The 121331-nt window shown below is 39.3% G+C and overlaps 2 protein-coding genes and 2 long non-coding RNA genes across 6 annotated transcripts; 2 read left to right on the top strand and 2 right to left on the bottom strand.

Moving 5' to 3' along the window:
• The first annotated feature begins 7810 nt into the window (after positions 1 to 7810).
• On the top strand, positions 7811 to 23110 carry LOC132681163 (uncharacterized). Of its 3 annotated transcripts, none has more exons than XR_009610897.3 (4): positions 7811 to 8256; positions 10659 to 10994; positions 20966 to 21097; positions 22909 to 23110. It is a non-coding gene; the product is annotated as an uncharacterized LOC132681163 (long non-coding RNA). The 3 variants fall into 3 exon arrangements; XR_009610896.3 differs by having other exon boundaries at positions 7811 to 8528; XR_013555977.2 differs by lacking the exon at positions 7811 to 8256 and having other exon boundaries at positions 9662 to 10994.
• On the bottom strand, positions 12016 to 31559 carry LOC144616618 (uncharacterized). Its single transcript, XR_013555978.2, has 3 exons — positions 31451 to 31559; positions 23188 to 23245; positions 12016 to 12067 (listed from the first exon to the last, which is right to left on the bottom strand). It is a non-coding gene; the product is annotated as an uncharacterized LOC144616618 (long non-coding RNA).
• RHOBTB3 (Rho related BTB domain containing 3) lies at positions 30994 to 83712 on the top strand. The gene is made up of 12 exons (XM_060635349.3): positions 30994 to 31188; positions 31369 to 31594; positions 36229 to 36415; positions 45056 to 45210; positions 48492 to 48603; positions 51754 to 52119; positions 59049 to 59161; positions 62156 to 62276; positions 66712 to 66885; positions 70229 to 70395; positions 75426 to 75522; positions 80741 to 83712. Coding segments are annotated over exons 1-12 (1836 nt in total). The 5' UTR covers positions 30994 to 31186; the 3' UTR covers positions 80857 to 83712.
• Positions 83713 to 108888: 25176 nt separating this feature from the next.
• GLRX (glutaredoxin) lies at positions 108889 to 116976 on the bottom strand. Its single transcript, XM_060635340.3, has 3 exons — positions 116680 to 116976; positions 112179 to 112298; positions 108889 to 110145 (listed from the first exon to the last, which is right to left on the bottom strand). The coding sequence occupies exons 1-2, from the start codon at positions 116884 to 116886 to the stop codon at positions 112185 to 112187; spliced, it is 321 nt and encodes a 106-aa protein (XP_060491323.1). The 5' UTR covers positions 116887 to 116976; the 3' UTR covers positions 108889 to 110145; positions 112179 to 112184.
• Positions 116977 to 121331: the final 4355 nt, after the last annotated feature.

Here is a 121331-nt window from a genome sequence, read left to right as displayed (position 1 = left end):
AAGTTCAAGCCCCAAATCAGGCTCTACCTGCTTGGGATCTCTCTCTCCTTCTCTCTCTCTGCCCTTCCCCTGCTTCCTCTCTCTCTCTCTCTCTCTCTCTCTCTCTCTCTCTCTCACTATCTCTCTCAATAAACAAATAAACATTTAAAAAAATAAGAACACAGCTCAGAACACTACAAGGACAAAAAGAACTACAACGACCTTTTAAATTTCATTCATTTTCTCGTTAGTTTTAATATTAGTTTTGTTATTTGAAATTATGCTTCTTACAGTGCAAGATAAACACATGTTTTAGTTAATAATGTTAAGAATCAAAATTTCAGTATAAGAGAAAAAATAGACCTACTCAGGAAATAAAAGAACAAAATAAAACATTGTAATGTTAAAGAGAATTGAAAATGATTTTTAAGCATGCATTTTTTGTCTAGCTGTACAGACTGGAATGGCCAGAAACATTGCTAGCCCCGTAAAGAACACCCCTACTACTTATATTCTGGGCTTCAATATCATTCCCCACTATGATAAACTAGGAACTCTTGGTTTGGGCTCACGTCATGATCTCACAGTTATTAGGATCAAGCCCCACATCAGACTCCACACTGACACACACTCTCTCTCCCTCTCTCTACCCCTGCCCTGCTTGCTCTTTCTGTCTCTCAAAATAAATAAATAAAAAACTTCAAATAAATTTTTGAAAAGTTCATTGTCTTAAAAAATTATATTTATGTAAAAAACCGGAAAGGCATTTTTAAATTTTTAAATATTCACACAGTCAAATTAAACTATATTTTCTTTCTAAAGCTTCTGGTTTTTCTGTTAATAAAGTTTATCCAGGCCCTAAGTTAAACATTCAGTCTCCTAAATTTTCTTAGGTTTTCTTTCTCTAAAAATTAACTTTTTATTAAAAAAAAAATTTTTTTTTAATAGGGGCGCCTGGGTGGCTCAGTTGGTTGAGCGACCGACTTCGGCTCAGGTCATGATCTTGCAGTTTGTGAGTTCGAGCCCCACATCGGGCTCTGTGCTGACAGCTCGGAGCCTGGAACCTGCTTCGGATTCTGTGTCTCCCCCTCTCTCTGCCCCTCCCCTGCTCATGCTCTGTGTGTCTCTCTCTCAATAATAAATAAACGCTGAAAACAATTTTTTTTAAATTTAAATAATTTTTTTAATGTTTATTTTTGTATTTTTTTTAAACGTTTTATTTATTTTTGAGACAGGGAGAGACAGAGCATGAACGGGGGAGGGTCAGAGAGAAAGGGAGACACAGAATCTGAAACAGGCTCCAGGCTCCGACCGAGCTGTCAGCACAGAGCCCGACGCGGGGCTCGAACTCACAGACAGTGAGATCGTGACCTAAGCCGAAGTCGCACACTTAATCGACTGAGCCACTCAGGCGCCCCTTAATGTTTATTTTTGAAAGAGAGAGAGAGAGAGAGAGAGTGCGCGCCAGCGAGCACGTGAGTGGAGGAGGGGTGGAGAGAGAGGGAGACACAGAATCCAAAGCAGAACCCAGGCTCCGAGCTGTCAGCACAGAGCCCATGCGGAGCTTGAACTCACCAACTGTGAGATCATGACCTGAGCTGAAGACAGAGGTCAACCGACTAGCCACCCAGGCGCCCCTTAGATTTTCTATGTATTCACTGACATCAAAGGGGGAAAAAGATAATTTCATCTTACTTTTTCCTGTGTCCATATCAATTATTTTATTATCTTATTTAAATACATTCACCAGGACTTCAAAACACAATGTTGAGTAATTATGATTGTTTTCAGTGAAAACAGCTTCAATATTTTATTTCAATTTTTTACCAAAAAAACAACAGAAAATGTTATTCTAAATTATCTAAATCATATTTAGTTTCCCTCTATGCCCATTCTGGTTTTGTTCATTATTATTAGGAATGGTGAATTTTATCAACTTCCATTTCATAATCTATAGATGTGATCACTTCTTTTTTGTTCCTCTCAATGTGTTCATATAATAAATTCTGTATTAGCTTTCCTGATATTGCAACCATCTTTGCATTCCTGGAAAATAATGTGTACCTGATGATAGCATATTATTGCTTTGATATTTTGCTAGATTCACTTGCTCATATTTCATATATAGTTTTCGTAACTATATTCTTAAGTGAGATTTGTCCTTGGCTTTCTTTTCTGTACAAACAGGTGAGTCCTAAATTTATGTGACTATGAATTGAGAAGGCTTGTATCTTTCAGAGTATTTAGTATCCCTTTTTCTTTCTTTATCCTTTTTTAAAACAGAGGTATAGGGGCATCTGGGTGGCTCAGTTGGTTATGTGTCCAACTTCGGCTCATGTCACCATCTCATGGTTCATGAGTATGAGCCATGCATCAGCCCTGCATCTCTGCTGTCAGCACATAGCCTGCCTTGGATCCTCTGTCTTCCTTTCTCTCTGCCCCTACCCTGTTTGCACTTGCACGATCTCTCTCTCTAAAATAAATAAACATTAAAACAAATCTTAAAAAAAAAATCCAATGGAAAAAAGACAGTCTCTTTAACAAATGGTGCTGGGAGAACTGGACAGCAACATGCAGAAGATTGAAACTAGACCACTTTCTCACACCATTCACAAAAATAAACTCAAAATGGATAAAGGACCTGAATGTGAGACAGGAAACCATCAAAACCCTAGAGGAGAAAGCAGGAAAAGACCTCTCTGACCTCAGCCGCAGCAATTTCTTACTTGACACATCCCCAAAGGCAAGGGAATTAAAAGCAAAAATGAACTACTGGGACCTCATGAAGATAAAAAGCTTCTGCACAGCAAAGGAAACAACCAACAAAACTAAAAGGCAACCAACAGAATGGGAAAAGATATTTGCAAATGACATATCGGACAAAGGGCTAGTATCCAAAATCTATAAAGAGCTCACCAAACTCCACACCCGAAAAACAAAGAACCCAGTGAAGAAATGGGCAGAAAACATGAATAGACACTTCTCTAAAGAAGACATCCGGATGGCCAACAGGCACATGAAAAGATGTTCAACGTCGCTCCTTATCAGGGAAATACAAATCAAAACCACACTCAGATATCACCTCACGCCAGTCAGAGTGGCCAAAATGAACAAATCAGGAGACTATAGATGCTGGAGAGGATGTGGAGAAACGGGAACCCTCTTGCACTGTTGGTGGGAATGCAAATTGGTGCAGCCGCTCTGGAAAGCAGTGTGGAAGTTCCTCAGAAAATTAAAAATAGACCTACCCTATGACCCAGCAATAGCACTGGTAGGAATTTACCCAAGGGATACATGAGTACTGATGCATAGGGGCACTTGTACCCCAATGTTTATAGCAGCACTCTCAACAATAGCCAAATTATGGAAAGAGCCTAAATGTCCAACAACTGATGAATGGATAAAGAAATGGTGGTTTATATACACAATGGAATACTACGTGGCAATGAGAAAGAATGAAATATGGCCCTTTGTAGCAACGTGGATGGAAATGGAGAGTGTTATGCTAAGTGAAATAAGTCATACAGAGAAAGACAGATACTATATATTTTCACTCTTATGTGGATCCTGAGAAACTTAACAGAAACCCATTGGGGAGGGGAAGGAAAAAAAAAAGAGATTAGAGTGGGAGAGAGCCAAAGCATAAGGGACTCTTAAAAACTGAGAACAAACTGAGGGTTGATGGAGGGTGGGAGGGAGGGGAGGGTGGGTGATGGGTATTGAGGAGGGCACCTTTTGGGATGAGCACTGGGTGTTGTATGGAAACCAATTTGACAATAAATTTCATATATTGAAAAAAAATATTAAAAAAAAAAACCCAGAAGTTTATTTTATATACAATAAAATTCCCCCCTTGCTTTTTTTAAATGCTAGCTAGAATTCCATTGTGGAAGTATTTAGTCTTGATTATTGTTTTAAAAATTAGATTTACCAACTTTTACATTTCATATATGTTAATTTTTATATTAAAATTTTCTTCTTCTTGGGCCATTTTAATAATTAATGTCTCATTAGGAAATCCTCTTATATAAGATTTTCAAGTATGTTGTCACTGAGCTGAATGTAATTATTTTAATCTTCTGTATCTATATTATTTCTCATCTTATACATTCTTCTTTATTTCTTCTTTAATTTATACTCAGAAAGAATTTAAGTACAAAATTTACTTATTTTAGTCTTTCTTCTTCAATAATGAAAGTACTTTAAATAAATCTTTTACTTTATCCCATAAATTTTTTTAAAGAGTTCTTTATAATACTTCCTGTGATTTCCTCTTTGCTCCAAGAACAATCTTAATTATGTTTTATAAGTTCCAAGTCATTTAGATTTGATACTCTATTATTGTTTCTACTTGATTGGCTTTTAGATCAGAGAATATTGCCCATAAAATGTCTACTTTCCTGATTTTAATGTTTCTTTTGTGAACAAGTACATGACCAATTTTTTATAAATGTCCTAAATCATACAAAGGAACCATATATTCTTCAGTCAAAAAATGTATAAGTACATTTACATTATGAAAAAACTCAGTTTATTGATTATATTATTCAATTCTTATATAGCCCACTAATTTCTGCCTATTAGCTCTGTCACTGTAAAACAATGTTCAAATCTTCCATAAATTATATTCAAGTTTTCCTTGCAATTCTCATTGCTTTCATCTTGTATCAAGTGCTAGCAGTAATGTAGAGCTCAGAAATTCTCATTCAGTGGTAATAAGAATGTAAATTGGCATGGTGACTTCGAAAAACAGTATTATGAAGTACCAGTGAAGATATGCATAGCTGTGACCACCAATTTCAATCCTGGAAAAATCCCCTCTGGCACCAGGATACATGGACTAAAATGTTCACTGCTGCTCTAATTGTAATATGAAAAAAATGTAAGCAACTCAAACATCTATTAACTACAGAGTTAACAAATTATAATATATCCATAATAGTTAATTACACAGCAGTAAAAATTAAAAAATATAGCTACACGCAACATCATGAAAAAAATCTCAGGAATGTAATAATATTGAATGAGGAAAAGATACAGAAAAAATAGCAAGATCTCATTTATATGAAGTTCAAAAATATTCAAAACTAAGCAATATATTAGGAGTACACCTATGTGTGGTAAAACTATAGAAAAAGAAAGGGAACAATAAACAAAATTCAGTGTACTGGTTGCTATCTCGGAGGGTGAGACTAAGACACAGGATTTGTCCAAGCGCACACAACAATTTCCAAGATAATAGTACCCTACTTTTTTCTAAAACTTAATCGTGTGCACAAATGTACTATAGTTATTTATGTCTTGCAACGATTTATAAATATATGTGATTTCCTAATATTTAATAAAAACAATAAGACAATAAAAACCTGGAGAGCAAATTCCTATAATGACTTTTGTGACAAAATTATCATTAATGGCTATTCCAGTAATAACAGGGAGGAGGCTTCTCTCATTTATTCAGTATTTACTGAGCAGCTACTATGTGCCCTCACTGTTCAGCACTGAGTGAACAAAATAACAAAATAAACAAAACCCTTATTCTATTGGAGGTTACATCCAGTGGGACAGAATCAACTCCTTATTGCTATTTTCTATGAACCAAGAGAAGCCATTTCTTTTACTAGTAACTTGTTCAGGTTTTATGGTGAATGTAAACTACGTTATATATATATATATATATATATATATATGTGTGTGTGTGTGTGTGTGTATATATATATATATGTATATATATATACACACACATATATATATGCCATATACATAATACATATATTATATATACCTGTGATTGAAAAATAGATCTTATTTTAGTATTAGAAAATTTTGCTATAAATTTACATTTTAAATTAAAATCATTCTTTTCTTACATATCGTTCATCAATCTGTAGTTATCATTTTCCAATAAGGGTTTTTGAGCAGCTACATATCTTGATAGATTCTTCCACCTAGGAAACAAGCAATCTAAATTGAAGCATGTCAAGTAAAGCAAATAAATACATATTAAATACACTTATGTATTCATAGTCCACATTTCTTATAGCCTTTGGTTAGAAGTCTTAAATTTATCCACTTCTGCAATAACCTTTGCAGGAACCAATACAGATTGTGTATTTTGGTCCCTTCACTTAGGGTCACAGAATGTATAACTTAATTACCCAAATACTTAAATATCTCTCTGGTCAAACCAATAATGTTCAAGCACAATGAAAAAGAAAACTAGTTATTCCATGTAATTCTACATAATTATCAAAAAAGAAAATTATGTTCGTTCAACAGTGGCAAAAATGAATACTGAATGATGGATCCCATTCTTTATTTCCACCAAACGCGTTAACAGCAAGTCAATGACACCTCTTTGACATGGAGCGCTGACAAGACTTAATTAACTAGGTGTGAATTTATCTCAACTTGTCATGAGACTACATTTATTTTCAGCCAGTACCAACCAATCCTCTTAGGTATTTCTAAGTTATTTTGTACACAATTTTTACATGTTAAAAGACTAATAAATAACCTACAGTCCTAAATTGTAAAGATTATATGTAACATTTATGTAAAAAACAATGTCTTTTATTTAAAATAAAGTGTTTCTGACCAATGATTTAAATTGTATCTGCCTAATTTGTGGTTTTTACACATTTGTACATGAATAAGTTTCAATCAAACTCAAAACTAAATATGTCTAATATGTGTTATCTAAGCAGAGGATGGGAGAATGGAGAATCTTTATTTTTTTTCTTTTGAAAGAGTGTATTAAGCCACTTTTGTTTTGTTGTGTTTTGTTTGGCTTTTTTTTTTTAGGATTCTATCTAAAGAAATAGAATGTTTACATAGACCATATGTAAGTATTATTATCTCTATCTACAAATGGCGAGCCAGGCTCTGAAAAATTTAGAGTATCTCCAAACCAGAAAATAGCAGAACAGAGACTCTTATCTAGATTCTCTATTCAAAATTTTGAATTCTTTTCACCACACATATTATTACCTCTCTTAGTTGGAGTGAGTGGCTTTCAGTATCAGGGGGAAAAAAATACCAAAAAGAGGAGAAATACTCTTCTAGTCTAAAGTTTAGAAAAGATACAGATTATTAAAAATTTTATTTTGGATAACTTCCACCTTTTCAGTAAAAATCTGAGTGTCCACTGTATGCCAGGCACATGGGAGACAAAAATGAATAAAAGTCCTTACTCTAAATAAAGGAGCACGTAGTGTAGCACAGACATATTCAGCGACAATTACAATAAAATATTATGAACACAAGAACACTGACATACAGAGGATGTTGTCACTTATGCAAGCAAGAGCAAGGGTGCCAGCTTTGGGTGGCCAGAGTCAGAAAACATTTCATCTAATCAACAAACATTAGGCACTGTGCCAGAAGCTGGAGCAGATAAATAAAACATACCGGATCATAGCTCTCCTTGAACTTGCATTATAGAAGACACTATAAACAAGCAAATAAACGAGGTCATCCCATGTGATACTGGAATGAAATAGATCAACATACAGAGAAGACTGGGTCACTATCAATTGACATGTCAAGGAAGAACTCCCGTGAAAAAATGAGGAAGACCTGAGACGTCAGGGATGTATACCATTTTGAATAGTTATTGTTTAGCCTTTGGGGGCAAAATCAGTATGTTTTTAAAAACTAAGTACCTTTATATTCTACATAAAGTTTACTTTCAGGTAATGGTGTCATTTCGCTAAAGCTCAAAATCTCTTGGTTGAAGTTTCATCATCACCCAGTTGAAAAAATAAAGATGAAAGATCCCTTCTCCTTTCAATAAACAGAGCTGTTCTCAGCAGAAGGTAGCCTGGGGTAGCGGCGACAAGGTGCTGATGGCACTGAGGGCTGTCCTCACCTAGGCCAGCTCTCCTGGAAGTGCGCTGTACGAAGGAGGGTGCGGTGCGCTCCGTGCAGGTGCTGGTGCAGGTGCCAGGTGCAGGCTGCCTTCTTGCCCTCACAGCTCGAGCTCGGCCACTACTAACGCATCTGTCCCAGGCCCGCCCAGCCCAGAAGGCTGCAGCCTCTGCCCTCCACCAGCAGCCTCCCACTTGGAAATGAAAAACCAATAGCCTAAGGCCCACCTCCTCCCACTTCCAAACACGTGTAACCACGAGCCTCTGGGATAGTCCTTGCAGATCTGGTGGCACGTGCCAAACGTGTGACGTCATACGTCACGCACAGGGCAGAGCCACGCCAGTTGGAGCCTGGGACAGAGACATTGGTCTCCAGGCGCAGGAAGGAGGGTCCTGAATTGCGTGTGTGGTATCGTAACACTCAGGACCTCTCAAGGGCCTCGGGATGTGGCGCAGGCTCCGAGGGGTTTTCTTGCCATCTCCTACAACTCATCCCTCAATTTTGGGAGTGCTTCGGGCCCTAGCAACTGAGATTTAAATGCGGACCCAGAGAACTGCGCTCCTAGCTTAAATTGGAGATCCTCTGGCCCCAGAGGTTTGGAGTTCAGTCTGTGGAGAAGAGTAAATGGGGCAGAATGTGGTTGATTTATTTGTGATGAAAACGAAGGCTCAAGAGACAAGGTCCTGCCATACATCATTTTGAAGAAAAGGAATGATGGATTTAGGAAGCCCAAAAATAGTACCAGGGAGCAGAAATATTTAATCCTAAAAGCTAACACCTTTCAATTCTTGTCAATTCAGTGTCCCTTATTTTTCAGAGGTTTATTCGCCCTCAAACCCTTTCTCCCAAAGTATCAAGTTTTTGTTAAAATTACACCAGCAGTAATTTTGGAAAATATCATCAAAAGTAATGTTGCATAATGTGATGCCAATAAGGGACCCCAGGATTAGAAGTTAAGAGACCTGGGATATTAGTGCCAGGCTTGATGTGGGCACCTGTAGGAACTACATTCCCTTGCCTCAAATTTATTGATCATTAAAGTAAGGGAGCTGAAACAGAGCTCTTAAAATTTTTTTTGACCTTAGCAATTGTGAGACATTATCACAGATAGTCATGCAAATTTTTGTAACTGTAGTTTTTCCAGGATCAAACCAGATATTAGGGACACTTAGTACAGGGAACAAATCAAGGATAGACTTAGAGCATACTGGCAAGAAAAAAAAAATAGAAAAATTCTTAGTCAAAGCAGTATCTCTAAAATTTAGTTTATTAAATTTTTTTTATTAACGTTTTCTATTTATTTTTGAGGGACAGAGAGAGACCAAGCACGAGCAGGGGAGGGGCAGAGAGAGAGGGGAGGGACACAGAGTGGGTTCCAGGCTCTGAGTTGTCAGCACAGAGCCAACACTAGGCTCTAACCCACAAATGGTGAGATAGTGACCTGACCCAAAGTCAGATGTTTAACTGACTGAGCCACCCAGGCAGCCCTAAAATTTAGTTTATCAAACCATTTGGTTTAATGTAATTGAATACAATTCAAAATTGACCCTTATTGGCTTGTATAAAGAGTAAATGCTGTCAGTTCTTTGGTTCTTAAAGAACAGTAGGAAGGTACAAATTTAGGTCTCCTGTTCCTTAGAGCTCGCAACCTTCTTTTGTTACTTTGTTGCTGACCAAAGTTTTCTCTTCCCTTTGTGGTCTCAGCTTTCTTACTTCCTACTTAGATTTGATTCTGGCCCTGTGCGGGTTTTTTGTTTTGTTTTTTTTTTTTTTGGATGTGTGTGTGTGTGTGTGTGTTTGTGTGTGTGTGTGTGTGTGTGTGTGTGTGTGTGTGTGTGTGTTAAAGTCCTATCACCAAATCTAAAACTTTTTCAGTCTTCATCCTTTTTGAGTTTTATAAGTATCTGATGCTAGCGATATCCCATACTTCTTAACATAAACTTCTTTTTCTTTCGTAAGATAAGTTTGTGTTTTATTTCTGGCTATTCTCTATGTCTTCTCTTCCTCCTTCCTCTCCTTTCTCCACACCCCAAAGTCTTGCACTTCATTCATTTTATCATTAAATTCTGTTTCATGGAAATCACATCTGAATATTGCCTTAAATTATTTCTTAGAAACTTTATAAATCTCTAACTCTAATACTATTCTTTGTCCAGAGTTTTCCAAATATTTGCTGAACAAAATAATAATAAAATCACCAATTATTGAGTGGTATCAATGTAAGCACTTAGTATATTGAATAAGTATTATGAAAAATTTTTAATGAAGTATTCTCAGATATGTGATAAATATATGGTATATATAGTACTCATAAGTCTTGATACTATACCCACTGTATATGTACTTCTGGCAAACATTACTGTATTTCACTATGTACTTGTGTATCTTATAATGCTATTGTAAATACTATCATTTTGGGGAAAAGAGTTTATAGTTATGAATAATAATAAAAGTAAGACATGAATTACCAGCTCTTGAAAAAATGCCCTGCATCTTTACCATGTGGAAAGCCAATGTTTGTATTAATAGAATAGCAGTTCTCAACTTTTTGGTCTCAAAAGCTGTTTACACTCTTACAAATTATTGAGAACCACCCCCCCCCCCCAAATTTTTGTTTATGTGATTTGTATCTATTGATAATAACATATTAGAAATTAATGCTGAGAAATTTAGAAAATACTTGTTAATTCATATGGTAGGCAGTCTTTATGAGGGCCCCCAATGATTCTTACCTGGTGGTATTCATGCCCTTGTGTAATCCCCTCCCCTTGAGCATGTGCTGGATTAATTGATTTTTTTTTTTTTTTAAGGACACGGCCAAAATGATGGGATGCCACTTTCAAGATTCGGTTGCAGAAAGACTGTGGCCCCTGTCTCTGTCTCTCTTTGAGGGAAGCCAGCTGCCATGTTGTGACTTTCCTGTGGAGAGACCGATATAGCAAGGAACTGATGTGTCTGATCGACAGCAGTGTGGAACTGGGTCCTGCTGACGGCCATGTAAGTGTGCTGAGCAGCTGATCCTGCCCCAGGCAGGCCTTAAGATGACTGCAGCTCTGCGGACACCTTGAATGTAGGCAACTTTGGGAGAGACCTTGAGCCAGAGGAACCCAAAGAAGCTGCACCTGGATTCCTGACACACAGAAATGGTGAGATAAGAAATAAATACTGTGAAGCCACTAAATTTTGGCATGACTTGTGACACAGCAGTATACAACTAATACAGTTTCTTTTAAAATAACAATATCAATCTTTTCATGAAAAATCACTATAGTTTTCAAAATAAAACACGTAGTGAGATGAGTGATATTGTTTATGTTTTTGCAAATCTCTCACATGTCTAATTTTATGGAAAACATCTGGCTTCTCAAATCTGCCTCTGAATTTAATCTGTTACAGTACATTATTTTGGTTGAAATACATGAGGAAATTTCAGCCTTAGACAGATATGTAGTTGTATAAGGAAGGAGTGTGTCAATACTCTTTGCTGATAAGTGTGGACAGTCTTCTTTGATCCTGTAACAGCATTCAATAGGTGGTAGTTTCCTAAGGGTTAGTTGCAACATAGAAATCATATACTCTTGTTACATTTAAATTTATTGGTCTGTTGTGTACTTTGACTGGATCTTTTACTAATGCATGATTTCGTGGCATCATGCATCGATCATTTGGATAATATCGGTTCTTTGATTTATGTAGACCTTCCACTGGCATGTTTCATCATTCAACAATTTCCCGGTATTCCCCTATTCCCCCCTCCCCCCCCCCCAAAAAAAACCCTCTTTGTTAATATTACCACTGCTCTTATCAGAAAAGTCTTTAAGTTTGGGGAAGCTATAGTATCATCTATTATTGCATAGCAAATTACTCAAACTTAGCAACTTAGAACAATAAATTTTAACTATTTCACAGTTTCTGTGGGTCAGGAATCCAGAGTGGCTTAGCTGAGTGGTTCCAGTTCAGGGTCTTTCAAAAGGTTGCAATCAAGCTGTTGGCTGGGCTGCAGTCATTTCAAGGCTAAACTGAGAGACAGACTACTTCCAAACTGACTCATGTGCCATTTGGCAGGCTTCAGAGGATCCACTTCCAAGTTTACTCACATGGTTGCTTGCAAGCCTTAGTTCCTTGCCAAGTGAACCTTTCCATAGGCTGCTTGAGTGTTTTCAAGGTGTAGCAGTTGGCTTTCTTCTCCCAGGGCTACCTCACAACCTGACAGCTTGTCCTAGATGAGTGATGAGAGACAGAGAGAGAGAGAGAGAATATGAATATAAAAGAGCTCACCTAAGACAGAAGCATAGTCATTTTATAACCTAATCTCAATATGACAGCTCATCACTTCAGCCATATTCTATTTAGTAGAAATGGCTGAGCCCACAATCAATGGTTGGGAAACTAAGCCCTGCCTCTTGAGGAGAACTGGATCAAAGAATATTGGGACATAGCTACATAACCACCACAAGTTGTCAAACTTATGGTGCCAGATGTAAGTTTTCCCAAATTCTAATTTTTGTTCTAAATTTATCATTGGCATTAAACACTGTCACTTGTTTTCCTTGAAATGACAACCTTCTTTCATTTTTTAAAAAATACCCTGGCAAACACTCAATGCTATATAACCATGGTTTCTGTCAGGTGTTCTTTCAAGTGAAAATTATATTCCATGGAAAAAGTCACTAATTCAAGTCACAGGTCAGGACAAGTATAATATTAGTTTTTCCTTGAGGCAATCATGTATTTCAGTATGCAGCAGAAGGGCTTTATGCATACTTCCTATTAACTCACACACAATATTAAAATGACATATATCCAAGGGTCAATATTTAATAAAATTGATCATTTTTATTGCTTCATCCAAGATATTCTTAGGTAAAATTGCCTTTTTTTGGGGGGGGGGGGGCAGACTGTAGTGCTCAGGACTTCAAACTGGGAAAACCATTGAAGGAATAGGTAAATCTGGAAAAGCTTCATGGGGAAGGGTGTGTGTTGAGATTAGCTGGAATTACATTTCAATTGACAGAGAGGAAGAAAGGTGGGAAAGGCAAGTAGGCAAAACCAATGGAGCTGGAATGAAATGGGCACGTTCTATTCAAGAGGAAAGAAAGGGAAGGCTATTTGGGAGCAAGCTGTGGATTAGATATGGGCACCTGTGGAGGGACCCAGCCTAACATCTCCACAAAATAGACTCCACCTGAAGGGGCAGTGTGAGGGAGGAAGGCTGCTAGAAGCCCATGGGCTTCTCAGAATGGTAAACCAGATAAAAGTGCAATAGGAGGTTACCAGTAGGGTTCCATATAGCACAGTCACCTTTGACTATTTGTGGTTCCCGAGGGCACCAAAGCTAGTCACAACCACATAGTTAAGTAAGAGCTTTCCGCCCCCACCCTCCAACCCCCAGCAAAACTCAACTAGGAAAGGAAAGTTTTAAATGGAATGAGATTAGTGTTTGGATTATTACCCCAGACTGGACTCTAGGTACTAAAACTTCATTTATTACATGAGAGCCAGCACAGAACTACAAAATCTACCTGGGATTTCAAGATAGTGAAGGTGGAGCACAGAGAGTCAGAACAGTGCAAATTTGAAGGACAGCTGGAGAAAGGAGATTGTTACTTTCAGCTTGCACACCACTGAGTTCTCCTGTAATAAAGTGGTTACAATAACTATTGAGCATTTATTTTTGCCAGGCTGAGGTTCAGCTGGGCACGTTTCCATGAATGGACAGGATGTATATATATTTAGGAGAATGGTGTTTTCAGAGTGATTGGAGCCAGGCTAACCTGTGTTCATGTCTCAGCTCTCCTACTTTAAAAAATGGGACACATTGTTAATCTCCTAGACTCTGGGTTTCCTCATCTATAAAATGGAGATAAATAATGCCTATAGTAAAATTAGGTTTCTAATTTAATAATATCCTAGTTTTAAAAAAAACAACAAAACACAGTGGACTAAAATACCCCATGATGTTACTTTTACTGAACTAAAGTTAATGGAGTATATTTAAAGGATCATTCAGTAGCTTGTTCCATTTACAACTGTACTAATAGTTCCATTTCGTGATACCAAGATTCTCTCAAGGGAGAAATTAAGAACACAAAATACTTGCTTTTAGTCAACAGAGTTGACTCTCTACCAACTCTGCCAACAGAGAGAAAACAAAACAAAACAAAACAAAACAAAACCTTCTCTGCGAGAAGTATTAAACATAACTCAAAAAACCCAGGTATTTAAAAATAATTATGGCAAAAATAAAACAGGATAATATACATATATATATATTCTCATGTTACCATCAAATTTATGGCAGAGAAACCGAGCCTGATTTGGGGGTTTAGATATATTGTTTCATATTTAAGAATAAGTATCTATTCTGGAAATAATCTTTAAGGGATGAAATACTACTTAGAGACCATTTGCTTACATATACTTAGAGGCATTAAGTGATTTTTCCCTTATCACCCAGCTGCAGAAGGGCACAAGTGGGATAAGAACCAAGACATTCTGACTCAAAAATGTACTGCTTTTTGGCATATTCTGCACTACTATCTACAAATCACTCCCATATCTTTATTTAAATAGAGCAGAACCTCTAGTGAGGAGCAGTCAGCACTTTGCTCTCATATATTGCATTTGCTTCATTTATTTCTTTAAAAGTTGCAGTGAAGCCCCATTTGATTTAAATCAGGTGACTTTTTTATTCAGTGAGATTAAGCTATATGTTCAAATGTTACTTTCTATTCTTTTGGAAGAGGAAAATTAAAATTAAATGTAAATAGGGGGAAACAGCCTTTGTTATATAAAAAACAAAGGCCTAAAATCCTCACTTCATATGGAATTCATAAATATATAAACATGCCAACGGGAAAAATATTACCAAAGACAACCATAAAGGATTCCTCCATTTATTTAACAGATATTTTCTTAATTTTTTCCATATATCCTGTACTCTGCTATGGTTTAGGAATAGAATTAACAAGTATTTGTTGACTTCATGTCATATTGCTAAGAAAAGGTTTATTGACAGTAATCCCATTTTGCAAAAATATGTATGTATATATGCATCAAAATATCGGGAAGGATATAAAGTGGTTATCAATGGGTGGTCAGATGTGTTTATGTGAAACTTATACAACAATGGACATGGATTTCTTTTGTGATAAAGTTTTATTAAAATGTCTAAAACTTACAGACATAAAATTATTCAATTATTTCACCTATTGTCAAGGGTTTTTTGGTAATAAAAATAAATGTATTTTATTCTTTTCTTATCCAATGGAAGATGGGTTCCAACAGAAATGGATTCCTTCCTTTCTTTTATACCACTAAAATCCCACCTTCTCTATCCTGCCCCCAAGATACCACAGATGCATAAACACGCACAGACAGACATGCACACAGAAACACAGACACATGGACACAAGACAGTCTCTCACACAATAGATACACATAAACACACCACACCACAGAAACACACACAGAGATACACAGTCTTACTAAAACTTACTTTTGTAGAAGTGAAAGAGTTTGGCAGAGATCTGAATGTTTTAGTCTTGGAAATAGCATTCATTATTCTCTAAATTGCTCAGTTCTTTTTTTTTTCATTTGCAACCCCTGAATGCAATATTTTTTCATGCTTGCATATTATAAAATGTATAAATTCTTTTAGTGGAAACATAGCCTGTTTAAAGCAGAAATTAATTTTCCTTTGTGAAATTATATTAGAGAAATTTACTTCACAAGCATTATTACCAGCTGATCTTTAAAGGTTTTAAAGAACTTAAAGGACTTACTTTTATTTATTTTTATTATTTTTTTAGTTTTTGAGAGAGTGGGAGCATGTGCAGGTGCATGGGGGGGAGGGGCAGAGGGACAGGGAAAGAGACATATGTAAAGAATAGTCATAGCAGTATTGTTTATGATAGCCCCAAACTGGAAACAATGCATAAATTCATTAACCCTAGAATGGATATATAAATACTGATACATTGACAGTACTGAAAATAAGTGAACTGTTGTCATATGTAACAATATGGGTGAAACTTCTGTAAATACCATTGAACAGAGGAAGCATGACACAACAGAATACACACACCATCAAGTTCTAAAGCAGGCAACTCTATTTTCTAGGATTACACACTTGGGTAGTGTATTGATATTCTCAAGCTAGGCAAGTGAAGATTGTTTAATAAGAGGTGTGGGAAGGGTTTGGGAAAAGCTATAAGGAATGGTACAGTGTCCTAGTGCCAATAAGAGCAGGAGGCATAACTATCCTTAGATGGGAAGGGGTAAGCAGATTGAACGCAGAAGGAGAGAGTTGCATGAAGAGTTAAGTCTCATAGGAACAGTGACCTTTGGTTGTTGTGATGTTTAATTTTGTATACCAACTGGACTGGGCCATGGTGTCCAGACATTTGTCAAACTTATTCTAGATTTCTGTGAAGGTGTTTTAAAATATGTAATTAACATTTATTAAACACATTTTTAGTACAGTTGACACACAATGTTACATTAGTTTCAGGTGTACAGCATAGTGATTCATCTTCTCTATGTTATGTTATGTTCACCACAAGTGTAGTTACCATCCGTCACCATACAACATGATTATAATATCATTGACTATATTCCCTATGCTGTGCCTTTTACTCCCGTGACTTATTCATTCTAGATTAACATTTATATAAGTGCATTTTGAGTAAAGCAGATTACCTCCATAATATGGGTAGGCCTCATCCAATCAATTGAAGGCCTTAATAGAACAGACTGACTTCCCTCAAGCAAGAAGGAATTCTGCCAGCAGTCTTTGAGCTTGAACTGCAACTCTTCCCCAGGTCTCCCGCCTGCTGACCTACCACACAGATTTTTGATTCACCAAACCTCCACAATTGTATGAGCCAATTCTTTAAAATAAATCTCTCTCTCTCTCTCCTTCTCCTTCATATATATGTATGCCATATATACATACATATATATGACATATACATATGACTTTTATGTCAGTTCAGGATGTATAACAGTATTATATATATAAACACACACACACACACACACACACACACACACACACACACACACACCCCATGTTGATTCTGTTTCTCTGCCTAACCCTGGTGAACACAGTTAGTAATAAAACCAACCCAGCTAGCCCTTGGGGAGACTCTCCAGGAGAGGAGGCAGGGGAGGAAAATATCCTATTTCATTCCACTCCATCTGATCTCCCTGTTGATAAATGCAAGTGGAAGCCAGAGGCCAATGGAGCTTGTTGATACAGTTCATACAAGCTAGCTTCCCCGTATATAGAGCAGGGTGGAGAAGTGAGAAGAGTGGGCCTGAGCAGGCAAAGAAAGAGTTAAACTTTATAAGGAAAAGCTGGGAAACTGTTACCATAAAATTCAGATTGGTGGTCACCTGTAGAAGTGTGAGAAAGTATCTAGAAGGGATGCATAGGTTGGGGTATTTCCTCACCTGAATGATGGTTAAATGGGTATTTGTTTTATAATTATTCATTAAAACATGCACTGTTGTATATTTCATAATTTACAATAATAAAAACTTGTATAATACTTGAGTTTTAAGTCCTAACCATTTTCCAGGTAAGCAAGTTTGCAGCATTTAAAATGGTCTGTTAAAAAAAAAAAAAAGAGGTTAGAATGGGAAAGAGCCAAAGCATAAGAGACTGTTAAAAACTGAGAACAAACTGAGGGTTGATGGGGGGTGGGAGGGAGGGCAGGGTGGGTGATGGGTATTGAGGAGGGCACCTTTTGGGATGAGCACTGGGTGTTGTATGGAAACCAATTTGACAGTAAATTTCATATATTAAAAAATAAAAAAAAAAATCTAAAATGGTCTGTTGAAAACACTAGAAATTTGCTACAGATAAGCATACAAGTCCTGACAAGTGAAGTAATTAAATAACTCAGGACTAAAAGATATTTTCTTTAAAAAAAAAAAAAAAATTGCTTTGAGCCAAATGGGGAAGAAAAAATAGTAACTAGAGACTCAGACATGTTTAAATACTGACAGTATTGAATAGCAGAGAGGTAAATGTCGAAGACACCAGAGAAGAAAGGGGAAACAGATGGAGTGCAGTTCCTCCAGTGTCAAAAGGGGAAGCACACACAGCACTACCAGAGGCTGGTGTACCAGCCTTAAATAAGATGAGGGAATCTATTGCACGGTAACTGAAGGGCAAAGAAAAGGATATATGTGGTGACATGTAAATTTGTTGGCTTAGTAGTGGGAAGCTGAGAGTAGTTCCCCATCTGATGCTTCCTTTGTCTTGTCTTGTCTTGTCTTGTCTTGTCTTGTCTTGTCTTGTCTTTTCTTTTCTTTTCTTTTCTTTTCTTTTCTTTTCTTTTCTTTTTTCTTTTCTTTCCTTTCCTTTCCTTTCCTTTCCTTTCCTCTCTTCTCCTTTCCTTTCCTCTCCTTTCCTTCCTTTTCTTCTCTTTTCTTTTTTCTTTTCTTTTCTCTTTCTTTTGAGAGAGAAAGAGCACAAGCAGGGGAGAGGAAGAGGGAGAGGGAGAGAGAGAATCTTAAGCAGGCTCCATGCCCAGTGTGGAGCCCAATTCAAGGCTCAATTTCATGACTGTGAGATCATGACCTGAGCCAAAATCAAGAGTTCAACAGTTAACCGACTGAGCCACCCAGGCACCCCATGATGCTTCCTTTTTCTCTGGGACAGAAAACATTAGGGAAGATAAGGAGGGAGGAGATGTCAAAGTCTGAGACAGAAGACAATGAGAAGGCTTGAACCACTCTGGAGAATAAGAGCAATAACCACATTTGGCAAGAAATACCCAGTGTTCAATTGAAGTTGGAGACTGTGAATTTGTAGCACCACCAATCTGCATGATGACTTTCTATAGTAAGATTTAGCCATTAAAATATGGGTATAGAAAAAATCAGACAGCTGGATTGATCCAGGGTTGGAGTTTTGGACTGAAGGACTACAGAACAAGGGATGTGAGGCTAAACACAAAGAGATGCACCATGGGATTTCAAATGGATAGGGTGGGAAATAAAGACAGAAGAGGGCTATCAGAGAAGGAGAACATGGAAGGGTCAAGGGTTTGGATATTGTATGAGAGCATGAGCAGGGAGCAACTAAATGATGGAAATGGAAGGATGAAGGTTGTGTGTCCAGGTTGTGGAATATCTGAATGTGTTGTTGTAGGTGTGGAACAGTTGTGGGTAATGATAATGCCTAGGGACAGGACATTGAAAAGGAGGGATAAAGTGGAGTGGAGGCGAAGGTCACCAAAGAAGAGAGGCTAAGAAGTTGAAAGAGTAATTCATGTGGACATTGACATCATGGAGGATCATGAACATATTTGGAGCAGAGAGAAAAATAGTGAACAATGTATGAAGTGGAGGTTGGTGGTTGAGTGGGAGGTTGCTAAATGACAGCAAGAGGAAAGATAGAAGGAAGTATAGCAAATGGCTCTTTGGATCAGAAAAACAGTTCTTCAGGAGGATAAAGGAATAATGGTCTGGTTCTCCCCTCTACCCCAATTGGAATTACAGAAGGTAAACTAGAAAAGTTTTGCAGGAAAAATGCATGGGCAAATCTAGGTGACCAGGATACATTATAGCTGGGCCTGTAGCAAGGAGGATATCAGGTTAAAGTGGCTGTAAAATTCAGGAAGAATTCACTCTAGAAATGCCCTAATATTGATTAGCAGGTGGTATTGATAGTCCCGATTGCCCAGGTTGGCTCTGGAAGATTCTAAGTTTTAGAAGTTTAGAAGATACCAAGTTTTCCCTGATATGAGAATCTAGAAGTAAAGAACACAAGTGCATTTAGTACAGTTGTTTGCATACTTGTTCCGTGGGCTATTAGATTCCTTTGAAGCTCTAGGTAAGAACCATATTTAGAAGATGGCTTTGTAAATGTGGCTGTTGGATGATCTTTGTGGCTAATCCCATCATGTAGATAGACCTTAGTCTCTCCTAAGCCTGAATCTGCCAATCAGAAGACAGAACTGTAGAAGGTTGAGCAAGTTTTAAATTGGCACAAATTTCCACTTGCTGGCTTAATTCCAATTAAACCATTTATTCATATATGCAAAACATCCTTGGGATCAAAATGACCTATACCTTAGATGCCTAATAAATGCTTGTTGAGAGGCACCTGGGTAGTTCAGTTGGTTGGGTGTCTTACTCTTGATTTTGGATCAGTCTTGATCCGAGGGTCCTGAGATCGAGCCCAGTGTCAGGCTCTGCGCTGGGCATGGAGCTAGCTTAAGATTCTCTCTTTCTTTCTCTCTCTTTCTCTCTCTCCCCCTCTGCCCCTCTCCCCTGCTCTCTCTCTCTCTCTCTCTCTCTCTCTCTCTCTGTCTCTCTCAAAAAACAAAACGTTTGTTGAACGGAAAGGATAATAGTGGGCTTCCCATGTAGACTTCCCTACAGGGAAAAGAAGGTGTTGGCCACATATCATAAGTTTCTAGGCCCTTTAATAGTTACCCTTCTCATTATAAATGAGCAAATCTAGGTTATACACTGGCTTCTTGTGCATTGAGTTAGCACAAACTCATCCATTGAGTAGGATCAGCTCTGGGCACCCTGACAAAATTAAGTTTCTGGACTTGCAAAACTGAGGAATGAGCCCTGGAAAATGTGACTTGACTGAGGCAATGTCATCCTGAAGCCAGCCTGAGCAGCCCAGCTGGCCTCTCCCTGTGACACTTCTAACTCAGTTGTTTAGAACAGCAACTGTATTTACATCGTTTTTAGCTCCTGCAATAAAAAGCTTTGAGACCATGACTGAGTTGTAAGCAAAACATCCTTGTAATCACAGTTAATGCAACAGGACTAAGTCATGTATTAGAAATCATAGTGAGTTAATAAAACCCAGTGGCTGAAGGTGTCTCCTAATTCTAGAGTCTAGTGTGGGGAGTTATTAACAGTGTATATAATTTGTGAATGTTCATGGGTAGTGACCTAGTAACAGACTGTTCCATTTAAGGCTACAGCTAGTGAGTACTAAAATGCTTGTAACAAAACAAAACAAAACAAAGCAAACTGCTTTTTTTGTGTGTGTCTGTTTTGTTTGTATTCTCTACTTCATTGCTTCTTGTGTTATGGCAGAGTTGCACATTTCTGAGTGTCTCATTCTTCTTGTTCACAGAATCATAAACTTTTCCCACTACTCTGAAGAGTTGGACATAATGACCAGTAAAAACAGGATTTTTGTCTGACATGGCAACCATTCCAATAACAAATACTGATGATCCTTTCGTTTCTGTTCACCTATAAAAAGGTAGTTGCTTACTAACCAGTTCAGTAAAATGTCATGTCTTGCTAGATTTCACTAGAAAGAAAAGAGTTTTCTTGCCTTTCAGAATTTCATGAGTTCTTATGATTTGCCAATTTGGTAGTAAAGCAAAATATGTGGTGGTGGGGGGGAACATCACAGTATAAATATGCATACCCTTTAGTTTTACCTGCTGGTAAGTAATTTAATCTTTATTTTTATATTAAATCAGCAAGAATATACTATGACTGAAAAGACAAAACTTGAGAACTTAAAGCCCTGGGCTTGCAGTGGGGAACTTATGCTGCAGCCTGGATGGGGATTTAGGTTTGAGCGTGGTAAGGGGTATTGCTCAAGTTCCTCTCTTTAGGGGAATATTTCAGTGGAAACTTTGAGAAGCTCTAATTGACACTGGGATGAGTCCAGAAGCATCTTTGCTTCGTTTCTGCTACTTACCACTTCACTGAGAAAAGTCTAGACACTTTTGAATGAAGATGCTGAATCTTTTAATGTAGATTGAATTGCTCTTGTCCCACCCTGGTCCTAAAACTGGAAGGAGCTTGTTACACCGAACATCTTGAGAAAGAACACTGGACAAGCCCCTTCATTAGCAGGAATAGTATCGGCCCTGTAGGAGTAGGGGAAAGTTACCAGTTGGGAATGGAGTTTGGATCTGGCTATAGCAGGGAAAGAAACTGGTAGTATAACTGGAAAGATAATAATAACTATGCAAGTCCAGATATTTTAATTTGAAGATGAGTAGTGAGAATAGCAATAAAAAATAATAATACTGAAGTCTCAGGTTAAGATTTAAAACATTGAATGGGCTCTAAAGAGGACCATGGAGATCACTGTCAGTAAGAATATGCCCAGGGGATCTCAGGATAAGGTGAAAAACAAAAGGAAGAGAAAAAAAAAATGTCCTTAAGATAAACTGAAAGTTTTAAATGCCTGAGTTAGGTGATGTTTGAATGCCAAAGGACTATTCCCCAAGGATACAAGCTGTTAACCAGCTGGGCATTTCTTAGAAAAAAAAAAAAAAGCTTCTAAGAAAATTTCAATTGTTCACTGTAAAATAGTTTTTCATTGCAGACAAGATTATAGAGTTGGGTGTGAAAAGTAAAAAGCAAGGTGAGAAAAATAAGGATCAGAAGTATTGTATGAGGGCAGAAGTGAGGTGAATTGGTTTGTTCTTGCCATTAAATGAAAAAGGAGGGGGCACCTGGGTGGCTCAGTCAGTTAAGCCTCCAACTCTTGATTTTGGTTCAGGTCATGAGCTTGGGGTTCCTGGGAACGAGCCCCTCATCAGGCTCTGCACCACGGAGCCTGCTTGGGGTTCTCTCTCTCCCTTTATCTCTGCCCCTCCCCCACCAACACTGTGTAGGCTCTCCCTGGGTCTCAAAGTAAACATAAAAGAGAAAACAAAAAAGAGAACATTTCAAAGCAGCCTTGTAAAATGCCCAGTTGGGATAATGCCCAATGGATGGTCATAGCACAGATGCATAGCAGAGATGGCAAGTAGAAGGAATATAAGAGATGGGGAAGACTTACGAGGAATCTACCATTGTAAATGGCACGACTTTTAGTCCAGTTAACAGTAGAGCCAGATTATAGTAATATTGAAAAAAAACTATCTTTTCATGTATTTAAGATTTTCACAAAGGTCTATCAGCAGAGTATTACACCATTTAAATCTAATATTTATATTAGATATATTTCTGTATAGCTACAAATGGAAATATTCACAAATATTATGCATAAGTAAATGATACAATCAATAATGTTTGATAAAGATACTTGTATATATATTTTTCAAGGACTAAATAACAGAGCAGGCATATTGAAGGCTGAACAACCTGATTTCTTTGAAGTTCAATCCTTTGAAAAATGCTGGTAGCAACAAGCAGTCCTGGTTCAAAGGAACATATGTTCTGGTATTTTTAAGTAACATTTTAACTGGAAAGCAGAACGATTGTTTGAAAAACACAATTGCACACAATGATAGAGGTGGGTGGCTACTATAAATTCAGACAAACAAATGCACATTTTACACCTTTTCTGAAAGAGTTTACGGTAGTTAGATTCTGGATTTTCACCTTGGCTTCTCCAAACAGAACTGACAGCATTGCAGCCTTGCAGTTTAGAAGAAATCCACTAGAAGAAATCCACTAAAAGAAAGAAGTAATAAACTGTCAGCTACTTCTCTGGGAAGAATTACCCAAGTAATAAAATGAATAAAGTCAACTTTTCTCATGACTGACTGTATGGTTACTGACCTTGGCATGTGACTCTGCTTAGGTTATTCCATGTGAAGTACATGCATGCTCTTGTTGTAAAAACAAAAAGATGCTAATCTTGAATTTTATGATTTTTGTGTGAATTTGCAAGCTTTATCTCTCATTAGATAAGTTAATACAATATAAATACATTTTTTACCAGGCAGGTTTCTAGGCACATAGGTCGGCAGTTTATCTGTGTTGCCTCCTCCTATCTCCTCTTTCTTTCCTCTCTCCCCGCCTCTCTCACCCCAGCAGTCAGCCCTGATGCCCTATTCAACAGCACAGGACTCCACTATGGTGTTTTCCTAAGCTTGCTCTCTAGAGCACAGCCCTAGCTACCAGATCTGTAGTCTCCAAACTTTTTTTGACTGAGTACCCGAATAAGAAAGAATTTTGAACACACTCTCAATATCTTTATAAATTACATGCATATATTCCTGTTAATATATAATGAATACAATAAAACATACAGAAATAAAGATATCAATAGATGAAATAAAGATGAAGCAAATTATATTTTAAATAATTTTAAACTGTATTAACAATAACACAAAATACATTTTCTTTAAAATGTTACTGTTAGAGCTTTTTAGAGAGAACAGTAATTCAGTATTTTTCTTAACTCTTAGTTTAACTCTTTGTGATACAGCAATGTAGATGTCTGCTTTTACGTTTTGTTTACTTCAAGTTTCTCTGAAAAGATCTCATGAAGATAAATGAATTTGAATGGAAGAACTGCTTCCTTAGCTGAGTTACTAAATCATAATACTTATTTTTCAGCCCCACTTTTTATGTAAAGATTTTTGTTAATATCTAATGATATTAGATACATACATTTCCAACTTGCCTAATGTTACTCATTTGTTTCTACACTCTAATCAGAAGATGTTGTAAATGTTTATATTTTTAACAAATGGCTTCAAAACCCATGGAAATTTTATTTGGAAAATGTTTAGCTAGGTTAAAAAAAGCCTATAGTATATGCATTTTTATAGGTTACATGCAATGTTTTCCTTCACAAAAATTACATAATGAAGGAAGTATTTTCATATATCAACACAGTGTAGTGGGTAAGGGCATAGACTCTGGAGCCAGTCTACTAAGTTGGAATCCCAACTCATTGTTTGTATAACTGTGGGCAAGTTACTTAGCCTCTTTCTGTGCCTCAATTTTCTCTCCTGTAAATTAGGATAGTAAGACATGTACTCAACAGGGTGAATATTAAATATTAATAAGTAGTAAATAAGTCAATAATAGTAAAACACTTACTATCATATCTAACATTTAGTAAGTATACTCAAGTATATAAAGGATTAAGGGGAGAATTCTCATGCCCTGAAGCTAAGAGTGTGATAATTAAAATGATTTTTGAAATCAGTTGGGTATCATCTATTAAAGTTGGACATACACATAACCCTGTGACGTAGCATACCCACTATATTTAATAAGAGTGGTCCTTGAGGCTTTGTTTGTAATAGACAAAAACTACAAATAACCCACATATGCATCTACAATGGGATGGAATAGTAAATGGTTGTATATATATCCATTGGATGTTATTCAGCAATAAAAATGAATGAAAGGAACAAACCACAGCTACATTCACATGAATGAATCTGACAGATGATGATGATCATAAGAATCAAGACACAAAAGAGTATATACAGTGTGATGCCACTTATAAAAAGTTCAAAAAGAAGCAAAATTAAAATGTTTGCTTAGGGATGCACATGTAGTAAAGCTATATAGAAAAATAAATAATCATCACAAAAGTCAGGTGATGATTATCTCTAACGAAGAAAAGATAACTGTAACTGGGGCAGGGGAAGGGGGCGGGCACCAGGTGTGTGTGTGTGTGTGTCTGCACATGTCCGTACCCTTGCATGAATGCTGATAATACCCTATTTTATGACTTGGGAGATGTTTAGGAAAGTTTATTTTATAATTATTGTGATGATTTTTATGCAATTTTCTGTGTACAGGTGTTATACTTCACAATGAAGAAAACATTTTAAAAACTCTCTAGAAGTCTCATTTGCACAAAATTAACTGCATTGTTAACATCTTATAGTGCTGTGTATTCTGGCCCCAACTTCTTTGCTGGAATAACTTCCTATAAAATGTACCATGAATGAATTTCACATGAATGCTCTCATATAACCTTAGCTTGGAATCCTCCCCTTCATTTTTTAAAAAGTTTTAGTCAAAACAATGAATCCATCGATGATTACACTTACACAAGTTTTGTATAAAACAGTTCTTATTTTTACAAATTCAATTATTATTTAAAACATCATTTCAAGATGTAGTTAAGAAAGAATATCTTCTCTACTATAATTTTTCTTTAGTGGCTCACACACAAAAAATGTCATTTTAAAATGTATTTCATCATCAAAACATAGTGTAGTAAATACCACACTGAAACAGAATCTATCATAACAGAATCTATCCACCATAACGTGACACATATTAAAAACATCTGTGCTTTCAGTTTAACTTTATGGTAAACTTCCCACATTGTATAACTTGTTCCAATACTTGTGTCTTTGGGTCTTTAGCAGTGTTTCATATGCATATTCTCAAGGTATTCACTGTCAAAGAAATGAAGTTGTTTTTTTCCATTTGTGTTCCATGTATAATTTCAGGGATTTTCATCTTGGCAAGAAAAAAAACTATTTTCCCTATCGTGTGTTGCTTTTTGACTTTCATTGTTATGAAAGCTCAGACAAAGCTTTTTAGCATTTGTAATATATGAATTTTCTTTAAAGTATTGGCTTGAATAGTACATTACTCAATATGCTGGAGATGCCGAGTTTTGCCTTCATGTTTGAATGCGTAGTTTTTAAATGGCCAGCTAATTGTAATCAGTTCAGAATATCATTATCTATTAACTATGATACACACCGGGTGAAGTCAGTTAGCAAAAATATATGTAAATTCATACTTAAAACAAATGTTCTTTATTATTTCAATGATTATGGCCAACTTGTCAGATCCGATTAATTCATTCATTTTTTACTTTGCAATGTGGCTTCCAAAGGACATCAGAAATGTCAACGCAGCCAACTGTGTTTGCTTATTCTTGCATTATTAACACTATCTCCATTGGTCCATGCTGTAACAGTTAGCTCACTTAAATATCCTACATAAATCCACTTAGACAGAAACTGCAACATGTGGCAATATGTTGAAAGCGAACAATGGAGAGAGCCCTCCCTTCTGTTCTGTGTGCTGCTGTGCTCCCACCCTCTCCCCAGAGCACCCCAGGTGCCTGTCCACCTATGGACCATGTGGGGGTGCTGCTGCCAGTCCTCACATTCAATATTAGTAAAGCTTGACTTCTTTCCCTTTATTTTGATAAAAGTATATGTGTTTGTACATAGAAGTCCAAATACTTTATTCTCAAATTTCAGGTTCAGGTTCATCCTCTGTACCCCACTTTAGAGACCCTTGCTCTAGACAGTCTTAAAATTTTGTTCCTCTTAATGTTAGAAATACCCTCTTTTTACTGAAAATAAACTTGAAACTCTAATATATTCTTTCAGGGGCTCCTGGGTGGCTCAGTCAGTTGAGCGTCCAACTCTTGGTTTTGGCTCAAGTCATGATCTGTTCTCTCTCTCTCTCTCTCTCTCTCAAAATAAATAAACTGAAAAAAAAAAAAATAAAACATAACATTAGATGACAATAACACTGCTCTGATTGACTCTGAGATGGGAGAAGGTGGTGCTCAGACCTCTCTAGGTATCTTTCTCCCCCACCTCCTCAGATGGAAAACTAGTTCCTTTGAAACACAGTTGGAAAAATCTTAATGCCAAGCCTAATTCTTCAGACCTACCCGTAGTAACACTTGCTTCCTCTCTAGTCATTAAGGAATCAGCATATTTCTCAAAGACTGGTATATTAATATTCATGATCTGGGAACCAGTAATAACTCTCTGAGTTACCTCACACATGCTTTAACGCTTTTATGTGGCTACATTATATCTGGAGATAAGAGCATCTATTAGAATGAATAGAAAATGGTGGCATTTCCACTGCAAAAATAGGGAAGCATGTTGTTTGGGGGGGAGGTGCTTGCTTGTGTGTTTCCCATGACCTTGAGACTGGAGGACTAATGATAATCCAATTTGTTATACCCCAGTAAAAGTAAATTTTTAATTAAATGCTACTGAGGGAAACTACAAATATATAAACCAAATAAAAATTGTAAATAAGAGGAAAATAATTATTAAAAAAGTAGCCTTAAGATAATTATAAAAAGAATCTTTACGATATCAAGAAATAGACCATCTGTGATCTTGTATTAGCCAAGATAAGTAACACTAGCTGCTATAATAATTGACCCTAAAATGTTTGGCTTAACTCAATAAAGATCTATTTTCTCACTCATGTCTCAGTACAATGCATGCTGTGAAGCAGCTCTGCTCTAACCATTCATTCAGGAACCCAATCTTCCTCCATGCAGCAGACCAACAGATTCAAACAATGGCTTCAACATTGACCTGGCTTCACCCAGTTAGTAGAGAGAGGGATAAAAGAGAATAGAGAAGGCACACTTTTCTTAACAGCTCAGTAGGGATTATATTCTGCTACCCAGAATTAATGATATGGCCTTATCTACATGTAAAAGCTTTGGAAAATGTAGTTCAGCTATGGGTCCTGGAAAAGAAGATGGGTTTGGGAAGCATCTAGCTGAGCTCTCTGGTATATACAGAGGGACCCCTAATCTATAATTAGTATTCCCAGGTCTGACTTTTGAAATCTCTTGGAAAGCCTCTACCACTCTCTTTTTTGTCTGCTGTAATAAAGGAATCTGCACACCAGTGTTAATTTCAGCTGTTTCCTGAACAAACCATGATCTTCCATGTCTCTACACCTTTGCATGTGATTTTCATATGATGTCTGTCTATTCCTTCTAAAACTTTCTCCCTTCCCACCTCCCTCCTCTTCATATTAGCAATTCCTTCTCATCTGTTAGGACTCAAGACACTGTTTACTTCCTCTGTGAACTTTTCTCTGGTGACACACAGGCATAGTCTCTTCTTAATGTTCACTGAATTTTAACCTTGTACTTTGTACCTACCTCTGCTGCTGAATGCATAAGCTTGTATTATGATTATTTAAGCAACCAGTATGTTTTCAAAGGATTGGGTGCATTAATATTCACAATGTAGCGACCATTAGTTATAGACTTGGTTTCTCAAGGGTAACACCTGAGTCTTATGTATCTTTGTATCTCCCATGCTACCTACCATAGGCCTGGCTCCCATACTCAATAATGGAGGAGAAAATGCATGCTTCTTCCTGCCATTTCCCAATCCCCACCCCCCTTTTTTGTATTGTGACAAAACATAAAAATATAACATGAAATTTACCATCTTCACCATTTTAAAGTATACATTACAGTAGTGTTAACTATATGCACCTTGTTTGCATTAGATCTCTAGAGTTTTTTTCATCTTGCAAAACTGAAACCCTCCTTGTTGAACAACTCTATTTCCTCCTACCCTCAGCCCCTGGTAACCACCATTCTACTTTCTGTTTCTAAGAGTCTGACTACCTTAGATACCGGACATAAACGGAATAATGCAGTAGTTGTCTTTCTGTGACTGGCTTATTTCATTTAGCATAACACCCTCAAGATTCATTCATATTGTAACAGATGACAGGATTTCCTTCTTTTTTAATCCCAAATAATATTTCATTGCAGGTACATACCACAATTTCTTTCTGCATTCATCCATTCTAATGTCTTTGTTTTTGACCTGTGGTTACCAGAAGGGATTGACAAAATATATTTTCTATTGACCCAAGAGAAAAGGTGATCCTATACTCTTAGGTATTTCAGGATGGTTTAGGTTCTAAAGACTAAGGGAAATTATACTTAGTGCAAGGGAAACTAGATTTAAAAAAAAAAAAAATCAGTGATAGGGCGCCTGGGTGGCTCAGTCGGCTAAGCGTTTTGACTTCGGCTCAGGTCATGATCTTATGGTTCATGGGTTTGGCCCCTCATTAGGCTCTGTGCTGACAGCTCAGAGCCCGAGCCTGCTTCATATTCTGTCTTCCTCTCTCTGCCCCTCCCCTGCTCACACTCTGCTTCCCTCTTTCTCTCTCTGTCTCTCTCTCTCTCAAAAATGAATAAACATTAAAAAAAATTGTAAAAATAAAAATCAGTGACTACATGAATAATGCCTCTTGCTATACCCTATGAGCATGAGAAACTATATTATACTGCTTCCAACTGAGCAACAAGGGCCCATAATCAAAAGCTGTTCACATTCCAAAGGCCTCTTATCCTAGTCTTTTCACTCCCCTACTCAGTACCTCAGTCCCTCCTCAGTACCTCATACCCTCAAAATAGCTCTCTTGAGAAAAGATATTTTAAAGTAGGGCAAAATGAATAAATAAGGAAAGGGAGAAATAACTCTTTCAACACAGAGCACTTGTGAGAATTTTCATGTTTATGGAGAAGCTGAGTCCCACAGTAACCTCTGGCCCTTCTTGGTATTAGTGGACTCAGGTGTTCATTTGCATTGGGATAGTTCGAGGCCCTTCAGAGGCAGTCATAACCTTTACTTCAGTGAGTTATCATGAAGGAATCTGAAGTATCCTTGCATTATTAGCATGATCGTTATTTTTTCAGTAGGTCTAAGGAGTTATTAAATAGGTAGCCTTAATGTGTACTGGAAAATCTCCAAATAAACTAGCATTTAGCTTATCCGTATGTTAAACACCTCACACGTAACTTCTTAACATTATCACAATAAGAACCCCAGCACTCAAAAAAAAGAAAAGCTGCAGTTTTTGGTAAACTATGCCAAATATAGCTTGAAATAGTAAATAATCCCTCAAAAGCGATATTAGCAAATTAATTGCTGTGTGAACAAAGAACTCTTTCTGCCCCAGCATGAATGTTGCCTTTATTTTTTTCTCCCAAGTATGATTTTAGAAAACAGCTGTAGTGCATGTTGACAAATGACAAAGCGGGAGACGTGGTAAAACACTTTCGGTCAAGGCCAAAAGGGGAAAAAAATTGGGCTGCTGGAGCGGCCAGCAGGCTTGAATGCCTAGCTTCCCCAGCCTCCCTTTTCCCCAGCCTTTAGGGAGCGGGGGCCTCACCGCCCCACCCCCCTTTCCCTGGCTCTGGTTACAGCCTTTCGAGTTGAACAAACTTGCTGCAGGCGGATTGGCGATCAGGAGCTCTCCGGCTTGGGCGTTGTATTTATTAATTTATATTCCGCGGGGCCCTTGCGCGGGCCGCTCCTTTGTATCCGGCAGCCGCTGACTGGGCCCGGGGCCCCGGCGGGGAGCGCGCCCCCCGCGTCCGCTCGACCCCCAAGGCCAGCACGTGCTGCACCCGCCCGCCCGGCCCGCCGAGGGGGCGGAGGCCCCGGCTTTTCTCCTAACTCACTCTCGGCCAGAAGGAGGAGCCGCGGCAGCAGAAGGCGACAGCTGCCCGGCCCGGGGAGCGCGGCAGAGAGGGGGCTGCAGCGCCCGGGCGCCGGGCCACTCTTGGCGGCGGCGGCGGCGGCGGCCGGGGAGGCGGGGAGCGGCGGGCCGCTCGGGATGTTCCCGGGCACTTCCTGACTGGCTGGCAGCGCGCACACGGCCCGACTCGCACGTCTCCGGCCCCCTGGTCGCTCGCTCGCTTGCTCGCGCGGGCCCGCTCTGCGTCGGCCGCACCGCGGTGGAGGCGCGCGAAGGAGACGCGGCCGGGGATGAGCTGATTGCGGGTGAATACGCCGCCGCCTGGCCCCGAGAGGCCGCGAGGAGCCGCTTTTCTCCGAGTCGCCGCCCTGCCCTTGGATTTGAGATCATGTACGTACGCGTCGCGGTCCTGCCATTGTCTCTACCCCAACGCGTGTCGTGCGCCCCAGCGCGAGGGGCTTTCGCTCATCCTCGCCGCGCGCTGCCCCCCGCACTTCCTGTTCTGATTAAAGAGATCCTCGCGCTGACCACGCGCCTCTTCTCCCCCCTCACCCCCTCCCTGTCGTGTAGGTCCATTCACATCGTGGCGCTCGGGAACGAGGGGGACGCGTTTCACCAGGACAATCGGCCGTCGGGGCTCATCCGCACTTACCTGGGGAGAAGCCCGCTGGTCTCGGGGGACGAAAGCAGCTTGTTGCTGAACGCCACCAGTACGGTCGCACGTCCCGTGTTCACCGAGTATCAGGCCAGCGCGTTTGGGAATGTCAAGCTGGTGGTCCACGACTGCCCCGTCTGGGTAAGGGGCGGCCGCTGCTCAGTGCCGAGGCTGACGGAGCTTTTCTTTCATCTGTTTTCCTCCTCCCCCTTTTTCCCTTTTCACGGATGTGGACCGTCCGGGTCACCTGGGTAGAGTTTTAAAACATTTTTGGGAAAAGCTTCGTTTTCCTTTGTTTCACTGGGCGGGGGGCAGCCTGGTCAGAGAACACTCTTAGAAGGCAAAAAGCCCCAGTGGGAACTTGGAGCGCTTACTCCTACAATTCACGACTGTAGGTTGTCCCTTGGTAGCTGGCAGTTGAATGTGACAACCCCAAGGGACGGGGTCACCAAGTGTCACCCGCAGAGAGCAATGTTTTTTCATGCCTACCCTGTTGGTGATAGTGTAATATTAGTGTTCTAAAAATAAAGTCCTCTGAAAGCTCAACACAAGCAAAAATAAATTTCATTGGGGCAGTTCAGAAATAGGACCCCTGGAAAGGAGAGGAAGAGACAGGGACTGAGAATTAATTTTAAACCACTCATTTGCAACACTATCCACTTTTGAAAATTTTAATTCATGTTTTTAATTTTAATAATGCAGATACTCTTGATATATTAGCCATTTATTTTCAGTGACTCATAAATCGGAAATAATAATACTGCTTGGAATTTTCAAAAAGCTTTAAAATTTGCAATAATTAGAAGAAATTGTAATAAAGTCGATAAAATTCAGTCTGATTCTTGAGTACTTGATAAAGGAGAAAGGTATCTACTCTGTGACACATAAATATTTTTAGTACACAATAATGTAATACTGAGGTATGCAATAATAGTAATAATTTTAATGTTTTCATTTAATCTTATTTGGAAATTGCTTATTCTTTACTGGTATTGGAGTTATAATATTATAACTAAAGCTCAAGATTGTATTTTATAACAGAAGAAAGCTGAGTGTCTGAAAAAGAAGATACAAATTCTCATTATGTGAGACTGTATGTTTAAATAGCAATTTTAAAAAGCTAGATCAGGTGCTATGGGGAACTGATACACCTTTCTAAAGGAATGTATGGAATGTACATAAAAAAATGTCTTATGCAAATTATGGCAAGAAAGGATCACTATAGCCCAAACAAATTTTCAGTTAAAGGATATTTACATTAATGGGCTAAAATAAATGCAAAATAGTTTTTTTCCATTACTGGGTGGTATTGAATTCCCATTTATGACAGTGATGATGCTAGTCATAAGAAGCATTGATCAGGAACTTGCTGGAGTCTATGCAAGCAAATGAAACACTTTTTTTTTTCTTCACTTTGGCCATTTCATTGTGAAAGATAGTACAGTCTAAAAACTTACTAGTTTTACTACAGTCAGTGGAACAGATGTTGAGTGAGTAGAGTAAATAAATGTAGGGAAAATAAAATAAGCTGAATTTGGATGTTAGGTTTTACATTTCCTGTTTTTTCTTTGAGCTGTTAGCTCTTTCCTGTTTATGTTGATAATTTAGCAAAAAACAGTACTTGTGATCATGTGTTGTAGTAAGTGAATGGATTAGAATAAGCGTCTGTAGTCTAGATTTTTGCCATATACTGATTGTTGCGTTTTATTGTGCTAATCTTAACCTTTTGTTTGTTTAGACTCTGGTCCTGTTTAAGGCATTGAGTTGGTAACCAGGTACACTTTGGGGGTTATAATGATCTTCAAACATGAGGGAATATATTTATAGAGTTTCTCTTCCAAGGTGCTTTTCTTTTTTTGGTGGTAAGTAAAAGTCCATCAGAGATATTCAGGTGGATTGTATTTATCAGCTGATATTGACATGTACTGAAACATAATATTCAATATAGCAGAGCAGATAGAGCACAGGTTTTGACAGCAGAAGGACCTGCTTTCAGATCCCCACATTGCTACTTAGAGATTTTCCTTGGTTAAGTCAGCGATCCTCTCTTAGCCTCATTTTTCCTATGTATACAATGAAAATAATCCCTGCCTCCTAGAGTTGTGCTGCAGAGTAAATGAGGGAGCACGTGTAAAGTTCTTAGTGTAGAAGCTGACGTGTAGTAGGCACTCAGTAGGTGGTAGCTCCTATAATGTGTTTATTATAACTTCAATATAGCCATGTGTCACACTAAGCAGAAGTTTTCCTATACATCATTCAAGATTCACACAAATGTAGTGAATTTGCCACCACACTGAGGCAGTGGTATTAGTACTTAATACTAAGTGCAAAGTACAAAACAGTACTTTGCAGCCCCATAGTCAAGTAGAATACAGTTGTTGTTTTGCTGCAAAAATTTAGATTATTTAAAAAAAATGATTTCCATTCTCCCAATGTGGCTCCAAGCTTTGCATTGCATAACCTCCTAGAGGAAATCCTGGAAGTGATTTACAAGGGGTGGGAGAATTTGATTTCCTTCATATTTCTAGAAACCAGGGGAGCATTTTCTCTTTGACACAGTTTGACTAGGAATGTGGTGTTATTTCCTTGGAATTGGAATGAGACAGTTTGTACTTCTCTTGTTTTTTCTGTAGATCCATGGCCTTACTCTGGATCCTTGTGGTATATATATTTGGCACTTTTAAATTAATGCATTTCATATTCATTTTATGTAGTTCATTATTTAGGATGTCTCTCTCAAACCCATCCTCTTTTTTGTGTGTGTGTGGTTACATTATTTTATTTCTAGATCTTTTCCTGTTTACCAGAAATATTCCACAAAAAGCAATGAGGTAACACATGCACACTTTTCTTGTGCAGGATTTGAAACTGATGTTTTAAAAATACAATTATTTACAGTGTTTATATCCTCAATACATCCGTGGTAATAATGCCAAAACCCATTTTCTCCTGACATTTCCCTCTCAATGTTTCCTTTTTTTCCTAGTACACCTCTCCAGTAACTCTGGAATTTTAAACTATTTGGAATGCAAAGAGCAGTTACTTTTGATTTGTTCTGTCAGAGTTAAATAGCTGTTTCATTTGGTCCACCTATTTCTAGTTGTTTGTTTGTTTTTTTAATCCCATTCATCTGACTTTGTTCTCTTTCTTTGTTGTACTTATATACCCTGTTATGCTTGTTTACTTTGAACTTGGATACTATAGCAGATACATTTGGAACTGAATGGGTTTGTGGTTTGGGATTTGGAAAAGAGCATGAGTGTGGAACTCTGCTGGGAAGCCTTCACATTTTCTTGATCTGTGTCCCAATTCCCTTCTCCCCGCCTCTTCCACCCTCCTCCAAGCTTAAGACTTTGCCTTTGCTGTTTATGTCCCCATAGTTTGTCTACTTTTCTTTGTTGGTTTTTTTAATCTTCCTTTTTCAGTGCTCCCACTTTCAATAAATTCATGTCCAAACATTTCAAAAAATCCATGTCCAAACATTTTGCAGTTCTCATTACTCTGAGTGTACTCATAGGAAGTAGGTGGGTTGGGGTGGGTGCAGGGAATTGGGGGAGGCCTTGCTGGGGATGGTGGAGGTCCTGGTGAGAAGCAGCTCTCTCTTCTAAAGGGCATTGCTGTGTAACACTTCTCCAGAATTTTCCATCATAGGATGAAAGCTCTGTCACATGGATCTTGACTGATTGATTTCAGCATTATTACCCTATTTGGGGCTCATATTTTAAAGTGCAAACTTTCATAGCCCAACAGTTTTTGGATCTGTTAGCCACATCTAACTATTTTCTTAATCTAGCCATATTATATCCTGGAAATACATACTAAAGGCCATAGGAAAGGACAAATAATGATTAATAGTTAACTAGAATATGAGGAAAAAAGCTACTAATGCATACTTAGCTGTGGTATTAAGATATATAAACATATTTTTCTTATGCTACTATTCACATAAAACCTTTGAAAAATACTTTTGAAGTATCAAAGCTTTTAAGGAGTAGAGTTCATAATAAATTACTTTTGGCCCTGATTCTATATAGTGGTAATTATTAACTGTAGTCCAAAAGTAAAAATTTCAAGATTGAAAGGTTTATCCTGAATTTTTAATTTCTATAAGCTAAAAACAGGAATTGAAAATCTATTCTTTACCATGTTGACACTTTATAATACATAGTATCTTTTTATAAGTCATACATCCCTATATACACACATACATTATATATATATACTGTACCATCCAAAGGATGGATAAAGTTGAAAGGTATGTATAAATTTTGAAAATATGTATAAAATACATGGAACTCCACAGAATTCACAATGCATTGCCATTTAAAACACTTGAACACTCCTGCAGTGTCTAATTGGGTCACAGAAAATCCTCTGAAGCTTCTTTACTCATACTGATGCGCTGGCATCTACTGCCAGAGTGTTAACATTTTCAAATTTATTAGGTGATAAAAGTATGGCATAATTTTAAAACAAAGTGCTTATTTTTAAGTGCACATATTGAAAGAAATTGCGTATTTCATCACACAGACAGTGATTCCCTAGATCTGTCTCAGAGTACAACAACTACACTGCTGAATAGGCTAAATGAATACATAAAAATTGAAGAGTTGGTAGGCTTTAAACATTTTTAATTTTAGATAGTTACTTATTTAAAAATAAATTCTTTTTATGAATTACAAAAATTATAGCAAAAAATTTAATGTGTTACATTTTATTTCATGATTCATTTGAAGACAAGTAGACTAAAAAGTGCTCTTTGCATTTTGGTTTAGGACATTTTTGACAGTGATTGGTATACCTCTAGAAATCTAATTGGGAGTGCTGACATCATTGTGATCAAATACAACGTAAATGACAAATTTTCATTCCACGAAGTAAAGGATAATTATATTCCAGTGATTAAAAGGGCATTAAATTCAGTTCCAGTAATCATTGCTGCTGTTGGCACCAGACAAAATGGTAAGTATTTAATTTTTTTTATGATGAGAATGCAGGTACCATGTTAATTTTAAATAGTGCTAAGTTTATTCATGATTAATATGGGGCTTTTTTTGGGAATAAAATCACTGCATTCAAATGCCAGCTGTTAGTCTCTTCATCACATGGTATGATAGTGAGACATCAAAGTAAAGTGTCACGGACTACTGCTGTGATTCTGATGGGTACAGATTTGTCTTCTAAATTGTTCTACAGTAGTGAAGGAAGTCAGTACTTGTGTTCTTTTGATTCGGGAAAGGTATGAGGCTGGCGCTGAGCCCTGGAAGATTCTTTCTGACATTCTGAAGGTCTATCCAGTGGGAAGGATAGATTGTCCGCAGAAGGAATTGGGCTTAGGTGCAGGGTTTTTAGGTAGCTAGTAAGGAGCAAACTGAATACACTGGCAACACCGCCTGAGGGAGAGGAAGCGTTGACTCCAAGGCTGCTGGATTCTTTTGGTTCAGCCAGTGCCAGCATTCGCTGCTATGCATATCTTTGTCAGATCTCCTAGGGCCAACTTGGAATTCACTTTGATTTGGTGGTATTTTGTTAGTTCCATCTTAGGGGTATTTCCTCAGTGAGGCTGGCTTTAAAATTTTATTCATTGATTATTTTTCCTTTTCATTAAGGTATAGCAAAGTAAGGGATGTAAAGTTCCCTAATCCCAGAGTGCAATTTAATGCCTTCCTACATGTACATATATGTATGCAGCCGCCTCACAGGTCAAGATTGAGAACATTTGCCTCACTTTGGAGGGCTCTTTTATGCTTCCTCCTAGTTAATAGCACCCCTCCCTGGAGATAACTGCTATTCTGACTTCTAACAGTATAGATTAGTTCTACTTATTCTAGAACTTCATACAAAAGGAATTATTCTGTATGTAGTACCTTGTGTCTAATTTCAGTTAGCTTAATATTCTGGGCATATATCCATGTTGCACTTAACTATATTTTGTTATTTTGGTGTATATTTTCAGTTGTGTGAATGTGCTGTGATTTATTTATTCACTCTCCTTTTAATGATGCTTAAGTTTCCTAGGAGTAGGATTTGGGGTCATAGTGGTAGGGTAGGTGTATGTTTAGCATTAGAAGACACAAATAAAGTAGGCTTGACCCTTCCTTGACCGCACATCCCCTCTACTTCCCTAAGTTTCTTTTTATTGCAGGCCTCGATTCTTGAAAGAGTCATCCACACTTCCTGAGTCCACTTCCTGACTTCCCATTTATTCTTCAGTCCACTACAGTCTGACTTTGACTTTCGCAATTATACTGCGTTTGTTCTCACCCATGGTTACCAGTTAAATGCTTATTGACAAATTTGACATCCATTTACATTTACCCTTTAATTTGATTTATATTTTAATAACAATTCATCCTTTGAAGTTATTCAAACACATCTCTCCCTTCAATTAAAAAAGCTATTCTTTGTTTCTTGGTTGTTTTAATTCTCTGTCTTCTTAGTGGTCAACACCACCCCCCACCCCCGTACACATATTGAACCAACACAGCACTAGTTGTTTCCCAGGGTTTCATCCTTTGGCTTCACTTCTTGCTGTTTACTCTGACCTTGAATTTGTTAATCTGGTGCTTAACCTTTCCCTGTATAGACACTGATGAATACCCAGTCTGTTTCTCTGGCTCTAGTTTCTCTCCTGGCCAGTATCTCCACAGAATCTTCCTCTTTCTGCTGAATTCCCTGCCTTGGTGAATGATGTCAAACCCATTCATTCACCCAAACTAGAATCATCCAACCCAGCTTTCCTCCCATTTCCCATATCCAGTTGACTAAGAAGCCCTTTTGGTTTTACATTTCAAATAAACCTCAAACTCCATGCATTCTCTTTTTCTTCATTGGATTTCAGATCTTAGTCATGTAATTGTCTGTCATAGTGGCCTTCTATTTGGTCTCAAGGGGTAGTTCCTGATTTTGTAGGACCTGAAACTTAAACAATTTTAGAGGTCCTTGTTGGGAAAAAAAACTACAACATTACAGATACACACATGCACACTCATGAATATTTAGAATGAGAAAAGGAAGCATGATGAGTTGCAAATCTAAAAAGCTGTCAAATACCACAGACATTTAAAAAACATTTCTATACTATTTAACAGCTTGACATTTCTTTAATTTTCCTTATGTTTTTTGGCTGTGCAGTCTTTGATCACTTTTTCCTAAGGTAACTGCTTTTGTTATTTTCTATGTACAGAAGAATATGAGAATTAGTTTTTCTTCCAGCGTATTTCTTTGCTCTTCACATCTTGTTGGTGCTGGGCATTATAGTTTGTGTTGTGTTCCTCTTTCAGCTTGGCATCTTTGTCTTCAAGACACCAAAAAAGTCTGCACATTGGGTGACAGAAGCATTCCGGAAGGCTATTCGTGTACCAAGACAGTTCTCAAACATTTAACTGTACAAGGAAGTGACTACAAACCACAGATAATATCCCACTAAACCTAAATTTCAAGTCCCATTAGCAGGATCCCCAAAATGTCTGTCATACTTCAGAGCTGCCTGATGGAAGGTGAAGGGAGTTGGAATGGAAAAGAGACAGTGGTCTTAACCAAGCATAGTTAGAATATCTTATTTTGCAAATTTTGCAAAAGCAAATGATGATGTTAACCATCTATTGCTTAGGTTTCTCCCAGGGCTTTGGAAGGGACCCACAAGATAAGGGTTCATCGGCTTTATGGTAAATTGGCCTCTGGTCCTTCTGTTCTTGCCTTGCTTCTTCCTGAAATAAATCCTCTCAGAATAATCATCCTAGAATACAAGTCAGATCATGATAGTCATTGCTTTAATGTTCCTTAGAAACTCTCTTCTTTTTTTCCTTTTATTTGCAAAATTTCAAACCTAAGAAAATTGACCAGAATAGAACAGTGAATCCCAGAGATTACAAATACACACATGCACACACATCCTCTCTCTTTCTCTTTAATTTGGGAGTAAATTATAAAATTATGGGATTTCTTCAATCCTAATTAATTCAGCATGTGTTATGTAAGACAGTGCCATTCTTCTATCAACCATAATGCAACCATCATTCAAGAAATGTGACATACTATTATCTATTGTATTATTATTTTAAATACAATCCATATTCACATTTTCCCAGTTGTTCCAAAGCTGTTTTTTTTTTTTTTTTTTTTAATCCAGAATGTCATTAAGGACTACTCATTGCATTTAATTGTTATGTCTGTCTAGTCTTTTTAAATCCAGAACAATTCCCCATCCTTTTTTTTTTTTTATCTTTCATAACATTGACATTTTTAAAGAATCTGAGCCCATTATTTTGCATAATTCCTTCAGTTGTGATCATTGTGATTGCAAAATAGTGATTTTCTGTCATTCCTCCTACACTTATTAGTTGGTATTCTTCTCTAAATAGAGCTTTCCCTTCTCCCTGCTCCCACATTTTTTAGAGTCATTATGATTCATGGCTTTGTTTTTTAAATTACATATTTTATAATCTTTTCTTCTTATTCTTTCTAATGTTTGTATTACCCCAAATTTGCATGAAGGAAGACTTTTCAAGCTAGTTCTGATTAATGTTTGAGTCCTTCCTTATTTTCTGACATAAGATGTTCCAGGCTCACCTTATTCTGCCTGCTCCAGCCCTGGAAATCAGTCATTTCTTCAGGGAGCCCGGGTTCCATTTGGTGAGCAATGATATTTAGAAACCAAGATCTGGACTTTAGGGGTGCTCATAACTTTAAGTGTCATTGCTTCAAGACCCTTTCATTGGATAGAACCATGTATTTCTTTTAATCATGGGTTCCTATTGATTCCATTATTTTCATCCAGTATTTGTATCTCACTTCAATAATTTTCTCTTGTAAAGTCTTACCTAAAATGCAAGATCGTTCATGATATAGCTCCTGACTGCTTCTTTAGCCTTGTAGAGTGTAATCTTTTGTGTCTTATGTACCTGTTGCACAGAACTACTTGATGAACTTAAGGTCTTTCTTTAGATCTGGGGAAGTCTCAACTTCATGATTTCTTCAGATATCACCTTCCCTACATTTTCTTTACTCTGTCCTTTTTGTTCTCTTATTAGACTGATGATGAGACTTCTGGATCTCTCTTCTGTTACTTTTATCTTTCTTTTGTATTTCCTAACCCTTTATTTCTCTGTGTTGTATTATGGGAGAATTCTTTGGTCTTTTTTCCTACCTTACAAATTACTTCTACTGGGTCTCTCCTGCTCTTGTACATTATTACTTTTTTTTTTTTTTTATTTCAACAGTTTCTCACATCCAAGATCTCTAATTGGTTGATTTCTTTTTCATGTGTTAAGAATGTAAATACTTTAAGAAGAAAACCTCTCTCAATTAATTATACTTACTTTAAGATTTTGTTTTGATTGCTTTATTAAGTCTTGTTTTGAGGGGGGGGGTGCATTCTAAGTCCTTTCATCTGATGAGATTTTATTTCATGGTATGGATGCTTTTTAAACTTTGGATAGTTTGTTTTTTTTTTAAGTTTATTTATTGACTTTGAGAGTGGGCCGATATGTGTGTGCACACACCTGAGCAGGGGAGGGGCAGAGGGAGAGGGAGAGAGAATCACAAGCAGTCTCCATACTCAGCATGGAGTCCGACTTGGGGCTTGATCCCATGACCCTGGGATGATGGCCTGAGCGAAAATCAAGAGTCGGGTGCTCAACCACCTGAGCAACCCAAGCGCCCCTGGATAATTCTTAATTTGCCTCATTTTGCAGTTTAGATTCTCTGTTGGATTAACGCCTTTCTCCTCCTCTGTCCAGTTGCTCTCTGGGGTCAGGGTAGGAGTGAGAGCTCATATGAGATCTGCAAGCCTAGCTGCTTCCACTGAGGTCTCCAACTAATCTCCACTCAGTTGCCCTTGGGCCTCCTTGTTGTGCCCCCATCAGTGAGCACTGAGTACTCTTAATGTTCTCCAGTGCAAGACTTCCCACCTGTCCCCTGAGCCTCAGCTTCCCTCTTTGGTCGTATGCTATCTGCCTTCAGCCTTTCAGGTTCTCCCAGTTTCTGGGCTGATGAGATTCTCTCCTCTTAATTTTTGAATGTGGCTGTATATGCACATCTCCCTTCATCCTTCCCCAACCCCTCCCTTTGTTCCTTCCCTCCTTTTTCGCTCCCTCCCCCTCTCCTCTCCCTCCCCTTTATTTAATTATTTCTGTGATTTCTCTGGGAGAGGAAATTGCAATGTGAGCTTAGCTTTCCATTTTGAAACTGGAAGCTAACATGTTGTGTTTTTTTCCTCACATCCAGACCTTGCATATGCTCCCCACCCCTGACTGGAGTGCCCTTCTGCACAATTCCTGTTATCTGTATGGCAAATTCATCCTTGTCTAGTAAACCAGTGCCTCCTTTGTGAAGCCTTCCACAATCCCTCAGGCAGAGTTAATTTCCTCTCTTATGTTCCCATGGTGATTTTGTACACCTTTATTTTAGTATTTATTATATTTATTATATTATAATTCTGTGCAGTCCTGTCTCTGTTGGCCCAGTTGACTCTGAGCTTTTGTCTGTGTATCTTTATATTTCTTGTTTGATATATGGTAGGTGTTCAGTAAACATTTGTTCAATTAGTGAATGAGTGGTCTTAAGATGAAATTAATTTCACATAGACATGTGATTGCAAAGTAATTAATTACCAAGCTAAATCTGATAGTCAACCCAAGGACTTGTATTGCTTCCCTCCCCGAGTCCCTTGCAATACAAGTAGCTGTGTTGGGTGTTCTGGTAATTCCTCTCTTGAGTTCTTTTCAGAAATAGGTCAGCAAAAACAATCAGTCTTACTATTTTCCTTTGTTACACATGTTTTGACAAGCTTGACTATCTATGTATGTCTTCATCACATTTGGCTTTGAAAAAATTTTTGGCTTTTTACTAAATATTGAATCTATCTCTGAAAGAGAGTTTTTTTTTTCTGAACATGCCTCAGGGTATTCATAGCCTTGAGCTCCCCCAAATGGGCATCCTGTCTTCTTTTCATGCTGAGTACATCGCTAAGCTAGAGTTCTTAAAAGTTCTTTCTAAAGCTTTCAGGCACTGGCAACATTGTAAGAATCACCCTTCAGATTCTGAAAGCTGCTGCTTTGAAAGAGCCGCAGTTCATTTGAATTCCAAAGTTACTTTGTGTTTGCTTTAAAAAATAGACATTTCTGATAACACCTTAAAAGATTACCATGTAAGAGAAGTAAAAAAGACTACAGTGTTAATGAGAAGTCTAACACTGATTCACAGAGTCCCTGTGACCCTGAGGTAGGCTCACAGAGTGATCTGAAGAATACACCACAATTTAAAATTATTTGGGTCCTCTGATTGTTCTTAATGAAAGGCTTAATATAGGTTTATTTATTCCATAAATGTTTTACTGGCTTTCCTCCTATATCCAACACATAACGATGAGACATTTTTTTCCTTTCGGGTGCATATGAACAAAAAGGTGTTCTGTGACACACGGAGATTGTGAAGATTAGATGTGAAGAGGGGTTTTCTAGGCATGTGTGTCAGTAAGGGTAATGCCTACACACAGCTGAAAACCTTTCTCAGCTGGGTTAAACCTGAAATTAGTTGTATTTTCCTTCAAATCAAGATTACTTGTTAAAAATTTTTTACATTACATTCACTTAATTTTCCACTTGAAGCACTTGGCTTTATTTTTGTTCAGAAATACAGTTTAATAAGATGGTCTGCCTACTCACCCCATTCCATCAGCATAAGGAGAGCTTTGTAGACATAAGAAGGCTTCTGTCTTCAGAAAATCAAAGGCACTGTTTATCAATCTTTGTAAAGAATGTGAAATACCATTGTGTTATTTTTCAAGATAGGCTACATTCTGTATAAAAACTTTATGTGCTCCAGAACTAAAATGATCTTTTACTAAAAGTAAAAGCAAAAATTCAGAAATCATGGCTTAATTTTGAGAACCCACACTTAACTTTTAAATCACTGTATCTTTACTCAGTAATTCTTCACTCAGACTAAATTTTTATCCTATCTTTTGTTTCACTTTACTTACCAGATAGAGCAAGTAACAGTTGTATCATTGTTTTCCATTTCTGACACACCAGGAGACTTGTCCAGGGCACTCATCTTCCCTGACCCTCACTTTCCTCCTCTGCAGAAGGAGGATGCAAATTCCTGGTCTCTGAGCTCTAAAATGCTTTCAGTGAAGCTGAAATTATTACATAGTTACGTACATAGCAGGCACATGCACTAAACCTCCGTAGAGTATACTCCATATGTATATACACATGCTCTATCTATATGCAGGTGCTTGGTAAGGACTTCGCTGTGTATGCTGTGGTAAGTTGCCCAAATGCCCTTTGAGGGCCACCATCCTTCCTCCCTCAGGTACTGAACTGCTGGCTGCTGATTCACAGCTGAATCTCCTCCTAGGGACTGGGAATTACCTTGTGCTGGTAGAAGCTGCCTACCCAAGGTTCTGCCTCACCCATGGCAGCCCTCATCTAATTACTCATTATCTTATTTGATACAGGGACACAAAGGCCCATCTCTCTTTCCCCCAAATGAGGAACCATTCATTCTAAAGGGCCATCTGAGCTCCAGACTTCCCAGTAGGATCGGCTGAGATCTTTGTTGTAGCTATATTGCAGTTCGAATTTTTTCTCTGCCCAGCCCCATTTCCCTCACCCCTGAAACCGTTTGCTCCCAAGAGCACCTCCCTCCCCAATAAACCTCCTGCACACCAGTCTCCATCTCAGAGTCTGATTCTCTAGGGAAGTTAATCTATAACAAAATGCGTTTCTAGAAATGGATTTATCCCCCTTTGACTTGGCTGTCTTTTATACAGTGACATATCTGATGTGTCATGAAACAAAACAAAGCTAGCTGATGAATTCACAGATGAACATACATTTGTAGCTTTACTAAGAAGTATTCTTATAGATGCTTGATCTACCACCTTCCCAGTCATAGATCTGTACATGGTACAACCATGACTCTTGGATAGTTCACATTTTTAATAAAAACGTTTTTATTCTTTTAGTTTATGATTTTTTAATCTTGAAGAGAAAGATAAGTGATTGAATGTGGTCTTTGCAGTTGAATACCTTAGAGTCTAATAATTAAGATGTTTGGATTAATAAGAATGTACTTTATGTGAAATCTCCAAAGAGAGTGGCAGTTTCGTAGCCTTGAAGATTCAGATCTAGTCAACTTGGTGAATATATTTCAAGTTTATCACCAAAGGAAAAAAAAAAAAAAAAGAAGAAAGAAAGAAAAGAACAAAGACCCAACACATGGCAATTAAATTGTTAAATTTGTACTGATACTCAGGATGTCAGGATTGTATAAAAGGAAACATGTCCTCCATTACTAGCTGATTGGCTTAATTACTATAGTAGCCTTGGTAATGTATATTCACTTATTTTTAAATTCTTTTCTAAAATATGGTTTCTTCTTCTTTCACTTAAAGCTTGTTTACTTTGGGGAGCTTTATATTAACATTGATGCTTTTTATTCAGAATCTAGTGGATAGATGGTGGGTGTACTAACTGTCCCTGAACTGTGGTTCTCGTATGAGCTCTTACTTTGTTGTTTAATGTTTAGATTGTCTATGTATATTTTTTCCCATTTAATTTCAAAGCTCTTTGTTACTTGTATTTATTTTCTCAGAAGAATTACCGTGTACATGCCCACTGTGTACCTCAGACAGAGGGAGCTGTGTCAGTACAACTGAAGGGATCCAACTTGCTAAAGAACTAGGAGCCACCTATCTTGAACTACACAGCCTTGATGACTTCTACATAGGAAAGTATTTTGGAGGAGTGGTAAGTGGTAATCCCTGTTATGTAAATTAAGGTCCTTTGTCAAGTTGGCTGGGAAGGTATTTTCTAGAACCTCAGTTAGAACTTTAGTTTTAAAAACATGATTGGTTTTAACTTCGAGAAATAAAATGAGAGTAGAAGAAAAGTTTTTGTCAGAGTCAAATTACAATTTTATTTTTCTCTCCAAGTTAAACATTTTCTATCATCTAATAAAATATTTTGGAATTTTCCACTTGGTGACAGTTTATTGGTTTTTGTTGTATATATCAAAAGCATGTTTACTCACACAAGCCTGTTATGTCAATTTTATTAGTAATCTTCACACAGTTCAGTGAGCCTCATAACCTGATCATTGGGCCCTGAAAGGTTTTTATTTCTATCTACTATTTGAAAAAAATGATTTTTCTTCCTCTGTGTGTGCTTCGGCAATATTTCATATACTCCTAAGTGATGCAGCTCAAAAATATCCATAGAAACTACTTCTACAAATAGCTTGTTGTTGGATATGTGAGAAGGTGGGATTTGTTTGCTCTGTTGCAATGGCATTTGTTGGGTCTTGCAGGCATTTGGAGGCCCTTCTTAGCCCACAGAATCTACCCTACAATATTAGGACTGCATGGTGCTTGGAGAATACTGTGGAGTCATGCCATTTAAAACTGCCTTTGAAACTATCCCCAACAGGTGACTCCTTTCAGCAGACAAATTTGGTAAACACGGATAAGAGGTTTAAACCAGTGTAAACCCTTCATTGAGCAGAAGCACTTTAGACTTCTCTGTTAGTTCCCCAGCTCTTCATCAAGTACTCTTTCCAGTATGCCAGATTATTCATTATGTAGATTTGTGTCCAAATGTTGAGGTCTCCACAGATGACTGTAGAAATTTCATTTGTTGTGAGGTTACTAAACTCCAAATAACAACCAGTGTTAAACTTGGAACCAAATATAAATGGTCCTCATTTCTATCATGTGTAAGTGGCTATTTTTAACTCAGTAATGTAGAGAAACAACAATGTAGCTACATTAAGGAAGATATACTCATAATATTGATATTATCAATGACTGTGAGAAACTTTTTAAATTTATTTATGGTGACAAAAAGTAGAAAGGGTTAGAAAGATAGACAGGACTCAAATCTAATATTGTAGTGGATTAAAAAAAGTCTTAGTCTAAGAATCTTGTATATCCCTGAAATACCTAGGAAACTGGGGGAAAATGATAGTTCGGTTTCTTTTGTTGGAGAGGGGGGGCCTGATTCTCTTGGGGTATGTAGGTCTCCTTGTGTTCTGCCCCACTTCCCGCACCTGAAATTCTCATGGTCACACTTCCCACCTGCCACCTCCCATGTTCTCTGCTCTCTTTCTCTTCCTCCTCCTTGTTTGTCTTTGTTCCTAACACCTAGTGTTGCAATTAGGGTTGGAGGCATGATAAGGATTGAAGAAGTGGTCAAGTTTGGGAGAAAAGACATGACAGTTTCTTTTTTCCCTAAGACTTAGTGAGGATATGGAAATAAGATCAGAGTGACCCTTTTCAGATTCTTGAATAGTGAAGTATGGCTGCGATCTTGAGTGTAAGAAATAGTGGCATTTGCAGGAATATAGATGGAGATGATAATGTCAGAGTGAAATCTTGTGTCTGAAAAAATACTTTCAAACAGAGAGGGAAGCAAACCATAAGAGACTCTTAAATACAGAGAACAAACTGAGGGTTAATGGGGGGTGGGCAGGAAGGAGGGATCAGTGGGTGATGGGCATTGAGGAGGGTACTTGTTGGGATGAGCACTGTGTGTTGTATGTAAGTGATGAATGACGGGAATCTACCTCCAAAACCAAGAGCACACTGTATACACTATATGTTAGCTAACTTGATAATAAATTATATTAAAAAAGAAAAAAAAAAAAAAAAAAAAGAAAAACTCTTGTGTTTGAGAGTCGAGGATGAAAACCTGGGAAGAAGAGTACATGCCCTTGAGCTTTAGGGAGCCCCACCTGACCCTCCTCCAGTTGCACCCCATCCCTGCTCCCACATATGGCACGTGATGATGGAGCCAAGCGCATTTGCCCACCTGCAGCTAGTAGCCCCTTCTAGACCTGCACATCCAATATGGTAGCCACTAGCCACATGTGGCTATTTATATTTAAATTAATTAAAGAAAATTCAGTTCCTCAGGTGTACTGTCCACATTTCAGGTCCTCAGTAGCTACATGTGGCTATGGCTACTGTGTCGAATAGCACAGATATTACAGAGCATTTCCATCAACACAGAGCAGAAGGTTCTGTTATACAGTGTTGTGACCATGTTCCAAAACCGAGGACCCCAGAATTCTCTTAGCAGTGCACTCAGTCTGTTTCCAAGGCCTGTGCAGGCCTTTTTCCTGGGTCCATCATCCTGAAGGTGGACTGCATTGCTAGTGTGTATGTCCTTAGTTCTGACAGGTGGCCGAAGGGTGACTGCTTTTGAGGAATGGAGGAGGGGAGGCAGACGTTGGGTGTGTAGGCATGGATGTCTACTTGTATATGTAAAGCTCCTTGAGGTGTGGGATGGAGCAGAGGGTGAGAAGAAAGGACAGCCTCCGGGCCCAGGAGTTACAGGACAGTTCCTTGTGCTACGTGAAGCTCTGAGTCGTCTGAGAATTTAAATCTAAACCTGGCCTTCTCGGCTTTTATGATGATACCTCTGTCAAAGTAGGATAGAATGTTTTCTACGTAATAGTTCTTTATTTATGATGTTTAAATATTTGTGTATGTGGTACATGGATCTCTGTTTGTATTTTTGCCCCAAGTCTCACAGCGTCAAGGCATAGGCCTGGAGCTGTGCGTGTGTATGTGCTTAGGATTTGTGATTTCCCATATAAAGGATGTATTTCAAAGTAATTTATTCAAGAAAAGAATAGAACATATGAAAACATCCCCAGTTGATGTGAGCATCTGTGACGTAGAGCCAGATCTGCCCTGCTTTGAATGTCTCTACTATTAACTGCTGCGGTTGCCCACGAGACAGTTATTGACAGTCCCACAGTTGTACTGCTAGGCTTTCTTGATTATTCAAGAGAATGAACAGTTCCTTCTTGAATGGATAGTTTATTTATGCTTAGACAAGGCACAGCCTGTTCTACTTGATACATTTTTTGTCTTTAAATAAAAAACTTGTTTACAAGTGTTTGCTAAAGCGTACTTGTAGATGGTACCAGCATTTGAACATTTGGCAAATGTGATTTGGGGTACAAATAATCATGTCAGATACATAATTTTGTTGACGCTTTACTTAAAATTTGATTCATGTTTTAGTTGGAGTATTTTATGATTCAAGCCTTAAATCAGAAGACAAGTGAAAAAATGAAGAAAAGGAAAATGAGCAACTCGTTTCATGGAGTTAGACCACCTCAGCTTGAACAACCAGGTGCATTTACTAACCATTGTCTGCACATTCGATTGATATTTATTATCGATCACTTCACAAGTCTTAGAGCAATTGTTGCCAAATTTGAGTATGTTGATGACTCACCTGGTATTCTTATTCAGTAAACCTGGGATGGGGCCTGGAATCTGCTTTTAAAATAAGTTTCCAGGTGATTCTGAAACAGGTGGCACTTGGACCACATTTTGAGGAATAGTCTTAAACTTGAATCTGTAGATTCTTTAAAAAATAGTGTATGTGGTGAAGAGCTGTTCTAGATTAAAATCTAAGAGGGGCGCCTGGGTGGCTCAGTTGGTTAACTGTCTGACTTCAGCTCAGGTCATGATCTCTCAGTTTGTGGGTTCGAACCCCACGTTGGGCTCTGCGCTGACATCTCAGAGCCTGGAGCCTGCTTCAGATTCCGTGTCTCTCTGTCTCTCTCTGTCCTTCCACCACTTGTGCTCTATCAAAAGTAAATAAATGAACATTAAAATTTTAAAAAAATCTAAGAGAAATAACAACCAAATGCAGTGTGTGAACCTTGATTGGATACTAGTTCAATAGAAACCTCTAAAAGACTCTTAGGACAGTTGGGTAAAATTTTAATATGGACTAGAAATTAGATGACATGATGGAATTATTGTTAATTTTCATATGTATGGTAATGGTTCTGTGATTAATGGAAGAATGTCCTTATTTTTTGGAAATGAATATGAGAGTATTTAGAGCTGGAGTATCCTGATGATCACGACTTACTCTTAAGTGGTTCAGCAATAGGAATGTGTAAGTGTGTGCCTATCTAGAGATAAGGCAAACATGACAAAAATTTTTTCCCCTTAAGTTTATTTATTTGAGAGAGAGCGCAAGCAGGAAAGGGGTAGAGAAAGGAGAGAGAATCCCAAGCAGACTCCATGCTGCCAGCGCAGAGCCTGATGCGGGGCTTGGACTCACAAAACTGTGAGATCATGACCTGAATCAAAACCAAGAGTCAGAAGCTTAACTGACTGAGCCACCCAGGCACCCCAAACATGACAAAATATCAATAATTGCAGATTCTAAGTGAAGGACATGTGTGTGCTTATGTATCATTCTTTCAACTTTTTTGAATGTCTGAAAGTGTTAATAACACAAGGTTAGAGGAAAATACAGTTAAAATTAAATAAATACAATTTTTATCAAAATTAAGTTTTATTAAAATGTTTGCCTATTGTTTTTAATGTTTATTTATTTATTTTGAGAGAGAGAGAGAGATCACGGGCATGAGAGTGTGCATGAGCACCAAGCAGGGGGGGGGGGGGGGGCAGAGAGAGAGTGAGAGGTAGAGAGAGAGAATCCCAGTCAGGCTCCCCACTGTCAGTGCAGAACTCAGTGTGGGGCTCAAACTCACAAACTGTGAGACCATGACCTCAGCTGAAATCAAGAGTCAGATGCTTAACTGACTGAGCCACCCAGATGCCCCAAATTTTTTGCCTAATTTTGTGATAGAAATAAAATAATAGTACTCTGTGAGGTCAATTTGTTATGGATATTGTTTTAAAAAGCAGGTACTTGATAAGTATTTGTTAAATAAATCAATATAAATTAAAAATCAAGAAAATAATAAATTAGTATGGGAAGTCAATTCTGGGTTTTTACACACATGCAGATATATAAATCATGAGTGATACACATTTGCTTTGAACTTCCTGGTGTGCAAAGTGAGAGGAGACATTGTTATGTAGCAAGCTTGCTGCTTTAAATACTTTCTGGATGAGAAGATGGGTGGGGAATAGCCAAATAAACAATGTAGATAGATAGATGATTTCTTCATTCTTATTATTCAAAGCAGTTCCTCTGAGAAAAGCAAAGTTCCTCTGAGAAAGCAAAGCATTTCATGCCATTTAGCACTAAAGGAAATTTCTCATGTGGGTCTCCGCTGGGGGCAGTGCTGGGGGCAGTAGGTGACCTAGTAGACAGGGCCTTCAGAAGTGTCTGTAAATGCAGCCTCAATTCAAACAGGCTGTCCCTGTGCCCTTCTTTTAGGTATCACCCTGAGCATTCCTTCTGATGCTGACTTGTTCTAAGGATTGATCCTAGGCTCTGGGGCAAGTGGCTTTCAGATTGCTCTTAGCCACGAAAGGTCTGTGAAGGTGCCTTAGGCAGTGGAGAGAAGGATGAGTGGGGTATAGTTCAGGAAGAGCCTAGCCACCAAATTACCTTGTTCTTATCTGTTTTATAGACTGGAGCTTTGCTTTAGAGGAAAAAATTTTCATTACTAAAGAAGTTTGAATTCTGATTGAGAAGACTGCATATCCTTCAGGCAACACTTTCCAGATAACACTTTCCTTGGCTCAGCTTTGGATAAAAGCTAGACAGCAGACATTCTATAGTTTGAGTCTGTGATGAGGGCCTAGGGTGTGATCCTCTGTAGGGGTATTCTGAATTGACTGAGGGCTAATCTTTGTTAGTGATCAGACTAGGAAATGGAAGATTACATCCTTTTTTTTGGAAATTGGGAAGTCTAGCCAGCACTTTACCTCAGGTATGCTGAGAGGAAAAAGCTGGTTCTTGTTTTACCAGGAAGAAAAAAATATTTAATTTTAGGATCAAAATAAAATGGTCAAGATGGTTTCAGACAATGGAGTCTAAGACTCTGGGCTTTGGCCTTGAGAGGTTGACATTTTGAGTTGAACAATTTCCTTCCCTTCCATTTCCAACCACGAGAGGAAAATGACTTTAAATGTGGGTTAGGTTCTTCAGAACTTACTCAGTAATTTGTTTGAATTTTTTATTTGGATAAAGTAAAGATTAACTACCAACATAATAAAATTCAGTATTTGTTGAAATAGCTTATTTGGGGACACACAAATAGTGAGAAGTACTATTTTATTGCTGTTTATGGCATTTAGTATAATTTTCACTTGCACTATAAAAATTACGATATTTCTGTGACTATTAACTCAGAATAATTAATTTATATATATTTATAATTAGGTTAAGTTAAATACAATTGCTGTTTTCATAGGCAAAAATGGCCATATGTTGGCAATTTCATATGGTTCAACTTAATAATATTAAAAAGAATTCTTTTGTTGTGTTTAAAAGGAACCTGAGATGTTTGGGTCTATAGACCTAAAAAATAATTTATCGTATTTGTTTTCTTTTTTGAAATAGAAAAAATGCCTGTCTTAAAGGCTGAAGCATCGCATTATAACTCTGATTTAAATAATTTGCTGTTCTGCTGCCAGTGTGTGGACGTGGTATTTTACAACCCAGATTTAAAGGAAGTTGCCGAGGCCCACAAGATTGTTCTCTGTGCCGTAAGCCATGTTTTCATGCTGCTTTTCAATGTGAAGAGTCCCGCTGACATTCAGGATTCCAGTATCATCCGTACCACCCAGGACCTCTTTGCCATAAACAGAGATACTGCATTTCCAGGTGCTAGCCAGGATTCTCCAGGCAACCCACCATTACGTGTCATCGTTAAAGACGCCCTCTTCTGTTCTTGTTTATCGGACATTCTGCGCTTCATTTATTCAGGTACCTTGTTAAGTGGTTCTGGTACATTCTTGTAAGATTTGAAATGAAGTGTGCCTGTGGTCTTCAGGTGTATTGGTTAGTTTCACATTTCTCTTCTTTCTACCATCTGAGGTAAGGATTACACATAAAAGAGTATCTACTTTATATACAGGAATTGGTCCACACTTTCCATCTTCCTTATAAGTTTACTTGCCCTGGTTTTAAATCTACTTGTGAAAATAGTAATTTCTTTTCCTACTGAGCAGGTATGGTAGTATTTTTTTTTTAATATCTAAAATGTGAAAATACAAGAGTTTTTTATCTAGTTTAAATTTAAAGAAACAAAATTTTCAAAGTATGAATGGAAATAAATCTCTGCATCTTAAAACCTGACCGTTAATTCCTTTTTCTGTTTTATGGTTAGATTTTGGAGGACATTGAGAGAAATTAGCAGGGTCCTTACATTCAGTTTAGGAACTGGAAACAGTATCTAAAGTTAAAGCTGAGATCTGATCAACTTTAACTATTTTATTTTTAAGTAATCTCTACACCCAGTGTGGGGCTTGAACTCACAACCCCAACATCAAAAGTCACATCCTTCACCGACTGAGCCAGCCAGGAGCCGCAACTTTGACTATTTCAGGTTTTACTTTTTCTTCTGTGTACTTAATCTTTTTAGGATTGAGCTTATCAATTATTTTTCTTCTCCTTTTAAATGCTGTAGCAACTATATTTTAAAAAAATAGAAGTTTTATTTGAGTCATTTTAGTCAATGAATTGAAGGTGTCGTATCTAAATATCCCATATAAGAATGGAAAAGAATTGATGTAAAATAATTGATGTTAAAATAAGATTTTACTTTTTTTCATTTGGGCTGTGGTTATATAATTTTCTAAGTTAAAATAAAAATCAATGGTTTTGAAAAGTACAGTTGCAGCATGAAGATTTAAGTGGATTAAAATGTACATATATGGGGGTGGCTGGCTGGCTGAATGTCAGTAGAGTATGTGACTCTTGATCTTAGGGTCATGAGTTTAAGTCCCATGTTGGGTGTAGAGATTACTTTTTTAAAAAGTTTTGGGGCACCTGGGTGGCTCAGTAGGTTAAGTGTCTGACTGAGGCTCAGGTTATGATTGCGCAGTTTGTGAATTAGAGCCCTGCATTGGGCTCTGTGGTGACAGCTTGGAGCCTGGAGCCTGCTTCAGATTCCGTGTCTCCCTCTCTCTCTCTGCCCCTTCTCTGCTCATGCTCGCTCTCTCTCTCTCTCTCAAAAATAAACTTTAAAAAAATAATATAAAAGTTTTAAAAAATCTTCATATATGTATATGCATATACTACCTAGGAGTAGAATGGTAATGATAGGTCTTAATTAAATCCATTGTTTAGTGAATATTGGCTTGGCAAAGGCATAAATAACCACTCCTACAGAGCCCAGTGCCTTCAGTGCGGCAGGGTATGTGTTGGGTGAATTAATGAGTAGACTCTAGTGGCTTGTGAAGCATCACATGAATAAACCAGACTAAAGATGTCATTTACTACTACAGACTTTTATGTTTAAACTTTGAGCCTCGCAGTTCACAATTTAAGGCTAATTCTGAAAATCCAAAATGTTTACATGGTAAAAGAAAAAAAAAATGTCTTTAATGATGTTTAGAGAACTATGAAGGAAGTGTTTGGCTTTGCTTTTCGATGATGTTACTGTTGAATTATTCAGCAAGTTTACTACAGTATCTATTGAATGCTTTTGAAGGCACATTAATACTTTGAAGTCAGTTATATCCTCTTTGATAAGGTAGCAGTAAGAGGGCTTGTTGTGTCTCCAGTGACAGAACCTACTTGTTTTTTTAAATTGCAAAATTAATACATGCAGATGGAAAAAAAAAGGGCAAGAAAAAAGTTTCTTCCATCCCTCAGTCCCCTTATGTATTCACTCTGATGCTATTTGAGATAAATTAATGTGTTGGGAAATACGCATTAAGGAAAATGTAATCTTTAGGAACTGCTATTTTCCAGGAACCACACACAGTTTCCTATGGCTGGAGCATAGCGTACGAGGTGAAGGTTTGCAGGAGATGAGGCTGGCAAGCTAGGTGGAAGCTGCCTGTAGAAGCTGTTCTAGAATTTTAAGCATGATCAGACTGGGTTTGGGCAAACTCATCTCTGGTGATAGAGATGGAATAGAGCAGGCTAGACAGGAGTTTAGTAAAGAAGCTCCATTGCTCTGGAGATCAACCTCAGGAAGGTCATTACTCTCATACTATGTGGTTGGTGCTTGTCTATCATTTGGAACAGTGCTTTTCAAACTTAATATGCATGCAGGTCAGCTGGGGATCTTGTTCACGCATCTATTCTGATTTAGTAGGCTCAGGGGGTGAGGCATGAGATTCTGCGTTTCACACAGTCTCCCAGGTAGTGCTAGTGCTTTGGACTCTAAGCAGCTGCAACACCTGCTCTTGGAAGAACTGAGTGCCGGCCACAGCCAGGGGCTAAGAGCCTGGCATTCAGTCCAGGGCCCAGGGGAGGAGCCCAGTTATCAGTCTGAGGGCACCAAGTCAAAATGGGGTCAGGCACACTGACTGATGTGAGCTCTTCGGAGCTGGAGCTGTCAGCACCGTGTTGTAGCCCTTGCCCTTAGTTGTGGAGGGGAGAGCTTGCTAAGCTACAAGCCCTCGACCCAGTCAGTGCACAGGCCTCCTAACCTGACACCAACATGTTGCATTTCTGCTCTGTTCTCTCCTTGTATGTCAAGGCTCAGAGAAGAGGTGCTGTCAGGTAAGAGCTGGGCCACAGACCATTGACCTGGGGCTGCAGGGAGATCCTGATGCTTTGAGGAGAAGCAAAACTAAATGCTTCAGCAGGTGCCTGTGACCTATTCTTTATTTATAGAGTATAACCTCCGACTCAAGCAAAAGTTACATTATGTTTAAATTATGTTTAAAAAGACATTAAGGGGGCGCCTGGGTGGCTTAGCCGGTTGGGCGTTCGACTTCGGCTCGGGTCATGGTCTCATGGTCTGTGAGTTCAAGCCCCGCGTCGGGCTCTGTGCTGACAGCTCAGAGCCTGGAGCCTGTTTCAGATTCTGTGTCTCCCTCTCTCTCTGCCCCTCCCCTGTTCATGCTCTGTCTCTCTCTGTCTCAAAAATAAATAAACGTTAAAAAAAAAAAGACATTAAGGCTGTATTTGTAAAGACAATTTTGAAAAATGGAGAACACTTTTTAAGAGAAAAAAATCAACCAAATTCCTATTTCAAATGTCTAAACACTGGTATTTTGTTTTATCCTCTGGCCTTTGTGCATATGTTACCGTTTATTTAGAAAATATTTTTTATCAAATCAAAGAAAAAGTTTAAGCCTACTTTTTTTTTTTTTTTTTTTTTGAGACTTCAGTAAAGAGGACAGGCTTATGGGGTTTTTTGTTTTGCTTGTTTTTCTTGCTGCTGTTGTTGAGCATTTTAAAACTTTGGAACCGATCAAAAGTTTTAAGACCCAGTTAGGCAATGGTTTCCTCACAGAAGCCCTGGCCTACCCGCTAGTTCTGTTGGGTGGACAGTGAAGACAGCAGCCGTTTGTACATGTGTCTGTTGGGTTGCTAACACAGAGGCAGAACTCCGTGACACAGACAGCTCAGGAATATATGCCCTGAGTAAACAAGGACTGAAAAACCGTATTAAATCTATCTCCTGCTTCTTTTGTTTTTAAGAAACAAAATTACAAAGAATGTCTTTTCTCTAAATGACACACTTCTTTTTAATCTTTGGGAATTTGAAATTTTGTATGTGTTGTGTCACCCCGGATATTTGGGTCCTCTATTTAGGAAGGATCTGTTTAATAGTCTGGTTAACAGAAGGCTTCGGTTTATTCTAATCAGATTTTTAAATAAATAGACACAGTAAAAGTATGTGTTTTGCAGATGTTAATTTTCTGTTGGATAACAGCTAACTCTGGATAAGTACTGAAAGACTAATACTCAAAGAGAAGGAGCGAGGCCAGCGGTTTCTGGGTCTTCATCGACCCAGAATCCTGTATTGGCATACAGTTCTGACATTCTTACAATACTTGATAGTCTTTATGCTTGCAAAGTCCTGACTCACGCAGTTTCAGATGGTTAGGAATTGAAATATATGTAAGGACCTCAAGAATTTTGCTTTGAGCTCTTCGTACCACAGATGGCCCTTAGAATTTCACATCACTTACTGAAATGCTGCCAGAGAAAATGAACGTGTGGAAACAAGCTTTCATCTTCAGCTTGCCTGGTATCCTAGCTCTTGGAATTCTTCCGTGGTATGCTCTTTTCTGCACTGCCTAAAAACACAGCTTGTATGCACGAGTATATCATGCTCTGTAAGAACCTAAGTCAATCAGTGCTCTGAGAGGTCAACTAAATAGAAAATCCCAGTCAGTTATATGCAAGATGAATAGTTTCTAGATCTCTGCTGTACAATATCATGGCTATTGTTAACAATACTGTCCACTTAAAATTCTGTCAAAAGGATAGGTACATTAAGTGTTTTCACCACAATTAAAAAAAAAGCAAAGAAAACTCCCAGTATAAGGATTATTGCTTTATTTGAACAAAAACGTGTCAAAAATGACTTGATTAGCATTTCTAATTGTAAGAACAGCCCAATCTTTAGAGTTCCCTGTGAACTATTACTTTCATTTTTAGTTATTGGATCCTTCTGTGTCTATTCTTAGACAAATGAGTGGCCTATAGGGATTTACCTACTAATAACCCCATATATTTAGACTTATTCTTGCCTTCTTTCAGATAATATTCTGAATGGAGACACTGTGTAGGTATTCATTAGTTAATACAGTTTATTTTTAAGAGATAATATGTGTGTTCTCCTTTAGCATGCACGAGTGTAGACAGTAAAACTTACCCACTGTTTCTGCATACCACTGATCCTGGGTTTTAGTAATGAATGAAATGTTTAAAGGAAGAGATAGTGATGGCCTGCTCTCAGTGCACCTTAAAATCACCTGGGGCGCTTTTAAAATATCTGGGCCCCAGCCCCAGAAATTCTAATTTAATTGGTCTGGGAATGAGACTTCCTCAATGATATTTTATGAAAGATCTCCAGGTAAATGTAATACACAACTATAGTTGAGAATCACTGGCATAGAGTAAATCATTCTGAAGTGGGGTCCATTGGCTTCTCAGAGGTTCTTCTTCTTCTAACATTTTAAGGTGGATTGTAATTTTTATGTGTGCGTGGGAAATTTTCTAGAGAGATAGTCCAAAGAATTTAACAGATTTTGAAAGAGTATGTGACCTTAAATTTAAAAATCCTTACTGCAGAAAAATTAAAACAAAAAAAACATGGGCTTTTCTAGACAGCACACCTTTGGGAATCTGAGGAGGAAGGGGAGCTGACAGTGAAGTCAGAAAAAGAGCAGGAAAGGTAGGAAGAAGCAGTGATGAGCTGGAGCTGGCTGGCACCAGCTCGTGAGAGTCGATTATGTTTATTCCCAGCTCCGTGCTCTGTGATATCACTTTGGTGGCTTGAGTGTGGCCATGGTAGGAGTCTTTACACCACAGAGGTAGCGGAAGGCCCTGATCAGGGCTCTCCTTCCCCTTCCCCTCTCTTCAGGATACACTGTAGTAATGCTGAAGGTCAGGTGAGGAGAAGTTTAAAGATGCTCAAGAGTGCCAAGTGCCACAGAGGTCGACTGCAGTGACGCCTGGGAGCCATCGGACTACCAATTGACTCTTCAGAGCAGCTTGGATCTGGTTGTTCAGGCTGGCTGCAATTGCCCAATCTCACTGCTTCAATAAACGTCTATCATGTGCTCTCCCCATCCCTAATGTCTATGAAGGCATCTGGCGAAGTTCTGGATACATAAAGGGAAACATCAGAAGAAATAGATTGAGAACTGATAGAAAAGGGTTTTGAGTTACTTAGAGGTGAAATGAGTTGCTTAAAGTCACACCAGTAATGGCAGAGAGAGAACCGGAGCCTGAGTCTCCCAACTATGCTCGCCCTCACTACACCTGGGTGAACTATATTTTAAGGAGTTAGGACTTTCTGTAAGTCAGGGATAGATGGGAGTAATCTTTTCAGATATCATATCAGAATCATACTTTTAGAAACTTATTGGCATTGAGTATTGGGATCAATTCAATGTGGACAAAGCCACGGAGGAGTAGGTAGGCTGGATAGGAGGCTGCTATAAGCCAAGCAAGAGGGTGCTTAGAGAAAGGTGAACTTTCGCTGACCATCACACAGGAGTTTTGTAACATACAGAGGAAAGGGGCTAACAGTGTGAGACAGATGTGAAATGAGCCTAGGGAGAGATAGCTTGGAAGTGGGTTGGGATGAGGACAAGGGGAGGAGGTACCAAGTGCAGTGATTTTGCTCCATTGCCATGGTCATATAGATCATTAGGTCATCATTTACCTCCCTTCTTCAGGTTGGTTCTGTAGAGTTGGCTATAGAACATCCTTATCTGACCCTGACAATGTGTGAGACCTTCTGAATGCGTTCTGTTCCTACTGCTTATTCTTCTACCTGATGGTAGTCACTGCTGTCCATGATTAGTATGATTTAATTCAATCTTGGAAAAAAACAAACACATCTGCTTTCTTACTTAGAGCAAGTAAATAATTTGAGTGTAGGAAGGACTACTTGTGATGGCAAATGATATTCTGGCCATTGCTGTCATTTTTAGCTGACTGTCTATTATAAAGAGGTGGCAGAGCTGTTTAGGGAGGAAGACTTCAGGTTTGGAGAAATACTTTAGGGGAAGGCAAACTGATTTTTTTTTTTTTTTTTTTTTAATGTGAGACCTGTTTAAATGTATTAGTGTAATTACAAGGATATATATTTGGCAAAGAAAAATTAAAAGAAAATACTAAATAAAGAAGGAATATTGATATCTAATAAGAGATTTACTTTCTGTACTTCCTGTTTTTACCTAGAAATCCAACATACATTAATTTGTTTACAGGTGCTTTTCAGTGGGAAGAATTGGAAGAAGATATCAGGAAGAAATTGAAAGATTCTGGGGATGTTTCAAATGTAATCGAGAAAGTTAAATGCATTTTGAAAACACCAGGAAAGGTAAAATTACTTTATTGCAAATCAGTTTACCTTGATGTTCTCTGAATTTTAACAGATATACTATGATAATATAATATTGAGTCATTAGAAGAGTCAATAACATATAAATATGTTTTTCTTGAATCTGTTTTTGCCATTAAATATTTTAAACACAAACTTGTATTATTTCTCACTATCTCAGATTTTAATTCATATAAGAATTAGAATATGTGTGAGTCATGTCTTTAAAATGTTGACTTGTGAATTCCATCCTCTGAAACATTCCCCTAGAGCTCCAGGAATATGCAATCTATGTCAAGAATGAAGTGCTGTTGAATTTGTCCGGTTACGGTTAAGCTTGTTAAAGGGAATGCTTTCTCATTCTCAGAATTTAAGTCCAGATAGTTTTCTGGAGCAAGGCTGTTTCTTTGTGTACCCTTTTCAAGAGTCCTAAGAAACCCCTTTGATCGGGTGGACAGTTAGGGATTTGTTTCTCATCTTGTACAGGTTTAAAATTATAAGTTAAGTCAAAGGTTATAAAATGTAGACTTTGTAACAAGTCATAAACATGTGCATGTTAAAACTCCAGTCACTTAGACTGTAAAGAGTCTGAAGGGCTTCAAAAATAAATTTATTTTAAGACAACTACATTATACAATTTAGCCAGTGTATTCTTATTTCAGATTCTGTGATAAACAAATTGGCTACAGTAGATAAAAAGGTAAGTATGTGCAATGCCTAGCAGAATATAGACATGTAAATGTAAGAAATGTAAGAAATGTTAAATGTAAGAAATGTAAGAGAATATAAGAAAAAAATGTAAGAAAAAATATTATTCCTTTAATTTTTTTTATACAGATGACTGTCAATTCTATAACCTAAGTTAATGATGTTTTAAGTTAATATTTTATTTTTTAAGTTAAGATTTTAAAACTGTACTAGCTTTTAATGAAGATTCCTGGCTTATTGAGTTGGGGAAAAAAATTTGTAAATGAAGTAACATGGAATTAAGGAGCAAGACTTTTCTTGTTTCAATAACACACTGAAGCTGGTATACAGAAGCTGTCCAATTCTAAAAGGGTATGGCAGAGTGGTAGCTCTTGCAGTCTAACCCAACTAATGCTTTTGTAGAAATGTGCGCATAAAGCTATATTCTGTTTTTAAAAGTTCTCTAGATTACTTGTTTATAGACTAGTGAAAATGTATAATACGTTTTATCAGTGTTCTGTCCAAACAACTATCCTTCAATATTTTTTTTCTTCAAATTCAAGGCATTGATCACACAGAAATCTGTTTATAAGGTTATCTATCTATCTATCTATCTGTTATCTATCTCCATCCACCCATATATAATATACATCTACATATTATTTATGATATATAAACTTATAATCTTTATATGAATGGTTAGGACAGAAGTGTTGCCTTTTGTTCTAAACCCAAGCCTTTCCTTGGGTGTGGTTCTGAACACAGTCATTGCTTTGAGTACTGAGGTAAAAAAAAAAAAAAAAAAAATTGTTGGGGAAGAGGAGGCTGGGGACTATGGGATTCCATGATATTGAACTAAATTTCCTCCTTTGCACAGGAGGAGAGAGGAGTTCTGTGCTTTCTTCTTGTGCTTTCCCGGGGTCAGGGTCTCTCTCATTAACTGAATACAACACAGAAATATATTCCTGAATTAGGAATCAGGAAATGTACATTTAAATTGTGAGTTGGCCATAAATTATCCCTGGCTTCAAGCATGTCTCCTCAGGACTTTCTTACAATGAGGGATAAATTATGATTTCTAAAGCCCTTGCTAAGTTACCAAATTCTTTGATGCTCTCTGACTTGCTGTGCTTTGTGTGTGGCTCTCCCTGAATCCTCTCCATCAATTCCTTAGATATGTATTAAGGTATGTTGTGTGTAGAATCTGAGAATAGACTTTATAAGACTAGGATTTGTATGATCCTGTTTTGCTTCTCTGCCTTGCTAGTGGAAATCATTCTGGAGTTTTCTTTCTCCTTGTGAGTAAGGATAATATTTTTGTTTTCCTCTTACCAAAGATTTTAACTTCCCACCATAGTGGATTAATCCAGAACGGAGACTAGGTATCATTTATTCTTATTGTTCCAGTTGTAGGCTTGGTTATTTCTTAGGGATAAAGCTTTCTGTATTCCCTAGATAGCCAAGCAGAGGTTCTGAGATTCAGCAAGGAAAATGGATGGAGGGTGAGGGGAGAGGGGCTGGCTCTCGAATTCTGGGGTTGGAACAAAGAAATGTCTGAAAGATGACAGAAAGGATAAACCAAGCACTAAATCCTAGGTGGAGGCTAGAGATGGGTTGGAGACTGCTAAGTCACACGACCACTATTATTGGAGGCCACCATCTAGAGCAAGCAGATGTGAGAGTGCAGATAGGTGTAGTCATGGAAGAGGTTCTCTGGAACTCTGGGTAGGAGATCCAGGCAACCTTTTATAGATTCCAGGAGTCCCAGCTGTGGGTAGAAAGACACTTAGGATTATAAGATTATACATTAAGATGGAGATGAACCTATTCATTACTCTCAGGTATTTTAATGTTGATCCTAGTAGGACATGATTTGATGGGGGAAATGTGTATTCTTTTAAATTAAAAACAAATTTTTTGTGTATGTACCTTCTTAAAGTGAACAAACACACAGGTTGTATGTAAACATATTTTACTAGGCATTCATAGGAGGTTGGACTGTTGTCTGTTTCCCAGGTAACAGAGGCCTGCATGGATTTGGGACCCCACGTGTCTCAGCCAGCGAAGTGAGTTTTCATTTAGCCGGTTCACTCACTGCTAAGAATACTGCACAGGGCTTATTCTCATGTAGCACATGCCATACTTGAGGGCAAGTTCCCCTGACAGCTATGATCAGAGATGCCGTAGACTAGGTAATCCTTATTTCTTCAGACATTTCAGTACAGTTTTCCAGATTCTCTAACCAACCTATATATATTACCAAAGCATATTGTACATTTCCTTTTGTATTTTTGTCTTCTCTTATAGATAAATTGTCTAAGGAATTGCAAAACTTATCAAGCCAGAAAACCTCTGTGGTTTTATAACACTTCCCTGAAGTTTTTCCTTAATAAACCAATGCTTGCTGATGTTGTCTTTGAAATACAAGGTATGGTTAATTTTTTTGCAAAGTTCATTACTTGTTTTTATTCCTTATTTTCTTACCTAACTCTATTTCAGCTTTGAATATTTTAGATGAAGAAATGACTATTCTGTAATGCAGATATAGATTAGTACTGTTTGAATTGCAGCAGAATCTAGGGAAGTGAAAGAAAATTATATTTTCCTACCTTTTTATACCCTTAACATATGCTTCATTAACTTTTAGGGACCAGTGTGCAATGGAATGAATTGTAATATCACCTTATTGTATATTTTTGTCTGTGTATTTCTTTAAGATGCTACTTCTTGAGTCACCTGAAACCAGCCCCCTTTACATTGTATTACCTGTAACTGGTTCGGTTCTTTTTATTTGAGCAAAAGGAACTAACTGTGCGTTGAGGGTCATGCCCGGCTTACATTAGGCATTGGTAGATATTGCTACACTTATTCGTCACAGTACTCTGAGAATTATCACCAGAGCAACTGAGAGTTGCTTTTTATCTCTGTAGGAAAGTAATGCTGCCTAATTTTAATAACGGTAAGCTGTTTTAATGCCCATTATTGATTATTCACTTGGATGATTTTGCCACTTGAGTAGATTAAAAGCATAATCATAAAAATGAATAGTCAGGTACCTTTAACTGTGCAAGAAGGCTAGGGGTTGTTTCCAGATGTATTAAATAGAACTTCAGGTGGGCTATTACTAAAAGCAAGATATGATGCTAATTTTATGATAGAAATGGATGGCAGCTAATAGTCACTTGCCTTTTAAAATTTTCCCCCAGAAAGATTCATTTTAACTTTGGCCACTGGCCAAGACGGAATTGGAAACTTTCCCAAGTGCCTTCAGATAAGCTACAGTCAGTGCTGTTTGAAATGTGAGATGAGACATTGAGAATGGGACAATAAGAGTGACCTTGAAATACATAAAGAATGATTTGGGGGGGGAGGAAGCTAACAAGAGACTGCATTTGCTTGTAATTTGCCTAGGAAGCCTTCACACCAAACATCATGTTAATGTAACCCACCGAAAAGATGTTCGAAGGGAATATGCAACATATGAAAACATATGTTAAGAGAAAAGAAATAAGCAATGATGTGGAGAATTCTTTCTCCTTATAGTCTCTTGCTTTTCTCTCACAATTCTACCTCCTAACCCTTTTGTGGGCACCTGCCCATGGCCCCTACCTATGCGGAGGTTAGGTGTGGGAGGGCCTGCTGTGGGCTGTGCTGATGCTCAGCTCCTGGGCTGTCCTTTGTCTCTCATCAGCTCCAAAACCAAGGCCTCCCAAGGAGTCAGGAGCTGAGACAAGCAGGCATGAGTGGAAGCAGGGTCTAGCAACAGCTTCTCTGCCATCTGGCCACCTGTGGGAGGAGAGGCAAGCTTAGCTTCTGAAGAGTTTGAGGAGGGGAGCTCTAGTGTGCAGAAAGGAGCAGTGTTGTCCCCTCTGGAGGAAGGCTGAACCTGAGGTATGCGACTCGAGCTTTAGCCTTGGCTCTGCATTCCCACAAGAGTGTGTTCTTAGGGCAGTCACTTAACGTGGCTTGCATCGTTAAGTCTTTTCGTTTCCAGAGTGATGAAGGTAAACCATAAGGTTCTAAAAGGTCATTTTTAGTGTTAAGCTTGTGGAGGGGGTAGTGGTCAGGACTAGAAAGACCCGGTTGGGATCTTGCATGGGTGCATATTTGCCATATTGGTGTGGCTGCTTTACTTTATATCTGGTCTCTTGTTTCCTTGCCTATAACATGGGGATACTCATTTCTACCTGGTAGAGCAGTCATGAGGATTGAGATGGTGCATTATTATAAAGGTATATTTAAAGGCCTGATGGTACATACTCTAAATCTCTCTTGTCCTAGGCAAGTTTCCTGTTTTCATAGTAAAACAAAAACATCCTAAAAATTTGATTTTTGAAACCTGGAAAGTAATGTGAAGAAGGTATGACAAATGTAGGATTTTATTTTAATATATAATAAAAACAAAGATCTTTGATAATCTGCGTTATTAGAAAACTTGGGATTCTAAATTTTATTTCGGTCTTAAACATTCTTTCTTAAAAAAAAGTTTTGGGGATCCTGGGTGGTTCAGTTGATTGAGTGTCCTGCTTTGGCTCAGGTCATGATCTCACGGTTCATGAGTTTGAGCCCCGAGTCCGGCTCTGTGCTGACAGCTCAGAGCCTGGAGCCTTCTTCAGATTCTGTGTCTCCCTCTCTCTCTGCCCCTCCCCTACTCGTGCTCAAAATAAATAAACATTAAAAAAATTTTTTTTAAGTCTAAAACTAACAGAAATTAAATACTACAAAAGGAAAGTTACTTTAGGCCTTGATATTTTCAAAGAACATGTTTATCTTTTAACTAGAAAATTGATGCTTTTTTTCTCCTTTAATTCTTCAGCTTTATCTTACTGCTGGTTGGTATAAAAGTCCTGGATTGTGTTCATTCAGCATATTTTATACAGTGTTTCTATATTTATACAGTTTATATACTATGTTGAAAAATGTGACTGTACTGAGGTATAGTGTTACAGTTTCACAATAGAACAATTTATAATACCGAACAGTAGTTTGAAAAGGTGAGAAACAGAAGTTGTGGTTTTCTTAACTGGAGATATAACAGTTTTCCAAACCAAATTCCAAGCTTGAAATGGGCTGAAAATGCTTTGATGAGTGTTTTGTTGCTAGTTTTGTAACTCTGTTGGAACTATATTATCAATGGAAAATTTCTGTTAAAATTACAAGGTTACTTATCAAATTCTTTCCCCATCTCCTGTCCACTTGGCATTTTTGGTCAGTCTTAAATCCCTCCTCTCAACCCAAATAACAGGCTATAAAATTAAGCAATGCCTCTCATTTTCCTTCTCTCTTTCTTCAATAGTTCACTACTTAATATTTTTAAACCTTAGAATTACAAGTCCAATTGTATTACTTGTTTGAATTCTTTGTCAATTGCTGTGTACAGAGCTCTCCAGCATGTTTAATCGTGGAAACCACCCATCGGTGGACACAGGCCGCCTAATGGCAAAAGGGCAGGGAAGGGAAGGAGCAAAGAGGGGATGATGCCTGCTAGCAGGTGTGTGATGGCCCGTTAGCAGTGCTCACTATTATGTAGCCTCTTCTCCCTGCTTCCGTGGGAGGTGCATTTGTGCAAATCATAGCTCTAGGCACTGAGCTCAGAATTGGCCATGGTGGGCATTGTTTGTGAATCGTACTGACTTTGGAGAAAGTCACTGGGCTTAGGTGGAACTCTTCCCTTCTTTTCTGAACCTTAAAGTGTTTTGCTTGGACCTGAAGAGGCTGAGTAATCCAATCATTATAAGTATTTTAGAGAAGAATATATGCTCCTGAGAGGTAGGAGACTTTAAGGATGTATAGGTGAAGACTCTTGGGCAGAGTGGAGTGGTTTGGCTCATACTTTTTGGAAGTCTTTGTCATTCACACCGGCTGTGGTGTCTTGCACCAAACTAAAAGCTTGACTGCCCGAAAGCAGGGTAGTTTTGTCTTCCTCATCTTTGTATCTTTAATACTTAACACGGTGATTGGCTCATGGTGGCTGCTCAGAAATGGTGTGTGAAGCTGATCTAGACTGAACTGAAGGCTGCTGTGGATTCGTGGTCTTCTAAGGTGGTGGGAGTGGTGAAAAGTGCTTCTCCACCCACATGCCATCTGGTGCTGCCTTGGTGTGGTGGCACAGTAGCTGCAGACCTTAGCAGGCTTTCACTAGAGAGCCAGTGCAGTCTCCTGAGCTTCAGTGAAGGGTATGGGCTGAGGGGCTTTTAAAAGTTAAAGGAGCTCCAGTTCTTCCAGAAGCAGCACTGTTCCCCGAGGAGGTGGTACCCTGGAGAGACACCTGGGGACTAGGTCATTCCCATCCCAAGTCTTCCAGAAGGTCTGAAATGCTCCCCTTGACTCCATAAAAGATCCCCTCACCATACTTGCTGTAACACATGGATTGCTTAAGCTGAGGGATAGTTCACTTTCTACAGTTTCTTGTTTCTGATAAGGGGAAGGCTGGCCAGGACCTGCTCTTTGAGTGTGTCCAAGACGGGCAATGGCAGTGTTTTCTTGGGAGGCACATGGGTAAGAATGGGTGATGGTATTTCAAGCCAATTGCAAAGGATACATGTTTCATTATAAAAATAGGAAGCAAAATATTTCATGTCAGTGTTTCTGTCTTCAGAAAATATGAACTAAGTAGCAAATAATTGCCCGTCTTAATTTCCTGTCTTCTAATTGTTGGTTTCAGAGTCATTTTTGAACTCTTTGTTTTTCAAATAAAAACTAAAACGTTTCTGGTTAATGCTGGTCATCTCCCCAAAATTTGCTTTCTGACATCAGCTTAGCTGTGCTTAATGCAATACCACTGTCATCAAAAGGACAATTGCTAGACTAAGAATTCTGCAAGTTTATGTAACTTAACTTTGTTTCCCTTTTGAACCTTGCAGGTACAACAGTGCCAGCCCACAGGGCCATCCTGGTGGCCCGTTGTGAAGTGATGGCAGCTATGTTTAATGGGAATTACATGGAAGCAAAGAGTGTTCTGATTCCAGTTTATGGAGTTTCCAAAGAGACTTTCTTGTCATTCTTAGAATATCTATACACAGACTCCTGTTGCCCAGGTGAGCAGTATAAATATTGAGTAATATCTCCTAATTCTTTATTTCCTTGTCACTCATTTTGACAAATTGCATTCTGTGAAATTTGTTTTTGTGTAAGACTTATCAGAGTTGACATCATGGCATGTGCTCATCAGGTGGAGGTGGTGTTGGGATAACAGAGAGTTTTCAGTCAGCTCAGGTGGAGGAGCAGTGGTTGGATACCTCTTTCAGGCTTTCAGACTCAGGCATAAGTCCCAGCCAGCACCAATAGTGTGGTGATTCTGTGGGCACCCTAGAAATGGAGGTGTCTGATGGTCCCCAGTGACTACTCTAATTCTATATATTGGGACAGAGAGCTCCTTGGAGGACTATCCTTCCATAGAGAGAAGAGGGTTAGGTAGTTGCTTTTATGGCTCTAACTTCTGATTGAGGCACTTTCAAGGACTTTGGATATTCTGAGACCTCCCCCCCCTTAGTTATCTGTGGCCCAGAGAATGTGGGTTTTTTTTTTTTAAGGCCTTCTTCTGACTTTTAAAGTCATATTCTCCTTAAGCTAACTTGTCCAAAAACTTTATCTAAGATGTTTAGGATGCCTAGTGGACTATAGGATTTATTTCCCTACTCACTGACTTAAGACTATATTTGTCTAAGAACTAATCATCTTTGGCAGCTGCAGGTTAGAACAGATCTTGTAGGTTTTTTCCAGCTGCGGTGGTGGTGGGGTGGGGAAGCAGAGGGGAGGGGGTCCTTGGAGAAATTGCAAAATCCTTTCAAAAGGCCTAGAGCCTTGGGATGCAGGAAGCCCCTTTAATTAGTCTTCATCCTCTGGCCACCAGATGGCTCCCACCACAAACAGGACCAGAGTAAATCTCTGGTGGTTTACTTCATTCAGGAGCCCGTGACCTTGATAACAGAACCTGGCCTAGCGAAGATAAAAAGAAAACACACATTTCAGACCATCCCTCTCTTCAGATTTATTGCTTTCATTTTTAGATTTGGAAGATTTCCCAGTGTGTTATTAAAAGCTCTTAAGTTTTAAACAAGTCATGAGCCCTCTAGTGAAAGGTTTAGAAGATAAAAAAAAGAAAATTCCTTTTTTAAAAAGAAAAAAAAAATTTTAACGTTTGTTTATTTTTTAGAGAGAACAAGTGGAGGAGGGGCAGAGAGAGAGAGAGAGAGAGAGGGAGACACAGAATCTGAAGCAGACTCCAGGCTGTAAGCTGTCAGCCCAGAACCCGACATAGGACTCCAGCTCACAAACCTTGAGACTATGACCTGAGCCGAAGTCCAGTGTTCACCCGACTGAGCCACCCAGGCGCCCCAGAAAATTCCTTTTTTTAACTGAATTAATTCTGGTCTTGCAGCGAGCTGTACAGTACTTTGGAGCCAGTTATAGTTGCTACTGTCAGTGTTAAAGACTTGCTTATCATTTTTGCTTGATAAAAAGGAAAGATCACTTCTCATCAGAAGGTGTGTTATTGTTTATTTCATTATTTTCGTACTGGCAAGTTTGTATATTAAATAAAACCTTGCACCCACATTTAAAATAAGAAAAGTTTGTTTTGAGGCGCCTGGGTGGCTCAGTCGGTTAAGCGTCCGACTTCGGCTCAGGTCATGATCTCACCGTCTGTGAGTTCGAGCCCTGCGTCGGGCTCTGTGCCGACAGCTCAGAGCCTGGAGCCTGTTTCGGATTCTATGTCTTCCTCTCTCTCTGACCCTCCCCCGTTCATGCTCTATCTCTCTCTGTCTCAAAAATAAATAAACGTTAAAAAAGAAAAAAATTTAAAAATAAATAAAAAAAAGAAAAGAAAAGTTCGTTTCTCAATCATCCTCCCACTAGAGTAATTGAAGCTTCAAATTTTAGGTTTTCTCTTACTAATTACAAAAATGCTCAGAGAAGTGCGAATAACTATAGGACAAAGCACTTTAAAAGTCGGTAAAAGGTGTGGGGAGAAAGTGAGTCAAAATGAATAGTCAAAAAGTAGATCAGATACTAAAATGTTTGCATTGGGAAAGAAAGATAATCTAAGTTAAGTATTGATCATACACAGTGTTCTTGTTTCCTAGCTACAAAACAATGTGAGGAATTTAAGGAGGGATTAAAAGGAGAATTACCTGAAAAATCACTTAGAAGGAAGAGTTTAAAAAACAACAATAATAACAAGAGGCACCTAGGTGGCTCAGTTGGTTAAGTGCTGACTTCAGCTAGGGTCATGGTCTCATGGTTTGTTTCCTGAGTTCAAGCCCCATGTCGGGCTCTGTGCTGACAGCTCAGGGCCTGGAGCCTGCTTTGGATTCTGTTTCCCTTTCTCTCTCTGCCTCTCCCCTGCTCATACTCTGTCTCTGTGTCTCTCTCAAAAATAAAAACAAACAACATTAAAAAATTTTTTTAAATAATTAATTAAAATAGCATTACCTGAATGATTTCCAGGGGCTAGGGGAAGGGGGAAATGGGGAGTTATTGCTTAATGGGTACGGAGTTTTGGTTTGGGAAGAAAAAGGTTCTAGAGAAGGATGATGATGATGGTTAGATAACAATGTGGATGTACTTCACTGCCACTGAGCCGTACACTTTAAAATGGTTAATGATAAATTTTATGATATGTTTGTTTTACCACAATATAAACAAACAAACCTGGAAGTAAAGGCAAGAGAGGAAAAATTTGCAAGGATTTAGTTTAGCTAGCAGAAGGAATTACACAGTAGCCTGAGAATTGGTTATTAAGGGCAATTGTAGATTCCCCTTCTCTGAAGAATTAAAAAAAAAAAACGAAAAAACAATGGGGGCGCCTGGATGGCTCATTCGGTTAAGCTTCTAACTCTTGATTTCGGCTCAGATCATGATCTCACAGTTCTTAAGATAGAGCCCTGTGGGGGCTCTGCGCTGACAGTGTGAAGCCTGTTTGGGATTCTCTCTCTCCCTCTCTCTCTGCCCTTCTCCTGCCTGTGCTCTCTCTCAAAATAAATAAATAAACTTAAAACAAACAAAAAAACATCGAAAAGATTCACTCTGGAGTGTAAAGGCTTAAATTATTATTATTATTTTTTAAACGGCCTAATAGGGGTGCCTGGCTGACTCTGTGCGTGGAGAGTGGGACTCTTGATCTCAGTGTTGTGAGTTCAAGCCGTGTTGGGTGTAGAGATTACTTAAAAACAAAATCTTAAAATTAAAATAATACATAAAATGGCATAATAGTGTATAATGCAGACTCCCTCAAAGCTTTTCTGTGCCTTCTATTGTGCATTGGATGATACGGTCAACATTTTTTGTTGTTGGTGGTGGTTTGCCTGTTGTTATTTTGTTTCAGGTCATAAAAGAAATGGCTTTATTGTCCATTTTCTCTTATTTCCCTTCCCACATCAGCTGGCATTTTTCAGGCTATGTGTCTTCTGATCTGTGCTGAGATGTATCAGGTGTCCAGACTGCAGCACATCTGTGAGCTGTTCATCATCACACAGCTGCAGAGCATGCCAAGCAGGGAACTGGCGTCCATGAACCTGGATATAGTTGACCTGCTCAAGAAAGCCAAGGTAATTGGCCCTATGCATCTGGTTGTTGGTTTAAAAAAAAAAATCTTCTAAAAATTATACTTAAAAAATGTTTCTGCTTATAGAGAGATTTATTAGTGTTTGTCTTAGTCTGGAAGTTTGGTGAAATGAGGGTAAAGTGCCCTCACAGCAATTTCTGTGGCTAGACAGTTTTGAAGCATACAATTTTTGCACAGTCCTTTTCTAAGGAGGTCGAATTTGCTGATAGGAAATGTTTCAACTGAATGGCAGCCTCTATTAGAGTCATTTAAATATGTTGCTTTACTATGCCATATAGGCATTATAGGAAATGGAATTTACATTGCATTTCCCCCAATCACATCTTAGGGTTCATGAAAGACAAATGATAGAGTTGGTCTGTACACACTGATAGAGATGGTTAGGCTAAACTCATTTATTTGTTCATTCATCCATCCTTCCACTTCATGGACATGTTTTGAAGTTCCCAGTTGTTTGTAGGAAGTATTGGTTTACCTCATTAATCTTTGCAAACGCCTTTTGTTGATCTGGCTCGTGGTATCATGAATATATTCAGTAAAAATGTTTCAGTTGACAGTCACTCCAGCACACTGTACTTTCTGGCTTCTTCTAAGCTTAGAGCCATTTTGTTTTTAAGGACTGTATTCCTACACATTCTAGGGAACAGAGTTTACATAGTTAAGCTAATTGTGAATAACTGCAGGTACAAAGATCCTACAATATGATCTATAAATAAACTCAGATCTATAAATAAACTCAGTCTGTCCTTTTTGAAATGTCCTTCTGGAACTTGGAGATACTGTTACAGTCAGAAATCTGCTGTTTCCTCATTCCAACTCTTTTATTCCTAGGAGTAAGAAATGTATCCAGACATGTCAACCTACCCTTGGTTATTCTACCATTCTATCCCCTGTCTTATGAGATTTTTAGGGCTTACAGCAGTCATGGAATATAATGGTATATATTGAACTTACAGTGAGCTGAACCTTCTGGTCTCTTTTACAGGAATATATTTGATCCATCTTTGGAGACTATCAGGACTTTGTAAAATATTATCTGGCATACAACATATTGGCTATCCCTATCAGTTTTGATATCCAAAATTAGAAAAATATAATCACTTTGTTTTCAGGTTGCTAAAATGGAGCCACATAATGGGGCCAAGGACAGACTCTGACAGCTAAATGCTTGCCTCCAGGTTGGGATGAATTCACTTAAGCAACATGTATATTTCTGGGTATAGATGGAATTCATTTAAAGCATCTTACTGTCTCCTTAATGATTTTGGGGTTCATTTCTTTCACAATCAAATCTCAACATTGTATGTAGTTAATTTTAAAAATAAAAACGAACTTACAAAACCGAGTAACCTTTTGCACATGGTTGGAGCTTGGGGCCGAGGCTGTTGGCTGGCTGATGAATGCACAAGTGCAGTATGCTGCGTGAGGGCAAGTCTTGCCAACACCGCAAGGGTCTCTAGCCCAGTGAGTCGACTTTGGTAGTAATTCCTATTGCAAGTAAAAGAGAACAAAACAAAAAGAAAAGAAAAAAACCCCACAACACCGAGTAACTTTGATCTTTGTAATAATCTTTACACTGAGTGTGGGATAAATAGCTACCCTCTAGATTTAGTTTAAAATTTCTCTTTTGTATTTTTGTATTTTCTCTTTTTTAGTATTTTCACAACCTCAGTTCATTTCTGGTGTGTCATTTTCATACTATTCTAAGAAGTCTGTGAGACAAAAAACATGCTCATGAGCTTCTCTTTCCTTATCTTGTCGTATCCTGTTAGTTCAAAGAACTTCTTGTGTGCTTGCATGGATTTTTTAGGTGCCTCCGTCCCCCAAACACACGCAAACACATGCACACGTGCACATACGTATATGTTTCCTCACCAGTGTCATTGATGATTGTTTTGTCAGACATTTTTTCCCTGACTGTGTGGTTTTGATTATGTAATTATCTTTACTTATTTCTCTTCAGTTTTAAAAGTGTAAGATACCAGAGGTGCCTGAGTGGCTCAGTCGGTTAAGCGTCTGACTTCAGCTCAGGCCACGATCTCACAGTTTGTGGGTTTGAGCCCCTCATCAGGCGCTGAGCTGACTGCCCAGAGTCTGGAACCTGATTTGGATTCTGTGTCTCCCTCTCTCTGCCCTTCCCCAACTCACACTGTCTCTCTGTCTCTCAAAAATGAATAAACGTTAAAAAGAGTGAAAATAAAAAGTGTAAGATACCAACTCCTTTGGAATTTTATTCTTTGTTTCTGAAGACTATTCTATTTTCTAGGATTAAGTCTCCATTTACCAGTCTTCCTTTATTCTAGTCTATTCTATTCTGGTCCCTAACTTGGCGATTTACAAATCCAAGGTAATAGGATAATTTTCTTGCTCAGTTGTCTTTGAAGTTCCTAGTTTGAGGCTTTAGTTCACCAACCAGTTCATACTGTTGGTCAAAATTTAGTTAAACTTTGCTTCATTGTTTCTCTAATAGAAGGGGAAACTGTCTTTTAGCAGAATTAGACTTTGAGTAGCTTTCTGAACAAGCAAGGTTTCCGATCACTCTGTTATCCTCTCTGCTAGTTTTGTAGTGTTTATCAGGAAAGCGTCCTTCATACCTTCCATGTGGTGGAGCAGTTTGGTGTTCTGTTACTTGGCCTTCTCTAACCTTTCTGGGTTCGTTACCATGATTCTACCTTCAGGTTAGTATCTGTCCATCAAGTTGGACTCTAAAATACAAAAGAAGCTTCTTTCCCTAAATCAGATTAATTTCTCTGAATTGAAGTAAAGATCTCCTTAGCCCTACTCCCTTTTAAATCCTATCTAGCCAAACATTGGTGATTCCTGTGAAGTCCTGTTAACTCTCATCTTAAAGTTTTAAACTCCTTATCTTACTTACGATCTATGCATTAATATTTGGCTGCTTTAGGCCACCAGTTTGGTTTCTGGCCTTTTCCTCGTGAGTTTCTGGGTGTTTTCTCCACCATTATTATTCTTCACAGAACTATTAAATGCTATAGCATTTGATTTATAGTATTTTTATTGTGTTATTTATTTCAGTTTAAACCTAGCACATATTTTTCCAGAAAAGTAGTTCTTACAGTGAAATGCATTCTGTCTCTGGCTAAAAGCCTACAATTGTGACATCTTAAATCTTGGTCAAAAATAAAATTCTGCATTATAACCATGTTTTTATAGCCAGCTATTCATTTCAGTGATCTTCGTTCTATTTAAAGTCACAGCCCTTAGGTCATTTTCTGAACTTTTATTTGTGGGTTATCTTCTCTGGGTTAATCATCTGATAGTCTGCTGGCTTCTGTTAAAATAGCTGCACATTCTTATTCTATCTCCTTGAGATCACTCACATTTGCTAAAAGATAAGGTGAATAAAAATTGTTAAAATGTGATGTGGTCATAGCTGAATTAAAGTGTCTTGCACAAAGTGTCAGAATTTGTGATTTTGTATAATGAAAATCAGAGGGACCTGTGGGTTTACATGTGAAAATATTCCCACGTTATAACTTTTTAGAAGAGCAATACTGGAGTTTCCTCCTTAAGATTTGAGATTATAAATTTTTCTTCAATTTCTCATTACTTATTGCTTATATTTTTGAGCTTCCCTTTTTTTTTAATTTTTATTAATGTTTTTTATTTTATTTTTGAGACAGAGACAGAGCATGAACAGGGGAGGGTTAGAGAGAGAGGGAGATACAGAATCTGAAGCAGGCTCCAGGCTCTGAGCTGTCAGCACAGAGCCCGATGCGGGGCTCGAACTCACAGACGGTAAGATCATGACCTGAGCCGAAGTCGGACGCTCAACCGACTGAGCCACCCAGGCGCCCCTGAGCTTCCCTTTTAAGAGCTATATTTAGCATAAAGGTGGGAACAACCTAAATGCCCATGAATAGATTAGTGAATAAATAAAATGTGGCATGGACATACGGTGGAATATTACTCAGCTTTAAAAAGGTATGAAATTTTAATCCATGCTGCAACATAGATGAACCTTGAGGACATTATTCTAAGTAAAATAAACAGAAAAAGCTTAACTACTGTCTAATTCAGTGTTTATGAGGCACCTAGAATAGTCAAATTCATAGAAAATAGAGTAGTGGTTACCAGGGACTAGGGGCAGGGGTAAAAGGGGAGTTACTATTTACTGAGTACAGAGTTTCAGTTTGGGATGGTAAAAACATTCCGGAAATAGATAGTGGTGATGGTTGCAGAGTAACATGAATTCACTTAAAGCCTCTGGTATCCTTAAAGAAGGTTAAAATGGTAAATTTTATGTTACGTATGTTTTACTGCAGTAATAACAAACAGAACTATACTCCTGTATGGAAGCTGTCTGCCAGCAAGTTACTGTAATCTGAATTGAGTGGTTAGATGGATCTCACTGGACTGGCACAAAGGTGATGATGTCATAGCTGTGTTGCTCCAAGTTTCTCTTCCATTAGCTGTTGAAACTCAGAGTGAGAAATATGCTGGAAATCCTGCTCGCTGTTACAGTATATCCTAGTTTGAAGCAACTGTTCAGATAGAACCTTCTCAGAGACATATGAACACGTTGAAACTCATACTTTAGGTTGATGACATTTCCTTCAAAAACTATTTTTTTGGTTTGCTCCTCAGGTGCACGTGTTCATATTTGGCCAAGTGTGTACCTTTGCTAACCAGAATCTTATCTCTGCAACCCAGATAGAAGTGCAATTGGTGAAGGCCGTGACCTTAGATTAAAAGCTTAAACCAAATCCTCAGGAACCTCAGCCAGTCTTGTTAACTCCTGGTGCAGGTGCCCCTGCTTCAGACGTTTAGCCGCTCCAGCAACTGGAGCTTGTTGTTCATTTGATTTGGTGTCTTCACTGCTGTAATTTTATGATTACACGTTGGTAATTCCCCCCCTTTCCTTTCTGCTCTCAGAGTAGGCGGAAACACGGACACAGTGAGCTCACAGTGGGGTTCTCGTCGCAGACTGCTCTCCCCGCCTGGTGTCCGTTCATGGTCCCTGCATGGTTTCACGCTCCATTTCTCTTGCAGTTTCACCACTCCGAGTGCCTCTCAACCTGGCTGCTCCATTTCATCGCCACGAACTACCTCATCTTCAGCCAAAAGCCTGAGTTTCAGGATCTTTCAGGTAGGTTGCTAATTACTGTTTTGAAAAGAAAACTGTTTTAGTTCTTAGATTTGAGACATAACTTGTAGGAATTGGAGCTGTTAAAAAACAAAAAGTTAAAAAAAAAAGTCAGCATCATATAGTCCTCTAAATATGCGGTGCAGGGGCTCCTGGGTGGCTCAGTTGGTAAAGCATCTGACTCTTGATCTCCACTCAGGTCTTGATCACAGGGCGGTGGGTTCAAGCCACATGTTGGGCTCTGCGCTGGGTGTAAGCCTATTTAGAAAAAAAACAAAACAAAAACACAGTGTGGTAATTGAGGACTCTCTAACTTAGAATCAGCTGGCTATATAAGTAGCTTGACCTGTGTTACACAAGAAGTTTTCTAATGATTGTTTTATAGCTCCATCCGTTTTTAAATGCACCTTTTTTCCTGAAGTAGAGAGATAAGGTGACCTCAGGTGGTATTTGGTTGTGATAAATGAGATCTTGGTTTTAATCACCTAAGTCAGAAGCAAAATTTAAATAGTACAGATTTCAAAAATTTTTCTTGTGAAAGAATTGAAACTATCATTTACTGTTTATATCAGTTCTATTGTTCTGATATGTATATTTAAGTATATCTATATAGGAATCCATTATATTACTTGGGAATAACAGGGTTTTTTGTTGATAAATGTTGCAAAACTTACTGAACAGAGAGTATACATAATGTGATCTGTAAGATAAATTATAAACTTTAAAACCAATCACAGTGTGAGTTTCTGAGTACTGCATAAGAAAAAAGAAAATGAGAACAGAACAGTTATCAGAGTAGACAGTTTACATCCAATGGTTTGCTCATGTTACCTAGAATAGGCTCAAGGAATAATCAAGTTAAAAGGCAAAGGAAATTAAAGATCACCTAGTTAAGTAGTTTCAAACTCTAAACAGGGACGTGTCCTTGGAGATGCCTGAAGGTTTTCTGAAGTGGGGGCAGAGAGCTGGAAGTAGCTGAGGGAAGAGGGAAAGAAGAAGAGAAGGCTGGAATTTGTACTTCTTGGATGCCCCTGCTTTTATATCTTAGAGTTTTCCATAAAGTTTTACTTGTAAAAGATAATTTGCTGCTAACAGGTTTGAAAATCTCTGGTTTCTTTCAGCTTCTTGCACAGTATAGGAAACTAGGAAACACATAGTCTATTTTTGGCAGATATACTCAGTTAGGTGACAAACACTGTATACCTATTGGGAGCCTTCTTACATATAATTTAACTATTAGTGCAGTGGGGCAACATAATAAATTAAAGCAGAATATAGAGATTTACTAAGCATATACTTTGTGCAAAAAAGAAACAAACCCCTTCCATTCATAAAGATAAAGGCTGCTTCTTGCTGTTAGTGGGGACATTCTTATACAGTTATTCTTTAAGAAGTTCTTTCAAAATGAAACGAGTGAACATTGTGATTTTAGAACCACCTTCATTAGTCTGCCGTAGGTCCCCTTCATTTGTAAAAAAAAAAAAAAAAAAAAAAAAAAGAATAAGATTATTTTCCACTTACTATCTTGTATAGAAGTATGCCACACAAGGGAGTACTATTAACAACCTTAGGAGAAAGGTGCTCTATAAATCTGTTGGGTTATAAATTTTTATTTTATTTTATCACTTATACAATTGACTGTGAAGTATGTTATGACTGCCTGGCAGAGTGAGAAGCAGGACTCCAGGGTGTGCTTTAAGAAGGCAGGTGAGAAGATGAGGCAATGTCAGTGACTGTCTTATGTTCCTTGGATGGGAGTTAAGGTATCACGAATGTTCTGATTCACTGGTACCTGTTTATGTTTAGGACCTGCTGTGGTGTGTCATTGTAGGCAGTGAAAAAAGCCCCTGGTGGATAAGGGAGAATTTGCTAATCTAACTTAGTAGTCACAAACTGGAAATCTGTGGGTTGAATGTAGCTGAATATAGTCTGCCAAGTGTCTTATTTGGACCATGTGGTGTTACTTTTTTTTAGTGGTCATCATGTGAAAATTGTAACAGTTTCCATTTCTGTCTTCTTTTGAAAAGTTGGAAGACCTGGTTACTCTCAGCCCTTCTTCCCACATGGCAGCAACCTGGAACTGAGCAAGTAGCTGCCCTTTTAAGGGACCATGTCCCCTCCAGAGTATCCTAGTCACCTCTCCTCCTCCCTGTTGCCTTATACTGGACGTACTTCACAGTGTCACTTGAAGTTGGAAGGGTTCTTGTCACCATCAATTTACAGCTCCCTTAAATAATTTCCCATTTTCAGTTTCAGATATTATCAAATTATTATTGGAATTATGTGAACTGTTTTCTCTCGACTAAAAATTCTTCTTTGAGCGTGTTTAGAAATTGAAAGGTGAGGGGCGCCTGGGTGGCTCAGTTGGTTGAGCATCCAACTTTGGCTCAGGTTATGATCTCGCGGTTCATAAGTTCGAGCCCCGCGTCGGCGTTGGGCTCTGTGCTGACAGCTCAGAGCCTGGACCCTGCTTCAGATTCTGTGTGTGTGTGTGTGTGTTTCTCTCTCTGCCCCTCCCCCACTCAACACTCTCTCTCTCTCCTTCAAAAGTAAATAAACATTAAAAAAAAAGAAATTGAAAGGTGAGAATAGACAAGATGTCATGTTAATGCTGGCATTGATGCAACAGAACTTAGTTAAATAGCTTTTAAATGTTAGATACATTTTATATGCTGGACTGTTTTGAAAACAAATAGCACTACACAGGAATATGAGTTACCCTTGGCATTTATGGATTCATTATTCCCACAGTTTAATTTGGCCCAATATTGTGTTGCATATTATATACTGCGAAGTTTTCTTTTTCTTTTTTTTTTTTGTCTTGTTTTGGTTTTTGTTGGCTGCCAGAGCTCACCTGTGATAACTTTTCTATTTTTTTAAATCTTAACCAAGGGAGTAGACTTAGGTCACCTTTTCTTCCTAATGAAACTACAGCTAACTTCCTTGAGCTGCTAGATTGTTTCTTTATATCCGTGTCCTGCAGCCTGGATCAGGTCCTCATTAATCTGAATTATAATATATGAGGTCAAACAGTAGATGGAGAAGTGGGAACTGTGTTAGCAGAAAGAAACCTAAGTACCCACAGAAGGGAATACCATGAGAAACAAGCTGATTCAGCCAGCAGAATACCAAGAAGCCTTAGAAACCTGAGGGACCAGGTATTTCAGAAAGCAGAATAAGGGTTGGGGCTGAAAGCAGTACTTAGTTGAAAGTTGATGAAGAAGCTTTTGCTGTGCTCCATCCCACCCAGGCAGACAACTCCTTCTCCCTCATCATCCTGGAATGGGAGGTTTATTACTGGAGAAATTAAACCAAAAATGTTATAGAATCACAAACTCCAGGTATAGCTGAGAATGGGTTAAGGAGTTGGACTGAAAACTTAGGGGTCATGTGAAATTGTGCATGTTGTATATTTAGCCTCCAGGGTCCTTCTAGGATTTGTGGCAGCCAGGTGTTTGCCTGGCTTCCATACTCTGGGCATGATATTGAAGCATCTTTCTCTGGCCTCAGAGAAAAAATATATAGGTGCATTCATTTGGGAATTCTTTCAGTGAACCCAACAAGTATCTGCTCAGTTATTCTACCAGTCAGTAAGTCCTACCCATGACCACAAGATATCCAAATAGCTTTCTAGTGTCTCACTCTTAAATGTAAGGAGATAACCAGGGATCTGCAATTACTTGAGGCAGTGTCCAATATGGAAGACAGATACCAAAACCAAAATAAAATTAATAAACACAGAAGAGAAAGAATTTAGAGGCACAAAAAATAGGGAAAAAAACTTTAAAAATTGTAAATTAATATCTTGAAAGAATAAGAGATATAAATCCATAAAGCAGGATAGTTATGAAAAAAACAATAGTTAATAGAATTTTAGTTTTGCAAGATGAAAAGAGTTCTGGAGATTGGTTGCACAACAATGTGAATGTGCTTAACTATATACCTAAAAATCGTTAAGATAATAAAATTTTATGCTGTGTTTTACCATAATTTTAAAACAATACAGGAACAAGAAATAGTTCTTGGAAATTACAAATATGATAGTAAAAACAAAACAAAAAACCCTAAGTAAATAAAGGAGTTGAAACAACTACATAAGAGTTGAAAAACAAAGATAAGGACATCTCATAAAAAGGAAGACAAACAGCTAAAGAGACAAGAGAGAAAGATTTTTAAAAAACTGGGGGCTCAGTCCAGGAGATGAAGTATCTGAGTAATAGAAGTTAATACAGAATAAAATTGGAGAGAGGAAATTAGCAAAGAAGTAATACACGAAGTTTTCCTAGTACCAAAGGACCCACGTCTTCAGATTGAAAGGATCTACTAAGTGCTCAGCTTTATGAATGAACAAGGTCCATCACTGGGACATGCAAGAACACTGACTACAAATAGAAAAATCTAAAAGTTTTAAAAGAACACAGATCACTTGCCAAGAACTATGAATCTTAATGGTAACAGAGTTTTCAATAACTTTGGAAACTAGAATGCAGTGGAATTCTGTCTTCGACGTCTTGAGGGAAGTTTTCAACCTAGAATTTGGTACCAAACCAAATTATAATTGTTTGTAAAGAGGATAAAGATGTTTCATCACAAGCATGGTCTCAAAAGTACTTCATATGTACCCCCTTTTTCAGGGAGCTAATAAAGGTTGTGCTTCACTAAAACTAGAAAAGAAACTGAGTGAAGGACCTAGAGTCTACAAGTGGAGGGATCCAACACAAAAGAATGAAGCAGGCCTAGAAAGCAAGAGGGTACAGGGCTCTGAGGAAGGGATGTCTCCAGGGCCATGACAAGACCGGCAGTTGCTACCAGAGTAGTTAGATTATCCGGTGACTGTGGTTGGGTGGAGAATGGAGTTGAGAGGATGTTAAAAAGTTTGGAAGAATAAGTCAGCTATAAAGAAAACTAATTAAATGAAAAGCAAGTCTGTTGTCATCTCCAAGAAAAATAAGTCTTATTTGGGAGAAAAACAAAAAGAACATAAATACTACTTGATGAAGAAGTGGGCAAGATGTATATTATCATAAATTATGTAATATAAATCCTGATGACTGATTTAACCAAAATTATGTTAAACAATTTTGGAAGCATTGAGTGAAGGGCCGAGGATACAGAGCAGAGCTTGGATCCCATCTGTTAAATAAGGAATCAATAGTTAATATCTAAACTTGATCCAAAATAAAATATTTGCAATTAACATTGTTTTTTCTAAAAATTTTAGTGGAAGAACGCAGTTTTGTTGAAAAGCACAGATGGCCATCGAATATGTACTTGAAGCAGCTTGCGGAATACAGGAAGTATATTCACTCCCGGAAGTGTCGTTGCTTAGTAATGTAACCCAGAGCTTTTATATACATACACTTTTTATTATTATTATTATTATTATTGTTATTGTTATTATTATTATGAAGAATGGGATACCTCTGTGTTCCAGTAAAATTCTGTGACTGAAACCAATATGGGCGTTAAAAAGAATTACCATACAGCTTAATGTGTTTGTTAGTCCTCTGGAAAACAAACAAACCAAACAAACAAACAAACAAAAAACTACTATTGTGATCTTAAAAGGGAACAAAATATACCATAGGCTAAAACTAAGGCATCACCATCCTAATATATAAAGTTGTTATACAGCTATTTTTTCCCTTTAAGATGCCCTGTTGTTTTAGTGATACTAGTACCCCTCCCAGTTAAGAAATGTTTAAATTAAGAAAAAAATCATGTAGGATTAATTTTAAAATTTCATCATGTCTGATTAATTGCTCTATTAAAATAATGGGCATTTTAAAGACCCGGTATGACTATTTCAATAATGAAAAAATCTAAGGTAGAGCTGATCAGTCTGAAATTTTAAGGAATAGAAATTTGCATGGAATTTTGAAAGTGAAATGCCACGTGGATTCAAATCAGTGACAATGTTTAAACCATCATGAAAAAAAATTATTTTTTTATGTGGACAACCCAACTGTGCCACCTTGTCTCTTCTCTGGATTCTGACTGGGCAGGAGATCTAAACAGAGCTGGCTTTAAGGCCATGTAACGTGTGTTAACACAGGGGCCCATGCTTGGTTCAATGCTCTGCCATTGCCATCTTGATATTCTTCATAATATTTAAAGATAGGCCCTGCGTTTTCACTTTGTACTGGGGCCCCCAAATTATGTGTATCTCCTGGCAGGATAGGTACTGTATTTTGTCACTCAAACATCATTCTCTCTGAAAGCAAAAAAGAGTCATTGACATCAAGGGAAGAGAAGGAGGCATGCTGGAAGGAAGAAATCACATGGGGTTTCCCATCCTTGGGGAAGTCTCTCCTGCCTCTGCTGCCACCTCCTCAGGCAAGGGAGACATGCCTTGTGGTGTCTCAGCATTAGAACACTCACAGCTCTGGTTCCATAACAGGTGAACAAATGCTTTCTTGATCATTGTGAGACCAGGATGTTAATAAAAGTGACTGACCAGTGTGACTTTAATGCATCATTTATAAGATGTTCATAGGAAGAGATGCTTTCTGGAGAATTTGTAAGCAAAGGCTCAAGAGTTTTTTGTTTAGTAACTTACTAAGCTTAGGATGTCAGCAGCTTGAATTGTTTGAATCCTGAGGACCGCAAGGTTATTTAATAAGGAGTAGCATGAATTTTGACCTTCAAGATAACCCAGTAAGTTAAAAGAAAGGATATACATCAGAGACTCATTACATGTAGAGAAAATGGTACTAGGATAGAATTATAGTGTCTCTTGTATCAAATGTCAACAGAAATAATTACATTAGAAGCTCACAAGCCGAGCGATGGAAGATCAGATTACTATTTATTGTTAACATCATTTTCATTTGTAATTCAGTATTGGGATATAATTTTCTTTTAATTTCTATGGACTTTCGAGGACACCTAATTTTTCCAGCTATTCAAAGGTTTAATTAAATGGTTTTATACCATAGTATTAGACAAAGTACTATATAGTTAGTCCTTGGATGTATATCAGCACTGTTAGAGTAAGACAGTAAAAATGCCCTATATATATTTTTAATTAGATTGTATTGATGAAGGTTACTGGAATGCATTTTATGTTTTTTGTATGTTAATCACTTGGGTTCATCAACTATTGGCAAATCCCATTTGACAAGGATAAGCATTGTAAAGAATAAATACTACAGTAGATTTCTAGAAATTCATCATGTTTAAGGTCTTTTAAAACACAATAGTCTTATGTTCTTCCTAAGCATAGTCTTACCCTGTGTGAATTACAGCACTTAAAGTTCTAAATCAGTAACTTTTAATCTAGGAAATTGAAAAAATATTAAGTTCTAAAGCAAAAGAAAGTATTTCTTGAAAATACTTGTAAATCTAACATTTACCTAGACCATAGATGCTATTTTAGGTTGTTTGACCTGAGTGGAAGTTAGGTTTGGAAGCTGGTGCTCTGTTAGTGTTGAGCATATAGTTTTTATTATGAAAGTGCTTTACCACCTGTGTGAGTGACTCAGACACACTGATGTCATGGCTCTTCAGAACTAGTCAGAACAGTAATCAAATTAGTTTTTAAACCTAGACTCTTCAATACCTTTGAATTAACTCAATTTAAAATAACACGAAATTTAAAAATATTTATCAACTATCTTGGAGAAATGAGTGCTCTTTTTGAATTTTTTTTAAATTGAAAGATTATTTCTAGATGAATGTATGCTTTGTGCACATCTCTGCTTCAGTATATTTACCAATCATTTTAATTAGAGAAGATACTGTGTGGTAGAACTAAGGCCTTTTCTTTATGGGCCAAGTTTTCACCTTATATAACCCTTTGTATACTTCTGACTACTCTCTGTTCATACTATAAGAGAGTAGGCTTGTAAAATAGACGTTTCAGTAACATAACTGAAATTCACCCTGTCCAAGCCAGCATGGTGGCTTCATATTGGACAGTAACAGAAAACTGAAGAATTGGATAAATTTAACTTCTAAGACAGCTGAACTTTTCAATTGTAATTTTAAAAACTACACTACACTGACATAGTTAATTAGAAAAAAATTTTCCTCAAGAGTACTTTATTTTATTTAAAGCATCTGTTTAATTCAATCTTTAATAATTTTGCTAAGAAGGGTATGTGTGTATTTTAATATAGCCTGACCTGGATTTATATGTTTTTAGTTTTAGTATTTAACATTTTGTAACAAATAAACTTTTTTTAAAACAAGTTTAACATAGCGTCCTGCAATTATTTTACCTTGGATGTTGAAATGCTGAAATAAATTTGGGAATACTGCCTGTGTTTCTCACGCATAATTATGTTTCACAGATAATTTCCATTACATAGAAGATACTTAGAATATTGCTGATGTTGCTGATGCCTATGATGAGATAAAGAAATTTATATTCCCTTTAACAGCTGCTACTGGCATTTCTCTTACCAAAATAACTGCCTTTATTTAGAAAAATGCTTTGATAATTATTTAGCATAGAAGTAAGCCTTGTGGCTTGAGTGTTGGCTGAGGCCAAGACTTTTGAGAAATATGAAGCCATTCTGCATAATATAGGGTTAAGAAATTGGAACTTTCCAACAAAATGAAAAGGCAAGCCACTGAATGGGAGAAAATATTTGCAAATCATTTATCTTATGAGTTAATATCCAAAATATGTAAAGAACTCCTATGTCTCAATAGCAACAAAACAAAATAAAACAATGTGATTGAAAAATGGGCAGAGAATCTAAATAGAGAGTTTTTTTTCCAAAGAAGACATAGAGATGGTCAACAGGAACATGATAAGATGCTCAGCATCACTCATCATCAGAAAAATGCAAACAAAACCACAATGAAGTATCACCTCACACCTGTCAGAATGACTATTATCAAAAAGATGAGATAACTAATATTGGTGAGGATGTGAAGAAAAGGTAACCCTCATGTGGTGCTGGTGGGAATGTAGATTGGTGCGGCCACTGTGGAAAACAATGTAGAGGTTCCTAAAAAAATTAAAAATAGAACTACCATATGATGTTGCAATTCCACATTTGGGTATTTATCTGAAAGAAAAGAAGGAAAGTAGCAACTTGAAAAGATATCTGTACCTCCATGTTCACTGCAGCATTATTTACAACAGCTAAGACATGGAAACAACCTAAGTGTCAGTGAATGAATGGATAAAGAAAATAATGTTGTATATACATAGTGGAATATTATTCAGCCATAAAAAGTATGAAATCTTGCCATTTGTGACAATATGGATAGACCTTAAGGGCATTACATTAATCGAAACAAGTCAGACTGAGAAGGACAAATATGACGCAATCTCACTTATATGTTGAATCTTAACAACAGAAGCCACCAAGCTCGTAGATACAGATAACAGACTGGTGTTTACCAGAGGTGGAGGTTGGGGACTGGGGATGGGTGAAATGGGTAAAGGGAAGCCCAAAGATATAAACTTCTAGTTATAACATATCATCAGATGTAATGCACAATATGGTGGCTAGTTAATACTGTATTCTCTGTTTGAAAGTTACTAAGAGAATAGATCTTAAAAGGTCTCATCACAAGAAAAAAATTACGACTATGTGGTGATGCATGGTAACTAGACTTACTGTGGTGATCATTTCATAATGTATACAAATATTGAATCGTTATTTGTATACCTGACACTAACAGGATGTTACATGTCAGCTATATCTCAATTTAAAAAAGAAAAAGATGGGAATGCAAGCTGGTTCAGCCACTCTGGAAAACGGTATGGAGGTTCCTCAAAAAAACTAAAAATAGAACTACCCTATGACCCAGCAGTTGCACTACTAGGCATTTATCCAGGGGATACAGGTGTGATGTTTCAAAGGGACACATGCACCCCCATGTTGATAGCAGCACTATCAACAATAGCCAAAGTATGGAAAGAGCCCAAATGTCCATTGATGGATGAATGGATAAAGAAGTTGTGGTGTGTATATATATATATATATATATATATATATATACACACACACACACACACACACACACACACAATGGAGTATTACTCAGCAATTCAGAAGAATGAAGTCTTGCCATTTGCAACTACGTGGATGGAAGTGGAGGGTATTATGCGAAGTGCAATTAGTCAGAGAAAGACAAAAATCATATAACTTCACTCATATGAGGACTTTAAGAGACAAAACAGATGAACATAAGGGAAGGGAAACAAAAATAATATAAAAACACGGAGGGGGACAAAACAGAAGAGACTCATAAATATGGAGAACAAACTGAGGGTTACTGGAGGGGTTGTGGGGGAGGATGGGCCAAATGGGTAAGGGTCATTAAGGAATCTCCTGAAATCATTGTTGCACTATATGCTAATTTCGATGTAAATTTAAAAAAAATGAAAAAGAAAAGGAGTGTGGAACTTTTCAGGGCTGAGGAGGTCAGATGGGAGGAGGAGAAAGATGAGGCAATCATAACATGAAAATGGAGTGTGCAGAAGCTTTTTATCTTCATAAGGTCCCAGTAATTCGGACAAAGGGCTAGTATCCAAAATCTATAAAGAGCTCATCAAACTCCACACCCGAAAAACAAATAACCCAGTGAAGAAATGGGCAGAAAACATGAATAGACACTTCTCTAAAGAAGACATCCGGATGGCCAACAGGCACATGAAAAGATGTTCAACGTCGCTCCTTATCAGGGAAATACAAATCAAAACCACACTCAGATACCACCTCACGCCAGTCAGAGTGGCCAAAATGAAGAAATCAGGAGACTATAGATGCTGGAGAGGATGTGGAGAAACAGGAACCCTCTTGCACTGTTGGTGGGAATGCAAATTGGTGCAGCCGCTCTGGAAAGCAGTGTGGAGGTTCCTCAGAAAATTAAAAATAGACCTACCCTATGACCCAGCAATAGCACTGCTAGGAATTTATCCAAGGGATACAGGAGTACTGATGCATAGGGGCACCTGTACCCCAATGTTTATAGCGGCACTCTCAACAATAGCCAAATTATGGAAAGAGCCTAAATGTCCGTCAACTGATGAATGGATAAAGAAATTGTGGTTTATATACACAATGGAATACTACGTGGCAATGAGAAAAAATGAAATATGGCCTTTTGTAGCAACATGGATGGAACTGGAGAGTGTGATGCTAAGTGAAATAAGCCATACAGAGAAAGACAGATACCATATGGTTTCACTCTTATGTGGATCCTGAGAAACATAACAGAAACCCATGGGGGAGGGGAAGGAAAAAAAAAAAAAAAAAAAAAGAGGTTAGAGTGGGAGAGAGCCAAAGCATAAGAGACTGTTAAAAACTGAGAACAAACTGAGGGTTGATGGGGGGTGGGAGGGAGGGCAGGGTGGGTGATGGGTATTGAGGAGGGCACCTTTTGGGATGAGCACTGGGTGTTGTATGGAAACCAATTTGACAGTAAATTTCATATATTAAAAAATAAAAAAAAATAAAAAAAAAAAAAAAAAGAAAATGGAGTGTGCATTATATAATACAGTCCCTCCCCAGGTTACTAAATTGCCAGTAAAGTCTAAACAAATAAAGGCTTCTACAATTCCCCTGGAATTATGGTCCTACCACAAACCTGACCTGGCAACACTGTCTTCCAGAGGACCCCTACTACCTATAGAAGAACCTCCACAGTTTTTACTGCCATCATGGCCTTTCATAACCAGCCCCATTGTCCTGCCTGGACACGTGGAATCCATCCACATCACCTGTGTACTTACACAGCTCATACTCTTCTCATGGCTTGGATTGGGTTGCCATTCCCTATTGTGCAGACTTCTGCAGATCCTGTAAAACCCCACTTACACATCATATCTCTTTTGCTTTCTAGGACTTGAGAATTGCTTCTGCATGTGAGTAAGAAGTAATTGATTCTACATGTGTCTTTCCATAGCTCTTTACTCATACCTTTTTTTATGGCACTTATTGCATTTTAGATATTAATATATTGGTGGTTTAAACTTGGCTATAACTTAAGAACAAGGACCATGTCTTGATTTATCTTTGTGACCCCTTCCCAAACCCTCCAACAAGCATGGGACTGACATAGACTCTATATAATAAATGGCCCTTGAGAAGGCCAAATTGCTTCTGTTGGAACAATAATCAAAAACTTGTTAATGCAAGTGAGTAGTACCCTCACACTTGAGGCTTTGTTTGTCCTGTGTCAGGAGTAGGCAGAGTCAGCTGGCATGTGGGACTTGGAGTGACCATGGTGGTTGACTCTCTGGGGACTTGATGAACAAAATGGAAGAGAGAGAAGTACTGGACCATTGAGGGGGATGCCGAACATATACACAATGGTCCTGCCCGGGAGTTGCCATTGGAGGTCAGCAGAAAGAGCTGAGGGGGGAACAGAAGGGTTTCTGTTGTGAATAACAGAGGGGAAGCAGCTCCCAGTGTTGCGCATGTTTGTATGCAAATGATCCTATAACTGCATGTAAGTGATTTTCCTGGCATGTGAAGCTGTGTTCTCAAACTCTTGGTTGCCCTGCTTAACTGTCAGAGCTTGATGTTCTCAAAGGCTGAGCTTAGCTCTTCATCTATTTCTTCATGCCTGTCTTGTTTTTGTTCCCAAGAATGGGTGTTCTGATATCTTAATTCCTTTTCCTCTAGTAACCACATCACCATTAGAACACTTTTCTTTTAATACTTACAACTTCTGTGATTACAGAGTTGCCATGGTTTAGTCTCTGATGTCCCATGTTCAAGTAGAACATTTCAACAGCCAAGAGTTTTTAAAAAGTTTCTCATTCTTTTTGTTTTTTAGTGTTAACTTTTTCTAATAGGTAATATGTCTGTGGGGCTGAAAGTTCAAAACAACATAGAGTATACTTTGGGAAAAGAGGCCTTGCTCCCATCTCTTTCCCTTTGCCCTATTTCCCACATTCCCCATAGGTAATCATTTACATTAGTTTCTTAGGTGTCATTACAGTGTTTACTTATGTGAATATGAGCAATGAAAATGTACATTCTCATTTTCCTCCTGTGGTAGACAGAATAATGCCCCCCTGCCTCCAAAATATCCACATTCTTATCCCTAGAACCTGAGAATGTTACTTTCCACAGCAAAGGGATTTTGCAGGTATGATTAAGTTAAAGATCTTGAGATGGAAAGATTATCCTGAATGGGTCCCTTATAACCTCAAGTGCCCTTATGAGAGGGAGGCAGTACAGTAAGAGTTACAACAGGAGGCAAGGTAGGGAGGAAGGATTTGAAGATGAAGGGGTCACGTGCCAAGGAAGAAGGGTAGTCGCTAGAAGCTGAAAAAGCAAGGAAATGGATTCTCCCCTGAGCCTTCAGAGGGCAACAGCCCTGCTGACAACTTCAGCCCTGTCAGACTGATTTTGGACTTCTGACCTCCAGAACTATAAGAAAATAAATTTGTGTCACTTTAAGCCACTAAGTTTGTGCTCATTTGTTACAGAAGCAGTAGGAAACTAATATACCCTTTTCCTTCATACAAAGGTGTCATGAATTACATCCTTTGTTCTCAAAACCATTTAAGGGGGGGGGGGGTTGAGTAGAGTCCAGTACCTTTAACTCAGTAGTTCATTAAACCAGTTGTTCTCAAACTGTAGCAGTTACCAGAATTACCTGAAGGGCTTTGAAAAGCAAAATGCTAGGCCTCAGCCCCAAAGTTCTGACTTTGCTGGTCTTGGTTGGGGCCTGAGAATTTCCATCTGAAACAAGTTCCTAGGTGATGCTGATACTGCTGGTCCGCAGAACATGCTTTGAGAACCGTTAAACAATTCATTTCTCTTGGATCTGAAGCACCTGACTACTTGAGAACCTATCCCCTCCCCTTCCTTTTTCAGTTTGAACGTTGACATCTAGACCCAAGTCCCTCCTCTGTCTCCTTGATAGTTTTTCTAGCTCTTTCACCATTTCCTCATTTTCCGTTTTTGCTTCACAAGAGTTTGTCCAAAAGCCAACAGTTTCCCCCTAAGCCTCTGCCTATGGGGCAGCCAGGCAGAGCAGAGACTCCTAGGACTATTTCTGCCTAGTGCGGGCGGGAGAGTTTGAGGGTGGTGAGTCAGGGGAGGGAGGCTGGACTCAGACACTCAGGGTCACCCACTAAGCCTCCTGCAGGCCTCACTTCACATGAATGTTGGCCTTCCAGTCTCCTCTTGAGCTTGAGGTTTCCCTGGGCTGATGCTGTGTGCTGGACCTTTGACCCTCTTGCCCAGGAGGTGATGCAGGGCTCTGACTTCTCAATGAATTAAAGTAAAATTAACTTTCAGAAAGCCTTAGACAGTCTGTATGTGTACTCTTGAGAGAGTTTAAGTAGGAAATGTGAGTCCCTAGATCTATTTTGTTTACAATGACAGATTTTGCTAGTCTCACGGTATGCATTTTTTCCTGAAAATTACCTACCTTTTTGTTATCTTCTGATTTAAAAAAAAAAAATTCAGTTGTCCTGTAAGAATTGGAAACAGCATTGGAGCATAATCATAAATAATCTACTTTAAACTGAAGGTCCTAGAAGGACAAAGTTTGGTTAAACCAGTTTTATGGGCCTCAGGAATTTTTACCACAGGTGGCAGGGAGTTACTGAGTAACCACTGTCCCCTTCACGTGGGCTTACTTTGGACTTCATGCTTTTCCCTTCCTCCTCCTGATTGGAAGTCTTATTTTTACTTTTACTTTAATAAGTTTAAAGCTGGATAAAAATAACCAGTTTTCTCAGTTTTAGTTTTCATAAAATTTATAGCATTTTTAAAAAATGTGTATTCATTTTGAGGGAGAGAGAGAGAGAGAGAACGAATGGTGGAGGGACAGAGAGAGAAAAAGAGAGAGAACCCCAAGCCGTTCTCAGAGATGTCAGTGCAGAGCCCCACGTGGGGCTGTATGCCACAAGTTAGAGATCATGACCTTAGCCAATATCGAGTCGGACGTTTAACCAACTGAGCCACCCTGGTGCCCCAGGAGCTATACAGCTTTGATGAACATTCTTTCACTGAACTATACAAGTGAAGTGGATGAATTACATGGCCTATAATATATGCCTGAATAAAGTCATATAAATCAAAAACAAGAAAGGAAGGAAGAAAGATAGAAAGGAAAAGGCAGAAAAGAAGTTAAGTTGGGAATGGAGAGAGGGGAGGAAGAAGGAAGGAAGGAAAGAAAATAAAACATGAGTAGCTAGAAAAATGTTTTCCAACTGGTTCAGTAACCACTGTAAACCTTTGACATGAGTTCAGTGAAGAGCAGCAAAACTGGATAAAAACAGAAAAATTTGTTTCTGGAGAAATGATTTGCATGCCCCTAGTGAAGTTATTAACCCTCCCTTCCATGTCATACCTGCAACACAGCCTTGTGACCAGGGGATTTTACATTCCCTGAAGAAAAAGCATAAACACCTTTGTGTGTGTGTGTGTGTGTGTGTGTGTGTGTGTGTGTGTGTGTGTGTTTGGTAGTGGCATGCTTGCTGCAGTTAACAGAAATCTGAAAGATTTCAGCCTTAACGCTGCCATTTATACAGTTGCTAATGCCTAAGACTATGTTGATAAATCAGCTATCATAGGGTCTAACAACTCTCGTCACAGACTGAGTTACAATGATGCTTGAATTGCTCTAGCAGATGAGGATTTTGATGGATTTTGTTTCACTATTGAGAACTTCCGGATTTACGCCATTTATCCGTAAAGGCATAAATAGGTTAGAGGACAATAACATGGAAGATATCATTGACGTGATGTACCAGTTGAGCATCCTTTACGTGCAATGCACAGAAAAGCACATGAGAATTGGCAAAATCAGGGGAGGGAAGTGAAAGGGTAATAAATCAGCATTCTCAATCCTTGTGACTTAAATTCTGAGAGGTGCTTCTTGAGGAAAGGACTGCTGGTTAAAAGCTTTGAGAAGTAATGAGTACTTTATTATTACTTTGGAAATTCAAAATGTACATTGGTATATTAAAGGCTCTGACAAGTTCTGAGGTAAAACTGCCAGGCCTCAAGGGCTGGCAGAATCTGTACGAGTGTCTGTATGGGTGTCTCTTGGAGAGATTTGATAGCCTGAGAGCCTTTCTTTCCATGTTATTGCCACTGCTCTGCTGCTAATGCCCAGGACAAATCAAACTTCCACATCTAACACATCACAGATGCTGATCTAGTACATCTGGATGGTCCAGGGTGTCAGACTGGGTTTAGAGTGTGGTTGAGCCCACCTACTTAGGACCCTAAGTGACCTACCCCATATCCTCCAAGCTGGAGATGCCTTTCAGGGAGGCTGTTTCCCTACCATTTATCCTTTGTTGTCCCCTTCCTATAGCTTGGCAAAGGGAGAGAAGTTGTAAGTTTGTATGTAGGTAGGATTTGGTGAGGCTAAGAGCATATTTTTTTTAAATACATTTTATTTTTTAGAGCAGTTTTAGGTTCACAGTAAAATTGAGCAGAAGGTACAGAGATTTCCCATATACTCCTGCTTTCACACATAGACAACCTTCCTCGTTATCAATATCCCTCACCAGAGTGATGCATTTGTTACAGTTGATGAACCTACATGGATATGTTATAATCACGCAAAGTCCATAGTTTATATTAGGGCTCACTCTTGGTATTGTACTTGCTGTGGGTTGGTACAAATATAATACGCATCCATTATTATAGTATCATACAGAATCATTTCACTGCTCTAAAAGTCCTCTGCACTTTGCCTATTCACCCCTCTTTTGCAACCCCTGGCAACTACTGATATTTTTACTGACTCATAATTTTGCCTTTTCCAGAATGTCATATATTTGGAATCTTATAGTATGTAGCCTTTTCATATTGGCTTCTTTTCCTTAGTATTATGCTTCTAAAGTTCCTCTGTCTTTTCATGACTTGATAGCTCATTTCTTTTTAGCAATGAGTAATATTCCATTGTCTATATATACCACAGTTTAGTTTCACTACCACCTACTGAAGGACATCTTGATTGCTTTCAAATTTTGGCAGTTATGAATAAAGCTGCCATAAACATTCATGTGCAGGTTTTGTGTGGACATCAGTTTTCAACTTCTTTGGGTAAATACCAAGGAGTGCAATTACTGGATTATATGTTACAAGTATATTTAGTTTTGTCAGATGCCACCAAACTGTCTTCCAAAGTGACTAGGCCATTTTGCATTCCCACCAGCAATGAATGAGGGTTCTTGCTCCATACCCTTACCTGCATTTGGTGGTATCGGCTTTCTGGATTTGGGCCATTCTAATGGGTGTGTAGTTGTATCTAATTTTAATTTGTATTGTCCTGATCACAGATGATGTGATGCATCATTTCATATGCATATTTCCCATTTGTATATTCTCTTTGGTGAGGCATTTGTTAAGTTCTTTGGAACATTTAAAAATCAGATTGTTTTCTGAACATTGAGTTTTAAGAGTTCTTTATATATTTTGGGTAACAATCTTTTATCAGATATATTGTTTGCTAATATTTTCTCCCAATCTGTGGCTTGCTTTTTCATTCTTTTGACAGTGTCTTTCACAGAACAGAATTTTTAATTTTAATTAAATCCTGCTTATCACTTTTCCCCCTATAGGTTGTGCCTTTGGTGTTGTATCTGAAGTCATCTCCTCCCATCACAAAGATGAAAAAATAAAAAAATAAAAAGTCATACCCAAACCCAGTCATCTAGTTTTCTACCATGTTATCTTCTAGGAGTTTTATAATTTTGTATTTTGCATCTAGGCCTGTGAGCCATTCTGAGTTAAGTTTTGTGAGGATTATAAAGTTTGTGTCGAGATTCTTTGTTTTGCATGTGCAAAACAAGGTCCAGTTGTCCCATAACCATCTGCTTAAAAGACAGTTTTTGTTCCATTTCATTACCTTTGCTCCTTTGTCAAAAATCAGTTGTCTACATTTATGTGGGTCAATTTCTGGGCTGTCTGTTGTGTTCCATTAATCTATTTGTCTATTCTTTTAACAATACCATCTTGATTACTATTGCTTTATAAGTAAGCCTTGAAGTCAAATGGTGTCAGTCCTCCAGCTTTGTTCTTCAATATTGTATTCAGTATTCTGAATCTTTTGCCTCTCTGCATAAACTTTTAGAATGAGTTTGTTGATATCCAAGAAGAAATTTGCTGGGATTTTGACTGGATTGCATTGAATCCATATATGAAGTTGGGAAGAAATGACACCTTGACAATATTGAATCTTTCTATCCATGAACATAGAATATCTCTCCATTTGTTTAGTTCTTCTTGTTTTTTTTTTAATCAGACTTTTATAGTTTTCCTCATGTAGATTTTTACATATTTTGTTACACATATACATAAGTATTTTTTGAGGGGTGCTAATATAAATGGTATTGTGTTTTTAATTTCAAATTCCTTTTGTTCATCGCTGGTATATAGGAAAGTGATTGACTTTTGTGTATTAATCTTGTATCCTGCAAATTTGTTATAATTGCTTATTAATTTCAGGAGTTTTTGGGTCTCCCAATGTGTATACTTTCAATTTCTTTTCATGTCTTATTGAATTTCTAGGAAGATGTTGAAAAGGAGTAGTGAGAGGGGACATTCTTGTCTTGTACTTGATTTTAGTGGGAAAGTTTCAAGTTTGTCACCATTAAGTATGATGTTAGCTGTGGGCTTTTTGTACATATACTTTATCAAGTTGAGGAGGTTCCCCTGTATCCTTAGTTTACTGAGAGTTTTTATCATGAGTTGATGCTGGATTTTGCCAGATGCTTTTTCTGAATTTATTGATATGATCATGTGATTTCTCTTTTAGCCTGTAAATGTGATTGATTATGTTAATTGACTTTCAGATATTGAATCAGCCTTGCATACCTGGAATAGATAAATCCACTTCGTCAAAGTATATAATTCTTTTTATGCACTGTTGGACTTGATTTGCCAATAATTTGTTGAGGACTTTTGCATTTGTGTTCATGAATGATATTGACCTGTAGTTTTCTTATGATGTATTTGTTGTTATGAGGGTAATTCTGGCCTCCTAGAATGAGTTAGGAAGTATATTCCCTCAGTTTTTATGCTCAAAGAGATTGTAGAAACTTGTTTGGTAGAATTCACCAGTGAGCCCATGTGGGCCTGATGCTTTCTGTTTTGAAGGTTATTAATTATTGATTCAGTTTCTGAAACAGATATAGGCCTATTCAGATTGTCCATTTCTTCTTGTGTCAATTTTGGCAAATTGTGTCTTTTAAGGAATTGGCCCATTTCATCTAAATTATCAAAGGTGCAGGCATAGAGTTGCTCATAGTATTCATTTATGGGCTCTGTAGTAATGTACTGTCTTTCATTTCTGATATTAGTAATTTGTGTCCTCTCTTCTTCATGGGCAGATTGGCTAGAGGCTTACTGATTTTACAAATCTTTCACAGAACAGACTTTTGATTTTGTTGATTTTCTCTATTGATTTTATTTTCAGTGTCATTGATTTCTGCTCTTATTTGTATTGTTCTTATCTTCTGCTTTATTTGGCTTTAATTTCCTCATCTTTTCTAGTTTCCTAAGATAGAAGCTTAGATGATGGGTTTTGGATCTTTGTCTCTTTATATATATATGTGTGTATATATATACACATATGTATATACGTGTATGTATATACATGTATATATATACATATATATTCAATGCTATAAATTTGCCTCTAAATGCCATTTTTGCTGCATCCCACAAGTTTTGATGAATCACTTTTCTTTTTTATTTTTATATATGTCAAAAATATTTTAAGTTTCTCTTGAGATTTCTTCTTTGAATGATGTGTTATTGGGAAGTGTGTTGTTTAATTCCCATGTATTTTGAAATTATCTAGGTATCTTTATTTTATTGATTTCTTTTTTTTTTTAATGTTTATTTATTTTGAGGGAAAGAGAGACAGAGTGTGAGCAGGAGAGGGGCAGAGAGAGAGGGAGACACAGAATCTGAAGCAGGCTCTAGGCCCTGAGCTGCCAGCACAGAGCCCGACTTGGAGCTCAAACTCATGAACCGTGAGATCATTATCAGAGCCAAAGTCGGACACTCAACTGACTAAACCACCCAGGTACCCCTCTGTAATTGATTTCTAATTTAATTCCACTTTGGTATGAGAGAAGATATTTTATGATTTCTATTCTTTTAAGTTTGTTAAAGTGTGTTTTATGGTTTATCTTCATGAATGCTTCACGTAAACTTGAGAAGAATATGTATTCTGCTGTTTTGAATGTAGTCTATAGATGTTGATTATATCCAGTTGCTTGAATGTGATTTGAGTTAAACTATGTCCTTACTGACTTTTTGCCAACTGGATCTATTTCTGGTAGAGGGGTATTGAATTCTTCAATTATAGTAGTAGATTTATTGGGGTGTCTGCATGGTTCAGTTGGTTAAGTGTCTGACTCTTGATTTCGGCTCAGGTCATGATCTTACGGTTATGAGACTGAACCCCAAATTGGGCTCAGCACAGAGCGTGGAGCCTGCTTGAAATTCTCTCTCTCTCACTCTCTCTCTGCTGCTCTCCCACTCGTGCTCTCCCTCTCTATCAAAATAAATAAACTTAAAAAAATAATGGTAGCTTTATCTAATTGTTGTTCTATCTATCTATATGTTAAAGACTGTTGTGTCCTCTTGGAGAATTGACCGACCCCTTATACTTATGTAATGCCCTTTTTTATCCTTGGTAACTTTCTTGTCTTTGAAGTCTGCTCTGCCTAAAATTAGTATAGCTTTTATCTGTTTTCTTTTGATTAGTGTTAGCATGACATATCTTTCTCCATCCATTTAGTTTTAATGTATGTGTCTTTACATTTTAAGTATATGCCTTGTTTTTTGATCCACTTTGACAATGTCTTTAAATCAGTGCCTTTTGACCATCGACATTCAAAGTGATTACTGGTATACTTGGATTTGTTACTACTTTTTATTTTTTGCCCAGTTCTTTGTTCCTATTTTTTTGTCTTTCATTCTTTTTCTGTTGTTTTTTTGTTTGTTTGTTTTAGTTTTAATTGAGCATTTTATAAGATTTAGTTTTTTCTCCTTTCATAGCATATCAATTTTTTTCTTACCTTTTCAAGTGGTTGTGTTAGAGTTTGAGTATGCATTTCACAACTAATCCAAATCCACTTTCAAAGAACACTGTATTGCTTCACACATAAGTAACAAACAAATCCTCATTCTCCCTTCCCTCCCTTGTATCATTGCTGTCACTTGTTTCACTTACACATAAGCCTACGTATGTCCATATACTATATACCTAAGCACGTGCAATCAAATACATTGTTGCTATTTTTATTTTGGATAAATTGCTATCTCTTGGTTCAGTTATGAATACTGGCAACAAATTCCTTCCATTTTTGTGTGTCTGAGGAAATCTTTATTTCTCTTTCACTTTTGAAAGGTAACTTTACAGGGCACAGAATTCTAACTTGGTGGGATTTTTCTCTCAACATTTTAAGTATTTCAGCCTACTGCTTGCATGGGTTATGAAAAGAAGTCAGATGTAATTTTTATGTTTGTTCTTCTATAGGTTAGATATTTTTTTCCTCTGCCTTCTTACAGGGTTTTCTCTTTATCTTATATTTCTGTAGTTCGAAATTATATGCCTAGAGACAGCTTTTTGGCATTTACCTTGCTTGATGTTCTCTGAGCTTCCTGGATCTGTGGCTTGGTGTCTCATATTAATTTTGGGAAATTCTGAGTCCTTATTGTTTCCAGTATTTCTTTTGTTCCTTTTTCTTCTCTTTCTGGTGTTCCCATTTTGCATATATTTCATTTTTTATAATTGTCCCATAGTTTTTTGATATCCTGCTCTCTATTTTTTCCCCCCTGTCTTTTATTTCTTTGCTTTTCAGCTTGGGAAGTTCCCTTTGAGATATTCTCAAACTCAGAGATTCTTTCCTCCATCTTAGTTTGTTTGAACTGCTTAACAAATTACCATAGACTGAGTATCTTATCAACAACAGGAGATTTGTATCTCACATTTCTGGAGGCTAGAAAGATCAAGACGCCAGGTGAGAACCTTGTTCCTTGGTCCTGGCTTCTCACTGTGTCCTTACATGGTGGAAGGGGTTAGTGAGCTCTGTGGGTTCTTATATAAGAGCACTAATCCCACTCATGAGGACTCCACTCCCATGACCTAATAACCTCCCCAAAGCCCCACCTTCTAACACCTTCACATTGGGTATAAGAATTCCTACATGTACATTTGGGGGATAGGGTCATCGAGACCATAGCAAATGTCAGTCTACTAATGAGCCCATCAAAGGCATTCTTTATTTTTGTTACAGTGTTTTTTATCTCTAGCATTTCTTTTTGTTTCTTTCTTGGAATTTCCAACTCATTGTGTACATTGCCATTTGTTCTTGTGTGCTGTCTACTTTATCTACTAAAACCCTTAGCATATTAATCATAGTTGTTCTAAATTCCCAGCCTGATAATCCCCACATCCCTGCCTATCTAAATCTGGTTCTGAGGCTTTCTCTCTCTCTCTTCCAGCTGTGCTTTTTGCCTTTTAATACACCGTATCATTTTTTCATGATGTCCTGGGTAAATGTTGTAAATAAGACTTCAATAATGTGGTTATATGATGTGTGGGGGGAGGGGAAGCCTTCCACAGTCCTTTTGGTAGGTGTCAGTTTTTAGTGAGCCTGTGCTTCTGGACTGTAAGGTTCACATGTCATCCCCCCTCCCCTAGCCGGGTACGATAGGACGGATGGAGATGGGCATTTCCTTTTTCCTTTGTCGAAGACTACAGGGAGTACAGGTGGGTTTTCGCCTCCCCCAGGTCAGTTAGCTTCTGATAAAAGCCCAGCAGTTTAGGCCCAAGTTAAAGAGTTAACTCCCGAGAGAATAGACCTTGTTAAGAAAAACAGTGTTCATGTGGCACTGACAGTGGCACATGTCAAAGTTGTTTTTGTTTTTGTTTTTGTTTTTCTCCCCTCCCCCTGCTGGAAGCATGAGGGCACTTTTCTCCAATATTCACTGTGAGAATCTCTTTAGAAAAATAGGAAGCAGACCTCACAAAAAGTGGGGGCTCCCTGGAGTTTTTAACTCTTAGATTGTCCACACTGGGCCTCCAGCAAATCACGGATTATAGTTCAGGTCTCCCTGCACCTACACTAATCCTCATGGAGCTCCCTGCTCTGGTCAGTTGTGATTCTCTGTATCTGCCTGTCAGTCTCTCCAATGTGGAGGGCAGTGGTTTAACCTGTGGCTTCATGTCTCTTACGGATCTAAGAAACACCGTTAATGTTTCGGTTTATTCAGCTTTTCACTTGTTAAAGTGGAGTGTCAACTTCTAAGCTTCTTACATATTGAATTGGACGCTGGAAGTCCTCAAGTGCATAAGTTCTTAAAGTTTATCAGATAAAATGCATAGACTTTGAAAATGAGTGCAACTCCCGCAGCCAGCCAGTTGTGCAGCCCAGCATTCCCCAGACTCATTTGACCATCAGACCCCTTTTTTCATGTAACATTTATCAATGTGGCTTGGAGCCAGTGTTCCGAAGAATCTATTCTGGGAAACCCTGAGCTAAGAGACAGTCATGCTGGAGAAGTATCAGATCATTTCTTGTGGTTGTGGCTCAACACCCAGAGGCCTGCGAAGGCCCTTCAGTCATTCCTTTGGACCAGGAAATACCTGTAGGTCTTCCTCATGGTGAAAGGCCTAGTGAAGGACAGTGTGGTTGTAAGTATGTGCACATGTGCTCCTGGAAGCCTGCTGGACTCAAATCCTGGCTCTGCTGAGAGATCCTGGGTAATCTACTTAACCTCTCTGTGTGTTGCATCTTTAGAACAGAAATGATGGTGATAGTGATGAAGTTTTGGGGTGATGGTGGAGTGGTCTGGAGCCGATGGCCAAGAAAGAATTCTTGAAGATGTCTTTGGTACAAAAAGGTGATTTTATTTTATTTTAATATGAAATTTATTGTCAAATTGGTTTCCATACAACACCCAGTGCTCATCCCAACAGGTGCCCTCCTCAATGCCCATCACCCACCCTCCCCTCCCTCCCACCCCCCATCAACCCTCAGTTTGTTCTCAGTTTTTAAGAGTCTCTTATGCTTTGGCTCCCTCCCTCTCTAACTTTTTTTTTCCTTCCCCTCCCCTATAGTCTTCTATTAAGTTTCTCAGGATCCACATAAGAGTGAAAACATATGGTATCTGTCTTTCTGTGTATGACTTATTTCACTTAGCATCACAATCTCCAGTTCCATCCACGTTGCTACAAAGGGCCATATTTCATTCTTTCTCATTGCCACTTAGTATTCCATTGTGTATATAAACCACAATTTCTTTATCCATTCATCAGTTGACGGACATTTAGGCTCTTTCCATCATTTGGCTATTGTTGAAAGTGCTGCTATAAACATTGGGGTACAATTGCCCCTATGCATCAGTACTCCTGTATTCCTTGGATAACTTCCTAGCAGTGCTATTGCTGGGTCATAGGGTAGGTCTATTTTTAATTTTTTGAGGAACCACCACACTGTTTTCCAGAGCGGCTGTACCAGTTTGCATTCCCACCAACAGTACAAGAGGGTTCCCGTCTCTCCACATCCTCTCCAGCATCTATAGTCTCCTGATTTGTTCATTTTGGCCACTCTGACTGGCGTGAGGTGGTATCTGAGTGTGGTTTTGATTTGTATTTCCCTGATGAGGAGTGACGTTGAGCATCTTTTCATGTGCCTGTTGGCCATCCGGATGTCTTCTTTAGAGAAGTGTCTATTCATGTTTTCTGCCCATTTCTTCACTGGATTATTTGTTTTTTGGGTGTGGAGTTTGATGAGTTCTTTATAGATTTTGGATACTAGCCCTTTGTCCAATATGTCATTTGCAAATATCTTTTCCCATTCTGTTGGTTGCCTTTTAGTTTTGTTGATTGTTTCCTTTGCAGTACAGAAGTTTTTTATCTTCATGAGGTCCCAATAGTTCATCTTTGCTTTTAATTCCCTTGCCTTTGGGGATGTGTCAAGTACGAAATTGCTGCGGTTGAGGTCAGAGAGGTTTTTTCCTGCTTTCTCCTCTAGGGTTTTGATGGTTTCCTGTCTCACATTCAGGTCCTTTATCCAGTTTGAGTTTATTTTTGTGAATGGTGTGAGAAAGTGGTCTAGTTTCAATCTTCTGCATGTTGCTGTCCAGTTCTCCCAGCACCATTTGTTAAACAGACTGTCTTTCTTCCATTGGATATTCTTTCCTGCTTTGTCAAAGATCGGTTGGCCATACTTTTGTGGGTCCAACTCTGGAGTCTCTATTCTATTCCATTGGTCTATGTGTCTGTTTTTGTGCCAATACCATGCTGTCTTGATGATTACAGCTTTGTAGTAGAGGCTGAAGTCTGGGATTGTGATGCCTTCTGCTTTGGTCTTCTTCTTCAAAATTACTTTGGCTATTCGGGGTCTTTTGTGGTTCTATACAAATTTTAGGATTGCTTGTTCTAGCTTTGAGAAGAATGCTGGTGCAATTTTGATTGGGATTACATTGAATGTGTAGATAGCTTTGGGTAGTATTGACATTTTAACAATATTTATTCTTCCAATCTGTGAGCATGGAATGTTTTTCCATTTCTTTATATCTTCTTCAATTTCCTTCATAAGCTTTCTATAGTTTTCAGCATACAGATATTTTACATCCAAAAAGGTGATTTTATTAAAGCATGGGGACAGGACCCGTGGCCAGAAAGAGCTGCACTGGGGTCATGATGGGTAACTGATTATGTGCCCTCAGGTTGGGAGGGGGTCAGGGATAGAGTAGGTCTCTAAGCTATTTTGGAAACGAGGTTTCCAGGATCTTGAGGGGGGTGAGCTGTTGCTAGGGAAGCACCATTTATTACTGTTTGGTAAAATCTCAGTCACGAGACTTTCAGATGTATATCAGGGGGCCATAGGCTTGGAGTGTGATTGCCAGCATATACCCTGGGAGAGTTGAGATAAAGGAAGTTTCCAGTGGAATTTTTATATGTTAAAGTAGACTTACAGTATGCTCAAGGTTGGGATAATGTGAAGCCAAGATGCTCTTTTGCCCCTAGCAAAATGTTATCGAGACAACTGAGCTCCTAGAGGGAGGTTACTCTGCTGGTTTCAAGGACTTGTCAGTGGGCTGTTCGCAGTAAGGAAATTTAATTTTTCATTTGCTTTTGTTTCCTGCATCACCATGGCAAGCACTTAAAGCTCTTTCCTATGTTCTTGGGTAACCAGGAGTGTCCGAGGAACATCACATATTACACCTTGGGGTTGGGGGTACTGTTAGCCTGTACTTTGCCCTCAGCTTGCCCCACACTCTCTCATCAATAATAGTTGGCTTATAGGGCCACTGGGAGGATCACATGAGTGAAAACATGTTCAAAACATAGAATGAGCTTGGCCTCCGGTGATAGCAGCTGAGTCTATCTAAGCTGCTTTCATCATAGCATGCAGACTTTTATGTTCTCCTATTCCAGCCAATGGGTAGATTCTATAACCTTTTAAAAATGCCTGGGAGGGGCGCCTGGGTGGCTCAGTCGGTTGGACGTCCGACTTCGGCTCAGGTCATGATCTCGCGGTCTGTGAGTTCGAGCCCCGCGTCGGGTTCTGTGCGGACAGCTCAGAGCCTGGAGCCTGTTTCGGATTCTGTGTCTCCCTCTCTCTCTGACCTTCCCCCGTTCATGCTCTGTCTCTCTCTGTCTCAAAAATGAATAAATGTTAAAAAAAAAATTAAAAAAAAAAATGCCTGGGAAACATGGGATAAAATTCATTATACACTGACTTTGATAGGAGTTAACCATTATTTGCTACTACCTTTAGTCTGTGGCTGTTTTCTAGATTCTGATCTGTGCAAATAGGAAGGTTGAGAACCAGGTGTTAGCCATCTCTTTGGTATAGGACAATAGCTTCTGATATTTCCAAACTTCTGGATACTCCCCTCCCCATTTTTTTGATATTAAAAGATGGGACAGACCACAGCCTCTCCACATGTAGTGGTTATGCTTTAGCCACTGAGAAAACAGTAATGGTCAAAAGCTACTATAACTGCTGAGATGCTTTTTTTTTTCTTTTTAAGTAAATTAACTATTTTGAAGAGATGATTCTATGTACATGCAGTGATCCTTTAAATGAATTTATCTTTTATTCACTGCTGCTGTTGCCATACAAGAAAATAAACTAAGAAAAACTTCTAACTTGGTAGACCAATTGTTCACCTTTTTTGAAATACTAGAAAAAAAATAGATGTAGTAAAAGATACATAGAAAGGTATGTCTTTGTATATACCTGTGGAAAATGGGAACATCTGTGGATGTTCTGACCCTGTCAACAGCCCTGAGACCATGCCAGGTTTCTGTAGGTCACAGGGTCCACTCTCCACAAGCCAAAGAATAACCAGTGGAGAGAAGAGGCCTCACACTAAAGATCATCTCATTATGGGGAGCACATAGCCCTCACTCCCCAGATTCTCACAAAGGGATATTTCTCTTCTTAGGCCAGCTCAGGTGTGCGTGAAGGGCCACTTTGTGTTCATTGCTCCAACCCTCACTTGGACAAGGGGAGTTTTCCTTGTTATATTAAGGACAGTCTATTAGGACATAACTGAGTGGGATAAGTTGTCATCAAAAATGGCCCAGAGCCACATTTATCCCTTCTTTGGTGCTGCCTGTCTCAGGCTTTCTGGGTTGGGAAAAGAACCACGGCAACTTTCAGGTTAGCTTACATTTTCTCTGTCTCAGGCTACTCACATTCTTCTCTTTTGAGAGGGCAGCCTGTAATCCATCCTTTTCTTCCCTCACACTCTGCACTCTCTGGTCATCCAATGACTGTGTTTGTGAGTGACATCTTCCACTCAGGTGACTGGTTAAAGACAATCAGAGTCAACCCTGTGTGCACACTCTTGCCACAGAGGGGGATTGCATTCTAGATGCTAGGGGACGGGCCTTGTGGCCACAGCTTCCAGCCAAAGTCTCTGATTTGGTCTTCCCAGGAGTTGTTGGTTTTTCCTTCCCAGAGTGGATCCTCTGGTCTGTGTCTGACACCTCTGGTTAGAAGGCAGGGCAGATTGTCTTAAAGAACATTCATACCCGATCCTTAGGATGACTTGGAAAAATAATAGCAAAAGGCAAATAGAGTGCCTGGGTGGCTCAGTCAGTTGGGCATCTGGCTTGGCTTAGGTCATAATCTCATCTCTGTGGGTTCGAGCCCCATGTTGGGGCTGTCTGTGCTGACAGCAAAGAGCCTGGAGCCTGTTTTGGATTTTCTATCTTCCTCTCTCTCTGCCCCTCCTCTGCTTGCGCTCTCTCTCTCAAAAATAAACATTAATTTTTTTTTTTAACAAAGAATAAGGGGCGGGGGGGGGGGGGGGGCGCCTGGATGGCTCAGTTGCTTAAGCATCTGACTTCAGCTCAGGTCATGATCTCACAGCTCACAGGTTCAAGCCCTACGTCAGGTTCTGTCCTGATAGCTCAGAGCCTGGAGCCTGCTTCAGATTCAGATTCTGTGCCTCCCTGTCTCTCTGCCCCTCACCTGCCTGTGTGCTCTCTCCTCTCTCTCAAAAATAAATACCTTAGTACCCCACCTTGAAAACAACTTGTAATTTTATGTATAAAGTAGTTGAAGTCTTATGAGGCACACAAGAGAAAATTGAGAAGGCAGTTCTCTCTCCCTGAGTGAGCTCAGCTGCAGGCACCCGGAGGCTACTTCAGCCCTGCTAGCAGGGAGGGGGCCTTGACTGGGCAGGAAGAGCCATAAAGAATCAAACCCAGGTGCACTAGGGGCAACCCCAGAGGGTGACACGAAGCTCTGCACTTTCATTGGCTCTCCTAACACCCCTTCTTCTCCTCTCCCCCCTCAGCTCTGCACAGCTCACCAGAAAAGTCCCCTGGGGACAGAAAATAGAAATCTGTGTATAAATATAGACCTGAATTTAAATATCACCTGTGTTTAAAGGGACCAGGCTAGAATTCTCTCCCATTAATTGGCAAGATTAAATTCTACTCTTTCAAATGTTTAATGTATTTAATAAGAAAAGACTATTAAGAAAAGAAAGAAATTTTACTTAAAACATTTCAGGAGCCAGGTTCTGTAACATACATCCCAGGACCTACTAACAATTGCTATGGTACAGTGCATTAGGGCGTGTGGCTTTCTCTTACAACCAAATATTAAGATAATGGCCTAAAAATAGTCACTGGGGATATAAATAGTGTGGTCTGGGCCATACAGACCACACTGTCACCCTGCGAGTTGTCTCCCCATAAGGACCATCTTTGGACAGCCCTGGAATTTGGAGGAATGGCTGTTAGGTGTCCCACTCCAGGGCCCAGGCTGGAAGCAGCAGACTGCAGGCTGTTACGAAAATGAGACACCCGCAGGAGATTGAATCACTTTCTTTTTAAAGTAAACAGAAGGAGTAGAGCTTTGGCTATGATTTATTTATATTTTTTTGCCTGGTTATTCTTGTTGCCTTCTTTGCAAACCCCTTGTGCCAACGTCTTGGTGTCCTTTGGATGATACTCCTTTTTCTCCCTGAGTATCACAGAGAATTATTCAGCCAGGAGCTGACGGAAACCAGGAAAGGACATGAGAGACTGCACCCTGGCCCAGAAGCTGCCAAATCCCTTTCCCCTGCTCGGCAGCCAGCACCTGGCAGCAAGACCCGACGCCCCAGCTGTGACACTGGGGAAACCGAACAGCTTAAAAGAAAAACACCCAGGAACTAACCATTGAGGGATCTGCACATGATCGTTCATTCATTGATTGAGTCATTTATTCATTGATGTATTCATCCTAACATCTGACAGATATTTATCAAAATTCCCACTACGTGCAGCCAGTTTTCTCGATGCTGTAGATAGAGCAGTAAATCAACAGACACAATTTCCTGATCTCAAGGGGCTTATATTTTAGTGAAGACAGACTGTAAACAAAATAAATTATGCATTGTATTAGGGGATGAATCCTGTAAAGAAAAACAAAACAAGGAAGAGGGATAGGGAATGCCACGTGAAATTTTAAGTCAGGTGTTGTGGGAGGCCTTGTTGAAAAGGTAGCATTTGAACTAAGACTGTGGTGAAGGCCACCAGTTGACGAGCCCAATCTGTGCACACAAATCGTCTAACCAGGTTTTGGTGCCTCATTCTTAAATATGAACAGACGGCCAGATGTCACCTGTTCAGAGCAGAACATTGAATGGCCTTCAAATGTAAAGCAGAAATGGAAAATAGGGACTCAGAGGGAAAAGAGAAAATGCAAGAATCAGGAGAGAGCTTTTTAAAAAGCCCCAACTGGGGGCACCTGGGTGGCTCAGTTGATTAAGAGTCCAACTCGATTTCAGCTCAGGTCATGATTTCATGGTTGTAAGATGGAGCCCCGTATCGGGCTCCATTCTGGGTATGGAGCCTGGTTAAGATTCTCTCTCTCTCTCTCTCTCTCTCTCTCTCTCTTCTGCTCCTCCCTGGCTCACACTCTCTCTCAATAAGTAAATAAGTCACAACTATAATTAGTATCTTTGAGAGATTAAAAAAAAACATTTGCATTCATAAACAAGAACAAGAGGAAAAAGAAAAAAATGAAAACAACTAAGAACAAGAAAGAACTCTGGGAAATAAGAAAAATCATAGTTGGAAAAAGTTCAGTAAAAGTTTAAAAAAAAACACAATAACCTCAGAGAGATAAGATATCGCATTCATGAAACAAAAACATTTCTACAAAAAAGAAACATTCAGACAATACTGAAGAGCTGTTGGCAATTAAAAACATAATATTAGAAATTAAAAACTCAATAGAAAAGTAAGATGAAGATGAGTAAATCCCTCAGGGAAAGAATAAGAGAAAATATAACAAAAATTAAAGGACAAGTCCAGGAAAGCCAATGTTTGACTGCTACGAGTTCCAGAAAGAGTATACAGAGAAAATGGAGGGGAGGAAAGTATCTATGAAATAATCCAATAAAACTGCGGATGGACCCTTGAAACCTTCAAGGAGCCCCCAAAATGAATGAAGATAAATAGACCCTTACCAAAGCATATCACCGTAATATTTCAGAGCACAGGTCTTAAAGAGAAGATTGTATAAGCTTCCACAGTACAAAACAAGTAAGAAAACCAAGCAGGTCATCTATAAAGGTTTAGGAATCAAAATGACTCAGACTTCTTAACAGCAGCACTGAAAACAATAGACAATGATCAGTGTCTTCAAACTTTTGGAGAAAAATGATTTCCAACTAGCAGCTATAGCCAGATGAACTATCAATCAAATGTAAGCGTAGGATAAAAGCATTTTTAGCCAAGCAAGGTTTTTCAACTTCCCATTCTCTTTCTTAAAAACCATGGAGGATATACGGCCTTCCCAAATAAAAAAGACTGAAAAAAGAGAAAGTCACAATCTGATAACTTGCTTTTTATAACCATTCTCCCCTTCTTTCTTTTGGTGTAGACACCTCTGAATTATAGCAGAGCAAGTGGTTCCCATTGGGGACACCATTGTTTGGCCTCCCTTGCAGCTAACAGGGACCATAGATCAATTCTGGCCAATGGGATGTGAGCAGAAATGGTGCATTCAACCCTTGGCTGATTGTGACTTTGTGGAGTAAAGCCACCTGCCTGTCTCTTGAGTGTCATGAGAGAGAGAAACAAGCTTCTATCTATCATAATACTACATCGTTGTTAAAGCAGTTTAGCTGTAACAAATATGTACAGAGAGTGGGAAATAGGAGATCCATCCCAGGAGAGAAACAGAGTACCCAGAATGACAGCAAAGGAGATCCTTCCTTCACAGGGAAGAGAGGTGTGCCCAGACATAGAGGGCAACCAGCCCAGACCAGAGCAGTGTAATTATCCATTTGGTGGTTCTCCAGTTTGTATCCTTTTTTTTTTTTTTTTTTCCCTAACTTGAGCACAGAGTACCCAAATGAGCCTGAAGCAGATCCTTAACTGTACTTAGCTTGCCTTGTGCTGATGACATTTCTTCAGACCACACACTTGGCTAGGAGGGGGCACAGGCATGCTGCACTCGCATGGAAGTGGTGTGCTTTGACCTGCTCCTGACAAATGGAGTTGGGCCATGGAAGGAGAGAAGGCAGAGCAGCCCCCTTCCATTGACTCTATTTCTAGAGGATGCCCAGTATTTGTTCACACACTAGCTTTCCCAACGATGGGGTGCCCAGTATTCAGGGGCTGCCCCTTTGGTAAACTCCTAGGGAAGCTGAAGCCAGTCTAGGACCCAGAGCCTCTATTCAGCTTATCTTCTCCTGGGGCCATTCACCTAATTATGATAATGTTGTCCTTGCCTTACTCAGCTGGGTTGGTGTTTGTTACTGCTTTTCAAAACTAAAATGTGTTGCTTAGGGATATTTAAGGAGTAAAACCATAGGGAAATATCAGAATGATTACAACAAGAGTGAGCTAGTGATTACCTCTGTGGAGAGAGGAAGGGGATATGTTAGGAAGGGGCACATGGGCCTCTCTGGTGCTTTATCAGTACCTTAGAAGTACTCTGTTATATAGGTGCTTTATTTCTTTACCTAGGAGGCAGATACATGGCTGTAATTTAAATAGAGCTATGCATTCTATACACTCATATATGTCTAATATATCTTGCAGTATTTCTAGATAGGCTTAAATGAAACAGATAAATATGTGGTCAGACAGGGGTTTTTGTGATGGGTGGAGTCAGGAGTACTTTAGGTATTGACATTGTTTTAAGTTTATTTATTTTGAGAGAGAGAGAGAGAGAGACAGAGAATCCCAACCCGGCTCCTCACTGTCAGTGCAGAGCCCAATGTGGGGCTTGATCCCCTGAACCGTGAGATCATGACCTGAGTTGAAATTGAGAGTCGGATGCTTAACCGACTGAGCCACCTAAGTGTTTCAGTATTGTTTGAGATTTTAAACCTCATGCATGTATTGCTTTGATAAAATAGATCTTCTGTGCTAGAGTCTGGACAAAGATGTTTAAGTTGAGACTTCCCTTTGAGTATTTCTGAATGTGGCAAGACCAGTACAGAGGATTAACTTCAATTCAACCCAGTGAGAATTTTGAAGTACCTATATGCAGAGTGCTTTGGGATACAGAAGAGAGAGCAATAGTTTTTTATAGTCAAAAGCAGTGAGAAGAGAGGGTATATACAGGGGAGATGGTCTGTTAATCAGGCCTTGAAGGAAAAGTTTGAAAGTAAATCAAAGGGGAAGAAAGGGCATCTTAGGATTAAGTGTGAAAGAAAGTGTTAGCAAATGGTCTGGAGTGGATCACAGACTGCAGGTTGAATACCGCACAACCTCTGGAGGGCACAGTGTTGTGCAGCGTGTAACTTGCACAATCATGGACAGCAGTCTGGTTGAAGGGTATTAGGTAAGACATGGAAAAATAGAATGTGAAATGAAAAAGACTGTTTTTGAATTCTAAACATTATTCAATAGGTTAGTGTTGACATATTCAAACTATTTGTCATTTCAATATGAAATCTAAAAATCATGTCAACCATTTGTACTTAGTGAAGGATAATAGCATGTGCCTTTATTTATAATGATTGAGAACAAACATGAATAAAGTTTTAATTTGGTGTATTTCACAATACCATTCCTTAAGATACTGGGAACATAGAAAAGAATTAGGCAAAAATCACTGTCATCTCTGGATATTCAAAAAGAAATTAACCATTCCCACTAGAGACCACAGAAGGAAATTAACTTAATATTGCAGTTCTAGATCAAACTTCACAATGAAGAACTCTTAAGTTTTCACAGAGTGAAGGACAAAGGAGGGAGAGACAATCATTTAGGACCATGTTTCTCAAATTTGGCCCCTTTCACAGACATACTCTTGGGGAAAGGGTTTGTAAATTTCCTGTGGTAACATTTTAAATGTTGCATTTGACTTCTGTTCATAATCTAAACAATACACTCTTCTTCCGGATTGCCTGGATGACCATCTTCCATAACAGAGGAACCCCGTGATTGCAGCAGCTACACTGATACCTCTGATCCCTGTGGCACCAAGTGAAGACCAACAGTGCTTAACGTTTCATGTGGTGTTTCCCAAGTTGGGTCCTCAAGACCCAGTACAGAGTCTCTGTACTGGTTCAACAGAATTGTTGAACATGTCCTATGAGATCTGTGAGTTGTCAAGGTTAGAACACGGATTCAGAGCAGTGATTCCCAAGATAGGATGGGGTGAGTTGGGGATAATGACTGGGAGACACATATAACTTGAAAAAGCACATTCAAAATACCTATTGTTTTTGTAATGCAAATTCTATCAAGCTAAACTCAACCAAGTAACTTTCAGGCAATAGCAGGAAACCAATTATAGATTAATCCTAAAGAGGATTGGAGTAATCTTGGTTGAGAAACACTGGCTTAGAAGTAGAGGGGTCCTAGCATATGGAGAACATAAGAGACATGTGCCCAAGAGAAAGAACGTCTTTTGGGTCACTGAGTCAATCCTAAGCCATAACTTGTCATGGTCTTTTGGAACCCAAAGTGCCAATGGAGAAGAAACCCAAAATGTCTATCAACCTTCTCTAACCTGTGGTTTGGGGCAAGTTGGTCCACTTTTAATACTGAGTCAAAAGAAGGAAAAGCTGTTTTTGCCAAAAAATCCACCACCCCCCTTTTTTTTGGGTGAACACATTTCAGAATTTTAAGTAAACAGTTGCTGTGGCCGTTAGCCCCAGATCCATCTGCCAGGAAGTGTGGTCCTCCTTTGAAATGCCATCCAGCTCTCAAGGGGGTATCATCCTGGCGTCTGCCCTGCCGGGAAAACAAAATACAAAGAAGTGGATTTTCTTGGAAAGGTAAATTCCCTTCATTTTTCTTTCATTACCAAAACAATTACTCTTGCTATTTAAGCACATCTGTTACAGATAGCCTTGAGATACAGTTGGCACCAAAATGCTGAGATCATATAATGCTGAAGGACAATGCAAATAAAGAGACCTTGTGAATAAAAGGGACTCAAATCCCCACCCCAACACAGACGTAGTGGGGGCAGTGGTCTTTCATATCTCTCCAGGTAAGTCATTAGTTTTCTTCTATTTTTAATCTAAGCCTACATTGCTAAAAAGTGTTCCGGAATAGGAAACATTTGGCACCACAGTTAATTGGCTTTTAAGTGCTTTGGTACACGGGGTGAGGCCAGAAGGCTAACACAAACAGACATAGTGTTCATTGGCTGTGGTGATGCAGAATTGTGATTAGGAGCTTTCTGATATTGGCCACTTTATTTCAAGGTATTCAATTACACTTTTTCAGACTTTTTTATAAAACTTCTGTTTCTATTTTGAGTAACCACCACAAATTACATATGTGCATTGCTCAAATGTAAGTTTTTAATAAACACCTCTCGAAGAATATTTGGTCTAAGAACTATACATTAGTCAAAGTCTCCTTTGACTGATCAAAACCACCAAGTCTCTCTGTGTGGCCTACCTAACAGCTAGCTCACAGTAACAAGAGCTGGGGGAAAGAGGAGCTTCTCAGACCCCACAAGTACCCGGGTTCCTTTTTCAGGAGGTCATCACCCTCTGGCTTTCCATTCAGCCAATGATTTCCTTTGGGTGACAGCTGTAGAAAGCTTTGTTTCAATGTTTGGGAAGCCAATTAAATTGAATTGATTTTCAGTGCGAACATACGCAATGCAAAACAACATTGCTTTCACATTGCATGTAAAATAATCAAATTACTTACCATGGCCTGTGCACCCTGCCCCCACCCACATTTCTTGCTGCTACTCATTCTCATGCACTTCACTCAATCTGTTCTTGCTTTCTGCTCCTTGAATATTCCATACTTGTCACCCAGGGGCCTTTGCACTTGCTCTTCCCTCTGCCTGAAAACCTTTTTGGCTTTATCTTTACATGGCTGTCCCCTTCTGGTCAACCAGGTCTCAGCTCCACCAGCTGAGAAAGGCCTTCCCTTAGCTTATTAGCTAAATTGGCTCCCTACCCCCTGCCTCATTCTATCACATTATTCTATTAATTTGTTTCAGGAATTATTTACTTGTTTTTGGTTGGTCTACCTCTCTAGAATGTAAGTTCCATGTTATCTTTTTTTTGTCACCATATTCCCAGGGCCTAGTACAGTGTCTGGCATGTAGTAAGTGCTCAATAAGTATTTGTTAAATGAAGAGTGAGTGAAAGCATTTCCTCCCACTGACACAATCTCTTTGTAAAATGGGAAGCTCATAAATGACATCACAGTTCTTTTTTTTTTTAATGCTTATTTATTTCTGAGTGAGAGACAGACAGTGTAAGCAGGGAAGGGGCAGAGAGAGAAAGGGAGACACAGAATCTGAAGCAGTCTCCAGGCTCTGAGCTATCAGCACAGAGCCCAACATAGGACTTGAACCCAGGAACTGTGAGATCATGACCTGAGCCGAAGTCAGATACTCAACCGACGAGCCACCCAGGTGCCCCGACATCACAGTTGTTGAGATCACCCCACATCACTCTTTCTCTAGCCAAAGTGTCTTTCTGGATTATAATAAAACATAGCAGGGGCACCTGGGTAGCTCAGTCAGTTAAGCATTGGAGTCTAGATCTTGGCTCTGCTCATGATCTCCAGGTTTGTGGGTCTGAGTCCCTTTGAGCTGCATGGTGGGATCTGCGCTGAGGGTGCAGAGCCTCCTTGGGATTCTGTCTTTCCTTCTCTTCGCCCCTTCCCCACTTATGTACAGGTGTTCTCTCTCTCTCAAAATAAATAAATAAACTTAAAAAAAAAACACACAGCAGTAGAATTACACCATCTCTCACTGTTCCTGGCCGGGCGTGCTGCCCTTCACTCACCTGTAATTACTGTAGAGCTCCAATCTGTTTTAGCCGCTTCAGCAGCTCCCCACTCTGATGCATATCCATTAGGTCAGTGCATCCGCCTATACAGTCTTTACCGATAAAGACCCGAGGTACCTAAAGAAAGCAAACGAGCCAAGATAGGTAAGGCCCTTCATCATTAGGTTAGAAAGAATGGCATCTTATCCTTCCTCTAACATTTCCCATGACCCAAAGCTTTTAAAATCACTTTACAACTTCCTCATGTATATTCTTTCTGGTTAGAAGCATGAAATTATTCACTAAACAATTATTTTCAAGCCAACAAGTCTGTCAGCTGGAGAATGCTGTGCACAGGTTTGTCTAGCTTGTCCCCATGACCTAAAAATTTCACTCCACATAAACACATTTCAGGAAAAGAATTTCGGCTGGCTGCAGGGAGACCACCCTGATTGAATGCTGGTTTCTCTGCAGATGGGGCCACACCTGAGCCCTTATGCAGACTGAGCCAGGACAACCAGGAAGGAGTTTTTTCTAAATACAGCCAGACAAGTATTTGCATTAGATCTCTGTCCCTGATGTTCAGATTCACAGTATATTAGTCATTTCTCTCTGTTGTGTGCTCTGTCCTCAGCTGGTAAAGGGGTGGTGATATCTGACTCTCCCTTCATTCCTGGCCTATCATAAGATGTTTAAATGCTGTAGCTCACCTGTTTTGGTATCCCTGTGACACATATGAGTCATCGAAGGCATCATAACTGCCGAAGGGTTGGTTAAAACATAGGTTTCTACTACCTTTCTCCCACCTGCCCAAATTTCTCATACAGAAGGTCTAGGGTAGGGCGCAAGAATTTGCATTTCTGACAAGTTCCCAGGTAATGTGGACTCCTCTGCTTCAGGGATCATATTTGCAAATGACCGGTAGACACTGAGCAGTTTATTCCTCCCCAGTAAGTGAGGTTTTGAAAACCCAAAGCTCAGCAACAGCCCCCAGCCACCTGAGACAGGTTCTGAGATATGATCGGGCTGTCTCCAGGGTGGAGTTTTTGCACACCATCTGGCAAAGACGGGGGTTTGCCCGAGAGCTGAGAGGCCCCTCTGCCCTTACACCCACCCTCTAGGCAAGAGCAAAACCAGCTGAGGCACAGCAGTGACTGACTGGAACCCACATGCAGAGCTGACTGCAGGCTGCATGTGACAGCGTGGGGGGCAGTGGTGACAGAACCACAATCTGTTGATTCAGTTGAGGAAGGAGAAACACGTGCTCTGTGCACACCCCTCCTGGCCCCAGCCGCCTCTTCCAGGAACCTGAGAGTCTCTTACTGTCAAGAAGCAGAAAGTGAACGCCACCATGAAAGCAAGCTTGCTGTTACTGGGGCCTGTACTCTCCTGGCACACCTTTCTAGGGGATCCAGCCCCAGCTCGGCTCCTCCTCTGTGCTCCAGGCTGCTCAGAGCCAGCTCGGCAACTGCCGAAACTCATCACCACCTCCTTGGCTAAGTCCCTGGGACAAGCCACCATTATTTCTCATCTGAAGAACTGCTCTAGCCTCCAGATGCCTCCCAGCTTCAGCCTTCATGCTGGCCTTCCTACGGTCACTTCCCCCCCCTCCCCCCAGCCACCAGTGACCCTTTCAAAACGAACATTAGGTTATTCTTCTGCTCACAACTCTTCAGTGGAATCTCACTGCACTTTAAAAACCACAGTCCTTATGATAGCTTGAAAAGGCCTTCCCAGCCTGTTGCCCATTACCTCTCCAACCTCATCTCCTCCTACTTTCCTACTAGCTCAATACTGCTCCAGACACACAGACCTGCTTGCCAGGCATGCAACCACCACAGGACCTCTGCATGTGCTGTTCCCACTGCTTGGAATACTCTACTGCTGAATTTCTGCATGCCTTGCTCTCTCACCTCCTTTTGAGATCTACTAACATCATTGAGGCCCTGATGACTCCATTGAAAGCTGTCCCTTGCTGCCTACTATCTCCCTTTCTTACCTAGTTTTTCCCCATAGCACTTACCACTGACCACCCTCTGCCATACTGTTTTACTTCTCACGTATACTAGAATGTCAGTTCCACAAAGGCAAGAGTTTTTGTTTGTTCTGTTCACAACAGTTTTCGAATGTCCAGTAGAGTGTCTAGTATGTAGTCGGTGCTTTCAAAATTGCTGTACCCAACAAAACTCTCCTTCAAAAGTGACGGAGAGATACTTGGTCACACAAGCAAAAATTGAGGAAATGCGTTGCCAATAGATCTGCCTTGCAAGAAATGTTCAAAGAAGTTCTTCAGAGAGAAGGAAAATGATCAACTTCAGGAACTTGGATCTACTTAAAGAAAAGAAGGGCATTAGAGAAAGAATAAGCCAAGATGCCGATCTAGGAGCTTTGGCCAGAGTAAGACCAAAACAATTGCTCAGGTACAGGGCCTGATTGAAGACCTAGGTTTCTGTCATCAAGTCAAGTCCTGCTCGGCTTTTACTGTGGGCAGTCACCACAGGTCATTACAGGGTAAGTAAGATAGCAACTATTTTCAGGTCTCCAGCCTCTTCGCATATAAACCCTTCACTCTTAGGGAACAGGAAGCATACACCTTAAAAGGATCTGTTCTTTACCTTGGAGGAATGCATTCAGGACTCAAGAACCTGTGAGAAGTATTTTTAAAACTTCAAAAATAGACTTAAGACCACATGAAAAAGTGTTGCTCTATGAAGAAATGAAAAAAAAAAAAAAATGTGTTGAATGAAGAGGTTTCTCCTGCTAAAGAATAGAGGATGCCAGGCTGAGAAGTAGCTCCCAAGATTTGCTGGACTTTGGAATTACCTGAGGATCACAAACATTTCCCCCCCCCCCCCGACCTTATTGAGGTGTGATTGAAAAATAAGTGTGTACATATTTAAGGTCTCCAATATTATGTTTTGATATACATATACACTGTGCAATGATTACCACAATCAAGTTGATGAACACATCCATCACCTCACATAGTTAACTTTTGCATCCGTGTGGTGGAAACACTTTAGATCTCCTCCCATAGCAGATTGCAAGAGCACAGTACAGTATTCTTAACTGCAGTCAGCATGCTGTCCACGAGATCCTCAGAACTTACCTGTCTTAAGACCGAGAGTTTGTACCCTTTCATCTGGGGATTTAAAACTATTGCTGGCTGCTTCTTCTGACATGTGATTTAACATGTATGAGGAATGACTCGGGTATCTAGATTTTGTAAAAAGCTCCTCATGTGATTCTCATGTGCAGCAACATTTGGGCACCACTGGCTGAGAGGGATCCACCCATCACTGCGGGGTCCTGGGCACCGCTTTCTCTTCGGACTCCAGGCAGCCTGCACAGCTGGCGGTCCAGCCTAGCAGCAAGAGTCTCTGACCAATGAGCCCTCCCACTGTAGAGACAAGAGTTCTCAGCTCACAACTGGCACCCTGAAAGCAATAGGCTAACAGGTTTAGCCTCCCTCTGTACCAAAATAATGATTTCTGACAGGAGAGGAAAGGAGAAACAGCCTCTAACGCTTTATACTCAACCCAGAGAAAATCCTGAGTCAAACTAGAACAGAACTAGGGTACATGCTTCTGCAAATGCTGTGTCTGAGAACGTGCATCCCGAGAAGGGCTGGCGTGAGCTGGTGGACAGGCAGTTACCACACCCAGTACCACAACTGGTAGAAGCTACCTGGTTGGCTGTCCATCCCACCAGAAGTCATGGGTGCTGAGGAAGAGGAAACCTTTTGAGGTAGAGAACAGCAGTTCTTAGTGGGGCTCACGGTCTAAGAGCAAAGGGGACTTGGAGGTGCCTTGCGCTAGACTGATCTTGCAGCCAGGGAGGTCCTTGAGGATCATGGAGGTGGGGTCTTGCCCAGGGTCACACAGCAAGCCATTGTGAGAGCCAGCCTGAAACTCTGGCCCCTGAACTTCCTACCAGGACAAGCCTGGAAACTTCTGTAGTTCAGAAGAAGGGACAAATAATGAGCCTTTAGATTTTTCCAGTGGGAGGAGTTAGAGAAGATATGGAAGAATGAGCTAATTGGGTAATAAAGAGCTTAAAGAAAAGATTGAAGGACAGCAAATCCCACTTGGCCAAGTGAACACAGAACAAAGAGCGCTCACGATTCCCATGTTCATAAAAGAACCGTACGGATCACACTCGGCCCCTCCACCCCACCTTCTAGCCCCAGCCCTGCAAGCTGAAAACTGTCATTTCCCCGGCAGTGCTTGAAACAAAGATTCGGGATGGCTCAACAGACAGCTGCTGGACCCGTGCTCCCAGACGCACAGCATAGGGTCTGCGAGGACCTTTGGCTGCAGTCCAGCTGCCTGGTCCCTGGAGCAGTGTCTTCTCTCTGGCGCCCTTCCCCACCCCGCAAAGCCCTCCCGCGCCTTGAGTGACGACTGAGTGACGGAGCCCTAGCGGTGTCCTAGAGAAAGGCACAGGCAGGCATATCCTGTGCACAGCCCCCACAAGATAAAGGAATCTGAGAGCTTTCGCCCAGCCTTTGAGAACTCACTGTTCTGGCTCCAGTGAGCTGTTGCAAATAATCTTGAATCTTGCTAGTGTCACTGGTGGCTGTGATATCGACAAATTCCAAAACCCCTTGTTTGAAGGGCAATTGGCTGAGGAGCTCTTGGGTCCTCTTGCAGTAGGGGCAGGAGGGCTTGATGAACACAACCACCTTCCCCGGCTGGATTTTGCAGTTCACAAACTCTTCAGCCATGCTGACAGGCAGCCGCCTCCAGGGGAGGAATCCTCAATGGCAGGTAATGCTCCGAGTGTAAACCGGTGGCCTGGCCAGCTGGCGCTTATTTAAAGGAACCTCCCTGGAGGAGGAGTTTGCCCAGCAGCGTGCTGGATTTTTAAAGGGACAGATCCAATGTCATGTCAGTCTCGTATGATTCATCAGCTAGAGATGCAGAGAAGAATGCATACTTCTGTTTAATCAGTGGCTGTGCGCAGGGTGGCAGTGTGACCTCAGCTCTTTCAGGAGCACCTGCCCTTTGGCAGAGAGCACAGTCAAATTACCCTTCGGAGAAGCATATAAAGTATGCAGACCAGCCCCAGGGAGGGGGCCGAGCCAGCAGTGACTCCTTAGAGTCAAATCTTTGTTTTCCCTCCCAGAGAGGGCAAAAACTCACACAGAGACAGAATCTTTCATGAAACAGAACACAGTGAAATCACTTTAGAGGAAGTGAAACTGAAATTGTGAATTGCATCCATCTTGAGGTTGCTCCCCTGGGCATTTTGCTTGGTCTGGTTGATGGTTATTAGTTCCCAACACATAGAAATCCAGAGATTTCACAAAAGAGTCTGGACTTGCAACCTTTCTCTGAAAAGTCTGGTCTCTGACCTGTGGCAGCTGCTGGGGCTGTGTAACTGCATTCCATCCCCACAGGGCAGATAGTAAACTCTGGTTTACTACCAATAGGTAGCTCCTTGACAGCCAGAAGCATTTGCTTTTGTGACCCTTGAACATTAGTTTTCCATGAAAGCAAATTCCAACATCCACCCTGATTTCAACTGCAGGCTTAATGAGGGTGTATTTCTCTGTTTAACCCTCTGTTTGTGACCCTTCCTACCACCTTCACCTGAAGCATATGAAGATACGAAGATATGAAGCAAGGGCTGTAAGACAGGAAGTTGTGATGTTCTTTGCACACCCCACAGTCCCTAGTGGGGGGGAGTGGAGTCTTCTGTTCTAGGTTCAGTTCTGACCCCTCTGTGTGCAGTAAGTTAAATACATAAATCAAGGAAAAGCCACCTTTGAAGGTGAATCATCCTTTTCCCCGGGAAGTAAGTTATTTATTTATTATTTTATTTATTTTTAAAATACTTATTCACTTTTGGAAGAGCACAAGTTGGGGAGAGGCAGGAAGAGAGGGACAGAGGATGGGAAGCAGGCTCTATGCTGACAGGCTGACTTCAGTGAGCCCAATGTGGGGCTCGAACTCACAAACTGGGAGATCGTGCCGAAGAAGAAGTCAGATGCTCAATTGACTGAGCCACCCAGTGCCCCTAGGAAGTTTTACACTGAAATGCTTTTCCAAGAGGTGGGACTGGGGCCTGTGCTGGACACCTCCACTGATTGTTTTGTTCGTGGGATCCCCAACATCGTGTGACTGACAGAGGGAAGAAGATGGGCTCCTAGAAGCAGTTCTAACTATTACTAAGGTTAAATGGCAAAATGAAGATTTTGCCAGATTTTGAGTCACAGACAGGGAGCTGATAAGTGAGATCTCTGTCAACAAAAAGAATGTGCTTAGGCTCCAGAGGCCTGAGGGAACTTGTCCTGCTCTGGGCTTGGAACTGCCCAGCCCAGCCCTTCACTTGCCTCCTGCATAAGCACGGGGCAGAACCCAAAATTGGTTACCTCTGTTTTTCCCCTTCCTTTAGCTCCCACTCCTGTGGCCTCCCTCCTCCCTCAGGCCCTGGGTCTCTTCAGGAACCTCAGGGCAGCCACCTTCTGTTCCCTGGGCCCAAGGTTCATCAGCAGGCCTTGTACCTGGCTATTCCCTCAGTGCCTGTGTCTTCTCAGTGTCTGGGATTCGCCTGGCCCTCGCTTCTGGCTCTTTTTCACCAGTGTGTGATTCTGTTCAAGTCCCTCCTTGTTAAAAACCACCACCACCACCTTTCATCTCCTTTGACCCTACTCTCTTGCGTCTGCCCTTTCTCAATAGCCAAGTTGTACGAAACTTGCTGTTATGTTTTCTGTCTTTAGTTTCCCCACCTCCCACTCCTTCCTCATGTCCTTGCAATCTGACCTCCTTATCAAACTCTTATCAAACATTCTGCTCAAACTCCTTTGCTAAGTCACTGTGTGGCCAGGTGTCCTGACCAACTAACTCAAAAATGTGGGTGTGGAATTTTTGTTAATTGGTGGAGTGATCTTTCCAAAGATCTGTGTACACAGGGTCCCCTGGGGGTTGGGTACCTAGGGCAGAGACTGGGGTACGTGGGGTGGGGGAGGACTCTGTCATCGGCTCCACAGCTCAGTCCCAGCAGCTGGTGTCTGAAGCCTTAGGACAGATGGCCCCCCTAGCTGGAGAAGGTATTTTCACGAGGAACTATGTGAGACATGGAACACAAACAGATGGCAAAGAGTGGGTGTCCTCTTAATTCCTCAGAAAATGCTGTGGCTTCAGCTCAGGGAAGAAGAGCATAGAATACTCTGTGGATTGGTATCATGAAGGTGTGTAGCTTTGGCACGTGAAGAGATGGAACCTGTGGACCTCGGGGCCATCTCGGCGGTGGGGGTCGGGGCTGTGGGGAGGCCCTGTCCTCAAGTGCTGTGGACATCAAGAGGCGGTGTGTATGGAAGAGCACGTGGGCACGTTTCTTGGGCTTGGGCGCCACACTCCCAGGCACTCCCAGAAATAATGGGAAGTGAGGACTTTTATTCAGGGAGTAGAAGTCCTGCTAATGCAGATGGTTGGCAACAAGCTAGTGATGTGTGTGAAACAGTGGCTAGTTCTGTTAGTGTGGCTTCATGTGTACCCACAGGCTGATGAGGGCTGGGAAAATTTGGCCACAAATGAACATTTTTCAGGCTTTTTCATGACTTGCCCGCTTTGTAGAACTTGACCACATAAGTAACTGCCCTGTCTTGAAGCTCTCCGCTTCAAAAGGTCATTTGCAGCTTGCTCTTTTTTTTTTTTTTTTTTTTAATTCTTCCTGTATCCCTGGGTATTCTCTCTCAGACTCTTTCTCAAGAATTTTGCCCACCCATGTGATGTATCCTGGGGCTTGATCCTCTTCTCACTAGGTACACCTCCTCCTTGAAAGATTTCATCTGTCCATGTGGCTCCAGCTGTTACTTGTTTGCTGATGAGTACTGTGTTTATTTTTCTTGTCCAGACTCCTCTCCTAAACCTCAGAAATGGATAGCTCATTGCCTACTGAGAAGACCCATCCGGGGGCTCCTAAGGCATGTCGGCCTCAGTGTGAACAAAATTGGAGCCACCCTCCTCTTTTCCATACCTGTGCATGCTCCCATGAGTACCATCATCTGCCGTGTCGACCAGGGCAGAAAACTGTGGGCATTTGTGCTGCTACATCCCCCCAACCTCCTGCTTTTGTTTATGCCGAGTGTCCAAATGCTAACAAGTTTTGCCTCCTCTGTACCCCTCTGGTCTGAGCACCCTTTACATCCTGACTGCCCTGTCTTGGACCAGCCCTCATCAGTTCTCAGCTATATCTTATTAGAATTTCCATCTTGGACTCAAGGCCTGGCCCCACACAGATCCTGGGGTGCTCTTTGTACTTGCAAATCCTACCATGTTCTCTCTTTTTCTTAGAAGCTTTACATTTTTCTTTAGGAAAGACTCCAGATTCCCTAGTGGGGTTATGGCCCCGTGTGATTGGTCCTCCCTGCCTCTTTGGCTGTATCCCTGCCTTTCCCCCACATTGCTCCTTTATTCCAGCTCTGTGGAAACTGAGCCATTTCCACACTTCTGCTGCACACACCCACATTGCTTTGGACCTGCTAATCTCTCTGCCTAAAGTGCTCCTCCTCCCCTATATGGCTGACTCCCCTGGTCCAACAGGATCCAGATGGTGTGTTATCTTCTTTAGGAAGTATCCATGAGCACCCACCTCTTTACCTCAGCCTGAGCTGGTAACCCCCACAGCTGGGCTCTCATGCTGTGCCCTGACTTAATTTCCTCTCATTGTCTTTGTTCCTCTTTTCTACTATCTGCAGTGAGCTCTTTGAGGGTAGGGAAAGGGCTTTCATCCTTGTATTACCCTAACTGAGAAGATTAACAGATCCACACTGGCCCTTATCGATTCACCCATGCCTCCATCCAACAAATGTTTTAAATCAACTACTCTGGGCCAGACACAAGCATCCATTTCATACAGCCCCAGTCCCTAGGAGTTTATAGTCCAGTAGGGAATACAGACACAATAAATGGACACAAGTAAAGTATTCTAGGTGGTGTAATAGAAGTATGTATGGGCATGGGACTGACCAAAAGAGAGTGGTTTATTCCTGCCTTGAGTGCGCTTAGGGAAATGTTGACAAAGGTGAGCTAGGCTGAATCTTGAGAGATGAGGTGTTTGTGAGTCTACAAGGGAGGAAAGGGCGTTGCAAGCAGAGGAAGCAGGAAAAGCAAAAAAGACATAAATAGCATTTGGTATTGAATGTAGTTGTGTGTGGATAGAGCA

The sequence above is a fragment of the Panthera onca genome, chromosome A1 (assembly GCF_046562875.1).
Source record: "Panthera onca isolate mPanOnc1 chromosome A1, mPanOnc1 haplotype 2, whole genome shotgun sequence".
Classification (NCBI taxonomy): domain Eukaryota; kingdom Metazoa; phylum Chordata; class Mammalia; order Carnivora; family Felidae; genus Panthera; species Panthera onca.
This window is presented reverse-complemented; position numbering and strand designations above follow the sequence as displayed.

Bases quoted from the DNA above. Each gene is read 5' to 3' on its own strand.
- RHOBTB3 (XM_060635349.3), top strand. The intron at 52,120-59,048 runs GTACCTTGTTAA...ATTTGTTTACAG, and splicing joins TCTGCGCTTCATTTATTCAG to GTGCTTTTCAGTGGGAAGAA. The intron at 66,886-70,228 runs GTGAGCAGTATA...TTCCCACATCAG, and splicing joins CACAGACTCCTGTTGCCCAG to CTGGCATTTTTCAGGCTATG.
- GLRX (XM_060635340.3), bottom strand. From the start codon at position 116,886: ATGGCTGAAGAGTTTGTGAACTGCAAAATCCAGCCGGGGAAGGTGGTT. The intron at 112,299-116,679 runs GTGAGTTCTCAA...TGCTTTCTTTAG, and splicing joins AGCTCACTGGAGCCAGAACA to GTACCTCGGGTCTTTATCGG.